This window comes from Bombina bombina, chromosome 1 (assembly GCF_027579735.1).
Source record: "Bombina bombina isolate aBomBom1 chromosome 1, aBomBom1.pri, whole genome shotgun sequence".
NCBI lineage: Eukaryota > Metazoa > Chordata > Amphibia > Anura > Bombinatoridae > Bombina > Bombina bombina.
Genome location: NC_069499.1, coordinates 676,036,017 through 676,180,195, shown reverse-complemented (window position 1 = coordinate 676,180,195; position 144,179 = coordinate 676,036,017). Strand labels below are relative to the sequence as shown.

At 37.7% G+C, this 144,179-nt stretch overlaps 1 protein-coding gene across 1 annotated transcript in view; it reads left to right on the top strand.

Moving 5' to 3' along the window:
• Positions 1 to 142,674: 142,674 nt before the first annotated feature.
• The window catches only part of LOC128639277 (mitogen-activated protein kinase 7-like), a 3,349-nt gene continuing 1,844 nt past the window's right edge, over positions 142,675 to 144,179 (top strand). The window contains exon 1 of the mRNA XM_053691583.1: positions 142,675 to 144,179. This exon is cut by the window's right edge and continues 1,844 nt beyond it. Within this exon, the coding sequence (XP_053547558.1) occupies positions 142,750 to 144,179 (1,430 nt within the window). The 5' untranslated portion in view covers positions 142,675 to 142,749.

Below are 144,179 nucleotides of genomic sequence, written 5' to 3'. Positions count from 1 at the left end.
ATGTCACAGTACATGTTGGCATTCATGGTTCCCTCAATGAACTGTAGTTCCTCAGTGCCAGCAGCACTCATGCAGGCCCAGATCATGGCACTCCCAACACCATGCTTGACTGTAGGCAAGATACACTTGTCTTTGTACTCCTCACCTGGTTGCTTCCACACACGCTTGATATCATCTGAACCAAATAAGTTTATCTTGGTCTCATGGGACCACAGGACATAGTTCCAGTAATCCATGTCCTTAGTCGGCTTGCCTTCAGCAAACTGTTTGCGGGCTTTCTTGTGCATCAGCTTTAGAAGAGGCTTCCTTCTGGGATGACAGCCATGCAGACCAATTTGAGGCAGTGTGTGGCGTATGGTCTGAGCACAGACAGGCTGACCCCCCACCCCTTCAACCTCTGCCGCAATGCTGGCAGCACTCATACATCTATTTCCCGAAGACAACCTCTGAATATGATGCTGAGCATGTGCATTCAACCATCGACCATCGCAAGGCCTGTTCTGAGTGGAACCTGTCCTGTGAAACCGCTTTATGGTCTTGCCCACTGTGCTGCAGCTCAGTTTCAGGGTCTTGGCAATCTTCTTATAGCCTATGCCATCTTGATGTAGAGCAACAATTCAGATCCTCAGAGAGTTCTTTGCCATGAGGTGCCATGTTGAAATTATAGCGACCAGTATGAGAGAGTGTGAGAGCGATAACACCAAATTTAACACCCCTGCTCCCCATTCACACCTGAGACCCAGTAACACTAACGAGTCACATGACACTGGGGAGGGAAAATGGCTAATTGGGCCCAATTTGGATATTTCCACATAGGGGTGTACTCACTTTTGTTGCTAACGGTTTAGACATTAATGGCTGTGTGCTGAGTTATTTTGAGGGGACAGCAAATTTACATTGTTATACAGGCTGTACACTTACTACTTTACATTGAAGCAAAGTGTAATTTCTTCAGGGTTGTAACATGAAAAGATATAATAAAATACTTACAAAAATGTGAGGGGTGTACTCACTTTTGTGAGATACTGTATGTATATATATATATATATATATATATATATATATATATATATATATATATATATATATATATATATATATATATATATATGAATATATGTGTGTGTGTGTGTATATATATACAGGCATACCTCGTTTTCTTGCGCTTCGCTTTATTGTGCTTCACAGATATTGCTCTTTTTACAAATTGAAGGTTTGGGGCAACCCTGCGTTGAACAAGTCTATTGGCGCCATTTTTCCAATACATATATATATATATACACACACACACACACAAGGAAGTGCACTCCCAGGTACGAATAACCAGCTCAAAAATGTGTTAGCTTGTTCTATATACTGTATATATATATATATATATATATATATATATATATATATGAATGATATTTATTAACATTCATATGAAATTTTGTATCAGAAAATGTGTTTTTGATGTGTTTATTGAAATTGTTTTTGTTTTGTTTTAACCCTTACACTTCTTAATCTAGGTGCATTTTATTTTATGTTCTAGAGGTATTCGGGCGGACTAATACTGTGAGCTCAAATTCTGTTTTCACTCAAATTGAACCATTTATTTTCAACTTGTAATATGCTCTCTAGTTTGTGTGGTGGCAATATAGCTTTTTGCGTCCCATGTAACATTAGCACACCACTTGCAATCTACCCCTTAGAAGACAAAAACTTGCATATTGTCAATTCCTTTTCATTTTTGAAATGCAGATATACTGGTATTTATTGAAGAACCATTAAGTAAAGTAGAAATGCATATTCAACAAATGCTTAAAGGGACACTGAACAAATTTTTTCTTTTGTGATTCAGATAGAGCATGCAATTTTAAGCAAATTTCTAATTTACTCCTATCAAATTTTCTTCATTCTCTTTGTATCTTTAATTGAAAAGCAAGAATGTAAGTTTAGATTCCGGCCCATTTTTGGTGAACAACCTGGGTTGTTCTTGCTGATTGGTGGATTGATTTAACCGACCAATAAACAAGTGCTGAACCAAAACAATAACTTAGATGCAAAAAAGATAGCAAGAGAACAAAGAAAAATTGATAATAAGAGTAAATTAGAAAGTTGCTAAAAATTGCATGCTCTATCTTAATCACAAATGAAAAAAATTGGGTTCAGTGTCCCTTTAATAGAAAGACAAAGCAATAGCACTTGAAATTTCAAATGAGTAGTTGATTTTTTTTCCTGAAATATTTCAAAGTTACTTCCATTTTCCCTGCAATCTGTATCATGTGACAGCCATCACAAAATCACAAATGCATATACTTATATACAGTAAACACTTGCACATGCTCAGTAAAATCTGTTGCCTCGGAAACGATACAAAAAGTAAATATATATTTTTTTAAAAAATAGTTAGTGTCCCTTTAAGAATATTATTTCTTTTTTTTTAATTTTTTATTTTTTATAACAGCCTTGTCCAGACTACAGAGACTTCCTTTCCATACCGCATGTTGTGGGATTGTCATGTGGTCCCTTCAAAGTGAGACCAGGGACAGCACAGACTCTAACCATTGCCCGTCTTAACTCTGCCCACACTCATCTCAGTCAAGCACACTGAAGAACCCCAACTCTGTCCTTGTCTGTAGTGGGTATGACCACATAACACCTACAATTCTAAACGTCCCTATTGCACAGCCTAGACCTGTTTATCCTGGAGGGAGTTTAGGAAATGTTGGGAGTTATGCTACATCCTATGGACTATTACCTTTCTTGTGACCAGGATTTATTGAGTTTGCAAACTCCAGCAGTAACACAGACGTTGCTCTCCTACTCTTAATTATGTACACTGACAATATTGTCTACCCTTTTAGTTTAACAGACCATCCCAGTGAATACTCTCCTCCCTTTCTTCTATTATAAGCTTAGGCAGATAAAGGACAAACTCCATTTAAGGAAATAGGGGACATACTTCTGGGGTGAGGTATGTAACTAGCAATATCTCCTTATAGCTGCCAAAAGAGACCACATGTAGCTTTAAGGTGGATTACAGATCTCTCTGTTAGCAAAGATTTTAAAAGGTTTGCTGAAAAATGTGTTAATTTCTAGGTTCTGATGAGATCTTGTATCTAGCATAAAAGGTAACCGGAGGCATGCACCATATATTAGATATAATGTGGGCAAATAGCAGGCGCTAACTCATTGACTACAAGAAACAACTGCAGCACATTACAGGCATCTGGTATGGGGTCTGGTATTTTGTCATGAATATGAAATAAAGAGGTTACATGGACATGCATGGTTAGTCTGATGTTTAGGTATGTAGCTGGTGTGACCTGCATCTGTCTGATGCATATAGAATATATTTTTAAATGTTAGGTTTTTAGGATTACATTACGTATATTGGACAATTAAATTGATGTTCCCAAACATGCATAATTTCCCCCTAAAGCTGTATATATATATATATATATATATATATATATATATATATATATATATATATATATATATATATATATATATATATATATATATATATAAACATACAGTATATACATAATCTTTTTAAATTGTCTAGCACAACTTTCATTAAAAATGAACATTCTGCATGGCTCATGAATTTATTCTGAGATGTATATGGTACTAAAAATTAATATTAATAAATGGTTGAAATCTTAAGTAAGAGAAATGTTTTTTTTTACTATGACTATGTGAAATGAATGTGATACATTATTTCTGAATATTTAGTTTTAACCCATAGAGGTGAAACATAAGTTAATGATATACACTATTCAAAAAAAAACAAAAACAAGTCTACATGCTAAATATGTAGCTGCCCTGCAATAATTACCTTGCTGTGTTCTTTCAAACAAGAAATTCACTTTTAAATAATTAATAGAAAAGAACCAAGAGCGATTCATCCTGAGGAACTTCAGCAGGTGGTTGCAATCATAATTTGACTGTAAATTGAATACAGAAAAAAGCATAAAAATAACACATTTTTAAATATATAGATTTAAATCAATTAAAACCACTGGATTTTTATTTGGTAATCTTCCAAATGGTAACTATGAAAATTATTTGATAAATGATGATGTTTTTATATTAGAATTAGGGAAATGCTAAAACTGTAAGACTTTCTGAGTTCAATTTTTAAAGAGGTTTATTTAGGGCTAGATTACGAGTGGCACTCTATCGTTGGCACGAGGAGCATAAATGTGATCACGAGATTGTGGTGTTCTTTACACTAAAATCCATATGACAAGTGGTGTGCTGTTTAAATTACTGCAAATTAATTTATGTGAACTCGTGGTAATTTACGCACCCTATATATTCTATGGGCGGTGTTGAGCGGCAATGTCCACACGTTTTACAAGTTGAAATGAAATGCGATCGGTCAAATGCAATTGCATTTATCACTCAAACTTGCTTGCTTGGCCTGGAAGGTCGTGTAAAGAGTTTAGCAGGAGGAACAGTTGCATTAAACTACTCTATAAAACCCCTAAACTGCCACCCTCCAACATCGCTAACTACCCCACTACACTATTAACCCCTAAACTGACACATCTCCCATTGCAAACTACAACTCTACACTATTAACCCCTAAATCGCCAAAACCCCAAAATACCCACTAACATCTAAACCCCCCTAACCTAACATCCCCTAAGGTACTCCCCAAAAAAACTAACCTTACCTGAAAAAAAACAACAGTACCTTAAAAAAAAAATATACAACATTACCTTAAAAAACCCAAACCTAACAGTATCATAAAAAAACTAACAGTATCTTAAAAAAAGCTGCAATTACAGAAAATGAAAAAAATCTACCTTTGCAGAAAAAAACAAATTACCAAAAATAAAAAAGCGATTGTGCCCCACTTAAAAAAACAAAACATCCCAAAATAAAAAGCTATACTAGCACTTAACTATAGCTTTTTGTAGGGCATTGCCCTAAAGTGACTTAGCTCTTTTTTTAAACAAAAAAACAACACTATTCTACAAGTAACCCCCCCCAAAAAGGCTAACTAAAAATAAAATTACTCTAAGAATGGACATTTGGCTGGTCATTGCCCTTAGAAGGGCATTTAGCTCTTTTTCTGCCCCAAAAAAACGCCAAAACAAAAAAGCCTTAATCTAAAAAAAAAAGAAATTGCCTCAAAAATCTTTGTACTAAACCCCAAAAGATGGTACTCATTAAAGTTGTAACCGGTGGCAGCACTTCATCTTCATCCCGGTGGCAGTCTAATATCTTCATCCCGGGGGTGGTCTTATAACTCCAGTCATCTTCTAATCTTCTATCGCTGATGTCCTCTTCATGCCGTCACCCTCCATACACTGAATTTTGAATTCGTGGTACCCCCATTATATAGGGGTGTCAGGGTTTTTTCCCTGTTTTGTTTGCCATGTGCTGCTGGCAGCCATTTTACTCACCTCTCTTCCTGACTATGGTGCATTGTGGGGGATGCTGCTCATTTCCTGCACTTCTTTTTATGGCCAGACTGGTGTGCATCATCTGTGTAAGACAGGATGCAGCCTCAGAATTGTGATGTCATCACTTATTATTTAAAGGGCCTCTATTCAGTATGCTTTGCCTTTGCTTTGTCTCAGACCTGTTTGTAAGAGTTCCTGTGTATAACCTGGCTGTCTGACATCCTTTCTGGTTCCTGATGCCTGGCTTGTTCCTGACTCTGCTGTTTTCCTTGTTCCTGATTCCTGCTCGTCTGACTACCTGCTCTGGTTTTGAATCCTGGCTTGTTATTTGACTTGTGGACTGTTTATTACTTTTTGTTATTAATAAAGGTGTTATTATTTTTGCACTTCTCGTCCTGACACCCTGACATTACACAAAGGCCATGAATCCTGATGGTGCTAATAATCCACATTTACCTGCCATCATTTCCAGGATGGATGAACAGGATCACCGCTTGGATCAATTTGCACTAGCCCTGCAAACTCGCACTTCACATTTGTACCAAAGTGTCCCACAAGTTATGGCTGCTCCTGTTTCCGCTGCTGTACCTAGTCCTACCAGGAGCATGTCCGGTTCTCCACCTCTACCTCAGCGATATGGAGGCGATCCTATTCAGTGCAGAGGGTTTTTGAACCAGGTGGCCATTTACTTTGAGATGTTACCTCAGGCGTTTCCCTCTGACAGAGCTAAGGTGGGATTTCTCATCTCATTTCTCTCTGACACTGCTCTTGCCTGGGCTTATCCCTTGTGGGAGACTAATAAACATGTGATTTCAAATTACCCTGAATTTGTGGCCTCCTTTCGAAGGGTATTTGATGTTCCGGCTCGCTCCTCCTCTGCTGCTAAACGACTCATGTCCATTCAGCAAGGTACAAGATCTGTTGCTCAGTATGCTATTGAGTTCCCTACGCTTGCCATAGAGGTTGGTTGGAACAATGAAGCCCTTGTTGCCGCCTTCTTTCATGGGCTCTCTGATGCGATTAAAGACAAAGTTGCTGCCAGAGATTTACCAGAGGATCTTGAGGCATTGGTGTCTTTTTTGATCCTAATTGACATCAGACTTAGAGAGACGCCCTCTTTCAAGGAGCACTTGCGCAAGCCTCCTGTTCTGTTGTCTCCTACGGAACCGCTTAAGGAGAAACCTTTTGTCACGGTTGTCCTTTCCTGGGTGGACTCCTCCATAGTCACCCAGGCTCTTGTTGACTCCGGTGCTGCGGGCTATTTCATTGACAGTGCTTTTGTATCAAAGCACTCCATTCCTGTTTTGCCTCGGTCCATTCCGCTTGCTATTGAGGCCATTGATGGCAGGCCCCTTCAGCCCGCACTTGTTACTCACAAAACTGCTCTGTTGTCCATGGCTGTTGGGGCTCTCCCTTTTGAAACCCTCCAGTTCCAGGTGATAAACTCTCCGCATTTTCCGGTTGTTCTGGGTTATCCCTGGCTCCAAAAGCACAATCCTAGTCTCGACTGGCGCAGGTCCAAAATGTTGTCGTGGTCCCCGCAATGTATTTCCACTTGTCTTCGGAAACCAGTTAAAGTCTTGTGCATTTCTTCGGTATCTCAATTGCCAGAGGAGTACCGAGAGTTCCTAGACGTTTTTGACAAGGTGCGTGCCGGTGCATTGCCTCCTTACCGGTCTTACGATTGTGCCATAGACCTGCAACCCGGAGCTATTCCTCCTCGGGGCCGGATTTACCCTTTGTCTGTTGCAGAGAATTGTGCTATGGAGGAGTATGTTGCCGATGCTTTGTCGCTGGAGATCTTCCGCAAATCCTGCTCTCCTGCAGGGGCTGGCTTCTGCTTTGTGAAGAAAAAGGGTGGCGAGTTAAGACCATGCATCGATTATAGGGGTCTTAATCGTCTTACCATTAAGAATGCTTACCCTATTCTGCTCATTATGGAACACTTTGACCGCCTCAAGGGAGCTATGGTCTTTACAAAACTTGATTTGAGAGGAGCGTACAATCTCATTAGGATCAAGGAGGGCCACGAATGGAAAACAGCATTTAACACCAGGAGCGGGCATTATGAGTATCTTGTAATGCCCTTTGGCCTATGTAATGTTCCTTCTGTTTTCCAGGAATTTATTAATGATGTCCTATGAGATATCTTGTAACAGTGTGTTGTGGTGTACTTAGACGACATCCTCATACACTCACCCACACTTGAGGCTCATCGTTCTGATGTTACACGGGTTCTTCAGAGACTACGTGAGAACGGCCTGTTTTGTAAACTCAAGAAATGTGAGTTCCATCAGACTCAAGTAACCTTCCTAGGTTATGTTATCTCCGTTGCAGGGTTCTCCATGGATCCTGACAAGTTGGTCTTCGGTCTATTCAATGTTTTTTGGGGTTCACCAATTACTATAGAAAGTTTATTAAAAACTTTTCTTCCTTGGTCAAACCTATTACAGACATGACCCGTAAAGAGAATGATCCGTAAAGAGAATTGAGGTTGATGCGTCTGAGACTGGAGTAGGTGCCCTCTTGTCTCCTTGCATCCGTGTGGTTTCTTTTCTAAGAAATTGTCTCCAGCAGAGTGCAATTATGAAATTGGCGACAGGGAATTACTGGCCATAATTTTGGCACTCAAGGAATGGAGGCATCTTCTCAAGGGTACTAGCATGCCAGTGCTCATTCTTACTGACCACAAGAATTTAACTTATCTATCTGAAGCAAAACATTTGTCGCCCTGACAGGCCAGATGGGTGTTATTTTTGTCTCTGTTTAATTATGTGGTCTCCTACCTGCCTGGTAGTAAGAATGTTAGGCTGATACCCTCTCTCGACAATTTTCGCCTCTGTCCAAGGAGGAGTCTGTACCTACTCCTGTTATACCTCCTGACCATATTTTAGCTACCATACATACTAATTTGACTTCTCCCTTGGGGGAGGAGATCCTGGCTGCACAAACCAATGAACCTCCTGAGAAACCTAGTGGTAAGTGTTTTGTTCCTGAGAATCTTCGAACTAAACTTTTGCACACTTACCACTATCCTAAAGCCGCAGGTCACCTCGGCAAGAACCAAATGATTTGGTCTGTCACTCGACAATTCTGGTGGCCAGGTCTTCGTTCTGATGTTGCTGCGTATGTTGCCTCCTGCTCAGTTTGTGCACAGAATAAGACTTCTTGACGTCTTTCTGAGGGTCTTCTTCAACCTATTGCTAATGGTGAGCGTCCTTAGACAAATATTTCCATGGACTTCATTGTCGAGCTCCCTGTTTACAATGGCAATACTGTTATCCTTATGGTGGTTGACCATTTTTAAAAAATGTCACATTGCATTCCCTTGATGAAGTTGCCTACCGCTCAGGAGCTTGCTTCAATTTTTGCCCGGGAGGTCTTCCGTTTACATGGGTTACCCAAGGAGATAGTGTCGGACCGGGGTAGACAGTTTGTCTCCAGATTTTGGCATTCCTTTTGTGCTCAAATGGGGATCCAGCTTTCCTTCTCCTCGCCATATCACGCTCAATCCAATGGGGCTGCGAAACGGTCTAATCAAGCTCTGGAACAGTTCCTCCATTGCTATTTCTCAGATCACCACAATATTTGGTCTGAACTGTTACCTTGGGCAGAGTTTGCTCGTAATAGTGCTATTAATGCTTCCTCCAAGTTATCCCCGTTCATGGTGAATTATGGGTTTCAACCATACTTGTTGCCCGATTTATTCATGTCTCAGGGTATTACGGCTTTGGAGGAGCATCTCCGGCAACTCTGCTCCACGTGGGTGCAGATTCAGGATTGCCTTCATCATTCTATGCAGCGCCAAAAGTTCCCGGCTGATCGTAGGAGTCTGCCCGAGCCTTCCTACCAGGTTGGTGAGAGAGTTTGGCTGTCCTCCCGCAACTTGAACCTTCGTGTGCCTTCCAATAAACTGGCTCCTCGTTATGTTGGTCCTTTTCGAATACTCTGATGGGTCAATCCTGTGGCCTAGGCTCTTGACCTTCCTCCTGCAATGCGCATATCCAATGTTTTTCATGTCTCCCTCTTGAAACCTTTGGTTTGTAATCGGTTCACCACTGTGTTGCCTCGTCCCCGTCCTATCTTTGTTGACAACCATGAGGAGTATGAGGTCAGTAGCATTATTGACTCTTGTATGTCCAGGGGCCGTGTACAGTATTTGGTTCACTGGAGGGGCTACGGTCCGGAGGAGCGTTCTTGGGTTCCCTCCTCTGATGTTCATGCTCCCGCCCTCCTCCGTGCCTTCCATGCCCGTTTCCCCAATAAGCCTTTTGTCCTCCCACGGGGGAGGGGTCGTTGAGGGGAGGGTACTGTCAGGGTTTTTTCCCTGTTTTGTTTGCCATGTGCTGCTGGCAGCAATTTTACTCACCTCTCTTGCTGACTATGGTGCATTGTGGGGGATGCTGCTCATTTCCTGCACTTCCTTTTATGGCCAGACTGGTGTGCATCATCTGTGTGAGACAGGATGCAGTCTCAGAATTGTGATGCCATCACTTATTTTTTAAAGGGCCTCTGTTCAGTATTCTTTGCCTTTGCTTTGTCTCAGACCTGTTTGTGAGAGTTCCTGTGTATTACCTGGCTGTCTGACATCCTTCCTGGTTCCTGATCCGTGGCTTGTTCCTGACTCTGCTGTTTTCCTTGTTCCTGATTCCTGCTCGTCTGACTACCTGCTCTGGTTTTGACTCCTGGCTTGTTATTTGACTTGTGGACTTTTTATTATTTTTTTGTTATTAATAAAGGTGTGATTATTTTTGCACTTTTTGGCTCAGTCTGATTCCTGGCACCCTGACAAGGGGTATCCTTGCATTTTCAAATTCAAATCAGGCAATAGAAAAATCTTTGGAAACTATTGGTTTCAGTTACTAAGCAACATTTGCTGCTTTGTTCGTTTGACTGCTGCTCCTTAACCTGTAAACTCCCCAATCTGATCAGGATGATTGACAGACCATTGCACAAGCATTACTTGTGAAATGCTTGTGCAATGATAGATGTAGACGTACAGCGTATGCTGACTACTCACAATGATGTCCAGTGGACATGATTTGTGGTAGAAAATTAATAAATGAAGCCCTATATGTTCGCTGCCAATATGCATTATTACACGCACACACTTGAGGGTGTAATGCCACCCCCTTCTCTTGTGCGACACACGAGAAGAGAGCCAGTCAATCACCCATAAGAAATGTGTTTGGAGGGATTTTTTATCCACCAACTCAGAGGTAGCAGAGAGGGTAAGAAACGCAGGTCTGGTGACAGCTGTTTCTTACATTGTAGAAAGCACAAAGGCCCAAAAGGAGCATGCACTGCTTAGTAGATTTAGCCCAATGTATTTTTTTCCAGAGCAAAGCCATTTTATAAAGCACAAGGAAAAAATGTTTGTTTGTTTTTCTATTGGGTTACTAATGGGCTGGAATGGCCTTGAATTTGAAAACCCAGCAATAAATTGTGCAGCTCATCTAAAGGATTGCCATAAAACCATGTAGCAGCAGCTCTCATGTTGGTGATATGATTCATAAAATGAAAATCTTCTGGTTCAAAGATTTATCATAGCTTGAAACAGGAATGTAGAGCTACATCAAATTAGACATATGTATTATGTGTAAAGTATTTTTGCTGCATACATACAATACAGCTCTGTAATATCACTTTGGGCAAAATGTATCTTGCAATGTCACCCCAGTAATTGGTTGCATGAGAGAAGGGCATGCCAGTCACCCCAAACAAGTGAGTGCTGGGTGATTGACCTCGCCACTTCTGAGGTGACGTAGAGGCAAAGCTGTTTCTGCTTAATAAATCTACACTTTTATATGTTTTTTCATTTATAACAATGAGGAGAAAGCCCTATCTTTTATAGAAAAATATTTTTCTCAACAAATAGCATTTGGTATAAACAAATGTGCTTTTCACAATTCCAATAGCTGCCGTCCATAAATGAAATCCAGTTTTTTTTCTATAATCTCCTATCATAAATAATAAAAAATAGCAACAGACAGGCTACCTGAATTGTAGGGACAATGTTCTATGTTTAAAGGGAGATTCTAGTCAAAATTGTAAACCACATGGGTGCATTTCAGTATTGAACAGAAGCAATTTTATGAAATACATGCATTAGCAAAGATGCTTCAAATAACCCCCAAAATAAAAAACCTAACCCTAAAAAAAACCTAAGCTACCCATTACCCCTAAAGGTTTTTTTTAGAGTTAGGTTTTTTATTTTGGGGGGTTGGTTGGGTTGTGGGTTTTACTGTTGGGGGAACTTTGTATTTTTTTTTACAGGTAAAAGAGATGATTTCTTTAGGGCAATGCCCTACAAAAGGCCTCTTAAGGGCTATTGGTAGTTTATTGTAGGCTAGGGGTTTGTTTTTATTTTGGGGGGCTTTTTTATTTTTATAGGGCTATTAGATTAGGTGAAATTGTTTTTATTTTTGATAATTTTATTTGTTTTTTTGTAATCTTAGTGTTTTCATGATTTTAGTGTTAATTATTTTTGGTAAACTTAGATTTTTTAAATTTTTCGTAGGATTTTTTTTTGTAATTTAGATTTTTTTTTTTTTTTCGTAGTGTTAGGTTTTTTAAATTGGCCATTTAGATTTTTTAATTGGTAGTATTTTTTATGTTATTAGAATAGTAAGGTTAGATTAATTTATAGTTTAATGTTTATTTTTATTTCACAGTTTTTATGTATTTAAAGATAGTTATATTGTAATTTTAACTTAAAATTAGGGAGATGTTAGGTTTAGGGGTTAATAGTTTAGTTTAGTGTTTTGCGATGTGGGGGGCCGGAGGTTTAGGGGTAAATAGGTTTATTTACTAGCGGAGATGTGGGAGGCCGGAGGTTTAGGGGTTAATTACTTTATTTAGTGGTGGCAATGTTGGGGATTGGCAGATTAGAGGTTAATAGCTTTATTAAAGTGGCAGTGATGTCGGGATGCGGGGGAATAAGGGTTAATAGCTTTATTATAGTAGTGGCGTTGTTGGGGAGAGGCAAAATAGGGGTTAATAATTTTTATTAGTGGCAACAGATTAGGGGTTAATAACTTTATTTAGGTGTCGGTGATGTTGGGGGCGGCATATTAGAGGTGTTTAGACTTGGGGTTTATGCTAGGGTGTTAGGTTTAAACTTCCAAAAAATTTCACCATAGACATCAATGGGGTTGCGTTACGGCGATCACCATTCCACACTTCAGGGTCTTTTTCTAACACTCTCTCCCCATTGATGTCTATGGGGGAAAGCATGCACAAGCACTTATTTTCAGCCCTTGGCTTTTGTGCGGTATGGAGCTTAACACCACCATATCACACGCGCAAGGAGGCTTTTCAGATACTCTTAATGGCAGCGTTATGGGGGATGAAATAGTTTTGCACCCTGTTTAGCGCAAAACTCGTAATCTAGGTGTTTGTTAATTGCTGACATGATACAAGCCCCAGTGACGATCTGAGCAGCTGCACTATTTAAAATGTGGGTGCAGTGACAATTAGTGATGTCGCGAACCTAAAATTTTCGGTTCATGAACGGCGGACTCGAACTTCCGGTATTGTTCGCGAACGCGCGAACCACCATTGAATTCAATAGGCAGGCGAACTTTAAAACCTACAAGGACTCTTTCTGGCCACAATAGTGATGGAAAAGTTGTTTCAAGGGTACTAACACCTGGACTGTCGCATGCTGGAGGGGGATCCCTGGCAAAACTCCCATGGAAAATTACATAGTTTATGCAGAGTCTGCTTTTAAGCCATAATGGGCCTAAATCAACTATCATTCCCAAAGTGGCTGTCTCAAAACATCCCGGACAGAAGATAGATTGATAGATAGGATAGATAGATATACATAGATTGATAGTTAGATAGTATCGATAGAAGAGAAATAGATAGATTTGTTAGATATATAATTACCCTAATAAAGTCTAATAATTAAACATGCGTTCTTGGACCCAACTAGCTTGTGTTAATTAGTACTTTTCTTAGCACTTTAATCTCTGTTCCCCCCCCCTATCGGGGGTGTTCTATATGGCCTGCCTGTTTACCCTGAAAAAATATAATAATAAGACATGCGGTCTGGTACCCATTTTAACTAGGTTGTGTTTTAAGTACTACCATTCTTAGCACTTTAATCTCTGTAACTAACCCTATTTGGTGAGGTCTATACGGCCTGGATGATTACCCATACAAAATATAATAATAAGACATCTGCTCTTGGTCTGCGACCCATGGCAACTATGTTGTGTTAATTAGTAATGTCCTTCGCATTTTAATAGCTGTTACTCATACTCACCCTATCGGTGGAGGTCTATATGGCCTGCATGATTACCTTTACAAAATATAATAACCAAACATATGCTCTGAGACTCATGGTAAGTAGGTTGTGTTAAGTAGTACTGTTCTTTGCAGTTTAATACATGTTACAACACTAAATGGTGGCAGGTCTATCTGGCCTTCATGATTAGCTGCACCCAAACCCAAAAAAAAGCCGAGTGGTCTTAGACTAACACCCATGGCTAACTCGGTTGTTTCAATTAGTACTATTCTTAGCACTTTCATCCCTGTTACGGGTGGTCTACATGGCCATCATGATTAGCCGAACAAAATACTACAATCCAACCTTTGCTCAGTCTTCATAGGCCCTTCATTGTCTGTATTTTGATAGTACAGTTTTTATTATTTTTATAGCTGATACAACACCGAATGGTGGCAGCTCTATATGGCCTGCATGATTAGCCGCACCCAAAACAAAAATAAATCCAAGCGGTCTTGGATTAACACCCATGGCTAATTCTGTTGTTTCAAGTAGTACTATTCTTAGCACTTTCATCTCATCATCCCTGTTACTTCCAGGACTCTCGGTGGTGGTCTACATGGCCATCATGATTAGCCTAACCAAATACTACAATCCAACCTTGGCTCAGTCTTCCTAAGGCCCTTCGTTGGCTGTATTTTGGTAGTACTGTTCTTATTAGTTTAATAGCTGATACGACACCGAATGGTGGCAGCTCTATATGGCCTGCATGAATAGCCGCACCCAAAGCCAAAAAAAAGCCAAGCGGTTTTGCACTAACACCCATGGCTAACTCTGTTGTTTCAAGTTCTACTATTCTTAGCTCTTTCATCTCATCCCTGTTACTTCCAGGACTCTCAGTGGTGGTGGTCTACATGGCCATCATGATTAGCCTAACCAAATACTACAATCCAACCTTGGCTCAGTCTTCCTAAGGCCCTTCATTGGCTGTATTTCGGTAGTACTGTTCTTATTAGTTTAATAGCTGATACGACACCGAATGGTGGCAGCTCTATATGGCCTGCATGAATAGCCGCACCCAAAGCCAAAAAAAAGCCAAGCGGTTTTGCACTAACACCCATGGCTAACTCTGTTGTTTCAAGTTCTACTATTCTTAGCTCTTTCATCCCATCCCTGTTACTTCCAGGACTCTCAGTGGTGGTGGTCACCCAGTACAGTACAGGTCATTCTCCTTCGGCCTTTTTAGAATAGTGTTCCGGACCCCCAACAAAAACAACAGCAGGAAAGAGGACATATGGCATCCTTTTGAACAATAGATGACAGGTAAGGCATAGATTTTACAAAGCCATAGATAATTTTTTTGCAACTGTGAAATAAAAAAAAATTGATTGGACACCCAGAACACTTCTTTATCTTAGGCCTTTTTATAAGAGGCTCCTGGAGCCTTAACTGAAACAACAGCATGAAAGAGGACATATGGCATCCTTGTGAACAATTGATTAGAGCTAAGGCATTCATTTAAGAATCCCAGAGATCATTTATATGACCTGGGAGGTAGAAAAAAACATTGATTAGACACCCAGTACACTTATTTATCCTCAGGCCTTTTTAATAAGAGGGTCCCGGAGCCTCAACCGAAACAACAGCATGAAAGAGGACATATGTCATCCTTTTGAATAATAGATTACAGGAAAGGCATTGATTTTAGAAACCCACAGATCATTATTTGCAACCGTGAAATAGAAAAAAACATTGATTAGACACCCGGTACAATTATTTTTCCTCAGGCCTTTTTAATAAGAGGGTCCCGGAGCCTCAACCGAAACAACAGCATGAAAGAGGACATATGTCATCCTTTTGAATAATAGATTACAGGAAAGGCATTGATTTTAGAAACACAGAGATCATTAGTTGCAACCGTGAAATCTAAGAAAACATAGATTATACACCCAGTACATTTCTTTATCCTTAGGCCTTTTTAATAAGAGGCTTCAGGACCCTCCACAAAACCAGCAGCATGAAAGAGGACATATGGCATCCTTTTGAATATTAGATTACATGAAAGGCATTGATTTTAGAAACACAGAGATCATTAGTTGCAACCGTGAAATCTAAAAAAACATAGATTATACACCCAGTACACTTCTTTATCCTTAGGCCTTTTTATCAGAGGCTCCCTGAGCCTCAACCGAAACAACAGCATGAAAGAGGACATATGGCATCCTTGTGTCTAATAGATTACAGGAAAGGCATTGATTTTAGAAACCCTGGGATAATTTGTTGCAACCGTGAAATCTTAAAAAAGATTGATTAGACACCCAGTACACTTATTTATCCTTAGGTCTTTTTTTAGCAGAGGCTCCAGGACCCTCCACAAAACCAGCAGCAGGAAAGAGGACATATGTCATCCTTTTGAAAATTAGATTACAGGAAAGGCATTGATTTTAGAAACACAGAGATCATTAGTTGCAACCGGGAAATCTAAGAAAACATAGATTATACACCCAGTACACTTCTTTATCCTTAGGCCTTTTTAGCAGAGGCTCCAGGACCCTCCACAAAACCAGCAGCATGAAAGAGGACATATAAAATCCTTTTGAAAATTAGATTACATGAAAGGCATTGATTTTAGAAACACAGAGATCATTAGTTGCAACCGTGAAATCTAAAAAAATATAGATTATACACCCAGTACACTTCTTTATCCTTAGGCCTTTTTAGAAGAGGCTCCCGGAGCCTCAACAGAAACAACAGCATGAAAGAGGACATATGGCATCCTTGTGACTAATAGATTACAGGAAAGGCATTGATTTTAGAAACCCTGGGATAATTTGTTGCAATCGTGAAATCTAAAAAAAGATTGATTAGACACCCAGTACACTTATTTATCCTTAGGCCTTTTTTTAGCAGAGGCTACAGGACCCTACACAAAACCAGCAGCAGGAAAGAGGACATATGGCATCCTTTTGGAAATTAGATTACAGGAAAGGCATTGATTTTAGAAACCCGGAGATAATTTGTTGCAACCGGGAATTTGAATCAAACAAATGATTCGATGGACACCCAGTACACTTCTTTCTCCTTTGGCTTTTTTATAAGAGGGTCCAGGACCCTCAAAAAAAAGACCAGCAGGAAAGAGGACATATGGCATCCTTTTGAACAATAGAGTACAGGTACAGCATTGATTTTACAAACCCAGAGATAATTTTTGGCAAATGTGAAATAGAAAAAAAAATTGAGTGGACACCCAGTACACCTCTTTCTCCTTAGTCCTTTTTATAAGAGGGTCCAGGACCCTCAAACAAAATACCAGCAGGAAAGAGAACATATGGCATCCTTTTGAACAATAGAGTACTGGTACGGCATTGATTTTAGAAACCCACAGATAATTTTTTTGAAAAGTGAAATAGCCCCAAAAATCATGCTTGGACTCCCACTCCAGGTCGTTCTCCCTCAGCTTTTTTTTATAACAGGGTCCAGTACCCTCAACAGAAACTACTGCAGGAAACACCACCACATATGCCATCCTTTTGCACAAGCGAGTACAGGTATGGCATCCATTTTAGAAACCCAGAGATAATTGAGAGGAACCAGGAACATTTTTCTAAAAATTTGATGGGCCACCCATTACAGGTCGTTCTCCTTCAGCCTTTTTATACCATGGGCCACGACCCGCAACAGGCACAACAGCATGAAACACCACATATGCCACCCTTTTGCACAATAGAGTACAGGTATGGCATAGATGGAACACGGAGATAATTTAGAGCAACCAAGAGACGGATAAAGATGCTTGGTCGGTCCTCCTCCTTCAAATTTGTGGCATTTTGCGTTCAAGTTAATGGTCCACCAGATATGAGTGGTTTGCTAATGCTAAGTTGTACAATTCGTAACAGTTTAATCACTATTGTTATGTGCCTTATTTTTTTTATTTGAGTTTTGTACCCACAGAGGTGCAGTAGAGGCCAGAAAAATTAAGAATGTAGAAATGACTGAAAAAATTGGGTATTGTTGTAGCAACTGCTGTAGCAGCGGCCATAAAAATTGATGTTTGTAAAAAATTTAACAAGTGCCCTAAAAGCTTGTGGCTTGAACACTAGTTGTTGGCGGATAAGTCAAGCAAGTCCTCCGGCTTTATAACCAAAAAAAAAGGCCAGCCTGTGTACCAGTTGTAGCCCAAACCAGCTCATCTCATCATCAGGCCTTTTTTATTCAAATGTATCGCCCAATGTCAGTCCCTTCGGGATCCAGCCCTCATTCATTTTTATAAAAGTGAGATAGTCAAGGCTTTTTTGACCTAGGCGACTTCTCTTCTCAGTGACAAAACCTCCTGCTGAACTGAAAGTCCTTTTGGACAGGACACTTGAAGTGGGGCAGGCCAGAAGTTCCATTGCAAATTGGGATAGCTCAGGCCACAAGTCCAGCCTGCACACCCAGTAGTCAAGGGGTCCATCGCTCCTGAGAGTGTCGAGATCCACAGTTAAAGCTAGGTAGTCTGCTACCTGTCAGTTGAGTCTTTCTCTAAGGCTGGATCCTGAAAGGCTCTGATGGTGCATGGTAGTTAAAAAGGTACGCATGTCCTCCATCAACAAGACATCAGGAAAGCGTCCAGTCCTTGCCGCCGTGGTCATGGGAGGATGAGGATTAATTTCATCTCTTCCCCTGTTACATTCCCGTGGTGCTGTGATATCACCCTTATACGCTGTGTAAAGCATAGTTTTTAATTTATTATGAAAATGCTCCATCCTTTCCGACTTGAGGGAATTTGGTAACATTTCAGGCACTTTATGCTTATACCGGGGGTCGAGAAGCGTGGACACCCAGTACAAGTCGTTCTCCCTCAGCTTTTTTATACGAGGGTCCCTCAACAGGCACGACAGCATGAAAGAACCCATTTGAACAAGGTTGGATGCCAAGCTAATCATGTCCCGTTCCTCCTCCTCACTGATCTCACTGATGGTATCTTCTTCCCCCCAGCCACGTACAACACCACGGGTACCAGAGAGGTGACAACAACGAGCACCCTGGGATGCCTGTTGTGCTTGGTCTTCCTCCTCCTCCTCCTCCTCAAAGCCACATTCCTCCTCTGACTCCTCTTCCTCACAATCCTCTTCCTGCATTGCCGCAGGTCCAGCAAGCGATGCTGATTTGGCTGTTTGTGGGGGTGATGGACACCACAACTCTCCCGCTTCCTCTTCACGCTCATCTACTGCCTGATCCAGCACTCTTCGCAGGGCAAGGTTTGTCACCTCCTCAAAAGGACGCATGAGCCTACAGGCATTGCGCATGAGCGTCCAGTAATTTGGAAAAAATATCCCCAGCTCCCCAGAGGCTGTCCTAGCACCCCGGTCATACAAATACTCATTAACAGCTTTTTCTTGTTGGAGCAGGCGGTCAAACATTAGGAGTGTTGAATTCCACCGTGTCGGGCTGTCGCAAATCAAGCGCCTCACTGGCAGGTTGTTTCGACGCTGGATATCGGACAAGTGCGCCATGGCCATGTAGGAACGCCTGAAATGGCCACACACCTTCCTGGCCTGCTTCAGGACGTCCTGTAAGCCTGGGTACTTATGGACAAATCGTTGTACAATTAGATTACACACATGTGCCAACTTGCCCAATTTCAATGCCGCCACCAAATTACTTCCATTGTCAGAAACAACCTTGCCAATCTCCAGTTGGTGCGGAGTCAGCCACTGATCCACCTGTGCGTTCAGGGCATTCAGGAGTGCTGGTGCGGTGTGACTCTCCGCTTTCAGGCAAGTCAACCCCAAGACGGTGTGACACTGCGTTACCCGGGATGTAGCATAGTACCTGGGGAGCTGGGGGGGTGCCATAGATGTGGAGCAAGACGCAGAAGTTGAAGAGGACTCAGCCGAGGAAGAGGTTATGGAAGAGGATGGAGTAGGAGGAGTAGAGGAAGTAGCAGCAGGCCTGCCTGCAAGTCGTGGCGGTGTCACCAACTCTTCTGCAGAGCCACGCATTCCATGCTTGTCAGAAGTCAGCAGGTTTACCCAATGCGCAGTGTAGGTGATATACCTGCCCTGACCATGCTTTGCAGACCAGCTATCCGTGGTCATATGGACCCTTGCCCCAACGCTGTGTGCCAGACATGCCATAACTTCCTTTCTCACAACAGAGTACAGGTTTGGGATTGCCTTTTGTGAAAATAAATTTCTGCCAGGTACCTTCCACTGCGGTGTCCCAATAGATACAAATTTTTTGAAAGCATCAGACTTCAGAGTTCAGACAAGCCAGCTGTCAGACGCCGGGCAAGGGGGTGACTTTGAGAAATTGGCTTCTTACGCTCAAACATGTCCTTGACAGACACCTGACTGTGGGCAGATGACCAGGAACTGCTACGTAAGAGAGACTGAGTGGAGGATGGTTGAGAGGGGGCAAGGAGGACAGCACTGGTTGACGTGGCTGAAAATGATGGAGCAGGAAGAGGAGGGCGGCTTTCACTTTGTGTGCTGCTTCTACTCATGTGTTCTTCCCATCGGCCTTTGTGATGGGAGACCATGTGCCTTCACAAAGCAGTTGTACCTAGGTGGCTGTTGGACTTCCCACGACTCAGTTTCTTTTGGCACAGGTTGCAAATGGCATCGCTGTTGTCAGAGGCGGACACACAAAAAAAATGCCACACTGCTGAGCTCTGTCTGACTGTGCCACAAGCTCCTTGAGACGACCTCCCCGTGCTTCCAAATCGTCTCCTCCTCCTCTCTGTCTCCCCATCTGAACTTTCCCCCTCTTCTTCTTCTCTTCTAGCAGGCACCCACGTGACATCCACCGACACATCATCATAAACCGCTTCACTTGTATCTGAAACATCAAGAAAGGAAACAGCAGCGGGTATAACATCATCATCACACCGTACCTCCATGTCGGTAATGCTGCCTGACTGAGACTGATCACTATTATCTACATCCTCTGTCAATGATGGTTGTGCATCACTCATTTCTTCCAAATGATGTGTCAATAACTCCTGTGACAGATCAAGTGAAGCGGCTATGGTGCTAGTGTTGGTGGTGGCGACAGGCGGGGGAGTGGCACTGGTCACTTGAGACCTGCCCAAAGCACAGCTGGACTTAGATGGTGCGTCAAGGTTAGGAGGACTAGCAGCGGAAGCTGAAGAAGATTGGGTGTCCTGTGTTAGCCATTCAACTAGGTCCTCCTCAGAAGTTTTTGCGTCCCCCCTGGCACCCGGCGTCTGAACAATGTGCATATTTGTAGGGTCTAAAGGGTCTAAAGGAATCACAGCACCACGACCACGACCACGGAACCTGCGGGGTGGTCTGCCTCTGCCTGTCATTTTTTTTTTAAATGGACACTAACAATACTATTACACCAATTGAGTGGTGGCACTGTGAAAGTGGGAACAGTATACGCTGTGAGACTGACAACAACAAAAAAGACAGATGTTTTAAATTTTTTAAAAAATATTACAAGTACTGTGGCAACAAATATGAGGCAGGCAGGCAGGCAGGAGGAAAATGCAATTCAAGGGCACTAGTAGACTGCAGATTGACAGTCAAAACAGTGATAATTGACAAATTTTGCAATACTGTTAAAAGAAATATGATTGCTGGCACTAATTGGATAGTTGGGCCTGGCACACTGGCTGGCAGGCAGTAGAAAAGTGCAATTCAATGGCACGAGCAAACTGAGGATTAAGATCAACAATCAAAAAAATGTTAATTTTAATTAGTAACTATACTGTAGACAACAATTATGATTGGTGTAAATAGTTGGCAAGATGGCCTGGCTTAAAAGGCTGGCAGGCAGGAGGTAAATGCAATTCAAGGACACTAGGAGACTGATTACTGACAGTCAAAACAGTAATGATTGACAATTTTTGCAATACTGTTAAAAGAAATATGATTGCTGGCAATAATTGGCTAGGTGGGCTGGGCACACAGCAGGCTGCAAGGCAGGAGGAAAGTGCAATTCACTGGCACCAGCAAACTGAAGATTCACAAAAACTATTAACAAAAATTATAATTTTTAATTACTAAGAATACTGTCACAACAAATATGATTGGTGTAAATATTTTTCAAGTAGGCCTGGCACACAGGCTTGGAAGGCAGTAGAAAAGTGCAATTCTAGGGCACGAGCAAACTGAGGATTAAGATCATCAACAATCAAGAATTTTTTAATTTTAATTAGTAACTATACTGTGACCAAAAATTATGATTGGTGTAAATAGTTGGCAAGATGGCCTGGCACAAAAGGCTGGCAGGCAGGAGGTAGATGCAATTCAAGGACACTAGGAGACTGATTACTGACAGTCAAAACAGTGATAATTGACAATTTTTGCAATACTGTTAAAAGAAATATGATTGCTGGCAACAATTGGCTAGGTGGGCCTGGCTCACAGCAGGCTGCAAGGCAGGAGGAAAGTGCTATTCAATGGCACCAGCAAACTGAGGATTCACAACAACTATTACCAAAAATTTTAATTTTTAATTATTAGAATACTGTCACAACAAATATGATTGGTGTAAATATTTTTCAAGTAGGCCTGGCACACGGCTTGGAAGGCTGTAGAAAAGTGCAATTCTAGGGCACGAGCAAACTGAGGATTAAGATCATCAACAATCAAGATTTTTTTAATTTTAATTAGTAACTATACTGTGACCAATAATTATGATTGGTGTAAATAGTTGGCAAGACGGCCTGGCACAAAAGGCTGGCAGGCAGGAGGTAGATGCAATTCAAGGACACTAGGAGACTGATTACTGACAGTCAAAACAGTGATGATTGACAATTTTTGCAATACTGTTAAAAGAAATATGATTGCTGGCAACAAATGGCTAGGTGGGCCTGGCTCACAGCAGGCTGCAAGGCAGGAGGAAAGTGCTATTCAATGGCACCAGCAAACTGAGGATTCACAACAACTATTAACAAAAATTTTAATTTTTAATTATTAAGAATACTGTCACAACAAATATGATTGGTGTAAATATTTTTCAAGTAGGCCTGGCACACAGGCTTGGAAGGCTGTAGAAAAGTGCAATTCTAGGGCACGAGCAAACTGAGGATTAAGATCATCAACAATCAAGAATTTTTTAATTTTAATTAGTAACTATACTGTGACCAAAAATTATGATTGGTGTAAATAGTTGGCAAGACGGCCTGGCACAAAAGGCTGGCAGGCAGGAGGTAGATGCAATTCAAGGACACTAGGAGACTGATTACTGACAGTCAAAACAGTGATAATTGACAATTTTTGCAATACTGTTAAAAGAAATATGATTGCTGGCAACAATTGGCTAGGTGGGCCTGGCTCACAGCAGGCTGCAAGGCAGGAGGAAAGTGCTATTCAATGGCACCAGCAAACTGAGGATTCACAACAACTATTACCAAAAATTTTAATTTTTAATTATTAGAATACTGTCACAACAAATATGATTGGTGTAAATATTTTTCAAGTAGGCCTGGCACACGGCTTGGAAGGCTGTAGAAAAGTGCAATTCTAGGGCACGAGCAAACTGAGGATTAAGATCATCAACAATCAAGATTTTTTTAATTTTAATTAGTAACTATACTGTGACCAATAATTATGATTGGTGTAAATAGTTGGCAAGACGGCCTGGCACAAAAGGCTGGCAGGCAGGAGGTAGATGCAATTCAAGGACACTAGGAGACTGATTACTGACAGTCAAAACAGTGATGATTGACAATTTTTGCAATACTGTTAAAAGAAATATGATTGCTGGCAACAAATGGCTAGGTGGGCCTGGCTCACAGCAGGCTGCAAGGCAGGAGGAAAGTGCTATTCAATGGCACCAGCAAACTGAGGATTCACAACAACTATTAACAAAAAATTTAATTTTTAATTATTAAGAATACTGTCACAACAAATATGATTGGTGTAAATATTTTTCAAGTAGGCCTGGCACACAGGCTTGGAAGGCTGTAGAAAAGTGCAATTCTAGGGCACGAGCAAACTGAGGATTAAGATCATCAACAATCAAGAATTTTTAAATTTTAATTAGTAACTATACTGTGACCAAAAATTATGATTGGTGTAAATAGTTGGCAAGACAGCCTGGCACAAAAGGCTGGCAGGCAGGAGGTAGATGCAATTCAAGGACACTAGGAGACTGATTACTGACAGTCAAAACAGTGATGATTGACAATTTTTGCAATACTGTTAAAAGAAATATGATTGCTGGCAACAAATGGCTAGGTGGGCCTGGCTCACAGCAGGCTGCAAGGCAGGAGGAAAGTGCTATTCAATGGCACCAGCAAACTGAGGATTCACAACAACTATTAACAAAAATTTAAATTTTAAATTATTAAGAATACTGTCACAACAATTATGATTGGTGTAAATATTTTTCAAGTAGGCCTGGCACACAGTCTTGCAAGGAAGTAAAAAAGTGCAATTCTAGGGCACGAGCAAACTGAGGATTAAGATCATCAACAATCAAGAATTTTTTTAATTTTAATTAGTAACTATACTGTGACAACAATTATGATTGGTGTAAATAGTTGGCAAGACGGCCTGTCACAAAAGGCTGGCAGGCAGGAGGTAAATGCAATTCAAGGACACTAGGAGACTGATTACTGACAGTCAAAACAGTGATGATTGACAATTTTTGCAATACTGTTAAAAGAAATATGATTGCTGGCAGTAATTGGCTAGGTGGCCGGGCACACAGCAGGCTGCAAGGCAGGAGGAAAGTGCTATTCACTGGCACCAGCAAACTGAGGATTCAGAACAACTATTAACAAAAATTTTAATTTTTAATTACTAAGAATACTGTCACAACAAATATGATTGGTGTAAATATTTTTCAAGTAGGCCTGGCACACAGGCTTGGAAGGCAGTAGAAAAGTGCAATTCTAGGGCACGAGCAAACTGAGGATTAAGATCATCAACAATCAAGAATTTTTTAATTTTAATTAGTAACTATACTGTGACAACAATTATGATTGGTGTAAATAGTTTGCAAGACGGCCTGGCACAAAAGGCTGGCAGGCAGGAGGTAAATGCAATTCAAGGACACTAGGAGACTTATTTACTGACAGTCAAAACAGTGATGATTGACAATTTTTGCAATACTGTTAAAAGAAATATGATTGCTGGCAATAATTGGCTAGGTGGGCCGGGCACACAGCAGGCTGCAAGGCAGGAGGAAAGTGCTATTCACTGGCACCAGCAAACTGAGGATTCACAACAACTATTAACAAAAATTTTAATTTTTAATTACTAAGAATACTGTCACAACAAATATGATTGGTGTAAATATTTTTCAAGTAGGCCTGGCACACAGGCTTGGAAGGAGGTAGAAAAGTGCAATTCTAGGGCATGATCAAACTGAGGATTAAGATCATCAACAATCAAGAATTTTTTAATTTTAATTAGTAACTATACTGTGACAAAAAATTATGATTGGTGTAAATAGTTGGCAAGACGGCCTGGCACAAAAGGCTGGCAGGCAGGAGGTAAATGCAATTCAAGGACACTAGGAGACTTATTTACTGACAGTCAAAACAGTGATGATTGACAATTTTTGCAATACTGTTAAAAGAAATATGATTGCTGGCAATAATTGGCTAGGTGGGCCGGGCACACAGCAGGCTGCAAGGCAGGAGGAAAGTGCTATTCACTGGCACCAGCAAACTGAGGATTCACAACAACTATTAACAAAAATTTTAATTTTTAATTACTAAGAATACTGTCACAACAAATATGATTGGTGTAAATATTTTTCAAGTAGGCCTGGCACGCAGGCTTGGAAGGAGGTAGAAAAGTGCAATTCTAGGGCATGATCAAACTGAGGATTAAGATCATCAACAATCAAGAATTTTTTAATTTTAATTAGTAACTATACTGTGACAAAAAATTATGATTGGTGTAAATAGTTGGCAAGACGGCCTGGCACAAAAGGCTGGCAGGCAGGAGGTATATGCAATTCAAGGACACTAGGAGACTGATTACTGACAGTCAAAACAGTGATGATTGACAATTTTTGCAATACTTTTAAAAGAAATATGATTGCTGGCAACAATTGGCTAGGTGGGCCTGGCTCACAGCAGGCTGCAAGGCAGCAGGAAAGTGCTATTCAATGGCACCAGCAAACTGAGGATTCTCAACAACTATTACCAACAATTTTAATTTTTAATTATTAAGAATACTGTCACAACAAATATGATTGGTGTAAATATTTTTCAAGTAGGCCTGGCACACAGGCTTGGAAGGCTGTAGAAAAGTGCAATTCTAGGGCACGAGCAAACTGAGGATTAAGATCAACAATCAAATTTTTTTTAATTTTAATTAGTAACTATACTGTCTGTGACAACAATTATGATTGGTGTAAATAGTTGGCTAGATGGCCTGGCACAAAAGGCTGGCAGTGGCAGGCAGGAGGTAAATGCAATTCAATGGCACTAGGAGACTGAATATTTGCAGTCCAAAAAATTATGATTTTTATTTTTTTATATACTGTTACAAGAATTGTGATTGGTGCCACTAATTGGCTAGTTGGGCCTGGCACACAGGCTGGCAGATATGAGTCGTGGATGGTAGGTAGGGCAGCAATTTAACACAGTATGCTGTGTAAGTGACAAAAACACAGGCCTGATAGAAAATTAAGTTAGATTACACTAGCAAAATATTTTAAAATTTTAGATTTTAATATTAAAATTATGTTAAGAAGTGCAATGCACATATGACTCTATGCGTGGTCGCACTGGCTGGCTGCTACGTAGGGCAGCAATTAACAACAGTATGCTGTGTAAGTCAGATAGACAGTTAGACACAGGCCTGATAGAAAATACAATTAGATTACACTAGCATAATGATTTAAAGACTTTTTTTTGGAAATTTAAAGAAAAAGGTTAAGCACATACATATGAGTTGTGGCTGATAGCCTTGGAAGGGCAGCTATTAAAAACAGTAGGCTCTGTAAGTGGGATACACACACGCCTGATAGAAAATACTATTAGATTACACTAGAAAAATGATTGAAATTATTTTATGGGGGGGAAATTAAAAAAAGGTTAAACACATATGAGTCATGGCTCATAGACTAGGGAGGGCAGCAAGTAAACACAGTAGGCTCTGTATGTCAGCAAAACACCCAGGCCGGATAGAAAATTATGTTAGATTACACTAGCACACAAATTTAAACTTTTTTTTTTTTATATTAAAATTAAGGTGAAGAAGAATAGATATGAGTGCTGGGTGGCTGCCTGGCACAGACCAATTAACCAAAAGACTGAAAAAAAATGAGGTATATTAATGCTGAGTGAGCCTGACAGACACAGGCCTGATAGTAAATGTAATTAGATTACACTAGCAAAATATATATTTTTTTAATTTAAAATAATGTTATAAACGTATATTAACACTGGTGGCTGCTGGCTGGCACAGAGCAATGAACCAGAGTATATGCTGTGTGACACTGGCCTGATAGAAAATGAAAAAAAATTACACTAGAAAAATAATTATATTTTTGGGTTAGTTAAATTTAAACTAATGTTGTTAGGGAGATATCAGTGGTGGCAGTAGTCACAGCATATGCTGTGAGCCTTAAACACACAGGCTGAAAGCCAGGCAAATGCTAATAAAAAACCCCGAAAAAAAACAAAAAAACGGCACGAAATATAGCCCTAAAAAGGGCTTTTTGGGGTGCTGTGCTTGCAGCAGAGATGAGTGGAGTCCTTCTGGACTGTAAATACACTAGCTATGTTTTTCCTATTAATGTCAGGAGCAGAAACACAACACGTCCTCTCATTAAGAAAGCAAGGTCGTTATGAGTCTAAAATGGCGGATTCCGAGTAGCTGGGAGGGTCTGTGAGGGAGTGTCTGATGTTGATTGGCTCTAATGTGTCAGGCGGCTGTGACATAAAGGGTCAAAGTTTCCACAATGATGACACATAGGGGCGGATCGCCCACAAACGCGAACAAGCTATGTTCGCTGTGAACCGTTCGCGGGCGAACAGTTCGGGACATCACTAGTGACAATATCTAGCTATGCTTCACATGCACGTGCATAGAAAAATTCTAACACTCAAACAATGATAACTTTTACTAGAAGCATTTTTGCTAATACATGTATGTTGCAAATATGTTCCTATTCAAAGATATAATTCATCTATGTGCATTTAAATATTGACTGGAATGTCCCTTTAAGTCCTCTTCACATATTTTTATTATGTCAAATTGAATGTTTATTCAATGTTTAAGTCCTTGATAAAATGTAAAATGTATTCTTTTTCCAGTTTATCCATCCATGCATTTTCTGTAAGGAAGTTCTCTGTAAATAATGGGATCAAATTTTGAATTAAAATATTATGGGAAAGCTGAGTTAATGTTGGTAGTGAGAACTTAAAAACAGAAATTTCATGATTTTCTACGCTATGTATAAATAAGACTTTACTTTTTATGTTTAATTAAAAAAGAGTTTTCATAAAATATCATTATATAAACAGTTTCAGGACCAGAAGTGCTCTGTGGGTCATAAGCAGTATTTCTATGTGTTTAACTTCTTTGCATGCTTTTAACACATAGAGGTACAAGGTACAAGTATCTTAAAATTACATGCTCAAGCAAATTTTGACTACAATGGCCATTTAATATTTTACGGTTACTTAATTTTAGTGCTAGCAGTAATAGCATTCTTATTTTGTCATTTTTTATTTTCTTCATTTTTTCATGCAAATCTTCATTGAGCAAATTAATCAACACTCAATTCAAGAGTTAATGCAGTCTTCTAGTAATTTTATAGATTAAGCTATTGCATTTTTTTTGCCAAAGATATACAAATTACATATTAAAATCTCAGTGTGGGTAAAACCTCCCTCCCTATTAATGTAACAACAAATCGAAACAAACTACTTCTAACAATGTAATAGGTTAAACAATAATTGTAATGTAATTGTTGGAATAAAGATCCAATTTCAAATCTGCCAATAGAATGAACGATTTTCCTATTGGCTGATTTGAAATTGAATTTGATAATCAGCCAATAAAAATGCAAAGAAGAGGACGTCAGACGGAAGATCAGAAGAAAAGAAGAAGCATCTGATGGAAGATAGAAGATGGAATTAAACAGCCCCAGAGGAGCACCGACATGGACTCCAGATTCAAGTTTAGTGAGTTCCAAATGTGGGGTTCAGCAATAGGGTTTTTTTGTGGGGAGGAGTTTTTTAGTATAGGTGGGGTTTTTTTATTGGCAAAAGAGCTAAATCATTTATGCCCTTTTCAGGGCATACTTTTTTGCAAGTTAGGTTTCTTTAGCATAGATTTGTTTTAGAATAGTCTTTTTATTTTGACTGGCAAAATAGATGAATCACTTATGCCCTTTTCAGGGCTTACAATTTTGTCAGTTAGGTATTTTTAGCATAGCTTTTTTTTTAATATAGGATTTTTTTTTTACTGGCAAAAGAGCTAAATAACTTATGCACTTTTCAGGGTATACTTTTTTGCCAGCTAGTTTTTTTAGCACAGGATTTCTTTAACGGGACACTTAACCCAAATTTTTTCTTTCATGATTCAAATAGAGCATGCAATTTAAAGCAACTTTCTAATTTACTCCTATTATCAATGTTTCTCCATTCTCTTGCTATCTTTATTTGAAAAAGAAGGCATCTAAGCTTTTTTTTTTGGTTCAGAATTCTGGACATCACTTTTTTATTGGTGGATGAATTTTATCCACCAATCAACAAGGACAACCCAGGATGTTCACCAAAAATGGGCCGTCATCTAAACTTACATTCTTGCATTTTAAATAAAGATACCAAGAGAATGAAGAAAATGTGATAATAGGAGTAAATTAGAAAGATGCTTAAAATATCATGCTCTATCTGAATCACGAAAGAAAAAAAGTTTGGGTTCAGTGTCCCTTTAAGATGTTTTTTTTAAACATTATGCAGTTATGTAAAACTATAAAAATGCGGGTGATGTCTTTTATAACATATTTAAATAACGAAAAATAAATATTAATGTTTTAAAAAAAGAACAACAGCTGTCAATGTAAACAATAATTACAATAATATGCATTATAGCAGAAAATGCATATACATGAAACATTGTATGTACATATATACACATAGCTTTTATTGTTTTAATAGGAAGTTGTTGTTTTTGTCTTTATTAGTAAGGTAAATCACAGACATGACAAAGGTGTGTCACACTACTTGAGATAGTGTCAAAGTCAGAAAAACTCAGAGATTGAGGTTGGAATGAGGTGAAACACACCAAAGGCTCTGGACAAGTCCTGTCAGAGACTGGATGAGTAGAGTGCACAAGGGAAACAACACTGTACCTGAATAAGGAACTTCTCCAAGCAGGAGGAGGATGAACACCAGAAACCATAAGCTGATGTGCAAAGGACAATAGAAAGGCCAAGGTCAAAGTACAATCCAAGATACAGAGCCAGGTAACAGTCCGATCTTTACAAGGTACAAAAGGGGTTTAGAGTAGTCAAAGTCAGTGTCCAATTTCATGTTAAAGCTAGATATCAGTCCAATCTTTGCCAGGTAATAAAAGGAGTTTAGAAGAGCCAAAGTCAGTGTCCAATCCAATTTCAAAGCCAGGTATTACTCTAATCTTTGCAAAGTAGTAAAAGGAGTTTAGAAGAGCCAAAGTCAGTATCCAATCCAATTTAAAAGCCAGGTATCAGTCCAATCTTTGCAAGGTAACAAAAGTAGTTTAGAAAAGACAAAGTCAGTGTCAAATCCGATTTCAAAGCCAGGAATCTTTAGAAACACAGAATAAGCTCAAACAAAGGTAACCAAATACTATACTCGAGCAAGGAGGATATGGAGACTCTGATATCTAAAGCCGAAAGGTTGCACCAAAAGTGACGCAAGCATGAAAATGCAGAAGCAATGCAACTACGACAACGCAAGTAGCAACGCCAAAAAAGGACATGACAACAATGACTCAAGAAGCGATGCCCAAAAATTATGCAACCATGATGACGCAAGAAGGTAAACAGAAGTGATTCTGACAATACCCTCCATTAAAGGTACCTCAGGGACTTGCGTGATTGAGGGGATTGGAGGATGAAAGTGGGTAGTCAAGGAAGGGGCATGGACATACCTAGTGGGCACCCAGGATCTGTCAGCCACAGCATACCTCTCCAGTGTACCAGGTACTGCAGTTGGCGACCTTTGTATCATGGTCTAGGATCCTCAAAATTTCAAACTCTGGTTCGCCTTGAACTAGAACTGGAGGAGGAGAGAGTTGAGAACAAGATAACCTATCACTGCAGAGAGGTTTCATAAGTGATACATGAAACACTGGGGAGATATGCAAGGATTGAGGCAAAGCCAGCTTGTAAGAGACTAGATTAATTTGTTTGAGTATGCGGTAAGGACCTATGTATCGAGGTCCTAACTTGTGAGAGGGCTTACGGAGTTGGATGTGCTGAGTGGCTAACCAAACACAATCTCCATGCTAAAAGTGTAAGTTTCTAGCACGATAACGGTCAGCATAAAGTTTTTGTCTGTGGGAGAATGTTCGTATAACAGAACATATTTGACGCCAGTGTCTAAGTAACTCTTCGGCACGGTGGTCTACTGCTAAACCTCCTACAGGAGAGCAACTGAGAAAGAATATCTTAGGTTGATAACCAGGGCTGCCATGAAAGGTGAGCAGCATAGAAAAGAATGCCAGTTGATGTTTCGAGCGAGTTTGGTTAGAGGTAGAAAATCAAACCAGTTTGATTGTTCAAGGTTTTCAAAGGCACAAAGGTAAGCCTCCAGGTCTTGATTAGTCCTCTCGGTCTGACCATTGGTTTGAGGATGGTAGCCTGAGGAGAGGCTAATAGTGGTACCCAGAAATTTGCAGAGTCTTTTCCAGAAGGCAGAGATGAATTGCGGTCCTTGATTGGAAACTATCTCTTCTGGAATGCCATGGAGATGTATAACATGTTGGATGAAAAGGAAAGCAAGGTCCTGAGCAGAAGGCAATTTAGGCAATGGAACAAAATGTGCTTGCTTGAAATAGCGGGCTTCCAATACCCAGATTACGGTATTGGCATTAGAGAGAGGAAGATCCACCACAAAATCCATAGAGAGAGGAGTCCATGGTTGTTTGGGTATAGGTAGGGGTTGCAAAAGGGCAGGAGGTAGAGATTGATGTATTTTATTTGTAGCACAATTAACACAGGCTTTCACATATTCTTTGGTGTCTTTGGCCATAGAGGGCCACCAGACATGTTGACGGAGAAGTTTAAAAGTTTGATCCACACCGGGGTGGCCAGATATATTACTATCATGCACCCAAATTAGGAGAGCAGAGCGTAACTCAGGGGGAACATAAAGGGTCTCAGGTGTTTGGTTACAATAATTGGAATGGTCCCTTTGAGCATTGTTGATTTTCCTTAACAAGGTGGTGGTTAGCTGTGAGATGAAACAGGTAGGAGGTAGAACTGGTTCTGGTGTCTCCTGGACAAGAGCAGTAGTTTGACAAAACTGACAAGATAAGGCATCGGGTTTCTTTTTCTTAGTCCCTGGTATGTAGGAAAGAACAAAATTGAAGCAAGAAAAAAAGAGATCTTGCCTGTAATTCAATCGCTGGGCATATTCTAAATAGGTCAAGTTTTTGTGGTAGGTAAGGATAAGTATTGGTATTTTAGTTCCTTCCAACCAGTGTCTCCATTTAGTAAGGGCCAGTTTCATAGCAAGCAGTTCCTTTTTTCCACATCATAGTTCATCTCAGGTGCAGAAAAGTGTTTTGTAAAGAAGGCCACTGGATGGAATTTAGAAGTGACAGGGTCTCTATGCGAAAGCACTGCATGTGCTCCCAGGTCAGAAGCATCCACCTCTAGGATGAACTGTAACTCAGGATTGGGATGTCTTTACACAGGCACGGAACAAAAGGCAGATTTTAGCTTTTCAAAGGTGGCAATGGCAGAGTCAGACCATTCTTTGCAATTCTGGTTATGTTTGTTAGTTCAGAGGGAGGTGCAGTGATTCTAGAAAAGTCCTGGAAGAATTTCAGATAATAGTTGGGGAATCCCAAAAACCATTGTATGTCTTTTAGAGTGGTAGGTTGTAGTAAATTCAATACAGCCTCTAATTTAGAGGGATCCATAGCAAAACCATCTTTGGAGATTATGTATCCAAGAAACTGTATTTGAACTTTGTCGAACTTAAACTTCTCTAATTTAGCATATAAAGAATTCTGTTGTAATCGACAAAGAACCTGTTGTACATTTTGTTGATGTTCAGCAAGAGATTTAGAGAAAATCAAGATCTTGTCTAGGTAAACGATAACCGACTTGTATAGTTGTAACATATCTCAGCCTAATGTCACTATCCCTTTAAGAAATCCTTCTCTGACTGCTGCATTTGGGCAGTATTCACATTCAGCTTGCTTGCCTGCCTGATTAATCATTCATGCACCTGATTACCTCAACCTCTTTTTAAGCCTTCTCAGGTCTAATGTGCCTTGCATTAACATTGAAGTTGTGATCCTGAACAACAGAGGTCTGTGACTGTTTCCTGTATGAATTTACCAACTATTTCAACCTACAGCATTTTCTATTCCAATGCCTAAAATCATCAAATCGCAAGTATCCAAATAATTCCATTTTCTGTTTCCTGGACACTGCTACTTAACAAACTCAGAACTTTATTATAAATCAAGCATACTTTTGGTTATCATCACTCTCTAATTACAACAGCATCTTACTCAGAACTTTGTAACTATTTCTCTGCTACAAGTTGTCATTGCTGAAATATCCTGCTGCAAATATGTTAACATATTCTGAACTCTGCATCTATGTGTTCAATTAAAAGCTTTCATGTGATTCTCCAAAATATGTTCAAACAGTAATTGATGCCTTAAACTTAACTTTCACCTGTGCTGCTCTGCTAATTACTGACATACAGCTCTTTATAATATTATATACTGTGAACCTGCAACAAACCAAGGCCTAGATTTGGAGTTCGGCGGTAGCCGTCAAAACCAGCGTTAGAGGCTCCTAACGCTGGTTTTGGCCGCCCGCTGGTATTTGGAGTCAGTGATTAAAGGGTCTAACGCTCACTTTTCAGCCGCGACTTTTCCATACCGCAGATCCCCCTACGCCATTTGCGTAGCCTATCTTTTCAATGGGATCTTTCTAACGCTGGTATTTAGAGTCGTTTCTGAAGTGAGCGTTAGAGCTCTAACGACAAGATTCCAGCTGCCTGAAAATAGCAGGAGTTAAGAGCTTTCTGGCTAACACCGGTTCATAAAGCTCTTAACTACTGTACCCTAACGTACACTAACACCCATAAACTACCTATGTACCCCTAAACCGAGGTCCCCCCACACCGCCGCCACTCGATTTAAATTTTTAACCCCTAATCTGCCGACCGCCACCTACGTTATACTTATGTACCCCTAATCTGCTGCCCCTAACCCCGCCGACCCCTATATTATATTTCTTAACCCCTAACTTGCCCCCCACAACGTCGCCGCCAGCTACTTAAAATAATTAACCCCTAATCTTCCGACCGCAAATCGCCGCCACCTACGTTATCCCTATGTACCCCTAATCTGCTGCCCCTAACATCGCCGACTCCTATATTATATTTATTAACCCCTAATCTGCCCCCCTCAACGTCGCCGACACCTGCCTACACTTATTAACCCCTAATCTGCCGAGCGGACCTGAGCGCTACTATAATAAAGTTATGAACCCCTAACCCGCCTCACTAACCCTATCATAAATAGTATTAACCCCTAATCTGCCCTCCCTAACATCGCCGACACCTACCTTCAATTATTAACCCCTAATCTGCCGACCGGAGCTCACCGCTATTCTAATAAATGTATTAACCCCTAAAGCTAAGTCTAACCCTAACACTAACACCCCCCTAAGTTAAATATAATTTTTATCTAACGAAATAAATTAACTCTTATTAAATAAATGATTCCTATTTAAAGCTAAATACTTACCTGTAAAATACATCCTAATATAGCTACAATATAAATTATAATTATATTATAGCTATTTTAGGATTAATATTTATTTTACAGGCAACTTTGTAATTATTTTAACCAGGTACAATAGCTATTAAATAGTTAAGAAATATTTAATAGTTACCTAGTTAAAATAATAACAAATTTACCTGTAAAATAAATCCTAACCTAAGATATAATTAAACCTAACACTACCCTATCAATAAAATAATTAAATAAACTACCTACAATTACCTACAATTAACCTAACACTACACTATCAATAAATTAATTAAACACAATTCCTACAAATAAATACAATTAAATAAACTAGCTAAAGTACAAAAAATAAAAAAGAACTAAGTTACAGAAAATAAAAAAATATTTACAAACATAATAAAAATATTACAACAATTTTAAACTAATTACACCTACTCTAAGCCCCCTAATAAAATAACAAAGCCCCCCAAAATAAAAAAATTCCCTACCCTATTCTAAATTAAAAAAGTTACAAGCTCTTTTACCTTACCAGCCCTGAACAGGGCCCTTTGCGGGGCATGCCCCAAGAATTTCAGCTCTTTTGCCTGTAAAAGAATAAATACAATACCCCCCCCCAACATTACAACCCACCACCCACATACCCCTAATCTAACCCAAACCCCCCTTAAATAAACCTAACACTAAGCCCCTGAAGATCTTCCTACCTTGTCTTCACCATACCAGGTTCACCGATCCGTCCTGAAGAGCTCCTCCGATGTCCTGATCCAAGCCCAAGCGGGGGCTGAAGAGGTCCATGATCCGGTCAAAGTCTTCATCCAAGCGGGGCAGAAGAGGATCTTCCATCCGATTGAAGTCATCATCCAGGCGGCATCTTCTATGGTCTTCCATCCGGAGCGAAGCGGCAGGATCCTGAAGACCTCCAGCGCGGAACATCCATCCGGACCGACGACTGAACGACGAATGACTGTTCCTTTAAGGGACGTCATCCAAGATGGCGTCCCTCGAATTCCGATTGGCTGATAGGATTCTATCAGCCAATCGGAATTAAGGTAGGAATTTTCTGATTGGCTGATGGAATCAGCCAATCAGAATCAAGTTCAATCCGATTGGCTGATCCAATCAGCCAATCAGATTGAGCTCGCATTCTATTGGCTGTTCCGATCAGCCAATAGAATGCGAGCTCAATCTGATTGGCTGATTGGATCGGCCAATCGGATTGAACTAGATTCTGATTGGCTGATTCCATCAGCCAATCAGAAAATTCCTACCTTAATTCCGATTGGCTGATAGAATCCTATCAGCCAATCGGAATTCGAGGGACGCCATCTTGGATGACGTCCCTTAAAGGAACAGTCATTCGTCGTTCAGTCGTCGGTCCGGATGGATGTTCCGCGCTGGAGGTCTTCAGGATCCTGCCGCTTCGCTCCGGATGGAAGACCATAGAAGATGCCGCCTGGATGATGACTTCAATCGGATGGAAGATCCTCTTCTGCCCCGCTTGGATGAAGACTTTGACCGGATCATGGACCTCTTCAGCCCCCGCTTGGGCTTGGATCAGGACATCGGAGGAGCTCTTCAGGACGGATCGGTGAACCTGGTATGGTGAAGACAAGGTAGGAAGATCTTCAGGGGCTTAGTGTTAGGTTTATTTAAGGGGGGTTTGGGTTAGATTAGGGGTATGTGGGTGGTGGGTTGTAATGTTGGGGGGGGGGTATTGTATTTATTCTTTTACAGGCAAAAGAGCTGAAATTCTTGGGGCATGCCCCGCAAAGGGCCCTGTTCAGGGCTGGTAAGGTAAAAGAGCTTGTAACTTTTTTAATTTAGAATAGGGTAGGGAATTTTTTATTTTGGGGGGCTTTGTTATTTTATTAGGGGGCTTAGAGTAGGTGTAATTAGTTTAAAATTGTTGTAATATTTTTATTATGTTTGTAAATATTTTTTTATTTTCTGTAACTTAGTTCTTTTTTATTTTTTGTACTTTAGCTAGTTTATTTAATTGTATTTATTTGTAGGAATTGTGTTTAATTAATTTATTGATAGTGTAGTGTTAGGTTAATTGTAGGTAATTGTAGGTAGTTTATTTAATTAATTTATTGATAGTATAGTGTTAGGTTTAATTTTAACTTAGGTTAGGATTTCTTTTACAGGTAAATTTGTAATTATTTTAACTATTTTAGCTATTAAATAGTTCTTAACTATTTAATAGCTATTGTACCTGGTTAAAATAAATACAAAGTTACCTGTAAAATAAATATAAATCCTAAAATAGCTATAATATAATTATAATTTATATTGTAGCTATATTAGGATTTATTTTACAGGTAAGTATTTAGCTTTAAATAGGAATCATTTATTTAATAAGAGTTAATTTATTTCGTTAGATGTAAATTATATTTAACTTAGGGGGGTGTTAGTGTTAGGGTTAGACTTAGCTTTAGGGGTTAATACATTTATTAGAATAGCGGTGAGCTCCGGTCGGCAGATTAGGGGTTAATAATTGAAGTTAGTTGTCGGCGATGTTAGGGAGGGCAGATTAGGGGTTAATACTATTTATGATAGGGTTAGTGAGGCGGGTTAGGGGTTCATAACTTTATTATAGTAGCGCTCAGGTCCGCTCGGCAGATTAGGGGTTAATAAGTGTAGGCAGGTGTCGGCGACGTTGAGGGGGGCAGATTAGGGGTTAATAAATATAATATAGGGGTCGGCGATGTTAGGGTAGCAGATTAGGGGTACATAGGGATAACGTAGGTGGCGGCGGTTTACGGAGCGGCAGATTAGGGGTTAAAAAAAATATGCAGGGGTCAGCGATAGCGGGGGCGGCAGATTAGGGGTTAATAAGTGTAAGGTTAGGGGTGTTTAGACTCGGGGTACATGTTAGGGTGTTAGGTGCAGACGTAGGAAGTGTTTCCCCATAGCAAACAATGGGGCTGCGTTAGGAGCTGAACGCTGCTTTTTTGCAGGTGTTAGGTTTTTTTTCAGCTCAAACAGCCCCATTGTTTCCTATGGGGGAATCGTGCACGAACACGTTTTTGAGGCCGGCCGCGTCCGTAAGCAACTCTGGTATAGAGAGTTGCATTTGCGGTAAAAATGCTCTACGCTCCTTTTTTGGAGCCTAACGCAGCATTTGTTTGAACTCTCGATACCAGAGTTAATTTTATGGTGCGGCCAGAAAAAAGCCCGCGGAGCGTTAACAGCCCTTTTACCGCCGAACTCCAAATCTAGGCCCAAGTTTGCATCTAAATGCACAAACAGTAATTAATGCCTAAACTTGCAGCTTGTCTAAGTACATGTGCAGCTGTGCTTAAACTCTGACATACAGCTTTATATAATATTATGTACTGTGAACCTGCAACAAACCTTAGTTTGCATCTAAGTGTCAATCTTTTACTAGATTACTCTGAAGCCTGAACATTCCACATTGCTATATTTTTTCTCTCATTGAATCCTGCAGTTACTTCTATTAACTAACTATAAGTCACAGTGAAGTCAGAATATATTGTATACAAATGTTGCACTCTCCATTTATTCTACAATAACTTCTAGCAACTATGAATCACAGAATATCATCTATCCACGTCCAGGATACTCTTCCCCGGGTCAGGGGTCGGTGTCTTCAAATCCCTACCACTGCCCCGAGGGTCTGTGTCCTGAGCGCATGTACACCGGATCATGACAGAATGTTAATGCCCAAAAAAGGGATCCGCAGTGGTAGTGGATGCACCGACCCTCAAAGGAAAATAAAAAATTACAACATAACTCAGACCCAAGCAATCCCTAAAGGAAAAACAGATTTTCAAACTTTAAAAAATTTAAAGACACAGTACTCCCATTCTAGACAATCCTCTACTCATGTTCGTGGTTACCATTTTGGTGAAACTGATCCTGAATCTGACTATGAAAATGAAGAGGATTTAACCATAGCTTCAGCAGAAAAAATTCAGATCTTTAAAGATTTAAAGAGACAGAACCACTTTTCTAGAATTTCATCTGTTCCTCATGCTCGTGATTTCCATTTTGGTGAAACTGATTCTGAGTCTGACTACGTAACTGAAGAGGATGCATTCATAGATTCAGCAGAAAAAATTCAGACCTTTAAAGATTTAAAGAAACAGGACTACTGTTCCAGAATACCATCTACTCCTCCTGTTTGTGATTCCTATCCTGATGATACTGATTCTGAGTCTGAATATGTCAACATGGAGGATGACTTCACAGATCCAGCTGAACTGGCATTAGACTGGTATGAGCGCAACTTTAATTCGCCACAAACTCAGACAAGACCTCAACCTATTTGCTAAAATTACATCCTTGGTTGTTATATTTACAACATGGATGATACAGACAGCTCCCATCATGAAACCTCTCATGGAAATACTGATCTTCCTATTTCTGATATTACCATGGATTCGTTAGATTGGACCGATTCAGAGCTGGAAGAAAGGACATCTGGTTTACAGACTGCTGTTAGGAGTAAAGGTCCCCTCAACTACTATGCTGATTTATCACATCAGAATTATGCATCCAGTGATGAAGAGGATTTCTGTTCTCAACCTTACTACAAACCACAATGGCAGCAACCCAAGAAGCCTCATACTGGGAAGAAATCTAAGCTCTGTAAGAAAAAGAAGAAGAAGAAGAAGAAGAAGAAGAAGAAGAAGAAGAAGAAAATCCTTCTGCCCACAGAAAATCAGAAGTGCAAAGAGGAAACTCAGCCTGATTCCCCTGTTTTAGATTCTGTTGTACCAGACCCTCTCTTGCCTCCTGATACTGTCAACACTGAGCTGGATGATGTCTATAGTCACTATCAGTCTGTTCTTGAAGCATCTAATGATATCTCTTCTCAGACTCTACAACAACTACAAAAACTGTTTCCAAATATTGATTTCTCATATCCCTCTCATGATGCCTCATTGCCTGTAAGCCCTGTGCTAGAAGCAAAAGATAATTTTGTTCCAGATAAACAACCTTTCAGTTTACCAGAGATAATCCTTGGAGAATTTAGCTCTGATATTCAAACTCAAATAAGCATGCCTGCTGAACTCCAGATAACTTCTCAGTCAGAATCTTGTGTCACGATTCCTCCGCATCTACCTGAGTGTGGCATATTTCAGTACACTTCATCTTCTCAAGATTCTTCTGTTACTGCATCTAAGAAATTGTTTCCCTTGGGAGATACTTTGCATCAACCTACATTTTCTACTACATCAGTTTCCTGTACAGGAATTCCTGATACTGAATCCTGTGAGGACAACTTTGAACCAAGTTTGCAAGTGGACATTCTTGACCCTGAAACTTGTACAAAAGTTCTTCAAGAAGATTCCCCTGTGCCCATTCCTGTTCCTGTTTTCCATGATTATACTACTAAACCTGACATCAAGGTGGACTCTCCTGTTTTTGACCCTGGTATGGGTATTCCTTTGTTTAACCCAGAAATGGGTGTAATAATACTTGATCCTGAAGATAGCCATGCCCTCTGCTCAGAAGAGAGTATGGTTCCTGGCTCTAAAGTGGGTTCTTTTTCTTTCTCTATAGTTGAACCTTGCCCTGGCATGGGCATTCCTTCACCCGATCCTACTGAGGATATTCCTGAACCTTGCCCAGATGTGGGTATTCCTGAACCTTGCCCTGGTGTGGGCATTCATATACCTGTTCTTAGTGAGGACACTTTTGATTCTGAATCCAGTAAGGAGACATTTCATATTGAATTAGAAGATGACAAGAACTGGACAAATCTTGCACTCTACACTCCTATCTCCTACTTTGAAGAAAGCCCTGCTATTGCGTTAGAAGTGGCTATAGCTTTTTCTTTTGGAGTATATCTAATCCTCAGCCAAGAGGTTAATTCTGAGGATACTCAAATCTCTGACCCAAAGGTGGTTAATCTGGTTATCAATCCAGAATGCTGCATCTCTATTTCTGAAGCTGAGGAAAGCCTATTCATATCTCTAGGACTGGCTGCCTTTTCATTGGCTATGTACATGGTCATCTATCATGAAGAACATCCGCCTGTCTACCCTCAGGATGATTCTGTGGTAGGAAGCTCATTGTATGTTACGTTCATGCATTCTCACGATGACTACAAAAAAGTTGACTTCAAGTTTTGCTCTCATCATTGTCAAGATCTTTTGATACCTGAATTACATGGCCTTTACTTCGTCATTCAACTTTTTCAAGAGATCTCCAACCCTCCTTTCTTGATTTCCGATTGGACTCACTACCTCCATACACCTACTACCGGTTCTTCATATCAATTTTGTTCTCTCTCCTTTTGGATTGTATTGGGTGCCCGGAGGTCGCCTTTAAGGAGGGGAATCTGTAACATATCTCAGCCTAATGTCACTATCCCTTTAAGAAATCCTTCTCTGACTGCTCCATTTGGGCAGTATTCACATTCAGCTTGCTTGCCTGCCTGATTAATCATTCATGCACCTGATTACCTCAGCCTCTTTTTAAGCCTTCTCAGGTCTAATGTGCCTTGCATTAACATTGAAGTTGTGATCCTGAACAACAGAGGTCTGTGACTGTTTCCTGTATGAATTTACCAACTATTTCAACCTACAGCATTTTCTATTCCAATGCCTAAAATCATCAAATCGCAAGTATCCAAATAATTCCATTTTCTGTTTCCTGGACACTGCTACTTAACAAACTCAGAACTTTATTATAAATCAAGCATACTTTTGGTTATCATCACTCTCTAATTACAACAGCATCTTACTCAGAACTTTGTAACTATTTCTCTGCTACAAGTTGTCATTGCTGAAATATCCTGCTGCAAATATGTTAACATATTCTGAACTCTGCATCTATGTGTTCAATTAAAAGCTTTCATGTGATTCTCCAAAATATGTTCAAACAGTAATTGATGCCTTAAACTTAACTTTCACCTGTGCTGCTCTGCTAATTACTGACATACAGCTCTTTATAATATTATATACTGTGAACCTGCAACAAACCAAGTTTGCATCTAAATGCACAAACAGTAATTAATGCCTAAACTTGCAGCTTGTCTAAGTACCTGTGCAGCTGTGCTTAAACTCTGACATACAGCTTTATATAATATTATGTACTGTGAACCTGTAACAAACCTTAGTTTGCATCTAAGTGTCAATCTTTTACTAGATTACTCTGAAGCCTGAACATTCCACATTGCTATATTTTTTCTCTCATTGAATCCTGCAGTTACTTCTATTAACTAACTATAAGTCACAGTGAAGTCAGAATATATTGTATACAAATGTTGCACTCTCCATTTATTCTACAATAACTTCTAGCAACTATGAATCACAGAATATCATCTATCCACGTCCAGGATACTCTTCCCCGGGTCAGGGGTCGGTGTCTTCAAATCCCTACCACTGCCCCGAGGGTCTGTGTCCTGAGCGCATGTACACCGGATCATGACAATAGTAGATCCCGGAAAATGTCATTGACAAGAGCCTGGAAGATTGCTGGGGCATTACAAAGCTTAAAGGGCATCACCAAGTATTTTTAATGTCCTGCCCTTGTGTTGAAGGTGGTCTTCTACTCATTATCATTGTGTATGTTGAATAAATTGTATGCCCCACGTAGGTCTAATTTGGTGAAATAGCGGGCTTTTCATAGACAATCAAATAGCTCAGGTATCAAGGGTAGAGGGTAACATTTTTTAATTGTGATTTGGTTTAAGGCCCTATAGTTGATGCATGGTCTTAAGCCTCTGTCTTTCTTGCTCACGAAAAAATCAGTGGAATCAGTAGTCATCACAGAAGCAGAAGGAACCCAGGCTCCCAAAGAGGCCAACATGGCCGTAATGGCTTCTAGCTTGAAGTCCAAGTTTTGGAGCTGAACAACATGAGCTCCTAAAATTTATCCTTGAAGGGAAACAGCCCTCACTACCTTGTCTGGGTCCATTTATGGCTCGAGTATAATGTAATACTTCTTGACTTAGTGTCAAAGTCAGAAATACCCAGAGACTGAGGTAGGAATGAGGTAAACCACACTAAAGGCTCTGGACAAGCCCTGTCAGAGACTGGATGAGTAGAGTGCACAAGGGAAACAACACTATACCTGAATAAGGAACTTCTACACCAGGAACCAGAAGCTTATGTGCAAAGGAGAATTGAAAGACCAAGGTCAATGTTCAATCCAAGATTCAGAGCCAGGTATCAGTCCAATCTTTGCAAGATACAAAAGGGGTTTAGAGTAGCCAAAGTCAGTGTCCAATCCGATTTCAAAGCCAGGTATCAGTCTGATCTTTGCAAGGTAACAAAAGGAGTTTAAAGAGCCAAAGTCAGTGTCCAATCCAATTTCAAAGCCAGGTATCAGTTCAATCTTTGCAAGGTAACAAAAGGAATTTAGAAAAGCCAAAGTCAGTGTCCAGTCTGATTTCAAAGCCAGGAATCTTCAGAAACACAGAATAAGCTCAAGCGAAGGTACCTGAATACTATACTTGAGCAAGGAGGATGTGCAGTCTCTGATATTTAAAGCCAAAAGGTTGTGTCAAAAGTGACACAAGCATGACAGTGCAAAAGCGATGCAACCATCACGACGCAATTAGTGACGGCAAAAAATGACACAGCGACCACATTGATGAAAGAAACGACGCCCAAATATTATGCGACCATGATGACGCAAGAAGGTAAACAGAAGTGATTCTGACAAGATGTAGGTGTTTAGTGGGAGTTAGCTGGGAGTTCTAGGGGAGTAACATGCATTTTACTAGGAAAACATTGCAAGTAGTGCAATATATTCCAAGCCCTGGTCTGCAGATTAGGTACAAGTTTCCAGCTATAGTTGTATCGCCACCTTTTCAGTGGCAAGAGATTCCAGTGTGAGGCATGTAGTGTAAGCTCAGTAGATGTAAGGTTAGGTATGTATTAATTGAACCTCTTTTTGTTTCACTGTCTGTGTTGTGTAGGAACACTTCAAATACAGCCTCCCCTCCACTGATAGCACTGACAAGTGGCAATGTTGATGTAGCAATCCTCATTATATCCTATGGGAGACACATTGCCACTCATCGGCACTTTGCGGATCAGCCCCCTTTTTTGGAATATATCGACAGACAGATGTACTGCAAGCCTGGCGAACCCAAGCAGGCAGTTCCTTATCGGTCTGATGATGTTATGAATATAAAGTGTGTGAAGTCTTCCTTGACAATGTATGGCACTGAGACAAATAGCAAATACAACTGTTTATTTTCTTTCTCACTGCAACATATTGTTTAGTTCATGCAAACCATCCCTTGTTGCACAGAGGTAAAGAAACGACTAAAAGCCAAAATACTAGTTCTAATAAATAATAAACTGGAAATTAGGACTTACCTGAACTTTAGACTAAACTCCTAAAACTCCAAACTTATAACACCAAATCTAAATGCCAAATATCTACTCAATGCAACCTATTATATTTTAACTATTGCGTACTGATCAGTGAAACTCGCTTAGGTCTGAGAGCTAGTGAATCATTGCCCTTGCTCAGTTTGAAGCCTGCAATCTTTGCATGATGCATGAAGAAACTAAACAGAACCTTCTTTTTAAATTGTTACAGTAAAGTTTAATTTTTAATATTCTCCAGGTTTACAAGCATGTGTGTAAACCATTTCTCCTTGATAATTAAAATATGGCTGACAAGCAGATGTGCTACAATTTCACTGGTAAACAGTTACACACATTACAAGCATAAAAACATTTCCCCCCTCATTGTAGGAACATACAGTTTAAAGAAAACGTAACATTTTAAAAGGTCTTCTTTTAGATGTAGCAAAATAAAAATAATGCCTTTGTGTCTCCACAAATACATTCCAAAATGTTTAATATTCAAGGGATATTTAAGTGCAGAACATTTATTCATAGGTAGGACTACTATGAAACTCAGCTTTTATTGTTCTAAATATAAAAATCAACATAAGATAATCAGGTAGTCCAGGTGACTACACACATGCACTTGCTTGAATGGAAGTGATTTCATTTGGTATTAAAGACTGCCCAGTCTATTCACCATTGATTCAGCAATTTTGAATGTCTAAGTCTTAAATTAGTCACATGTTGTAACATAAAACTGGTTATGACACCCTCTATTACAACCTTAATGTGTCTTGACATTAGATTTACCTAATATCAACTGAAACCACCCAATTACCACTTCTAAATAATCTAAAAAACATTCTATTGGATGGATAACATAACAATCACTGTTTAACCTTCACTTTATTGGATATTGCATGTAAATCATAGCTAATATATGTTGCTTCATTATGTGCTACCATTTTATAGGTTACAGGGAAGATTTCTTTGAACCTCCTCACCAGTAGCTACCATGCATTTCTCAGTTGATGCAATAAGCTGTCAAAAACACAAAAGCTTGAAGTTAAAGGAGGAATTGTATAGTGCACAGATATATTATGTTGCTTAAACATGTAGCTAAGAAAGGGGATCATTTAGTAATGATTTTATGATATAGTTCTGAGCTACATTAATCACTAGTCATGATCTTTTTAAGTAAAAAAGACCATTTCCTTATTTTAGTTAGGCTAATAGTATTTTAACGGAATAGAATTTTAACAGAATAGAATATAATTTTAATAGAATAGAATTATGAGTATTCTGTATTACTGTATGTCTATGAATTCAGCATCTGATGATACATTTTGTGTCATTGATTGCATGAAGAATTTCACACTTCTGTAGCATCCTGCTGTTTGGCTAAGAAAATGTATGTCTGAATAGATTTCATGAACTGCATAAATCAACATCTGGCAGATTAAGTGTTAACTCACTTTTATCAAAGTAAGGAAATAAAAAAAAAAAAACACAACAACCCAGTAGTCATTTTCCTGGATATAATATTCTGATAAATTGCACATATTAAATTCCAATGTGTTTAATTAATGAGGGTGTCACATAGAGTTTTCAACTAGCATATTGATATCATGCAGATTACTGCAATCAGAAAAGCTGCTTACTTAATATGTAAAATAGCACCCACAATCTGTAAAATATACATATGTTTGCAGAATGTGTTGCTGAGAGATCTTCCACTGTACAAACGTTCTATTCCATGTTCATAAAAATAACAAATAAAACCCCAGAGAATAAAAATATGCAAAAACATGCAAAAAAAAAAAAAAAAAAAAAAACCTGAGGAAGCAACTCAAACAAGAAAGAGTATTTGTTATTTTTGCAAATAACATAGAAAAGGTATAAGCTTATTATGTTGCTTATTACTGTGTGTTGTTTTATAGGTTTGATTTTGAAACACCTTATCATTTGTGATTCCCACTTGGTATTATTCCAGCTGCCAAAATATTGCAGTCACCATGGCCATAATGTGGCTACAGCTTGGTTGCCTCTGCAGGAATGCTGAAGGTGGCATTGGGAGAGTAAACAAAATATCTGTAAATCACTGGGATGCAATGTGTTGCAGTCCTGTTTGCCATCCAACGGGTTAACCCTGACACTAAACCACAGCACCTAACTTTAACTCCACTCCATAACTCTAGCCCTAATCCTAACACCAAAACGAATCCCCAATCCTAATTATAATCATTCCCATAACCCAAACTCAAATTCTGACCTAAAGTCTAAACCCTAAGCCTAAACCTAATGCTTATACCCAAGCCTAAGAATAATTCAAACCTCAAACAACCCCAATCTAACCACCAAATGTAAACCCAATCCTACCTCTAATTCCCAATCCAAGTAATCCCCAGCTTTAACCAAAATATTAACCCTATCAACCAAACCTAGCCTTATTATAACCCCATTCCTAGCAATATGTGTAACCCTAATACTAGCCTTCTGCTCTAACCCAAATGCTATCCATAAACCCAACTCTAATTTTGACTCAAACCCAAAATCTAATCCTTAAAACAAACAAAAGTCAGGGGGGGGGGAGTCGGCCGCTGATAAGATGGCAGCATAACTCCATAGCTCCGTGAACCAACATAACCAAAATCAAAAGATACCACATGTAGCAGCAAGATTACCATGCTCTGTGAGGACGGATAAATTACAGAATATATAATACTGAGATCAGGAGCATTTGCCAGCACTGAGGGCTAAGGAGTAAGCAGACTAAGGTTAAAAAAGCAGAACAGAGCGCCATTACAGAGCGCATGTGAACAACGTCGCTTCACCCGACAGTACCCAGCACTGATCTAATCGGCAGAACCTCACATATGCAATGTGAATCAAAGCTCAGCATGCGAGTATAACCCGGTCCCTGACAGTCACGAAATCAAAGGGAGGCCTCGCAACACCCGACAAGTCCTCTGAAAGTAAGTGACGCAGCACACATCTCGACAGCACACAGATATAAAACATTTTGAAAAAGTGTTGGAAAATACATAGCTGTGCATTACTTATATAATAGGAACGCTCCAGCCAGAACCGCTATCTTAATAGACAGTTACACATCACGGAGGGGCAGTTTATGAACTAAAACAGAAGTCAGAGATGCACTGAAAGTAGGGAGAAAATAACTCACTATTATCACTGTAGAAGTGGGGTAAAGGCCTTTTGCAGCTTGGATTGTGTGATCAAATAGAAAGTGCAATAGAGCACTTTTAAAGCCTGCAGAAATACACTAAGCTGCACAAAAATATAGAATTAAGCCTCAAAATGGCGGCTAAAAAAACGCTGAAACCATTGAAATCTACTAAAACATCTTTCCTGAAGGACACCTCAGTGGAATCCTTTTTTAACCCTGGGAGCCAACCCTCACATCTCACTGAGCAAGATCTAGCGACCTCAAAGTCCCCAACTTTACACTCACCTGTCAGACCCCACAGAGAGTCAAACACAGTCACACAAATTCCCACATTTTTGCTGTCCTCGCTAGCCTCAAAGCAAGACATTGCAGAAATAGTGAGGACATGCATGAGAGAGGAGATGGCGGATCTAAAGCAGGAAATGCACACTATAGGATTTCGTGTAGAGACTTTAGAGGAATATGCAGACAATATACAAGAAGAAGTGACTCAAATACAGAAAACATTAACAGCACAAGCAGACCTGATAGAAACCCTCCATGATAAAATAGAAGACCTCGAAAATAGAGGCCGCAGGAAAAACCTGCGTATAAGGGGAATTCCAGAATCGGTCTTACCAAAGGACTTGCCAACCTATTTACCGGCACTGTTTTCTCACCTCAAAGGAGAAACATCTTCAATGGAGATAATCTGGGACCAGAGTGCATAGGGCGTTAAGGCCCAGACCATCAGATGACGCACCGCCTAGAGACATTATAATAAAATGTAAACAATTTCGGGAAAAAGAAGAGCTTTTGAATCTGTCCCCTTAGGAATCAGCCGGTCAAGTTTAGGGGTAATGTCCTCCAATTTTACACAGACCTATCTCAAAGGACACTCCAGAGAAGGAGAGAATTAGCACCACTGACATCACTTTTAAGAAGTAAAAAAATACTATATAGGTGGGGATTCCCTTTCCACCTATATGTTCTACATGGGAACAGAAAACTGGTCTGCACCAAGATCTCGGAAATACAGAAATTCTGCACAGCTCTGGACATCGACCCACCATCTAATGTAGTTGCTGAGGATTCACGACCTTTGCCGCAACAAAAAAAGCGACAGAATGAGAGCAGCAAAGGGCAGAATGATTCGCCTTCAAGAGGGAAAAGCCCAATCAAGAAAACCCTGTCACCACAAGCAAAGAAAATAGCCCAAGCATCCCGTCACATTGCAACTGATAAGGGATGAGAACTACAGACTGTGGCCAGAGAAGGGTAAAGATGAAACTCTAACTACGAGATGACCATACCCCCCGATGTCAGGTTCTTTTATATGATATGTCTGGATTGTGGTGGTTAATGCTATATGTCTTTAAAGTTATAAGTTAAAAAGTTGGTTTACACCCTAAGATTTAATAACAGTCAAATATAAGATCTAATATTGTATATTTATATAATATTAATTATATTTCACATAATCTTCTACAAGAAGCTATTAGCTTAGTTCAAGAAAAAGTTATTGTTATTATTACATTTGTTTTATTGTTGGTTTATCACTCTGACTTCCTTAGTTCTTTGTCACAGCCATACTAGATTTCAGTTTATATATACAATAATACCTGTGAGATACATAACTATCTCTTTTCATTTAAGGTTATACTCTAAGGGAATTGAGAATGGGCACATCTGTTAATATAATATCTCAAAATGCAAAAGGTTTAAATTCCCAATATAAGAGGTCTATAGCCCCTGCTGATTTGCATAAAAGAAAAGGTGATATAATTTTCCTTCAGGAGACACACTTCTGGAAGGGAAATGAACCTAAATATTTGGGTACACATTACATCCAACATTTTCATAGCTCCTCGAAATCAAATAAATGTGGAGTTAGCATCCTGATCCATAAAGACGTCCCATTTAAACTTATCCAATCCACCTCAGATACAGAGGGCAGATTAGATTTCCAGGGGTGTTTGGGCTTCTAAGAGGCAACCCAGTAACCCTGATTAACATTTATGCGCCCAATATCAAACAGCTTCCTTTTTTTAAAAAAACTTTTAATAAGATTTTGGATTTTTCATAGGTGGTGACCTAAATGTCACATTAAATCCCTCTTTAGATAGATCTAATAACACATGCAAACTTTCAAAACACATAACTAAATATCTAGGGAAATTAATGAAAGATTGTAACTTATATGATGTCTGGAGGTTTATATACCCTTCCAGAAGAGACTTCACATTTTTTTCTGCACCGCATCGCTCATATAGTCGAATAGATTACATTATGACTAACCAAAACGGCCTAACAACTATACAGGCCTCAAAGATTGCACACACTGCATGGTCGGACCATTCTGCGGTGATAACAAAAATTAACTGGCCCAATACACCTATACGCCCATTCATCTGGAAAATAGACGATTCCATATTGAATAACACTATAATGGCAGAAAAAATAGACAAATCTCTGAAAGAATATTTTACAATCAATGCACAAGCTGATAGTGACCCATTTATGGTATGGGAAGCCCATAAATGCTTTATGCGAGGTGAACTTATTAAGTTCAAAGCCCATATGAAGAAAAAAGCTAGACAACATTATGAAAACCTCTCGAATGCCCTATCTAAAATAGAATATGCACATAAGCAGGACCCACACAATGACAAAATATATTCAGACTTACAAAAAGCCAGAGAAGCTCTTAGAGACCTCTTCACTAAGGAGTACAATATATTGGCAGTAACAGTTAAACAATGCTTTTATTTTGAAAGTAATAGAAGTGGGAAATTATTAGCACGGGCACTAAAAATTAAAAGACATAAATACCTATATACACAAGCTCACCACACCATTTAAAAATAAAGTAAAGACAACTCCGGATATCCTATCTCAATTTGAAAATTATTACTCAAAGCTCTACAATATAGCAAACACAAGTACCACCACAGCCTCTATGACAGACATAGCATCATACCTAAGGGACTGTCAATTACCCCATTTATCTGATGAACAAACCAAAGATTATGAGACCCCAATAACAACTGGAGAAATAGCTGCAGCTATTAATAATTTAAATTCAGGGAAATGCCCAGGCCCTGATGGTTATTCGGTGCAATACTATAAAAAATACTCAGCTACTCTCATACCACATCTTTTATTGATCTTTGATAGAATAACGACTGAAACCTCATTTCCACCTAACATGCTAGAAGCACACATTTCAGTACTCCAAAAACCTGGGAAACCGGCAGATGTACCGTCAAATTTCAGACCCACCTCGTTATTAAACGTTGATGTAAAAATCTATGCAAAAATCTTAGCAAGTAGAATCAATAAATATCTCCCTGAATTGATTCATCTTAACCAAGCTGGCTTTGTGCCAGGGAAACAAGGGATAACACAGTGAAAGCCCTAGATCTTATGGAATATGTCCAGACAAATCAAATACCCACAATATTCTTCGGAATCAATGCTGAGAAGGCCTTTGATAGGCTTAATTGGTCCTTCCTGCGTCAGACCCTCTCTAAATTTGGCTTTGGAACCCAGATAATGACTAAGATTTTTGCCCTATATACACGCCCCTCAGCTAGGGTCAAGCTAAATGATTCATTATCACAACCCATTTATATAGGAAATGGGACCAGGCAGGTTTGCCCCTTTTCCCCACTTCTGTTTGTTCTTGCCATGGAAGTATTAGCTTCCAAAATACGCCATAATAATGATATTAAAGGTATTAGAATACGCAACACACAATATAAATTATCACTTTATGCGGATGATATCCTAATGACACTTACACAACCCCTAACATCCCTTAAAGCACTACAGGCAGAACTAGATCTATATAGTTCACATTCTTATTTTAAGATCAACACCACTAAAATCAGAGATTATGGGGGTAGGGATGACCGATGAACACTTACAGTTAATTAATAATCGTTATAAATTTTCCATACAGGAAAAATCTTTAACGTATCTGGGAATACAAATAGCAAAGACACAAGAGGAACTTTTTACACTAAACTACATGAAATTGCTTAAAGAACTGCAAGCAGAAATTAATGGATAGAAACATTAATATCTTTCATGGTTAGGCCGCATTCATGCTTTTAAAATGTCATTGTTACCACGTATTTTATACTTTTTCCAAACAGTACCTATTCAACTTTCAAAAGTTTACTTAAATAAACTACAAGATATCATAAACTCCTTTGTATGGCATAACAAGTTGCCAAGGGTCTCAAAGACGATTATGTATAGAGACAGGCATAATGGAGGTTTAAGTGTACCTAATGTACTATACTACAAACAAGCATCCTTACTGAAAAGAATCATAGATTGGTGCAAACATACTAAAGATAAAGAATGGGTGAGATTGGAACATGACTTAACAGACACAAAAAAATTAGGTAACCAATGCTGGCTGAATAAAAAGCATAGAACACTAAATAACTCGCCCCCAAGCTTGGTATTAGAAACGCTAGAAGCATGGGATCTCCTTTTGAAAAGCAATAAAGATATCTCTTCAATCCCTTCCCCCCCTGACCCCCCTACTGGCGAACACCAACTCCCCAATAGGACATAATATGATTAGAATAGAGGACATGAACATATACAGTGGAATGCCTATATATTCAGTATTAAAAAAATGGAAAACTGATGACAAAGGGGGAACTGGCAGATAAGCATATATACACATGTCAGAACTGGTATGAACACTTCCAATTAACACATTTTGTGAACTATAATAAGTGTAAATCGGATATTATCAGACCACTTACTCCCTTTGAGAGCATGTGTTACTCATCAGGGGTCACGAAAAAGGGATTATCATACTCATATAAATTAATTTTATCAGTACATTCACAACAGCCACCATCATACATTAAAACATGGGAAAATGAGCTACAGATCACCCTATCACCAAAGGATTGGCAATTAATATTTCACCAAATGGGGAAAGCTCCATCTTCCATGAATATAACAGAGACCAATTTAAACTATTAACTAGATGGTATTTGTCCCCAAAAAGGCTATCAAACATTTTTCCAAAGGCTAGCAAGTTATGTTGGAGGGGATGTAACCAAGATGGAACACTCTCACATATTTGGTGGAGCTGCCCATTGCTGGAACGATACTGGAAAGACATAAGACTAGAAATAGACAAACTGTTGGGAACTCATTTAGAAAATGATACATATGTATTCTTGTTTAACAGAACCCCCAAATTAAAATGTAAATTAAGATCAACACTGTTATATATTGCTCTGAGTGGTGCTAAACAATTAATCCCAAGGTTATGGAAAAGTCCTAGAATCCCTTGTGTTCAGGAATGGAGAGAGCAGGTACCTAGACTAATATCTCTAGAAAAATACCACTACCAGCAAACCAATCGCCTTGAAGAGTATTACTCTATTAGATTTATATGGGAAGAATATACAGAAGCAATGGTGGTATAATACAATAAAGTTTATTGGAATTTAAATGTGCAATGAGCTTGATGTAATGGATTAAACACTACTCTAGATGGTAGAATAGAGAAATGTGCTCTAGAATTATTAAGTGCCCTAGTACTGTAAAGAACTATTTTGCTGTGACAATTTTGGAATATTATTGTTATATAGGAAGTCAGGAGATGATTGTACAACTATTCTGATGTTTTTCTGTTTTGAATTTTTTACCTTTTGAAAATCAAATAAAAATTAAAATAAAAAAAAATAAAAAAACAAACAAAAGTCATAGAATTAAACCAGTAATGCCAATAATATAATTTTTTAACCAAGATACCATGGACAGCAAATACTTACCATTTGTGACACTTACACCTGCTACATCTATGCTTTGAAAATGTGACTGGTGATTTTGCGGGCCAAATATAGGGGTCCATTCCAATTAATAAGAATTCACATGCAAAGAACTTGCCTTGGCTTTTTGTGGAGTCATAAATTTAAGACCTATTCTCAATCTGTTTGAAAATGTGTTTTCAAATGCATTACTGGCACTATAATATTCCTCATATCTTGCATGGAGATAATCTGACACTAATATTCCAGCCCATCAAACAATACATTCCAGTACATTTTGGATTTTTTTTTTTAAATCTACACTTCAAACCTTTTGACAATCCATATTTACCTGCTTAGAGTATCATTTTTTAAAATTTTTTGCTGATAACACACGGCAAGATTACGAGTTTTGCGGTATGAGTGAAAAAGCAGCGTTAAGGCTATTTTTCACTACCGCTGGTATTACGAGTCTTGCAGGTTTAGGTGTACCACACACTTTTTTGTCCGTAATGCAATGTAACTACCGCAGCTTTCCAAAAGTCCGTTTTCAATGGGATTTCCATAGCGCCAGTATTAAGAGTCTTCCTGGGAGGCCAAAAAGTGAGCGGTACACCCTATACCATCAAGATCCATACCGTAAACTGAAAGTCGGTAGTTATGGGTTTTAAGCTACAACGCTGTAACATAAAACTCATTAATAAAGTGCTAAAAAGTACACTAACACCCATAAACTACCTATTAACCCCTAAACCGAGGCCCTCTCGCATTGCAAACACTATAATAAACATATTAACCCCTAAACCACCGTACTCCGGCATTGCAAACACTAGTTAAATATTATTAACCCCTAATCTGCTGTCCCTAACATCGCCGCAACCTACATTACTGTTATTAACCCCTAATCTGCTGCCCCCAAAATCTCCGCCACTATACTAAAGTTATTAACTCCTAAACCTAACTCTAAGTCTAACCCTAACACCCCCTATCTTTAATATAATTAAAATAAATCTAAATAAAACCTACTATTAATAACTAAATAATTTCTATTTAAAACTAAATACTTACCTATAAAATAAACCCTAAGCTAGCTACAATATAACTAATAGTTCCATTGTAGCTATCGTAGGTGTTATTTTTATTTCACAGGCAAGTTTGTATTTATTTTAACTAGGTAGACTAGTTAGTAAATATTTATTAACTATTTACTAGCTACCTAGCTAAAATAAATACAAATTTACCTGTAAAATAAAACCTAACCTGAGTTACACTAACACCTAACCTTAAACTACAATTAAATAAATTACATTAATTAAATACTAAATTACAAAAAAAACAAACACTAAATTACACAAAATAAAAAATAAATAATCAAATATTTAAAATAATTACACCTAATCTAATAGCCCTATCAAAATACCCCCCCCCAAAATAAAAAAACTCTAGCCTAAACAAAACTGCCAATAGCCATTAAAAGGGCCTTTTGTATGGCATTGACCCAAAGAAATCAGCTCTTTTACCTGTAAAAAAAAATACAAACAACCCCCAACAGTAAAACCCACCACCCACACAACCAAACCCCCCAAATAAAAACCTATCTAAAAAACCTAAGCTCTCCATTGCCCTGAAAATGGCATTTGGATGAGCATTGCCGTTAAAAGGGCATTTAGCTCTTTTTCAGCCCAAACCCCAATCTAAAAATAAAACCCACCCAATAAACCCTTAAAAAAACCTAACACTAACCCCCGAAGATCCACTTACAGTTTTTGAAAACTGGACATCCATCCTCAATAAAGCAGCAAAAGTATTCATCCAAGCGGGCGACGTCCAAAACGAAGCTGGGAGAAGTCTTCATCCAAGCGGGCCGAAGTCTTCATCCAAGCCGGCAGAAGTCTTCATCCAGATGACATCTTCTATCTTCACCAATCCGGAGCGGCTTCCATCTTCATCCAGACGACATCTTCTATCTTCACCCATCCAGAGCGGCTCCATCTTCAAGATATCTGGCGCAGAGTATCCTCTTCTTTCCACGGCGACTGAAGAATGAAGGCTCCTTTAAGTGACGTCATCCAAGATGGCGTCCCTTGAATTCCGAATGGCTGATAGAATACTATCAGCCAATCGGATTTAAAGGTGAAAAAATCCTATTGGCTAATGCAATCAGCCAATAGGATTGAGCTTCAATCCTATTGGCTGATCCAATCAGCCAATATGATTTAACTTGCATTCTATTGGCTGATTGGAACAGCCAATACAATGCAAGCTCAATTCTATTGGCTGATTGCATCAGTTAATAGGTTTCACCTTTAATTCCGATTGGCTTATAGAATTCTATCAGCCAATCGGAATTCAAGGGACGCCATCTTGGATGACTTCACTTAAAGGAACCTTCATTCTTTAGTCACCGTGGAAAGAAGAGGATGCTCTGTGCCGGATGTCTTGAAGATGGAGCCACTCCGTGCCGGATGGATGAAGATAGAAGATGCCGTCTGGATGAAGACTTCTGCTGGCTTGGATGAAGACTTCGGCCCGCTTGGATGAAGACTTCTCCCAGCTTTGTTGAGGACTTCTGTCGATTGGATAAAAACTGCTGCTTCATTGAGGATGGATGTCCGGTCTTCAAAAACTGTAAGTGGATCTTAGGGGGTTAGTGTTAGGTTTTTTGTAAGGGTTTATTGGGTGGGTTTTATTTTTAGATTAGGATTTGGGCTGAAAAAGAGCTTTTTTTATTTTGTGTAATTTAGTGGGGGTTTTTTGTAATTTATTTAATTGCATTTAATTAATGTAATTTATTTAATTGTAGTGTAAGGTTAGTTGTTAGTGTAAATCAGGTTAGGTTTTATTTTACAGGTAAATTTGTATTTATTTTAACTAGGTAGCTAGTAAATAGTTAATAACTATTTACTAACTATTCTACCTAGTTAAAATAAATACAAACTTGCCTGTAAAATAAAAATAAAACCTAAGATATATATTGTAGCTAGCTTAGGCTTTATTTTATAGGTAAGTAGTTTTAAATAGGAATTATTTAGGTAATAATAGTAATTTGTATTTAGATTTATTTAAATTCTGTTAAAGTTAGTGGATGTTAGGGTTAGGGGTTAATAAGTGTAATATAGGTGGCGGCGACATTGGGGGCGGCAGATTTGGGGTTAATAAGTGTAATGTAGGTGGCGGCGATGTCAGGGGCGGCAGATTAGGGGTGTTTAGACTCAGGGTTTATGTTAGGGTGTTAGGTGTAAACATAAATTTTGTTTCCCCATAGGAATCAATGGGGCAGCGTTACGGAGCTTTACACTCCTTTATTGCAGGTGTTAGGCTTTTTTCAGCCGGCTCTCCCCATTGCTGTTTATGGGGAAATTGTGCACGAGCACGTAAAACCTGCTCACAGCAGCGCTGGTATTGAAGTGCGGTATGACGCTCAATTTTGCTCTACGCTCACTTATTGCCTGCTAACGCCGGGTTTATGAAAAGCAGCGATATAGGGAGGTTAGCGGTGACAATAACTTGCAAGTTAGCACCGAGCCGCTCTTACCGCAAAACACGTAATCTAGCCGACAGTTTTGTAATGTTAAAGTTCTTGCGCATGCTTGATTCACATGTTGAAAAAACATAATTTATGTAAGAACTTACCTGATAAATTCATTTCTTTCATATTAGCAAGAGTCCATGAGCTAGTGACGTATGGGATATACATTCCTACCAGGAGGGGCAAAGTTTCCCAAACCTCAAAATGCCTATAAATACACCCCTCACCACACCCACAAATCAGTTTAACGCATAGCCAAGAAGTGGGGTGATAAGAAAAAAGTGCGAAAGCATAAAAAATAAGGAATTGGAATAATTGTGCTTTATACAAAAAAATCATAACCACCACAAAAAGGGTGGGCCTCATGGACTCTTGCTAATATGAAAGAAATGAATTTATCAGGTAAGTTCTTACATAAATTATGTTTTCTTTCATGTAATTAGCAAGAGTCCATGAGCTAGTGACGTATGGGATAATGACTACCCAAGATGTGGATCTTCCACGCAAGAGTCACTAGAGAGGGAGGGATAAAATAAAGACAGCCAATTCCGCTGAAAATAATCCACACCCAAAATAAAGTTTAAATCTTATAATGAAAAAAACTGAAATTATAAGCAGAAGAATCAAACTGAAACAGCTGCCTGAAGTACTTTTCTACCAAAAACTGCTTCAGAAGAAGAAAACACATCAAAATGGTAGAATTTAGTAAAAGTATGCAAAGAAGACCAAGTTGCTGCTTTGCAAATCTGATCAACCGAAGATTCATTCCTAAACGCCCAGGAAGTAGAAACTGACCTAGTAGAATGAGCTGTAATCCTTTGAGGCAGAGTTTTACCCGACTCGACATAGGCATGATGAATTAAAGATTTTAACCAAGATGACAAAGAAATGGCAGAGGCCTTCTGACCTTTCCTAGAACCGTAAAAGATAACAAATAGACTAGAAGTCTTTCAGAAATTCTTAGTAGCTTCAACATAATATTTCAAAGCTCTAATTACATCCAAAGAATGCAATGATTTCTCCTTAGAATTCTTAGGATTAGGACATAATGAAGGAACCACAATTTCTTTACTAATGTTGTTAGAATTCACAACCTTAGGTAAAAATTTAAAAGAAGTTCGCAACACTGCCTTATCCTGATGAAAAATCAGAAAAGGAGACTCACAAGAAAGAGCAGAAAATTCAGAAACTCTTCTAGCAGAAGAGATGGCCAAAAGAAACAAAACTTTCCAAGAAGTAATTTAATGTCCAAAGAATGCATAGGTTCAAACGGAGGAGCTTGAAGAGCCCCCAGAACCAAATTCAAACTCCAAGGAGGAGAAATTGACTTAATGACAGGTTTTATACGAACCAAAGCTTGTACAAAACAATGAATATCAGGAAGATTAGCAATCTTTCTGTGAAAAAGAACAGAAAGAGCAGAGATTTGTCCTTTCAAGGAACTTGCAGACAAACCTTTATCCAAACCATCCTGAAGAAACTGCAAAATTCTCGGAATTCTAAAAGAATGCCAGGAAAAATGATGAGAAAGACACCAAGAAATGTAAGTGTTCCAGACTCTATAATATATCTTCCTAGATACAGATTTACGAGCCTGTAACATAGTATTAATCACAGAGTCAGAGAAACCTCTTTGACTAAGAATCAAGCGTTCAATCTCCATACCTTTAAATTTAAGGATTTGAGATCCTGATGGAAAAAAGGACCTTGCGACAGAAGGTCTGGTCTTAACGGAAGAGTCCACGGTTGGCAAGAGGCCATCCGAACAAGATCCGCATACCAAAACCTGTGAGGCCATGCTGGAGCCACCAGCAGAACAAACGAGCATTCCTTCAGAATCTTGGAGATTACTCTTGGAAGAAGAACTAGAGGCGGAAAGAGATAGGCAGGATGATACTTCCAAGGAAGTGACAATGCATCCACTGCTTCCGCCTGAGGATCCCTGGATCTGGACATATACCTGGGAAGTTTCTTGTTTAGATGAGAAGCCATCAGATCTATTTCTGGAAGTCCCCACATTTGAACAATCTGAAGAAATACCTCTGGGTGAAGAGACCATTCGCCCGGATGTAACGTTTGGCGACTGAGATAATCCGCTTCCCAATTGTCTATACCTGGGATATGAACCGCAGAAACTAGACAGGAGCTGGATTCCGCCCATACCAGTATTCAAGATACTTCTTTCATAGCCAGAGGACTGTGAGTCCCTCCTTGATGATTGATGTATGCCACAGTTGTGACATTGTCTGTCTGAAAACAAATGAATGATTCTCTCTTTAGAAGAGGCCATGACTGAAGAGCTCTGAAAATTGCGTTGAGAAAATTGCGTTGAGTTCCAAAATATTGATTGGTAATCTCACCTCCTGAGATTCCCAAACCCCTTGTGCTGTCAGAGACCCCCAAACAGCTCCCCAACCTGTCAGACTTGCATCTGTTGAAATTACAGTCCAGGTCGGAAGAACAAAAGAAGCCCCCTGAACTAAACAATGGTGATCTGTCCACCACGTCAGAGAGTGTCGTACAATTGGTTTTAAAGATATTAATTGAGATATCTTTGTGTAATCCCTGCACCACTGGTTCAGCATACAGAGCTGAAGAGGTCACATGTGAAAACTAGCAAAGGGGATCGCGTCCGATGCAGCAGTCATAAGACCTAGAATTTCCATGCATAAGGCTACCAAAGGGAATGATTGTGATTGAAGGTTTCGACAAGCTGAGATCAATTTTAGACGTCTCTTGTCTGTCAGAGACAGAGACATGGACACTGAATCTATCTGGAAACCTAAAAAGGTTACCCTTGTCTGAGGAATCAATGAACTTTTCGGTAAATTGATCCTCCAACCATGATCTTGAAGAAACAACACAAGTCGATTCGTATGAGATTCTGCTAAATGTGAAGACTGAGCAAGTACCAAGATATCGTCCAAATAAGGAAATACCACAATACCCTGTTCTCTGATTACAGACAGAAGGGCACCGAGAACCTTTGTAAAAATTCTTGGAGCTGTTGCTAGGCCAAACGGCAGAGCCACAAACTGGTAATGCTTGTCTAGGAAAGAGAATCTCAGAAACTGATAGTGATCTGGATGAATCGGAATATGCAAATATGCATCCTGTAAATCTATTGTGAACATATAATGCCCTTGCTGAACAAAAGGCAGGATAGTCCTTATAGTTACCATTTTGAATGTTGGTATCCTTACATAACGATTCAATATTTTTAGATCCAGAACTGGTCTGAAGGAATTCTCCTTCTTTGGTACAATGAAGAGATTTGAATAAAACCCCAGCCCCTGTTCCAGAACTGGAACTGGCATAATTACTCCAGCCAACTCTAGATCTGAAACACATTTCAGAAATGCTTGAGCTTTCGCTGGATTTACTGGGACACGGGAAAGAAAAAAGCTCTTTGCAGGAGGCCTTATCTTGAAGCCAATTCTGTACCCTTCTGAAACAATGTTCTGAATCCAAAGATTGTGAATTGAATTGATCCAAATTTCTTTGAAAAAACATAATCTGCCCCCTACCAGCTGGGCTGGAATGAGGGCTGTACCTTCATGTGGACTTGGGAGCTGGCTTTGGTTTTCGAAAAGGCTTGGATTTATTCCAGACTGGAGATGGTTTCCAAACTGATACCGCTCCTGTGGGTGAAGGATCAGGCTTTTGTTCCTTATTGTGACGAAAGGAACGAAAACGATTATTAGACCTAAATTTACCTTTAGATTTTTTATCCTGTGGTAAAAAAGTTCCTTTCCCTCCAGTAACAGTTGAGATAATAGAATCCAACTGAGAACCAAATAATTTATTACCCTGGAAAGAAAGGGAAAGCAAAGTTGACTTAGAAGACATATCAGCATTCCAAGTTTTAAGCCATAAAGCTCTTCTAGCTAAAATAGCTAGACATATACCTGACATTGACTCTAATGATATCAAAGATGGCATCTCAAATAAAGTTATTAGCATGTTGAAGAAGATTAACAATGCTATGAGAATTATGATCTGATACTTGTTGCGCTAAAGCTTCTAACCAAAAAGTTGAAGCAGCAGCAACATCCGCTAAAGATATAGCTGGTCTAAAAAGATTACCTGAACATAAGTAAGCTTTTCTTAGAAAGGATTCAATCTTCCTATCTAAAGGATCCTTAAAGGAAGTACTATCTGCCGTAGGAATAGTAGTACGTTTAGCAAGAGTAGAGATAGCCCCATCAACTTTAGGGATTTTGTCCCAAAACTCTAATCTGTCAGATGGCACAGGATATAATTGCTTAAAACGTTTAGAAGGAGTAAATGAATTACCCAAATTATTCCATTCCCTGGAGATTACTTCAGAAATAGCATCAGGGACAGGAAAAACTTCTGGAATAACTACAGGAGATTTAAAAACCTTATTTAAACGTTTAGATTTAGTATCAAGAGGACCAGAATCCTCTATTTCTAATGCAATTAAGACTTCTTTAAGTAAAGAACGAATAAATTCCATTTTGAATAAATATGAAGATTTATCAGCATCAACCTCTGAGACAGAATCCTCTGAACCAGAGGAACCATTATCAGAATCAGAATGATGATGTTCATTTAAAAATTCATCTGAAAAATGAGAAGTTTTAAAAGACCTTTTACGTTTACTAGAAGGAGGAATAACAGACATGGCCTTCTTAATGGATTTAGAAACAAAATCTCTTATGTTAACAGGAACACTCTGAGTATTAGATATTGACGGAACAGCAACAGGTAATGTAACATTACTAAAGGAAATATTATCTGCATTAACAAGTTTGTCATGACATTCATTACAAACAACAGCTGGAGGAACAGATACCACAAGTTTACAGCAGATACACTTAACTTTGGTCGATCCAGCACCAGGCAGCGTTTTTCCAGAAGTATCTTCTGACTCAGTGTCAATCTGGGACATCTTGCAATATGTAATAGAAAAAACAACATATAAAGCAAAATTGATCAAATTCCTTAAATGACAGTTTCAGGAATGGGAAAAAAAATGCCAGTGAACAAGCTTCTAGCAACCAGAAGCAATAAATAATGAGACTTAAATAATGTGGAGACAATAGTGACGCCCATATTTTTTAGCGCCAAAAAAGACGCCCACATTATTTGGCGCCTAAATGCTTTTGGAGCCAAAAATGACGCCACATCCGGAACGCCAACAGTTTTGGCGCAAAAAACACGTAAAAAATGACGCAACTTCCGGCGACACGTATGACGCCGGAAACAGAAAAAAAATTTTGCGCCAAAAAAGTCCGCGCCAAGAATGACGCAATAAAATGAAGCATTTTCAGCCCCCGCGAGCCTAACAGCCCACAGGGAAAAAAGTCAAATTTTAAGGTAAGAAAAAAATTGATTTATTCATATGCATTATCCCAAATATGAAACTGACTGTCTGAAATAAGGAACGTTGAACATTCTGAGTCAAGGCAAATAAATGTTTGAATACATATATTTAGAACTTTATATAAAAGTGCCCAACCATAGCTTAGAGTGTCACAAAAATAAGACTTACTTACCCCAGGACACTCATCTACATGTAGTAGAAAGCCAAACCAGTACTGAAACGAGAATCAGTAGAGGTAATGGTATATATAAGAGTATATCGTCGATCTGAAAAGGGAGGTAAGAGATGAATCTCTACGACCGATAACAGAGAACCTATGAAATAGACCCCGTAGAAGGAGATCATTGAATTCAAATAGGCAATACTCTCCTCACATCCCTCTGACATTCACTGCACGCTGAGAGGAAAACCGGGCTCCAACCTGCTGCGGAGCGCATATCAACGTAGAATCTAGCACAAACTTACTTCACCACCTCCATAGGAGGCAAAGTTTGTAAAACTGATTTGTGGGTGTGGTGAGGGGTGTATTTATAGGCATTTTGAGGTTTGGGAAACTTGCCCCTCCTGGTAGGAATGTATATCCCATACGTCACTAGCTCATGGACTCTTGCTAATTACATGAAAGAAATATAGTTCACTGCATATATTTAAACTTTAAAACTTGTAGACATAATTAAATATAATCAATGGAATGTTCATTACATTTGCTATTAAAAGATTTGATGTCAAACATATTAATTATAATATTAATCAACATGAAATGAAATTATTATTTGTACACATCATCAATTAATATTAATGGCTGAAAGAAAAAAAGTGTAATCAACCATATTTGACAGACATCATCAATATAGAATTAATTAGCTGCCATGTTTTCCTTTAGTATGGCTGCATATGTTTTCCTTCCATAAATGTATTCATGCTTAAATCCCCTAGTAAACCTTGTATTACCCATATTTCTTCCTGCATTTAACTAGACTTTGCCCTTTTGTAGTTTAAATAAATGGCTCTAAATGGGAGCTCTACCTGTTTCTGTCACATGTCTCCATGATCTTAGAAAAGCCACTGTTGCATTGTCCTGACATGCCCACTCCTGTTCAGCTTCACCTAATTCCAAACCAGCACTACTCACTCTCCACCAAGCACCACCCGTTCCTCACCCAGCTCTGCCCCTGATGTGGCTCCACCACTAACTCTCTCTAATCCCTGGCCGAGAGCTCCCAGACTCAGCCACTAGTCTCCTCAACTCTGGTTGGACTCTGGGAAATGCTGGAAGGTATGTTTCACCAGTGTTTGTAATTCATACTGCAGCTTTCATTTTTAGATTTAAAAAATTGCATGCAATGCTTTTACATTTGAATTCTTGTAGATTTGAATGAGATCCATCATATGTGATAAATAGTACTGAACCAAAACCAAGGAATACAAAGATTGAAAGAAGTCTTATATTAAACAACAACATGTCCAAATTATTAAATGACTTTTGTATCAATTGCAATAAGCATGGCTATTACGGCATAACTTTTTTTTTTATTTAACACAGCTGCATATTGGTTTAGAAAAGGTTATTTGCTACCAGTATTCCTGTAATGTAGATTATATGAAACATGAATCTATAAATTACAAAAAAAACACAACAGATATATTTTAAAAATAGAAATGTTTTACAAATTATAATCAACATTAAGTTTTTATTTAAATTGACTCTCTTCTTTTTATGTAATCACAGTGTTCCTTTGAAGCTCTCTGATTTTTTGATTTTTTTAATACATTTAATTTACGTGTTGTGCGGTTATTGAACCAGTTTTTGTTTCCTCATAGGAATCTCATTACAATGTAAAGAAATAACACATATTTAATATCTTGCCATTTACAGTCGCAAGATTCATGTGAATCAGAAATAGCCCAACAGAGATGGCAACTGCCTTAATGAATTATGCAAAATAAATCTAGTTACATTTAAAAGCTGAGCTGCCAGAATGAATTTTGTTTATAAATTAATTTCCATATTAGACATTACAGATCTTTCTTTCAAGGATTTTGTCGTTAGGACATTTTCGTTGAATCTTGCTGGTTGCTTTTCAATTATTTTTAAGGCAAATTATCAAATTCTATATAGCTGTATAGAGTCTTTAAAGGGACAGTGTACATTATATTTTCTCCCATTTAATGTATTCCCAAATGATCCATTTGGCCTGTTGCAGTGTATTAAATAGTTTACAAAAGGCTCCTTTACCTTTTTTTTACTTGAAATAGCTGCCTTTGCCTGTTGTTTACCTACCTATACTGAAGATTTTAGTATTTATATACTGGTTATAAAATAAAACAAGGTTTAGTATACATAATGCACCCAGTGGGGGTGGGACAGAGATGTACTAAAATGTTAATTTTCAATTTCAGGGGCCCGATCATCTAAAGCACTATGCTCTGGTGAGTTTATTTAATGCATCATGTTAGTAGTGTGAGATCCCACTGTTTATCTAGCTATGCAGGGTTCTGGATATGAAGGAGACACATCTATTACAATATGATGGAAAAAAATGCAAGTTTTTGATTATCGGGCTCTAAGCGCTAGCCTTGGAGTATACAGAGATAATGAGGTCTGCTTTCTCTGAAAACTCAGCTCATTTGATTGGGTTGTGGCTAAAGTAAGCATAAACAATTATTTCATATTCATGCATAAACCTAGAGGAGCAATTTCATGTACATTTTAAACTCTGCAGCTGGTATCAATTTTAAAATACAAGTAAAGATATGAATAATGTTTAATAATAAACTATTTCAAATTTAAAGTGATGGTCTGGAAATGATCTATCAAATGCTTAAAGGAACACAGATGCCAAAATTAAACTTTTGTGCTTCTAATAAATAATAGAATTTAAAAGAAAAATCTAATATACCTGTATTTACAAATGTATTTATTTCTCTTGTTCTTCGTAGATGAAACTTTGTGCCTTTCCATAACAGCATACTGTGAAAAATATATAAAAAATAGTTGTAGCCACAACTTAAACAAATATATACTCTATATACGTGTATGATATCACTTAAAAGACACCTACAGTGTTACAAAACGCTACGAATATCTGACTCACAGATTAGGCAATCAAAAGTGTAATTCCCACCCTATGTTCAATAGCATAAATACACACCCTGTATTTTGAAAGGGGAATAGTATCTAGAAGTTGAAAAAAAACTAGCTCACAATATGTAGAAAAATAGCGTCTGGATGTTAAATAACAAATAAAAGATACAAAAATGTAACAGATACATCGCTGTACAAATGGTACCCACTACACTTTAGTATGAAATGAGTCCTTTTAAGGATAGTTTTCAAGAGAAAGTCCCAATAATAGTATGGAGATAATTTATGAAAAAATGTATAAATAATTTTTTTATAAAAAAAGGTGCAGACTCAGAGCTCTGTAAGTGTTAAGCAATATTTTATAATATGCAGTTTGTTAATTTCAGTGTGATATATCACTTGGGAATTTTTCTAATATCCAAAACACAGTTTGGTGTCAAGTTAAATATCCGTTATAGGTGCTGGCAATTTCAGCCTTATGTATCCTGACAGTGTGATTGTTTGTAATAACGACAGGTGGAACACACTGGTGTATATTCTGGCCCTCCAGTGAGGCAAACTAGTCATTTAAGATGAAATTACTAACCGGTCAGTGTAATGGTCTTACCGAACATCTGACTTGGTGTCGGATCCTTATAGCAGTTGCAGCTTTATGGCAGACTTACCTGGCTGTTTGTCATGTCCTTGCTATGAGCTGTTGATGGTCGCAGGATAGTTACAGCGTCTTCACTGCCTGAGCTGTCGGCTGGGTCATCTGACTTTTGTTGGTCTAGTCAGGGAACCAGATAAGGCTACTTTTTCAAATTCAAATCAAACTAGATACGGATCTTCAAGTTTCAAAGTTCCGTAAGATGCATACGATGGACAAACAAGTGACTTCTTTCAACGCGTTTCGGCAATGGACTTCCTTTATCAAGATGACTTGTTGAAGCGGATATGCTTCTATTTATACCCATGTTACCCATATCACCATGCTCTATTCTTAAAGGTGTATTTACTTTCTCAGTTTTTATCCAGACTTATTGAATTCAAAATTAGTAATATATCTCCATATTTTTGTGGGTACTTCTAATCACTTAGTATATAAAAATAATTTATATAATACAACATTTACAAATAAGTTTCAGAAAGAAGGAAAATATTATAAGCTCCACATTTATACAAAACAATTGCAAACAATATAAATTACATTTTGTTTTATCTCCAAGCAGGTGTTAATAGTGACATATATAAATACTTTATGTCAATTACTCTTATGTGGCATATACATCTTTCTATTAATTAGAATAATTTATGGAAAGGATTCATCTTATATTACTTTTTATCAAAACTAAGTAGGGCACAATGGTGTTAATACTGATATTAGATCGTTTATACTTTTATGCAGAGAGTTATTACATTTTTATGGTGTATTATATATGTAAATATTTATTTCTATCATTTTAATAACTTTTATATATATATATATATATATATATACATGAAAAAGGAACAACTTATATTAAGGGGGATTTAATTAAAGGGGTTCAAGTCTAATTCTGCATTAAGTCCTCCTGGTGTTAATGTAGAAAAATTAACAATAAGCTCTGCTGTTGGGTAATGCTATCTCCTCTTTTTAGCGTTATCTTTTTTACCTTCTGATATAACAGACCTTACTTTGTTTTATGAGCTTCCTTAAAATGTAGAGATAATAAATGATCTTTAAAGATTTTTTTCAATATTATGGAGGTGCTGTTTAATTCTGTCTCTTAAAGGTAGCCCAGTTTGACCTAAATATTGCATTTTGCACTGACATTGTATAATGTAGACTAAGGGCTCCATGTACTAAGCAGTCAATTCATCCGTCATTGTAGACGCGGATAAACTCGCCGTTACTCGCCGCGGGCGAAATGGTGTCCGCTGTCGCTATGTACTAATATTCCCCCAATAAATAGACAAGTCTAGCCCGCCGCGAGCAGTTGCGGATTGTTGATAAATTTGACGCCTGGCTCGCCGTGACTAAGCTGATGTACTTAACTTTCAGTTGAATTGTCTGGCCAATTATTAACACGTGACATGCAAGGTGTCACGAACATCATAGTAGTCGCGGGAATAGAATTTTGCTCCTATAAAAGTTCAACTTATCTAAACAACTTTATTATTGTTCAAAAATTTTTGAAGAGTGATAACAGAGCGTTATTTTTGTAATATTTATTTACAATTTTGATATGGCTTCATCTGGATCTGATAATATATAAATATTAATATAAAAATAATTATAAAGATTGACAACTATACAATACAAATTTAAATAGATTACTCTTTAATTACAGTCGACAAATTGGGCGCAATTTATGTACATGGAAATGAGAGACAAATTAGACGCCAGTTATGCTGTAAGTACAATGCTGATATTACTGCCTTTTATATATGTCTAGACTGGCGTCTAGATTGACTTTCCTATTGTTTTGTACCTTGCCCGCCACCTAAAAGGTGGCGAGGCAAAAATAACGAGGTGGGAGCGGAAATTGTAGCGAGCGGACAAATAGATTTTTTAGTACATTCGTTTTTGGCGAGTTGGTGGTCAAATGTGTCTAATTACAGTGAAAAATGGAGCGGTAGCGAGGTTTGGCGGATAAGTACGCTCGCAATTTTAAAGATGCGAGTTTTAACATAATTGACGGCTTTGTACATATCAGTTTGCGAATTTTGACGCGAGATTTGTTGCGGGTAGCTCGCTGACTGCTTAGTACATGGAGCCCTATATTTGAGTCGGAGTATTTAACGGTATCTCTTATGTTTAATTTGAAATTGGAATTTGTTGCTTCCACAACTTTGCATCTATTACTAAACTTACATGCTTTACATCTATTACTAAACTTACATGCTTTACATCTATTACTAAACTTACATGCTTTACATCTATTACTAAACTTACATGCTTTACATCTATTACTAAACTTACATGCTTTACATCTATTACTAAACTTACATGCTTTACATCTATTACTAAACTTACATGCTTTACATCTATTACTAAACTTACATGCTTTACATCTATTACTAAACTTACATGCTTTGCATCTATTACTAAACTTACATGCTTTACATCTATTATTAAACTTACATGCTTTACATCTATTACTAAACTTACATGCTTTACATCTATTACTAAACTTACATGCTTTACATCTATTACTAAACTTACATGCTTTACATCTATTACTAAACTTACATGCTTTACATCTATTACTAAACTTACATGCTTTACATCTATTACTAAACTTACATGCTTTACATCTATTATTAAACTTACATGCTTTACATCTATTACTAAACTTACATGCTTTACATCTATTACTAAACTTACATGCTTTACATCTATTACAAAACTTACATGCTTTACATCTATTACTAAACTTACATGCTTTACATCTATTATTAAACTTACATGCTTTACATCTATTACTAAACTTACATGCTTTACATCTATTACTAAACTTACATGCTTTACATCTATTATTAAACTTACATGCTTTACATCTATTACTAAACTTACATGCTTTACATCTATTACTAAACTTACATGCTTTACATCTATTACAAAACTTACATGCTTTACATCTATTACTAAACTTACATGCTTTACATCTATTACTAAACTTACATGCTTTACATCTATTACTAAACTTACATGCTTTACATCTATTACTAAACTTACATGCTTTGCATCTATTACTAAACTTACATGCTTTACATCTATTACTAAACTTACATGCTTTACATCGTTTACTAAACTTACATGCTTTACATCTATTACTAAACTTACATGCTTTACATCTATTACTAAACTTACATGCTTTACATCTATTATTAAACTTACATGCTTTACATCTATTACTAAACTTACATGCTTTACATCCATTACTAAACTTACATGCTTTACATCCATTACTAAACTTACATGCTTTACATCTATTACTAAACTTACATGCTTTACATCTATTACTAAACTTACATGCTTTACATCTATTATTAAACTTACATGCTTTACATCTATTACTAAACTTACATGCTTTACATCTATTACTAAACTTACATGCTTTACATCTATTACTAAACTTACATGCTTTACATCTATTACTAAACTTACATGCTTTACATCTATTACTAAACTTACATGCTTTACATCTATTATTAAACTTACATGCTTTACATCTATTACTAAACTTACATGCTTTACATCTATTACTAAACTTACATGCTTTACATCTATTACTAAACTTACATGCTTTACATCTATTACTAAACTTACATGCTTTACATCTATTACTAAACTTACATGCTTTACATCTATTATTAAACTTACATGCTTTACATCTATTACTAAACTTACATGCTTTACATCCATTACTAAACTTACATGCTTTACATCTATTACTAAACTTACATGCTTTACATCTATTACTAAACTTACATGCTTTACATCTATTACTAAACTTACATGCTTTACATCTATTACTAAACTTACATGCTTTACATCTATTATTAAACTTACATGCTTTACATCTATTACTAAACTTACATGCTTTACATCTATTACTAAACTTACATGCTTTACATCTATTACTAAACTTACATGCTTTGCATCTATTACTAAACTTACATGCTTTACATCTATTACTAAACTTACATGCTTTACATCTATTACTAAACTTACATGCTTTACATCTATTACTAAACTTACATGCTTTACATCTATTACTAAACTTACATGCTTTGCATCTATGACAAGGGTAAAACCCTTCCAAACGATTTTGCTGCTGTGTGCCTATATGCTTTGTGTAAGCTAAAAGTTCAATAAATGATATAAAGACAAGATTTTTTTCCTCGTGATTTGGTGCTGTGGACCTATGTTGCTGTGGATACATTGAGAGGTGTTTGCAGTGGCCCTCTACCACTTGCACCAGGTAGTGTGCTGATTTTCTACTCTAAACTGGTGTATACACGTATATAGAGTATATGGTTGTTTAAGTTGTGGCCACAACTATTTTTTATATATTTTTATAAACTTTGTCGTAGTGCATACAACTACCATTTTATAATCCTTTTATGTACATTCAATATTTATTCATTTTCTTTCTACGTATATCTATGGAACTTTGTCTTCTTTTAGATTCGTAATAATATACTGGTATTAAGGACCCATATTTATTTTATATCATTGTGTATTATTCCTCAGCTTCAGTTAGCGCCACTCATTTAATTTGTTTTACTTTGTACCAACCGTGTAGAGAGGTCACGGTATAAAACTTTGAGTAGGCTAAGAGGAGATTTTTAGAACTAAACTAGGTTCGGATTTATTGTTTTCTATAGATACTATCAATAAGGTGCTCTCTAGTATGCACCTTATTATTCTGTCTTGAAAAAGGATGGTTATCCAGCTGAAACGTTGGCATTATTTAGTGGACTGAAAATAAAGGATGTTTATGTTTTTAAGAAAAACCCTGTGAGCGCCTTTCTACAAATGTCTGTCTGAATACAAGAACTTTGAAGTTGTACCCAGGTAAATAGAAGGATTACAAGGGAGTGCAAGGATTTTGATAAAAAACAAACAAACACATATACATAAACACACATGTACATACTTTCTGTATTGTACATATTAAATATAACACATATAGACATACACAGATAATTGTTTCCCTTCCCACCCCCCTGCCATGTCATTAAAATGATGAAACCCACATTTCTTCAGATAGAGCACGTGTTTTTAAATAACTTTCCAATTTATTTCTATTATCTAATTTGTTTTGTTCTCTTGGTGTCTTTTGTTGCAGAGGATACCTAGGTAGGCTCAGGAGCTGCTGATTGGTGGCTGCACATATATATTCCTCATGTTATTGGCTCACACAACACATTCAGCTAGTTCCCAGTAGTGCAATGCTGCTACTTCAACAAAGGAGAGACTGAGAGACTGAAGCAAGTTACATAATATACATAAATTGGAAATCTAGAAGAAAATAGATAGAGGGCACCACATGGTGCAGATCAAATGAGATAAAAAACAAAGCAACAGTATGATCAAAGGAATCCTACTCACAAATTGTGGCGCACATAAGAGTGCAATAATCGCAGTCCGGAACCGCACGTCGTCCGGTAGACCACAATGGATATATTTCACCGATGGAGGTCCTCGTCTCACCAGGGAGAGTCCAGGGATACCCCAGAGTTGAAGTAGGTGTGGATCAGGACACCACAGGTCCAACAGGAGGTCTGACAGTGTAGCACTGAGAAACGCGTTGCTTTTGTTTTTATTGTTATTAAACTTTTAAACATTTTTAACTCTCTATCTGCTGCCAACTACACTTATTCCTTTTGGAGCTTTGGTCTGAGATATCCATTTGGCACCTTTTCAAGCATCTTGTCAGACCTCCTGTTGGACCTGTGGTGTCCTGATCCACACCTACTTCAACTCTGGGGTATCCCTGGACTCTCCCTGATGAGACGAGGACCTCCATCGGTGAAATCTATCCATTGTGGTCTACCGGACAACGTGCGGTTCCGGACTGCGATTATTGCACTCTTATGTGCGCCACAATTTGTGAGTAGGATTCCTTTGATCATACTGTTGCTTTGTTTTTTTATCTCATTTGATCTGCACCATGTGGCACCCTCTATCTATTTTCTTCTAGATTTTCTACCTGTGTTCCTGGCATAACACTCTGGAGGAGCAGCCTACTTTGTCTTGAAACATTACCTACTATATATATCATTTTGGTATTAATAATTGGACTTTGCTGGACTTGACCAACTAACCATTTATATTGGACTAATATAGTTCTTATATACCCATATAACCATCATTATCTGGTCTTTTTCTATCTTTGGAATTGTCCTTTTTATTTTGCATCTAACTGTTAGGATTGAGATTCCTGTTCTTATCACCTTGTATTGTAGCTTTGTCCATCTTTGTACAGCATCTTACCATTTACAGCATCAATGGTAATTTTTGTTTAAATTGTACTATATTTAAGATTTTCCATTGTGTTACATCTGCCCTAGGCGCCTCTTAGTAGTACTCTGGTGACGTTGGTGTCACCTGACGTACTAACTGTTATAAATTGGAAATATGTTTAAAGGGATAGTAAAGTTCAAATTTAACTTTCATGATTCAGATAGGGCATGTAATTTGAAACAACTTTCCAATTTACTTTTATCATCAAATTTGCTTTGTTCTCTTGTTATTGTTAGTTGAAAGCTAAACCTAGTTAGGCTAATTTGCTAATTTCTAAGCCCTTGAAGGCTGCCTCTTAGCTGAAAACATTTGACAGTTTTTCACAGAATGGGGTCTATTGATGAAGCAGCGGATGCTGCCGCTGACCCACTCAGCTCAGTTCCGGGTATAGCGGAAGTTAAGAAGCAGTGGTCCTAAGACTGCTGCTCCTTAACTCGTCCGCCACCTCTGAGGTTGCGGACAGCAATCCGCCCGATCGAATACTGATTGACAACCCTGGTAGTGGCCGATTGGCTGTGAATCTGCAGGGGGTGGTATTGCACTAGCAGTTCACAAAAACTGCTGATGCAATGATAAATGCTGACAGCGTATGCTGTCGACATTTATTGATGTGTGGCTGACATGATCCGCTATATCGGATCATGTCCGTCTGCAGATTAATAAATGGACCCCCTAGAGGGTGTTACTTCATGTGTTTCATGTAGAAAACATTGTGCTCATGCACGTGAAAAGTTATTTAAGAGTCAGCACTAATTGCTTGAAATGCAAGTCTGTCAAAAGATCTGAGATAAGGAGGCAGTCAGCAGAAGTTAAGATACAAGGTAATTACAGAGGTAAAAATAATATTTCTATAACAGTGTTGGTTATGCAAAACTAGGGAATGGTAAATTAAGGGATTATCTATCTTTTTAAACAATAACATTTTTGGTGTTAACTATCCTTTTAAATTTGCATTCTCTGTGTAAATCATGAAAAAAAATAGTTGGGTTTCATGTCCCTTTAAGTCTTAATTCATTTTATTGGATTCCAAAACTTTCCATTTTTGGCCACAACCTAAACATTAATCAATAACATGTATATTTCATCACCTACCTCATTTTACAGTCCAACGATCTTTAGAAATGCTATAAAATTATATTATATTTTTTGCAGATGACGTCATTATAGCCAACCCTCTAATATGGGCCGTGCACAACCAAACCCAATTTCCAATAGTATACATATTTGGTGCATATGATTATGTGACAATGTCGTCACCATGCATATGCACATTACGATCCGTTGACTCACGCATGCGTATATCGTATCCCTGATATCACACACATGCAGTGGAAAGACACGCATGCGCTTTTGAAGGTTCAATCAATTCAATCGGTTGTCATGTTTTCAATGATTATGTTTTTGACAATATAAGGAGTATAAGACTTACCTACTTCTTATCTACAACCTTTTTTTATTAAATAAGAAATATTTAGTAATATTTAATATTATAATAAATATAATATTTAGTAAATATTCTAACATTGGTTACCATACAAAAAATATATTTGTACAGCTATATATTTCAAAGCGTTTTAAATCCACTTATTGTGATTATTGACATTATATATATATAAGTGTGTATTTTTTTTTTAAATATTCTTCTTATGTGTTTCCTCAAAATAATATCACTAATATAAATAAGATTTACCCATTGTTATTTAAAGGCATATGCTATTAGAAGGTAAAATAGCATGCCTTATACAGATATTGCAATATGAATATACTTTTACAGTACAACAATTGTCTGCTCTTTCATTAATGATATTTTGCTTTATTTTTCAAGATATGAAACTGTAATACTATTCATAATCTAAATAAATATTTTTTCTGCAGGAGTGTAAGCTTAGTATTATTTAAAATATCTTACGGCCAGATTACGGGTTTTGCGTTATGAGCTGTGCGGTGCTAACGTGCAGTTTTTTCTCACCGCTCACTTACCTGCAGCGCTGGTATTACAGGTTTTTATAAACCCGGCGTTAAAAGACAAGAAGTGAGCGTAGAGCAAAATTGTGCTCCATACCGCACTTCAATACCAGCCCTGCTTAAGTCAGTGCGTACGTGCTCGTGCACAATTTCCCCATAGACATCAACGGGGAGAGCCGGCTAAGAAAAAGTCTAACACCTGCAAAAAAGCAGCGTAAGTCTCAGTAACGCAGCCCCATTGATTCCTATGGGGAAACTAAATTTATGTTTACACCTAACACCCTAACATGAACCCCGAGTCTAAACATCCATAATCTTATACTTATTAACCCCTAATCTGCCACCCCTGACATCGCCGACACCTACATTATACTTATTAACCCCTAATCTGCCGCTCCTGACATCGCCGCCATCTACATTATATTTATTAACCCCTAATCTGCTGCCCCAACATCGCTGACAACTACATTATATTTATTAACCCCTAATCTGCTACCCCCAACGTCGCAGCCACTATTCTAAATTTATTAACCCCTAATCCTAAATCTAACCCTAACACCCCTAACTTAAATATACTGTAATTTAAATAAAATCTAAATAAAAATTACTATTATTACCTAATAATTCCTATTTAAAACTAAATACTTACCTATAAAATAAACCCTAAGCTAGCTATAATATAACTAATAGTTACATTGTAGCTAGCTTAGGGTTTATTTTTATTTTACAGGCAAGTTTGTATTTATTTTAACTAGGTAGAATAGTTATTAAATAGTTATTAACTATTTAATAACTACCTAGCTAAAATAAATACAAATTTACCTGTAAAATAAAATCTAACCTAAGTTACACTACCACCTAACACTACACTACAATTAAATAAATTACCTAAATTAAATACAAATAAATACAATAATTAAATTACCTAATTTACAATAAAAACAAATCACTAAATTACACAAAATAAAAAAGAAATTATCAAATATTTAAACTAACTACACCTAATCTAATAGCCCTATCAAAATAAAAAAAGCCCCCCCAAAATAAAAAAAAACCCTAGCCTAAACTAAACTATCAATAGCCCTTAAAAGGGCCTTTTGTGGGGCATTGCCCCAAAGAAATCAGCTCTTTTACCTGTACAAAAAAAATACAAACAACCCCCCCAACAGTAAAACCCACCACCCGCACAACCAACCCCCCAAATAAAAGCCTAATTAAAAAAACCTAAGCTCCCCATGAAAATGGCATTTGGATGGGCATTGCCCTTAAAAGGGCATTTAGCTCTATTGCAGGCCCAAAGCCCTAACCTAAAAAATAAACCCACCCAATACACCCTTAAAAAAAATCCTAACACTAACCCCCGAAGATTCACACACCGGGAGAAGTCTTCATCCAAGAGGCAAGATGTCCTCAATGAAGCCGGCAGAAGTGGTCCTCCAAACAGGCAGAAGTGGTCCTCCAGATGGGCAGAAGTCTTCATCCAGACGGCATCTTCTATCTTCATCCTTCTGGCATGGAGCGGGTACATCTTCAAGACATCCGACACGGAGCATCCTCTGCATCCGACGGATTAAGGTACCTTTAAATGACGTCATCCAAGATCCCTTAGATTCCCATTGGCTGATAGAATTCTATCAGCCAATCAGAATTAAAGGGACACTGAACCCAAATGTTTTCTTTTGTGATTCAGATAGAGCATGAAATTTTAAGAAACTTTCTAATTTACTCCTATTATCAAATTTTCTTCATTCTCTTGGTATGTTTATTTGAAATGCAAGAATGTAAGTTTAGATTCCGGCCCATTTTTGGTGAACAACCTGGGTTGTTCTTGCTGATTGGTGGATAAATTCATCAACCAATAAAAAAGTGCTATCCACAGTTCTGAACTAATAAAAAAAGCTTAGATGCCTTCTTTTTCAAATAAAGATACCAAGAGAATGAAGAAAAATTGATAATAGGAGTAGATTAGAAAGTTGCTCTATCTGAATCAAGAAAGAAAAAATATGGGTTCAGTGTCCCTTTAAGGTAGAAAAAAATCCTATTGGCTGATGCAATCAGCCAAAAGGATTGAGCTTGCATTCTATTGGCTGTTCCCATCAGCCAATTGATTGCGAGCTCAATCCTATTGGCTGATTGCATCAGCCAATATGATTTTTTCTACCTTAATTCCGATTTACTGATAGAATTCTATCAGCCAATCAGAATTCGAGGGACACCATCTTGGATGACGTCACTTAAAGGAACCTTCATTCGTCGGGAGTCGCCGGAAGAAGAGGATGGATCCGCGTCGGCTGCTTCAAGATGGTCCCGCTCCGTGCCGGATGGATGAAGATAGAAGATGCCGCCTGGATGAAGATGTCTACCGGTCCAGATGTCCTCTTCTTGCCAGATAGGATGAAGACTTCAGACCCTCTTCTGGACCTCTTCTTGCCGGATAGGATGAAGACTTCGGACCCTCTTCTGGACGGATCGGTGATACCCGGCATGGTGAAGATAAGGTAGGGAGATCTTCAGGGGCTTAGTGTTAGTTTTTTTTTAAGGGGTATTTGGGTAAGATTAGGGGTATGTGGGTGGTGGGTTGTAATGTTGGGGGGGTATTGTATGTTTATTTAAATGCAAAAGAGCTGTTTTCTTGGGGCATGCCCCACAAAAGGCCCTTTTTAAGGGCTGGTAAGGTAAAAGAGCTGTTAAATTTTTATTTTAGAATAGGGTAGGGCATTTTTTATTTTGGGGGGCTTTGTTATTTTGTTAGGGGGCTTAGAGTAGGTGTAATTAGTTTAAAATTCTTGTAATCTTTTTTTTTTGTAATTTAGTGTTTGGTTTTTTTTGTAATTTAGTGTTTTTTTTTTTGTAATTTAGTTTAGTTGATTTAATTGTAGATAATTGTAGATAGTTTAGTTAATTAATTTATTGATAGTGTAGTGTTAGGTTTAATTGTAACTTAGGTTAGGATTTATTTTACAGGTAATTTTGTAATTATTTTAACTAGGTAGCTATTAAATAGTTATTAACTATTTAATAGCTATTGTACCTAGTTAAAATAAATACAAAGTTGCCTGTAAAATAAATATAAATCCTAAAATAGCTACAATATAATTATTTGTTATATTGTAGCTATATTAGGGTTTATTTTACAGGTAAGTATTTAGCTTTAAATAGGATTAATTTATTTAATAAGATTTATTTTATTTCGTTAGATAAAAATTATATTTAACTTAGGGGGGTGTTAGGGTTAGACTTAGCTTTAGGGGTTAATACATTAACCCCTTAAGGACCAGCGACGTACCCTGTATGTCGCTGGCCTTTTTTTGGGACTTGATTTTTTATAGCGTGGTCTTTCCACCAGAATTGAGACTGCTCTATTCCACAAAGCCTGCTGGAGGGAGGGCATTAATAGCGTGTTCTTGCTAGACTTGTGCTATTATGTCCTGAAAAACCCTTTAACGACCAGTGACATACAGGGTACATTGTGGTCATTAAGGGGTAAAGTAGCGGCGAGGTCCGGTCAGCAGATTAGTTGTTAATACTCGAAGTTAGGTGTCGGCGATGTTAGGGAGGGCAGATTAGGGGTTAATACAATTTATTATAGGGTTTGTGAGGTGTGAGTGCGGCGGTTTAGGGGTTAACACATTTATTATAGTGGCGGCGAGGTCCGGTCGGCAGATTAGGGGTTAATAAGTGTAGGTAGGTAGCGGCGACGTTGGGGGGGGGGCAGATTAGGGGGTAATAAATATAATATAGGGGTCGGCGATGTTAGGGGCAGCAGATTAGGGGTACATAGGGATAATGTAGGTTGCGGCAGTGTGCGGTCGGCAGATTAGGGGTTAAAAATTTTTATTAGAGTGGCAGCGATGTGGGGGGACCTCGGTTTAGGGGTACATAGGTAGTTTATGGGTGTTAGTGTACTTTAGAGCACAGTAGTTAGGAGCTTTATGAACCGGCGTTAGCACATAAAGCTCTTAACTCCTGACTTTTTACTGCGGCTGGAGTCTTGTCGTTAGAGTTCTAATGCTCACTTCAGCCAAGACTCTAAATACCAGCGTTAGAAAGATCCCATTGAAAAGATAGGATACGCAATTGACGTAAGGGGATCTGCGGTATGGAAAAGTCGCGGCTGGAAAGTGAGCGTTAGACCCTTACCTACAAGACTCCAAATACCAGCGGGCGGCCAAAACCAGCGTTAGGACCCCCTAACGCTGGTTTGGACCGCTAACGCAGAACTCTAAATCTAGGCGTATGTTTTTTAACTTTAGTTACATATTTAAGTATACATTAGTGTAGGCTTAGGATAAATTAGAATATCAATTATCAATTTAGTACATTTATACCTGACTTTCGGCTAGATTACGAGTTTTTGTCGGTAAGGGGTGCGTTGCTAACGCACAGTTTTTCCTTACCACTCACCTACAGTAACGCTGGTATTACGGGTCCTAAGAAAACCGGCGTTAGCCGCCAAAAAGTGAGCGTAGAGCAGAATTTAGCTCCACATCTCACCTCAATACCAGCACTGCTTACGTGCTGGTATTGGAAAATCGTGCTCTTGCACGATTTCCCCATAGGAATCAATGGGGCAGAGCCGGCTGAAAAAAAACCTAACACCTGCAAAAAAGCAGCGTTCAGCTCTTAATGCAGCCCCATTGATTCCTATGGGGAAACACATTTTATGTCTACACCTAACACCCTAACATGAACCCCAAGTCTAAACACCCCTAATCTTACACTTATTAACCCCTAATCTGCCGTCCCCAACATCGTTGTCACCTGCATAATATAATTAACCCCTAATCTGCTGCTCCGGACACCGCCGCCACCTACATTATAGAATCCCTAATCTGTCTCCCCCAACATCGCCAACACCTACATTATATTTATCAACCCCTATTCTGCCGCCCCCAATGTCGTCGCAACCTACCTACAATTATTAACCCCTAATCTGTCGCTGCCACTATAATAAAGTTATTAACCCCTAAATCTAAGTCTAACCCTAACCCTAAAACCCCCCTAACTTAAATATAATTTAAATACATCTAAATAAATATTCCTATCATTAAATAAATTATTCCTATTTAAAACTAAATACTTACCTATAAAATAAACCCTAAGATAGCTACAATATAACTGTTACATTTTATCTAGTTTAGGGTTTATTTTTATTTTACAAGCAACTTTGTTTTTATTTTAACTAGGTACAATAGTTATTAAATAGTTATTAACTATTTAATAACTTCCTAGTTAAAATAAATACAAATATACCTGTAAAATAAAACCTAACCTAAGTTACAATTATACCTAACACTACACTATTATTAAATAAATTAACTAAATTAACTACAATTAATTACAATTAAATTAAATAAACTAAAGTATGAAAAAACCCCACTAAATTACAGAAAATAATAAAATAATTACAAGTTTTTTAAACTAATTACACCTAATCTAATCCCCCAAAATAAAAATAAAAATCCCTACCCTATACTAATTTACAAATAGCCCCAAAATTTACAAATTGCCCCAAAGTAATCAGCTCTTTTACCTGTAAAAAAATACAATACCCCCCCAACATTAAAATCCACCACCCACACACCCAACCCTTCTCTAAAACCCACCCAATCCCCCCTTAATAAAACCTAACACTAACCACTTGAAGATCACCCTACCTTGAGACGTCTTCACCCAACCGGGCAGAAGTGGTCCTCCAGATGGTCCAAAGTCTTCATCCTATCCGGGCAGAAGAGGTCCTCCAGATGGCCAGAAGTCTTCATCCAGGCGACATCTTCTATCTTCATCCATCCAGAGCGGAGCGGGTCCATCTTCAAGACATCCGACGCGAAGCATACTCTTTGTTTGACGGCGACTGGAACAATGACGGGTCCTTTAAATGACGTCATCCAAGATGACGTCCCTTCAATTCCGATTGGCTGATAGAATTGTATCAGCCAATCGGAATTAAGGTTGAAAAAATCCTATTGGCTGATCCAATCAGCCAATAGGATTGAGCTTGCATTCTATTGGCTGTTCCAATCAACAATTGTAGATAATTGTAGATAGTTTAGTTAATTAATTTATTGATAGTGTAGTGTTAGGTTTAATTGTAACTTAGGTTAGGATTTATTTTACAGGTAATTTTGTAATTATTTTAACTAGGTAGCTATTAAATAGTTATTAACTATTTAATAGCTATTGTACCTAGTTAAAATAAATGCAAAGTTGCCTGTAAAATAAATATAAATCCTAAAATAGCTACAATATAATTATTTGTTATATTGTAGCTATATTAGGGTTTATTTTACAGGTAAGTATTTAGCTTTAAATATGATTAATTTATTTAATAAGATTTATTTTATTTCGTTAGATAAAAATTATATTTAACTTAGGGGGATGTTAGGGTTAGACTTAGCTTTAGGGGTTAATACATTAACCCCTTAAGGACCAGCGACGTACCCTGTATGTCGCTGGCCTTTTTTTGGGACTTTTTTATAGCGTGGTCTTTCTACCAGAATTGAGACTGCTCTATTCCACAAAGCCTGCTGGAGGGAGGGCATTAATAGCGTGTTCTTGCTAGACTTGTGCTATTATGTCCTGAAAAACCCTTTAACGACCAGTGACATACAGGGTACATTGTGGTCATTAAGGGGTAGAGTAGCGGCAAGGTCCGGTCAGCAGATTAGTTGTTAATACTCGAAGTTAGGTGTCGGCGATGTTAGGGAGGGCAGATTAGGGGTTAATACAATTTATTATAGGGTTTGCGAGGTGTGAGTGCGGCGGTTTAGGGGTTAACACATTTATTATAGTGGCGGCGAGGTCCGGTCGGCAGATTAGGGGTTAATAAGTGTAGGTAGGTAGCGGCGACATTGGGGGGGGCAGATTAGGGGGTAATAAATATAATATAGGGGTCGGCGATGTTAGGGGCAGCAGATTAGGGGTACATAGGGATAATGTAGGTTGCGGCAGTGTGCGGTCGGCAGATTAGGGGTTAACATTTTTTATTAGAGTGGCAGCGATATGGGGGGACCTCGGTTTAGGGGTACATAGGTAGTTTATGGGTGTTAGTGTACTTTAGAGCACAGTAGTTAGGAGCTTTATGAACCGGCGTTAGCACATAAAGCTCTTAACTCCTGACTTTTTTCTGCGGCTGGAGTCTTGTCGTTAGAGTTCTAACGCTCACTTCAGCCAAGACTCTAAATACCAGCATTAGAAAGATCCCATTGAAAAGATAGGATACGCAATTGACGTAAGGGGATCTGCGGTATGGAAAAGTCGCGGCTGGAAAGTGAGCGTTAGACCCTTACCTACAAGACTCCAAATACCAGCGGGCGGCCAAAACCAGCGTTAGGACCCCCTAACGCTGGTTTGGACCGCTAACGCAGAACTCTAAATCTAGGCGTATGTTTTTTAACTTTAGTTACATATTTAAGTATACATTAGTGTAGGCTTAGGATAAATTAGAATATCAATTATCAATTTAGTACATTTATACCTGACTTTCGGCTAGATTACGAGTTTTTGTCGGTAAGGGGTGCGTTGCTAACGCACAGTTTTTCCTTACCACTCACCTACAGTAACGCTGGTATTACGGGTCCTAAGAAAACCGGCGTTAGCCTTCCAAAAAGTGAGCGTAGAGCAGAATTTAGCTCCACATCTCACCTCAATACCAGCACTGATTACGTGCTGGTATAGGAAAAACGTGCTCTTGCACGATTTCCCCATAGGAATCAATGGGGCAGAGCCGGCTGAAAAAAAACCTAACACCTGCAAAAAAGCAGCGTTCAGCTCTTAATGCAGCCCCATTGATTCCTATGGGGAAACACATTTTATGTCTACACCTAACACCCTAACATGAACCCCAAGTCTAAACACCCCTAATCTTACACTTATTAACCCCTAATCTGCCGTCCCCAACATCGTTGTCACCTGCATAATATAATTAACCCCTAATCTGCTGCTCCGGACACCGCCGCCACCTACATTATAGAACCCCTAATCTGTCTCCCCCAACATCGCCAACACCTACATTATATTTATTAACCCCTATTCTGCCGCCCCCAATGTCGTCGCAACCTACCTACAATTATTAACCCCTAATCTGTCGCTGCCACTATAATAAAGTTATTAACCCCTAAATCTAAGTCTAACCCTAACCCTAAAACCCCCCTAACTTAAATATAATTTAAATACATCTAAATAAATATTCCTATCATTAAATAAATTATTCCTATTTAAAACTAAATACTTACCTATAAAATAAACCCTAAGATAGCTACAATATAACTGTTACATTGTATCTAGTTTAGGGTTTATTTTTATTTTACAAGCAACTTTGTTTTTATTTTAACTAGGTACAATATTTATTAAATAGTTATTAACTATTTAATAACTTCCTAGTTAAAATAAATACAAATATACCTGTAAAATAAAACCTAACCTAAGTTACAATTATACCTAACACTACACTATTATTAAATAAATTAACTAAATTAACTACAATTAATTACAATTAAATTAAATAAACTAAAGTATGAAAAACCCCCACTAAATTACAGAAAATAATAAAATAATTACAAGTTTTTTAAACTAATTACACCTAATCTAATCCCCCAAAATAAAAAAAAATCCCTACCCTATACTAATTTACAAATAGCCCCAAAATTTACAAATTGCCCCAAAGTAATCAGCTCTTTTACCTGTAAAAAAAAATACAATACCCCCCCAACATTAAAATCCACCACCCACACACCCAACCCTACTCTAAAACCCACCCAATCCCCCCTTAATAAAACCTAACACTAACCACTTGAAGATCACCCTACCTTGAGATGTCTTCACCCAACCGGGCAGAAGTGGTCCTCCAGATGGTCCAAAGTCTTCATCCTATCCGGGCAGAAGAGGTCCTCCAGACGGCCAGAAGTCTTCATCCAGGCGGCATCTTCTATCTTCATCCATCCAGAGCGGAGCGGGTCCATCTTCAAGACATCCGACGCGAAGCATACTCTTTGTTTGACAGCGACTGGAACAATGACGGGTCCTTTAAATGACGTCATCCAAGATGACGTCCCTTCAATTCCGATTGGCTGATAGAATTCTATCAGCCAATCGGAATTAAGGTTGAAAAAATCCTATTGGCTGATCCAATCAGCCAATAGGATTGAGCTTGCATTCTATTGGCTGTTCCAATCAGCTAATAGTATGCAAGCTCAAGTTTATTGGCTGTTCTAATCAGCCAATAGGATTGAACTTCAATCCTATTGGCTGATTGGTTCAGCCAATAGGATTTTTTCTACCTTAATTCCAATTGGCTGATAGAATTCTATCAGCCAATCGGAATTGAAGGGACGCCATCTTGGATGACGTCATTTAAAGGACCGATCATTGTTCCAGTCGCCGTCGAACGAAGAGGATGCTCCACGTTGGATGTCTTGAAGATGGACCCGCTCCGGATGAAGAAGATAGAAGATGCCGTCTGGATGAAGACTTCTGACATCTGGAGGACCCCTTCTTCCCGGATAAGATGAAGACTTCTGGCCGTCTGGAAGACCACTTCTGTCCGGTTGGGTGAAGACATCTCAAGGTAGGGTGATCTTTAAGGGGTTAGTGTTAGGTTTTATTAAGGGAGATTGGGTGGGTTTTAGAGTAGGGTTGGGTGTGTGGGTGGTGGGTTGTAATGTTGGGGGGTATTGTCTTTTTTTTACAGGTAAAAGAGCTGATTACTTTGGGGCAATGCCCCGCAAAAAGCCCTTTTAAGGGCTATTTGTAATTTAGTATAGGGAAGGGATTTTTATTATTTTGGGGGGCTTTTTTATTTTATTAGGGGGATTAGATTCCGTGTAATTAGTTTAAAAAATTGTAATTATTTTATAATTTCCTTAATTTAGTGGGGGTTTTTCCCATAATTTAGTTTATTTAATTTAATTGTAATTAATTGTAGTTCATTTAGGTAATTAATTTAATGATAGTGTAGTGTTAGGTGTAATTGTAACTTAGGTTAGGTTTTATTTTACGGGTACTTTTGTATTTATTTTAACTAGGAAGTTATTAAATAGTTAATAACTATTTAATAACTGTTCTACATAGTTAAAATAAATACAAACTTGCCTGTAAAATAAAAATAAACCCCAAGCTAGCTACAATGTAACTATTAGTTATATTGTAGCTATTTTAGGGTTTATTTTATAGGTAAGTATTTAGTTTTAAATAGGAATAATTTATTTAATTGTAGTAATTTTATTTCAATATATTTAAATAATATTTAAGTTAGGGGGTGTTAGGGTTAGGGTTAGACTTAGATTTAGGGGTTAATACATTTAATATAGTGGCGGCGACGTTAGGGTCAGCAGATTAGGGGTTAATAAATGTAGGTAGGTGTTGGCGATGTTAGGGACGGCAGATTAGGAGTGTGGCGGTTTAGGGGTTAATACATTTATTGACGTGGCGGCGATGTCCGGTTAGGCAGATTAGGGGTTAAAATTTTTAATATAGTGTTTGTGATGTGGGGGGGGGGTGCTCGGTTTAGCGGTTAATAGGTAGTTTATGGGTGTTAGTGTACTTTTTAGCACTTTAGTTAAGAGTTTTATGTTACAGCATTAGCCCATAAAACTCTTAACTACTGACTTTTAAATGCGGTAGGAGTCTTGACAGGAGAGGGTTACCGCTCACTTTTTTCAAGACTCGTAATACCGGCGTTAGGCAAGTCCCATTGAAAAGATTGGATACGCAATTGACATAAGGGGATTTGCGGTATGCTCGAGTCGCGGAAAAAAAGTGAGCGGTACACCTGTACCTGCCAGACTCGTAATACCAGCGTTAGGAAAAAAGCAGCGTTGGGACCTCTTAATGCTGCTTTTTCACCCTAATGCAAGACTCGTAATCTAGGCGTTTATTTGCACATTCGTTTTTTTAACTTTAGATACTTATTTGTGTATGCAGGAGTGTGGTATATGATAAAGAGGTATATGATGGCAAGCATATTTGCACATAAAAAGTGTCCATAACATAACTGTCTATAATGATCTTCGTAATAGTATTTGGTTCCATCAGAGTAATTGTTATAATATCCACAATTTTTTTAGTATAAAATAAAGTAAGGTATATAATATATATTTTCTACTGAAATGAATATGTGTTTCATTCATCATTTTTCATAATGTGCTATAAATAAAGAATTAATGCTCGTTTTTTGTTAGGGAGATTTTCACAGGGCAACACTCAGTTCAGCTATGTTCATCGTATTCATCTGCTCTGTCTGACTTCGATACAGCGGGTCTGCCTGTCTGCTGTGAGTGATGTAGAGTATGACGTGCTGGGATTTCGTGCATGTGCATAGTGTTAAAAAATCCATTTTGATAACCTGGGTTATCGTTCAGGATTTGAGGTTAGAAAATAATAGTCGTCGGTGGGTTTGGAAATAAATCTATTTTTTATATAAGATTACTAATAAACCAGAATACTTTGCCAAACAATGCTAATAACATAACAATTGAAAATATATCAAACTTTTGATTGAAGATAAGTTTTTTCTGGGTTTAGTGTCCCTTTAAGGTGTAGTTGAAAGCACAATAGAAAATGATAATAGTTAAAAATCATACAAGTAACCATGCTTATTATTAAAGGTTCTATGTACCTAAAATAAGAATTGATTGAGTTTATAATACATTTTTAATTAAACTTAGAAATATAGCTGTTAATTCCAAAACTTAAGAAAAACTTTTCTAAAGATTTATTTTACAGAAAATCACCATTGAAGTCTATTAGGATTTTTGTAGATTAAATAACTTGATATGTTTTTTTTCTACACTATTGAAATAAACCCCATAATTAGATATAGAATATGTAAAACAAAATATTAAAAGCACTGATTCTTACTTAATAGGTATGATAGATGTGAGCATACGCTGTCGGCATTTATCATTGCACAAGCATTTCTTGTGAAATGCTTGTGCAATGTCGCCCTCTGCACATTCGCAGTCAATTGGCCGCTAGCAGGGGTGTCAATCAATCCGATCGTATCCGGTCGGACTGATTGCTGTCCGCTGCCTCAGAGGTGGCGGTCGAGTTAAGGATCATTGGTCTTAAGAACGCTGCTTCCTATTTCCTGTTTCCGGTGAGCCTGAAGGCTCACACACAAACAGATGCAATGGGGCCCATACAGGGCTTGATAAATCAGCCCCCATAACTTTGTTTTCTAATACTTATCATGTGCCTATCTCTGCACTAAAAAAAAACTTTTTTTAAACATGCTGTGCTGCTAATTCCTGTTATGTCTCTTTAAAATAGAAATAAAATATTATTTCTAACTAATAATTGTAATGAAGACGTAGCTGGAATCCACTTATAGATGAGGATTGTACAATAAAAAGAGAGCATTTGTGATGCAAGGAGAAATTTGAGGTCAATGAGATGTGCCAGACAGACACTTACACAAGTCTTTAAGGTCACAGAACTCATTTCTCTCTCCCTTTGTCTCATAACGTTTGCATATCTTTTTTTTTTTTTCATTCAGCTCCTTATTATTCAATGGAAGAGATGCCATATGTATAATTTGGAATTATACTTTCCATTGTGCATTACATTTTGTCTAATTGTGAATAATCATTTATTTTGAAAGCTTTTTGCAACATTAACATAATATTTAATTGAAACCTATTATTAAGGGATAATGCTATACAATTTATCCTGATAGCCCTCTTAACTATAGTTTTAGAAAAACATAATTAATATATAGGAAATACAAAATATAATTTTAATCTTTATAGATATTCAATGTACTGTAGTTAAAGGACATTGAATTGATACATTAAGTTTAAAGCATAATTTAAAATCCATTTAATATACTGAAATACTGCCAGTATTAAATAACTATATTTTTATATATAATAGTACTGCACTCTTACCAAGGCTTTATATAGTGATAGAATTATGCTTTATTCCCTTGCATCAATGCCTCTTATAATACATGCTAGTATCTTATTAGAAGCTGCTGCCCTGCATTGTGCGCCCATCTTTAGCTTGTTATCTATTTCTACTCCCAAATCTCTTTCCTCCTCTTATTGGCTAAGTCTAGTCCCATTTCAATAATATATATCCTGCTTATGTTTACTTCCAAAATGTAGAACCTTGCATTTTCCCCGTATTAAATCTCATTTTCCATTTACCTGCCCATTCTTCTAATTTTTGCAGATCCACTTGTAAAGCAAGGTAATCCTGATGCCCTTACACAACTTTGTATCAGCTGCAAAAGTAGAGATGATGCTATTTAAAGGGACCGTCAAGTCAAAAAAACCCTTTTTTTATTTTTTTTATCTTTTATTGAGGATTGTTAGAATATGACAGATACAGAGGATCTCGTGTCAAAAATTACAAAGTGACCATATGTAAATACAACAAACAACAGTAATGTTACTTCACATTTTTGCAACACAATTGACAAAGAAAAATATCATTACATTAGGTACATTAACATTCGGCTAGATAGAATCCTCATTTTAAAATTGTATATAGCTAGATATAGGTAGCCATTAGCGTGATCCTATCGGATCAGTTGAACTGTAAACAAGACTCAGTGGCTACGGGTGGGACCCACAATGTGTAAACTATAGCACAAGTTCGGCTCTTACTAAATATTTTCACAAGAGGATTACAGGGATAAAAATTTACAAACAGCAGTATGTAACCTCTGTACTAAGTAAGTAGTCTAGATATCCTAGAGCCTTGGACTCTTCATGTGTCTGCAAATTTATTGTATGTGGCATAAGTACATGAAGAAATATGAAAGAAAAATAAAATGAAAATGGGGGATAGGGGGGATATTCAGCGGATAAGCACCGCTAAGAGTGTATATTTCTTATATATTTATAATATAATAGAAATATAGGGGATAATGGGGGAGGGTGAGACGTCTATATTGGAACAGAAAAGTAGTCAGAGGAATTGGAAAAGGTTAGGTGGTATGCATAGAGGGACAATTATATTTAACAGCAGGTATCCATAACATAATAGAAAAGCTATGTGTTAATTAACAGCACAGCACTTAGGCCCTGTCATATGATATTATTAAAGGGCTAAAGATGTAAACATCTTATAAGATACAAACAACATCACATTTATAATATATAAAGGCCGGTAGATACATGGTTTTCTGGAATTTATACAGTATACGTTCGCCCTAAATATAGACAGTAAGATCACTAAAAAAATGTAACAGTGAGGGAGCATAATTACTTATGAAACATAGATATCGAGCTTATAAGGTAAAGACAGAACCTGGTCTATGCCTGTATGTAGAAGCCATTGCAGTTTCGGCTCATAGAAAGGGTATTATAAGATATTGTTTTAGGGACGGTAAGAGCCCTATGAAAGAAAAAAGAACAAAAACTTGCGCAGTGTATATTCTGGCAGCAAACCATAAGGTGCCATAGTGTATCATTGGTCACACTGTAAAACATATCAAGTGTCCGATCTAATATAAGTAAGGAACTCAACTGAGTGAAACATCAGATGCAGGCAATCACTAAACACCTATTTATCATCTCCAATATTCAAGGAGAAGCGACTTCCCCTTTTTCTCCTTATAGAATGAAAGCATTAAACATCATATCCATATAGTAAATTGTGCAGAAATTCACCAACTCTCCCATGTAGAGATGCGACTATCAGTATTGGATCTCCTGGGATTTGGTTAGCTGTATGTCTCTGTGTACATGCAAATGATCAGCAAAAGTGCATCATACTCCCCGGTGTCACGCCTGCTAGTAGTAAGTATAAAATAATTTTTTAGAAAGGATCGACATGAAAATTGAGCAACACAAAGCAGCGCCCGGCCCGCTGTCTCGGCCGTTGACAGCTTGCTCAGAGCAAAACCCTGCACCCTAGCGCCTGATAGATTAAGGCATAGTAAAATATATATTAGGCATAGAAGTCCGTAATCACTATACGTGATCAAGGGGGGTGTATGTGGACATTGCACATTTTGATACTAGCAATATAAGAATTGTCCTAGGATTAGGTACACCAGCAGATGAAATAGTAATGCTTATGACCCTGTACTGATCATCCGGAGAGAGCAATGGAAAACAAAGAAAAGGAGAGGCTCTAAACTAGTGTCTAGTACTTAGGTTTTGTTGTGTGTTCTCTCACTAAGTAATAGGGACTTTGTGAAGAGTTGTTGTATGTATATAACAGTAGCCTCTGGATGCAATCATAACAAATACACATGAACATTAAGTAATACCATAGTAGTGATATAAATGTTCTTAAAATTATATATATTAACACATCAGTGTAACTCATGGCTTCATGCTGCCCATCTAGGCAAATCCTGTCGCACAATTCCCTAAATGCAATCAAGGAAAATGTGTATGGTCTTGATATACGACTATAACAGTAATATAGCTTTTCCTAAAATTAAATATATAACAAAACATGGAACAGACAGAAAATAAGATATTTTAATATTAAAAGGGAATAATGAAAAGTAAAATTATAAGCGTTATGTAAGCTTGCAGTTCAATTGTGTATATATGTCCATATTCTAGCTGTGTCTTCATCTATAACCAAGTGTGGGTACTGCAGTTTAACCAACTCCTGCTCTCTGGGTGTCCAATGCACATCGGTAACAGCTGTTATCCCTATGGTTAGTGCTGGCCCAAGCTGTATGTGATATAAGCATCTCTCTCAACACTGTAGAAGAAGGGGCCCCATTAGTCCAATAAAGCTGAAGGGGCAATCCCAATTCTCCCATATCTTCATCCAGGGACAATGCCTGTCTCTGAGGTAGTTTGTAGGGGTCACCCATAGGCACAGTGGCGTGAGAGTTACAGGGTCAGACCATGCTGGCGTTGTAAATTGCGAAGTCAATTTGTTCAACTTTCTGGATCCCCTCTTTTTGAATTATAGGCAGTACCTCATCTTCCACATTTGTAGAGTGTTTAGTATGATTGTTAATAGAGCCTGCATTCTCCACTGCATCCGGTCCTGCATTGCTGTAGACACTAATCCCAAGCTCCACAGCATCCATTGTATCTCTCTCAGATGCGGCCTGCTGCTTCTCAAATTGGCAACTGGGCACTCTCCTAGTGGATATGGATTCCAGGGTTGCAGTAATCATTTGTTTCAGCTCAAGGAAATGAGCATCGAGAAGTCCCAGAATTTTCACTTCCCACGCGGTGGTCGCCATCTTGGTTGCCTGCATCCGGTAGCGAAATAGCAATTATCCGGAGTTCCCATTAAATTACAGGAGTTTATGGTCAGTATTGCAATTACACAGCTCGAGCTAGTCTATCTAGGTTGACCAAGAGATTGGGAAAAGGGGGGGTATCTGTAGATTAGTTGTCGATGTTAGAGGTAACTACCACCTGGCTCTGTATCTGGCCTGCTTCATTCAGGAGACATAGCTACAATATTCTTCCTGAGGGCTTCTTAATCTGTTCCCAATAGGATTCTCTGTTGAAGGAGACCCAAGGATCACATTTTTTATAGTATCTTATAGGTTAAACTTTGAACACTTAAGATCCCTGATAAATTAAGAAAAATAGTATTTGAAGTCCTCACTATTGCATTTTGATTGCATTTATCTTTTACATCTACAAACTAGATATTACAAATAAAACCTAACCCTTTTTTTATATTGTTTCAGACGTAGAAATCTGATACTGAACAACATCTGACTCATCATTGTCCTTTAGAAATACTAAAAGTAACAAATGAATTCCACTTACCTAATAATTGCCTTCAGCTAACACTGTCTTAACATCATTCTCACCCTTGCAGTGCCCACTTTCTGTTTCTTCCCCCCTACCCTTCTAGATTGTAAGTTCCCACCAGAATAGGGGCATCAATTCCTCTTGTATTTGTGTGATAATTTTTGTCCTGTCTCTTACGAATATTGTGTCATCGGTGTACTTTTATCTTTTGAACCCATGGACAGCACAGCAGAATTTGTTGGCACTTTATAAATAAAGTGTAATAATAATAAAATAAAAGGGAACATTAGAAGATTCTAACACTAGAGTCACATCCAAATCAATGTATTAAAATGCCAGATCAAAAATTCAGTGTCTCTGGTTGAGGACATTTTTTTTACTGCCTGAAAATGGGAGCTGTTTTAGGAGATCACCCCAAAGCTGGACTGTTTGATCTTTTTCCTGGCTAACTCCCCCAACCTATCCATAACTTATGTATTTACACATTCATGGCGGTTAAACTAGTTATAGCCAAGAACTGGCGTAAACCTTGGGGTTCTAAGTGGAGCCACGTTATTTATCTTCTGGCACATAGAGAATCTATGGAAAGCAAATGATTTGCAGCTAATAATAAAATTGATTGCATTGTATCTGTTTAGAACTGTGGAGGCAGTGTCAGAGGGGTAGATAAAGGCCAGCAGCTAGCGGGTCTCCTAACTAATGCATACAGAAAGAGAAGCACCCTACCAGGAACAAACAACAGCTCAGTAGCTTGTTTATGGCAAATTAATGCCTAGAATAAGCCTTTTTAGCCAAATTGTGCTTTTAATAGAGGAGCATTTTCCTGAAATATATCAGTCTTATCCCACAAATTAAGGTAAGTACAGCTCCAAAATACGACACATTGAACAAGGAACATGGCAACTCAAAACAATTGTTTTGGCCTTCTGTGGGCCTTGTCAGTGAGGTGCAGCCATATCCCTCCTAACTAATTTTTATTTAGATTGTTATACTAATGGAACAATTATTTTATGTCTTATTTATTTATTTTTTAATGGGAGGAGAGGCGATCTGAGTTTGCACCAAAACCTAATAAGTTGGTTTTTGTCCTCCTTACTTTAAAATAAATTTGTTATGAAACTTTCACACTTTTTTACTAGTCTTTGTCAGAAGTTTGTACTGCAGCACAATAGAACAAATATATACAAATACATTAATTTCTACTATCTTATACTGTAGTTAATTTTGATATTGCTTGTTACATCTTCATATTGATTCTCTTATATCCAAAGACCAGGGTTTCATCTAACAATGTCTGTATTCGATCAGACTTTCAAGATCTAATAGATGATACAAGATGTGATCCTATTCAATAATGTTTGTTCAGTGATTAGACTTTCTTTAATTGATGATTGATAGAATGCCATATAGACTTAAAAGATTATGAAAATCATTATGTGGACTTGCTGGACTAAGGAGCAAAGTTCAGATAATTCATTTTTGCTCAAGATTATCTGTACTACCTGTTAGCACAAACATATATAACTTGTATTTCAGATACTGTATGTTTTTGCAAATTGTATGAATATGATAAAACTCAATTAAAAATATTTTTAAAAAAATGCCAGATCGAGATGACTGACTCTTTGAAAAAACTATGAGTAGAGAATCTGCAGAAACAAATCGGTATGTACCTGTATCACAAGAGAATACAATATCCCTGTATGAGAAATATGCAGATATGATACAGGAGGTCTCTGACCTCACATAGAAAGGTGATATTTTAGCATGAATATCCACAACCGACATGGACAACGAAAATGTGTACCAGATATTAAGGATAAAGGTGACATCTCACAACAATCCTCGAGGACTCATAAATGTTTCAAACATTATTGTATGCAAGTTTCAACATTTTACAAAGATCATAAAATTATGAGAGGACATATATAATATTAAGAATAATTATGGTTTAGTCTTGTCACTATTAGCAGAGTGTATTGGCAGTTCATGAATAATTAACATAGGAAGGGGGGCATTTTTTAGTTGACCTTCACATTCATTATATTCACTATGAAACATGAGGTGAGAAGGTGATATAAGTATATGTGTTACATACTATAAATTAGACATGTGCATGGCAAAAAAATTCGGTTCGGTTCGGATCGATTTGGATTTTTTCGAATTTCGGTTCGGAGCGATTCCAATTCGGAAAAATTTGAATCAATTCGGTTCGGATTTGTTTCGGATTCATTCAGATTTGAATAAATTCGGTTCGGATTTGTTTCGGATTCATTCGGATTCGAATAAATTCGTCTGGATTCGGTTTGATTTGGTTCGGTTCGGAAATTTGGAATTTCAGTAAGTGTTAGGTGGGATTAGACTAGTATTATGTACTGTACATTAGGTGTAACCCATAGCAGAGTGATATAACCTAATATACTGTACAATACTAGTGTAATCCATGGCCATCCGAATCTACCGAATAAATCCGAATAAATACGAATAAATACGAAGTTTTTCGGATTTATTCGGTAGATTCGGCACTATTTTAATTTGGAGATTCGGTTCGATCCGAATCTCCGAATTTTCTGAATTTTCCGAATTTCCGAATCGAACCGAACCAAATCGCACATGTCTACTATGAATGATGTACTGTATCTATGTTCATGCATCAATTAATGTGCTTATTGTACATCATTAAATTGTACATTATTTGGGCTTATATTAGAATATACTGTATATGAATTACTTTTGTTTTGGTTGTTTTTTGTTTTATACTACTACTTTATCCTATTAATACCTTTAACATTCAGTTTATACGCTATTCAAGTGTAATCTAAATATTGCTTTATATTGCAGAATATTGTTGCCCAGTATTAAAATAGATTATCCTAAAAGGGTGCTTCTTGAGCATTCGTCAAGTTTCCAAGATATGTCGGAGAAAGTGTAAACAGGATTGTCCATTCAATGTCACAATTTACACTTTTCTAATAACATTTTTAAATCACAATATATTCTGGATATTAATTTTGAAGAAAGTATCAAACAACAATCTTACCAAAGCATTATCGTTGGTTACATATTTTAGATTTCAAATATTAAAGTTGATCACAATTTTTCGGTTATACCGCCAATAAGACGTGATGTTGATGCAATCAAAAGCACATTTTGTTTTGGTGAAAAATTATATTATACTTAGCGTGCCAATCCGTTTTTTCTGATCACAATCCAAATTCTCAATACTTAAATGGACATACAACCCATTTTTTTATTTTTATAATTCATATAGAGCGTATCATTTTAAACAATTTTCCAATTTACTTCTATTATGAAATTTTCTTAATTTTCTTTGTAAAAAAAGCAGGGATTTAAGCTTAAGAGTGTGCACATGTCTGCAGTACTATATGGCAACAGTTTTGCAACAATGTCATACATTGGCAAGAGCACTAGATGGCAGCACTATTTCCTGTCATTTAGTGTTTCATACATGTGCACTCTACCTATCTAGGTATCTCTTCAACAAAGAATAACATAAGAATTAAGCAAATTTAAAGTTTTTTTTAATTGTATTCTCTATCTGAATAATGAAAGAACATTATTAGCTTTCATGTCCCTTTAACCATACAATTAAGGGGACATTTTTCACTTATTGAATTCTAGAGTTAAAAGGATAAGCCCCAGGCAACCCTTTTCTACTTATTATGTAATATCCTAAGAAGTTTTCAAATGTAACTTTAGTTAGGTTTGGCCAGCAAAATTCCCCAAACAGTAAATTCTTCCTGCTAGATAAAGCTAAACAATTAATGATAAGAACTTTTAGACTAACAAAAAATAGGCCAAATCAATAACCCAAAAATATTATAATACCCCTGTTCAAATCCTTTATTATTTTTTTATTTTTATTACTAATGTTCTTAGTGTATTTTAACTTGGAATAACTAGTTTATAACTTGGTCTTAAATCTGGTTGTCCACCAAAACTCCCTTTTTGAAATGATGGGCCTACGAAGCAGCAACCACTGGTTGGTAAATGGGGCCCTTAGGGTCAAACAGGAGCCTGCTGTTTTGTGGATTAATGCATTGTAGCATTTACATTTTTTTTAAAAATGGTTATAATAGAGAGGGGCGGAGCTAACCGTCAAACAGTAGAGACGTGCTAGGAGAGAGCTCTCTAACATTTATACAATATAGGCATCAATAAGAGACTTTTTTTTTCATAAAAGCTAACTTATTCCACATCAGATAATCTCTCAGGCAAGATTGCGGAGGAAGGAGAGAAAGACCTAGCCTTTGTCGCTCTGGGAAGTGAAAAACTTGGTGCGCTCTTTCTAAGCACCGCTCATAGACTGAGGAGCTAACACACGGCCGCAGGAGACCAACACTGCTTAAGATCTCACAGCCGAAACACCTGCTTGGACCCGAGCTAGGTACTATTTCTGTTTGTTTACGCACTCCTGCTGCCTGGAGGGTCGGGGCTCCGCTCCGGTGCAGCAGTTTGACACTATACTTAAGCTAGCGAGGGGAGAGACGATCAGAACTACTGTCTAAATTTGCCCAGCTTTGGGTGTTAACCCCACTTTGAAGTAGCGATTAGCTTACTGGTACATCCCGATTGCTCCTTGAGCCATACTGAGTCCTGTAGCAGCCCTCGGAGGTAACTTGTGGTCTATACTGCGCCATTAGCTTTTAGGCGCGAATCTCCGCCATTTTGAGGCCTGGACCTCTGCAGCGCTCCCGGAGACTAAGTGGAGTGTGCAAGCTCAGATCACCTTCTGATACCCAAAAAGGGAGGCTAACCTTACACTTACCTTATTTGTGGCTAAGGAACAAAATCTCCTTATACTCGACAGTTAGCAGACATTAAGCTTATATTTATAGGCTCCATAAATATATTAATCCTGTGACACCTGATACTTCCCCCTACAAGCAGGAAAGTTTTTACACCTATGTGAACATTTGCAAGCAATATATTGTGAACTGATATTAGCAGCTTAGTGCACCCTTCTCCAACCAGCGACACAAAATTTCTGCGGCAACAGGGGCCATTTCTCATAGTCCACAGTACTACAGGACTTGTTACTACGCACTTGTTTACAAGCAACAGCATCTATCTGCACAATAGAAGCGCTTTCTTAGATTGTTATATTTTACCTTCAGAGGGTGAAGAGGAAAGAAGAGAGAGAGAGGAGGAAGGGGAGGGAAAAAAAGAAAAAAGGGGGGGGGGGAGATAAATATTGTGGAGTATATTTCCCTATAGTGAACAGAACATCTAGATCAATTGTGCTCAGCTATTATCACTGAGTTAATTGTAGCACAGATCACTAAGTACAGCTACACCCAATTCACCTACAGAACATACCACCAGGTACCCCTGCATTAACTACTGTACCCTTCTGTAAAATGGTAAATGAGCCATTAGCTACACAGTCAAGCTTATACTAATAATATTTTCTTACTTCTGAAAAAGGATTACCTACTATTTCATGAGCTACGGTCTAAGTCTGTTTGCAGAGCACCCTTCTCTCCCTTTTCCTGCTGTCCATAGTGTCAGTGGGTCATACCCACGAGCCTTTTCCCGTGATCGCCCTGTGAGGGCAACCTCCCAGAGAAGTGGTGCATAAACAAACTTATATTACTGCACCAGGAGAAGATAATTCCCTCTTTTTCTTGGTTGTGAGGGCCTCTGCCCCAGAATGAGAGGCTAAGATAACAAATTGGGAGGCAGGAACCCACCCAAATTCGTGCATGCTATAAGAAGGGTCGTTATAAGGATTTCTTGTGGTGCATTGCTGGTGGCTCGGGAGATCACAGTGGGTGAAAATGTTACACTCAAGCAGAAAGAAAAACAACAACAAGCATAATGTAGGCCCTAAAAGGACTGTTGCAGACCATTTTCATAGCAAGTTTTTATTAGAGAGAGAACTGTCAGATGATGATTCTAAAGACTCCCCATCTGAACAAAGAGAAGAGGGAATGCTCTCCCTGGGTAAAAATGTGGCCTGCAGTTCAGAAGATGCTTCTCTCAAGGCTCTCATTAACTCCCTCTCTGCCAAAATGGATTCACATCACTCCTCTCTGAAGCAGGAAATTAGAACTTCAGTTGCTGACCTTAAAAGAGATATCTCTACACTTGGTGAAAGGACTGATAATCTAGAACGCAAGCACGAAGACCGGTTGACAGATCACTCTAATCTCCTCTCATATTCCCAAACACTTGCAGAGTTGATTTCGGACCTGGAAGTGAAATTGGCCGACCTTGAAGATAGGTCAAGGCGTAATAATGTGCGCCTCCGGGGAATACCTGAAAGTGTATTGGCTGCTGACCTACCTGTATATATCTCTGATCTATTTGGTATTCTGTTAAATAATCCCCAAGATCCTGAGGCTAAGGTTGACAGGGCTCACAGAGCAATTAGACCCAGGAATTCAAACCAGGCCCTGCCCAGGGATGTCATTGTTCAGCTCCACTATTACACCTATAAAGAGAAACTCTTGAAGGCGGCCTTTTCTAATAAAGACTTACTAGATCCCTACAAAGAAGTACTATTTTTCCCAGACCTGTCAACCCATACATTGGCGAAGAGAAGATCCTTCCAACCTATAACCCAGTGTCTTCACAAACATTCAATTAAATATAGATGGGGGTTTACCTTGAAACTATTTTTTCAGCACGAGGATCTATCTTATACTATATCCAATCTACAACAGGGAATGGAACTACTAAATAAATTGAAATTGCTACAGATTGCCTCTGGAGAGTCCACTGCACAACGAGATTCTGCACCTTCCCAAAGAGAGACCTTTGCTCAAGATCCCTCACAACTGAACTCTTCTTCTCTTAGGATAGCTGCCTCCGAATGGACCCCAAAACTAAGGTGGTTGTCTCCTGCATCCAAGAGGCGCAACATCAATCAGCAAGACCTATAAACAGCCAAAGATGTGCATTAGAACTATGACTCCCTCTGAGAAGTGGACGCGGATCTGCATCCTGACTGGTTGTGAAAACAACCACCTGCATCATATATCCTTTTTCAGTACTTTTACCTTAAGCTGCCTTCTTTCCTCCCTGTAGGTTGATCGTCGACAGGTGGACTGTTTAACTATAATACGTTAACTTTGTTAATACTTTCAGTTTTCCTAATGCATAAATCAGGGTTCAATGTATATTCCCGTTTAACTATCTTATATCTTCAGCGTTACTAATTGTATATTCTAGTTTAACTATTTTATATCTTTAGCGTTACTAATGGTTGTCAACCTATACTATAATTGAGTTTGTGTCTAATATGCTCATACTCTGTTATATGCCTTATATATTAGTAACTGTTCATCAGTGATTTCCTATGGAGGCATCTATTACCTCGCTTTATCATTTGAGTATGTACCTTATAGATATTGTCACGATGGTTTGATGGTTAGATCAATATTATAGCTCAAGCTTTATAGAGGCTCACTATAGACAATTAGGAACAAGTTAGTCCATAATGGCTAGACAAGTCTCAATAGGTCATTCCTAATGGATATAGACAAACCAAAGGACCCATTACTCCAGTCACTCCCTCAGAGCCTCTCATGGTATGCTATGTTTGTCCTTTAGTTAATAATATGAGAATGTGATGCATAAAGTTTTAGTAAAGCTACTTGTAACATGAACATACTAGTTATTGCTACTTACTGTTACCAACTATCTTATGTTATGGGCAGGTATGGTCTCAGTATTAACTGCTGCCTGTTCCTCCTTAGTTATGTTTACCAACCTGTTCTAGAAAGATAAAAATTCACCATCTATAAATATGCAACAGTTGATTAGGAGACAACTCCCTATTGACATAGATACTTGATTTCACACCTCTAGCCAGCAGATTTGCCAGTGTTATTGAATTTAACACCTATCCATTTATAGGCAATTTTGTGTATGTGTATATAATATGAAGCTAATATAATGCTCACCTCATCCCATATTTATTATAAGATATAGACCCCCCTCAGTAGTATAATTTATGATCCCTCCAGCCAACAGCCTGCATATATGGTAATAACCACCTGACTGTATAACTTCTCTTATGTGCCCTTGTATTCCTAGATGCCAAATATCATATGTTCTATGTTGACTCTTTGATTTACCCCTAATTCTCCAGTAACTATCTTAGAGGTCCCATTGCATTCCTCCTGTCGCCCTTTCATATGGCTCCGCCCCTCCACACTCCCCCATATTTGAATAGCGGTGCTTACCTGCTGAATTTCCTCCCCCCCTCATATTTTTGAAGCTAAAAACTTCAGTTGCTAATTTCCTCCTTCCATTACATATTCAGGTCCATAAGTGACCACTCCATATGCTATTTTTCCTCTAGACTACATTTGCTTTTCCTGGTCCAAAAGTGGCTGTTTGTGTTATCTGAGGAAATAAGTGAAGAATATAATAAAAAATAGAGGTTCCTAATATATACCTAGCACAATACTGTGTTTTTATTTCATGTATAAGAATAACTATTGTAAATTTGACACTGTTGTTGTTTTTGTTGTGAGGTATTCCATACCTTTTGTGTTTACCAGCATAACCTCAATAAAAAATTATTTTAAAAAAAAAAATGGTTATAATAGAGACACACACACACCTTGTATTGGGACTTTCAGATATAAAAGGAGTCTGCGTTTATTCATGACAAGAAAAGAGATTGGTTGTACAACACTCATTATGCTCATAGTAGACTTCTAACTTGTAAGGGTATTTCTATGTAAGCACGGATTCATGTGTGTTTATTTTTATTTATTTTTATATTAAGAATAATGCTACCTTGTTATTGTCTTTAGCATTTTAGTCAAATGCTTTTTATGTTAATAATACATTTTAATTATTATACAAGAATTTTGTTTTCTGTTTTATACTGGTTTAAAGTTATTTTCAATGTTTGCCTGGTAACCTGTAAACTGGGGATTAGGAACTAACTTTCCATTTAAAAATACTTCCTCACTTGGCAAAGCTTATAAAATCACATACATTTTGGTTCCAACACAAATGCAATCTGGATTTCTTACCTGATTTACACTGTCAGTGAAATGTTTTAGAACTGTTCAGTTGTTGATTACTTACAAACCCTCTGGGCAAAATGCATCATCAATGCAGGGGCATAGGTTTACAAATAGTGAACCTGTCTGCCTGCAATTAGCACTTGCGCTTCTGCATCTCTTGGTGAAATTTAAAGGGACATGAAACCCACATTTTTTCTTTCATGATTTAGAAAGAGCATGCAGTTTTAAACAACTTTCTAATTTCTATTATCTAATTTCCTTTAACCTTTTGATATTCTTAGCTGAAAAGCATATCTAGATAGGCTCAGTAGCTGCTGATTGGTTGCTGCACATAGATGCCTAGTGTGATTGACCCTCCCATGTTCATTGCTCTTTCTTCAACAAAGGATATCTAAAAAATAAAGCAAATTAGATAATAGAAGTACATTGGAAAGTTGTTTAAAATTGTATTCTCTATCTGAATCATGAAAGAAAAATATTGGGTTTAGTGTCCCTTTTACTTGTGCAATGCCACTCTTTGCTCCTGTCCAACCAATTGCACGTCAATCATACTGAACAAGCAAGTGTAAGTGTGATTGATTAGTAGCGGACCTACTCAACAGAGGGCCCTGGTGCAAGATTTCTTTTGGGGCCCCCCAAGGTAACTTAGTAAAAAGCAAAAGTAATAAAATATATTCTGCTCTTTATAATGTTTTTGAGGATTGATAGATGGACCTGCTACTTGCACTAATAAAAGGCTCCCCTGCATTAGGATTGCGCACATTCTGCATACACCTATGTATAGGCTGGCTGTTATGGGCTCTTGGGCACTGGGGCAACTGCATCTGTTGTACCAATGGTAGTTCTGCCCCTGTCATTAATTTTGCTAAATATGCAAAACAGAATGAGAAGCAGTCTGCCAGGAACGAACAGCAGCATCAATAGCTTGTTCTATGGCCCGGTTGCCACCTGGTAGTAGCTTCTTTCTGCACAATTGGGCAGAAAGAAGCTACTACCAGGTGGTAACCGGGCCATAGAACAAGCTATTGATGCTGCTGTTCGTTCCTGGCAGACTGCTTCTCATTCTGTTTTGCATTAATTTTGCTATGTCTGAGGTGGCGAAGATGCAAATTAAGTAGTTTCTAATTCTTAAACTCTGAATAGCCTAAAAAGCTGCAAATGCAGTCTCATAAATCGACCGCTCTGTATAAAAGTAGTGTTGCAACACACTGTGCTATTACACCCTCTTATACATTACTTGGACAGTATTGCACTTCATAAAGTAACATATTTCTATCCTAATGACAATAAAAAGGCATTTTACAAAGGAAGACAGACAGACCTTTCCTATAGAGAAATGTAGCTTTTTGCAGAACCATGCAATAACATCTGATATATACCTAGCTGATCAGGTGTTCATCTTAGACCAAAATAATGACCTAAAACAGACCTCCGGGCTATGTCAGAACTACCTTAGAAGAAAAGAACAAGACAATAGGCTTCAAATCATGGAATCAACAGCACAGTCTTCAGACATAAATCCCATCAACCAATCAAGTTGACTGGGGAAAAATGCTACACGTGCAACACATTTGTGGCAACTTCTGCAACAGTATTGGGAATAACTTTCCGAACAATATTTGATTTCCATTATAGAAAGAATGCCACAACATTTTCCCACCGTTATAACTGCAAAAGGTGACTACTTTGAGTGCATTTTGCTAAAGGACTATTAAGTATAGTAGAATTGCATAATTAACAAATGCATAATAAACAAAATGGAATAACACTCTGTATTTCAAATGAGTAGTAGATTGTTTATCTGAGAAATTTCATAGGTAATTTAATTTTACTTCCACCTGTACTATGTGATAGCAATCAACCAATCACAAAATGCAAATATATATATATATATATATATATATATATATATATATATATATGATAGAAATAAAAAAGATCAGCGCTAGAAGTTTATGAGTGTGCTGTTGGTCTTAATATATCTTCCCATCCACTACTGGAAAATATATGTATATGCAGGACCCTTGCTAGTTAAGCATCAAACAGTCTCATTCAGTCAAGTATGGCAAGTCTATGGATGTATATTGTTCATTAATATCCACAATGCTAGTTCCTGTGTGCTGTGGAGGAGTAGGCTGCTCGTCTGAGAGAAGAAGAAAGATCCCCCGCAGGGCAAGGTTCCTCTTAGTGATCTAGAAGAGTGTGAGACAAAACAAGCGCCCAGAGGCACACTTCGTGTAGTACGTTTAGATAAATAACTTATACTTTAACAGTTGGAAAAAATCCGCTCTCACCTGATTCAACCTCAGCTTATGAGGTATGTAATAAGCGCTTCTGTTTATATACTCAGGTCTCGTATCGCCCTCCTATAGGTCCTCAGGTCTCCAGTTCCTCCTTGGAGTCTGCAGAGTGTTCCTGGATCTCTGCAGCCTATATCTAGAAGGGGACTTGCATTCAATCTTGGACGATCACATGAAGAGGACCTCCTTGTTGCCGAAGACTGCCCCCCGCCGGAAGACTGCTCTGCACCTCCGGGAAGAAGATAGAATGTGACCCTGCGATAGAGGAAGATGGATCCGCCTGGATGAAGACTTTGCTCCGTCTGGGCTGGGTGGCGTGCAGTAACCAAAGGGCCCTTTGGTTACTGCACGCCACCCAGCCCAGACGGAGCAAAGTCTTCATCCAGGCGGATCCATCTTCCTCTATCGCAGGGTCACATTCTATCTTCTTCCCGGAGGTGCAGAGCAGTCTTCCGGCGGGGGGCAGTCTTCGGCAACAAGGAGGTCCTCTTCATGTGATCGTCCAAGATTGAATGCAAGTCCCCTTCTAGATATAGGCTGCAGAGATCCAGGAACACTCTGCAGACTCCAAGGAGGAACTGGAGACCTGAGGACCTATAGGAGGGCGATACGAGACCTGAGTATATAAACAGAAGCGCTTATTACATACCTCATAAGCTGAGGTTGAATCAGGTGAGAGCGGATTTTTTCCAACTGTTAAAGTATAAGTTATTTATCTAAACGTACTACACGAAGTGTGCCTCTGGGCGCTTGTTTTGTCTCACACTCTTCTAGATATATATATATATATATTTATATACTGTGAACTCATGCACATGCGCAGTAGGAGCTGGTGCCTCAGAAAGTGTGCAAATAAAGAGATTGTGCATATTTTGATAATGGAAGTAAATTGCAAAGTTGTTTAAGATTGTGTGCTCTATCAGAATCATTGAAATTTATTTTTGACTTTAGTGTTCCTTTAAACATTCAGATTCCATGATTTCTTTTTTATCTCAGATTGTTTATTTGTTCTATGCTTTTAAAGAGCATTAAGAGTAAGACACAATGTAATCCAGAAACTTATCAACCCTCAATACCAGCGTTGCTTACGGTAGAGGTAAGCAGCTAAAACGTGCTCATGAATGATTCCCACATAGGAAACAATGGGGCAGTTTGGGATGAAAAAAACCTAACACCTGCAAAAAAGCAGCGTTAAGATCCCAACGCAGCCCCATTGTTTCCTATGGGGAAACACTTTCTAAGTCTGCACCTAACACCCTAACATGAACCCCGAGTCTAAACACCCCTAACCTTACACTTATTAACCCCTAATCTGCGGCCCCCGCTATCGCTGACACCTGCATTATACTATTAACCCCTAATCTGCCGCTCTGGACACCGCCACAACCTACATTATCCCTATGAACCCCTAATCTGCTGCCCCTAACATCGCCGACCCCTATATTATATTTATTAACCCCTAATCTGCCCCCCCCAACATCACCGCTACCTTACCTACACTTATTAACCCCTAATCTGCCGACCTGACCTCGCTGCTACTCTAATAAAGTTATTAACCCTTAAACCGCCGCACTCCCGCCTTGCAAACCCTATAATAAATAGTATTAACCCCTAATCTGCCCCCCCAACGTCGTCGCCACCTAACTTCAAGTATTAACCCCTAATCTGCGGACCGGACCTCGCTGCTACTCTAATAAATGTATTAACCCCTAAAGCTAAGTCTAACCCTAACCCTAACACCCCCCTAAATTAAATATAATTTTAATCTAACAAAATAAATTAAATCTTATTAACTATTTAAAACTAAATACTTACCTGTAAAATAAACCCTAATATAGCTACAATATAACAAATAATTATATTGTAGCTATTTTAGGATTTATATTTATTTTACAGGCAACTTTGTATTTATTTTAACTAGGTACAATAGCTATTAAATAGTTATTAACTATTTAATAGCTACCTAGTTAAAATAATTACAAAATTACCTGTAAAATAAATCCTAACCTAAATTACAATTAAACCTAACACTACACAATCAATAAATTAATTAAATAAATTACCTACAATTACATACAATTAAATAAACTAAAGTAAATTACAAAAAAACAAACAAACACTAAATTACAAAAAATAAAAAAAGATTACAAGAATATTAGGCTAATTACACCTACTCTAAGCCCCCTAATAAAATAAAAAAGCCCCCAAAATAAATAAAGGTCCCTACCCTATTCTAAATTAAAAAGTAACCAGCTCTTTTACCAGCCCTTAAAAGGGTTTTTTTGCGGGGCATGCCCCTAAGTAATCAGCTCTTTTGCCTGTAAAAAAAAAATACAACCCCCCCCAACATTAAAACCCACCACCCACATACCCCTACTCTAACCCAAACCCCCCTTCATTAAAACCCACCACCCACATACCCCTACTCTAACCCAAACCCCCCTTAAATAAACCTAACACTACCCCCTGAAGATCTCCCTACCTTGAGTCGTGTTCACCCAGCCGGGCACCGATGGACCAAAAGAGGACATCCGGAGCGGCAGAAGTCTTCATCCTATCCGGGCAGAAGAGGACATCCGGACCTTAAGTTAGTTAAAATAAATATAAAATTGTCTGTAAAATAAATATAAATCCTAAAATAGCTACAATATAATTATTCATTATATTGTAGCTATATTAGGGTTTATTTTACAGGTAAGTATTTAGTTTTAAATAGGAAGACTTTAGTTAATAAGATTTAATTTATTTCGTTAGATTAAAATTATATTTAACTTAGGGGGGTGTTAGGGTTAGGGTTAGACTTAGCTTTAGGGGTTAATACATTAATTAGAGTAGCGGCGAGGTCCGGTCGGCAGATTAGGGGTTAATACTTGATGTTAGGTGGCGGCGACATTGGGGGGGGGCAGATTAGGGGTTAATACTATTTATTATAGGGTTTGCGATGCGGGAGTGCTGCGATTTAGGGGTTAATACATTTATTATAGTGGCGGCAAGGTACGGTCAGCAGATTAGGGGTTAATAAGTGTAGTTAGGTAGCGGCGACGTTGCAGGGGGCAGATTAGGGGTTAATAAATATTATGTAGGTGTCGGCGATGTTAGGGGCAGCAGATTAGGGGTTCATAGGGATAATATAGGTGGCGGCCGTGTGCGGTCAGCAGATTAGGGGTTAAAAATATTTATTATAGTGGCGGCGATGTGGGGGGACCTCGGTTTAGGGGTACATAGGTAGTTTATGGGTGTAAGTGTACTTTAGAGCACAGTAGTTAAGAGCTTTATAAACCGGTGTTAGCCCATAAAGCTCTTAACTACTGACTTTTTTTGCGGCTGGAGTCTTGTCGGTAGAGGGTCTACCGCTCACTTCAGCCAAGACTCTAAATACCGGCGTTAGGAAGATCCCATTGAAAAGATAGAATACGCAATTGAAGTAAGGGGATCTGCGGTATGGAAAAGTCGCAGCTTGAAAGTGAGCGTTAGACCCTTTCCTGCCTGACTCTAAATACCAGCGGGCGGCCAAAAGCAGCGTTAGGACCCTTTAACGCTGCTTTTGACGGCGAACTCTAAATCTAGGCAATAGAAATTTGTACTTATAAGTACAAAACATACTGGATGTGCAAAAAAACACATAGAAATTTGTACTTATAAGTACAAAACATACTGGATGTGCAAAAAAATCACATAGAAATTCATACTTAAAAGTACAAAATACAAAGCGTAATGATTGTTTTATAATAAAGTTGGCTGAACAAGGGTGTTCCATGGACCTGTAGGAAATTCCCTCTCAAATCGCAATTATCTAAACCGCCCTACAGTTTTCACAGTTTTTTCTTGCAAACTAAAAGTTGGCGAGGTTTTGACAAATTATACAAAATACTTAATACCCTAATAGAAAAACACGTGTATACAAAAATAGAGGCAATTGTAAGATAAAATACACATAGTGATGTCGCGAATTGTTCACCGGCGAATAGTTCCCGGGGAACATAGCATGTTCGCGTTCGCCGCAGCGGGCGAACATATGCGATGTTCAATCCGCCCCCTATTCGTCATCATTGAGTAATACTTTGACCCTGTACCTCACAGTCAGCAGGCACATTAAAGCCAATCAGCAGCAGACCCTCCCTCCCAGACCCTCCTACCTCCTGGACAGCCATCCATTTTAGATTCATTCAGAAGCTGCATTGTTAGTAAAAGGAGGGACAGTGTAGCTGCTGCTGATTTAGTAGGGAAATCTATAGCTAGGGTAGTGTATTTAGTGTCCACTACAGTCCTGAAGGACTCATCTGATCTCTGCTGTAAGGACAGCACCCTCACAAAGACCGCTGCTCCATATCCTGTCCACCTGCTCTGAGCAGGCGGACAGACATCGCCGGAAATCAACTCGATCGAGTATGATCGGGTTGATTCACACCCCCCAGCTGGCGGCCTATTGGCCACAAGTCTGCAGGGGCGGCGTTGCACCAGCAGCTCTTGTGAGCTACTGGTGCAATGCTGAATACGGCGAGTGTATTGCTCGCCGTATTCAGCGAGGTTTGTAGGACCTGATCCTCACTGTCAGGTCAGGTCCGACAGACCTTGATAACTAGAGGCTTTGGGCTCATAGAACAATGTTTCTCTGAACTAATAATAAAATGAAATAATGAAAATAAAAAGAACTATCGCCTAGATTTAGAGTTTTGTCGGTAACGACCCGCGTAGCTAACGCATGCTTTTTTTCCCCCGCACCTTTTAAATACCGCTGGTATTTAGAGTTCACATAATGGCAGGGTTTTCAGTGCGTTAGGCTCCAAAAAGGGAGCGTAGAGCATAATTTAGAGCCACTGCAACTCTAGATACCAGCGGTGCTTCCGGACGCGGCCAGCTTCAAAAACGTGCTTGTGCACGATTCCTCCATAGGAAACAATGGGGCTGTTTGAGCTGAAAAAAAACCTAACACCTGCAAAAAAGCCGCATTCAGCTCTTAACACAGCCCCATTATTTCCCATGGGGAAACACTTCCTACGTCTGCACCTAACACTCTAACATGTACCCCGAGTCTAAACACCCCTAACCTTACAATTCTTAACCCCTAATCTGCCGCCCCTGCTATCGCTGACCCCTGCATATTTTTTTTAACCCCTAATCTGCCGCTCCATAAACCGCCGCTACCTACATTATCCCTGTGTACCCCTAATCTGCTGCCCCTAACACCGCCGACCCCTATATTATATTTATTAACCCCTAATCTGCCCCCCACAACGTTGCCTCCACCTGCCTACACTTATTAACCCCTAATCTGCTGAGTGGACCGCACCGCTACTATAATAAAGTTATTAACCCCTAATCCGCCTCACTAACCCTATAATAAATAGTATTAACCCCTAATCTGCCCTCCCTAACATCGCCGACACCTAACTTCAAGTATTAACCCCTAATCTGCCGATCTGAGCTCACCGCTACTCTAATAAATTTTTTAACCCCTAAAGCTAAGTCTAACCCTAACACTAACACCCCCCTAAGTTAAATATAATTTAAATCTAACGAAATAAATTAACTCTTATTAAATAAATTATTCCTATTTAAAGCTAAATACTTACCTGTAAAATAAACCCTAATATAGCTACAATATAAATTATAATTATATTGTAGCTATTTTAGGATTAATATTTATTTTACAGGCAACTTTGTATTTATTTTAACCAGGTACAATAGCTATTAAATAGTTAAGAACTATTTAATAGCTAAAATAGTTAAAATAATTACAAAATTACCTGTAAAATAAATCCTAACCTAAGTTACAATTAAACCTAACACTACACTATCAATAAATTAATTAAATAAAATACCTACAATTATCTACAATTAAACCTAACACTACAATATCAATAAATTAATTAAATACAATACCTACAAATAACTACAATTAAATAAACTAACTAAAGTACAAAAAATAAAAAAGAACTAAGTTACAAAAAATAAAAAAATATTTACAAACATTAGAAAAATATTACAACAATTTTAAACTAATTACACCTACTCTAAGCCCCCTAATAAAATAACAAAGACCGGCAAAATAAAAAAATGCCCTACCCTATTCTAAAATAAAAAAGTACAAAGCTCTTTTACCTTACCAGCCCTGAAAAGGGCCCTTTGCAGGGCATGCCCCAAAGAATTCAGCTCTTTTGCCTGTAAAAAAACATACAATACCCCCCCCCCCAACATTACAACCCACCACCCACATACCCCTAATCTAACCCAAACCCCCCTTAAATAAACCTAATACTAAGCCCCTGAAGATCTTCCTACCTTGTTTTCACTTCACCGGGTCCCGATCTGTCCAGAAGAGGGTCCGAAGTCTTGATCCAAGCCCAAGAGGGGGGCTGAAGAGTGATCCGCCAATAGAATGCGAGCTCAATCTGATTGGCTGATTGGATCAGCCAATCGGATTGAACTTGAATCTGATTGGCTGATTCCATCAGCCAATCAGAATATTCCTACCTTAATTCCGATTGGCTGATAGAATCCTATCAGCCAAACGGAATTCGAGGGACGCCATCTTGGATGACACCATTTAAAGGAACAGTCATTCGGCTAGTAGGCGTGGGTTGAAGAGGTCGGATCCGCGTCGGTTGGGAAGAAGATGGCTCCGCTCCAGAAGAAAGAAGATTGAAGATGCCGCTTGATAGAAGACTTCATCCCGATGATGGACTTCCGACTTCAGCCTGATGATGGAGTTCTTCAGCCGCCGCTTGGATCCAGACTTCAGCCCGAGGATGGACGTCACTCTTCAGCCCCCCGCTTGGGCTTGGATCAACACTTCCGAGGCTTGGATCAAGACTTCCGAGGACGGATCGGTGAACCTGGTATGGTGAAGATAAGGTAGGAAGATCTTCAGGGGCTTAGTGTTAGGTTTATTTAAGGGGGGTTTGGGTTAGATTAGGGGTATGTGGGTGGTGGGTTGTAATGTTGGGGGGGGTATTGTATGTTTTTTTTTACAGGCAAAAGAGCTGAATTCTTTGGGGCATGCCCCGCAAAGGGCCCTGTTCAGGGCTGGTAAGGTAAAAGAGCTTTGAACTTTTTTAATTTAGAATAGGGTAGGGCATTTTTTTATTTTGGGGGGCTTTTTTATTTTATTAGGGGGCTTAAAAACTTAGTGAAACAATAAAAACAAATGAAACGGTTTGCGCAAGGTCTACTCTCCTTTGGGGTGGTAACTTATTTTTGATTGGTAGAATTCATGTATTTAAAGGCTGATAATTGCTAACTGAATATGCCTGATGAAAAAGTGTTTGGATACACTGAGAAACGTGTTGCAGAGCCTGAGGATCGATTCATTTTTATTGTTTCATTAAGTTTTTAATAAATCTGCTGTGATTTTAAACTTTTGAACTGGAGCATTGTTCCTGTATTCTACCAATCTACTGACCTCTGGATGGAGTGTGGGGATCACAGTGTTCCTGCTTCCTGGGGTGCTGCTAGCTGGATTGCTGCAAAATCCAACCCGTGTCTCATAGGACTGTCTGTGTGATTTGATCAAATGTGAGTAACATGTATCAGCATCTTGTATTAAGCATTTGACCTGACAGATACACAAAGGCGCCTCTCCCTTTGTTTGTTTGTTTCCATTCATGTCAGATATTTCGACACTAAGGTGTGAAGAGAGTGCAGCCATTTCGGTATGATAACGCTGGATGGGAGTTACCTCCTCTTGGCTATTTCGTTACCCTGAAGATATCATATTTTGGGACATTACACTATCAGCGGATTTTCTGGGAATTTGGTATTATACCCAATTGTGTATGTGTGTGTGTGTGTAGATATTTATTTCTATATTTGATCTTGTTCTTTATCACCTTTCCTATATTTTGGTGCAAGTATCACAAGATTCAATTTATCTGTGTAATACAGCGACCCCTATTGGGAGTTACAGATTTCCTCCCTCTTTAGTATCAAAGTACAGTTACATGCATTATAACATTATCAGAAAATAAAAACTGCAATAAAAAGTCATAAGGGCTCATAGATATGAGGTCTCAGTGTTAGAAAAGCAAAGACGGGCAAAGGGCTTTAACATAGAGATACATGCATTCACATGTCTTAATGTGTATTTGTATGAATTTATATATATATATATATATATATATATATATATATATATATATATATATATATATATCTATGTTTATATGTGTGCATATGTATTTTTTACTGTATACTTACTATACATATTTCCCATTCCAATGTTCTTCACTTACTTGTAATTTTTATTCTTAAATACATATTTCTATATACAGTATATGGCCTCTATTTACTCGATCGGGTTGATTTCCGGCGATGTCTGTCCGCCTGCTCAGAGCAGGCGGACAGATTATGGAGCAGCGGTCTTTGTGAACGCTGCTTCATAACTGCTGTTTCTGGCGAGTCTGAAGCCTTTCGGAGCTTGATAGATAGGCCCCTATGTGTGTATATACCTATACCTGCATATCTATTTCTATAGATACAAAGGTATAGATATGTATTTTACATGAACAGTGTCAGATATATATAGAAATATATATTTAATAATAAAAAGTACATAATTTTTTTATGTGAAGAACATAGGAATGTGAACTATGCTGGCAAGGAATGGAAGGGAAGTATACCTTTGTAAGGGGGATCCCTTAATCGCTTTTGTTTTTTTAAGGTGTCGGTAGGATAATGTTACATATTTCTAGGAGAATAAAAGTTATATTTTATGAAATGTAATCAGGATATTTCTGCCTCTCTAGTCTGGACATAGAGTGCTAGAGTTGCATTCTTTCAGTGGATTTCTTTTCTTTCGCCCACAATATTTTTGTAGATATTACTATATATATCTGCATATCTCTATACCTATATAAAATCATATGTATATATATATATATATATATATATATATATTTATATATATATATATATAGTAAACAGTTTCCCGTTCAGCCCGCCGATAGACAGCTCGCCTGGGTGCAAAAATATAACATCAAATAGAAAACAAGGGAATGCACTCTCAGGACTTCTTCAAAACCAATTTAATGGAACTTTTTCGGGGTTCACAACCCCTTCATCAGCATGCAGCATAGACAAAATACAACTCATTTATAGTGTTCATACAAATTAAAGCACACCAACCTTAGTGCCTCTCCAAAAAAGTGCACCAATACTTCGAGATTGGAACGCATATTGCGTTCCACAGACTGACTTGATTCTATCTAAACCCAAAAGGGATACAAGTGACAAGCTTATTATGTCTACCACTTTCACTCCAGTGACAAAAAACACTGGTCAGATCCTTCGTCAACACTGGCCCATTATGTCTTCCGACCCTAAGCTTACATTTACTCACAATTTACAACCTATGGGTGTGTTCAAGAGGGGGACTAATCTCAAGGATCTACTGATGAAAACGGACCCTAAGCAATGCTATATGTCCGGGACCAAAAGGAATATTACGGGATCTTATCGTTGTTTGGGCTATACAACATGCAATGGCCTAGTGGGAACTAAAACATTCCATCATCCGCATACAAATTGGACATTTTCTATCAGACTACTATTCTACTATTCTGTCCATGTTCATTTTTCTATGTAGGTAAAACATCTGGCTCACTCCGTTAGCATATGGCAAACCATCACTACGCCATAAGAACCGCACTCAAACAAGGAGATTCTGAGCAGCCAGTGGTGTGACATTGCGCCAATAAGGGACATTCAGTTTCCTCTATCCGCTATATTCTAATTGACCACATACCCCCATTGGATCGGGGGGTTACCGGAACAAGCAACTTCTGAAGTGCAAGGCCCAGTGGATGTTCAGATTGGGCACGATACAACCAGGCGGCCTAAATACCATGCCGGACTTCAAGAGCCTTTTGTGATCAATAATTGAGGTGCTACATACTTGGGGTATGTCAGGTGGACATTGTGGCTCCATTTTTGTTACACACTTCATCTCCCCCTAATTTAGGAGGGGTGGATGAGTAACTAACGGCACGGTGTAGGGGTGGCATCTGCCTCCCTCTCCTCCGTGGAAGCCTGGTCTGTCCTGTGCAATTACCCATTGTTTAAGCATGCATCATTAGTCTCATTGTAGACATGATCACTACTATATCTACTTGGAAAGATTTCAATTGTTGGGACAATCTAAATGAGTTATATGTCCCAGTTACTTTCTATTTTTTTCTATCTTGCCATATTGGTGAATTTTATGTTCTTTCTGAGGTCATATACACATTGTATGACATCTGGCCTTGTATATCTTCCCAGTTACTATATATACCTACATGCATATCTATTTGGGCTAATGTATGTCATAACCGGCTGATGGTTACATTTACCATATACGAAATTGATGTGATGCCCCATATGTGCAGTCTATAATCTATTCAGCCCTACAGCACCCTACATATTCCCTTTATCACATATACCTATTTGAATATCTACTGAGTTAACATATGTTATAACCGGCTGATGGTTAAATTTAACCTCACACAATATTGATGTTATACTCCAAATATGCATTTTTTGACCTATTTAGATTTGCAGAACTCCATATGTTCCTTAAAAGGAAAATGTATCTCTATTTCCAAGCACTTATACATAGTCCTATTGCTATTTTACTAATGAGCATATTCAGCATGAATCAATGTTGTTGTGCACATTAGGAAGATCATTTGTTCATCAAGTCGATATTGATGTATTTTGTTTTAATTTTAACACAAGTAGTGATGCCTACGGACAGTTAGTGTTGTTCATAGTCACCTTGGTAACTGTCTCCATGACAACCAGACGCACACACACTATAAAATGTTTACTTGACACATTTTCAGGAATTTGTTGCAATGTCCTACACATTTGTTTACTTCTTTTTTTTTATCATTTTAACATAAGGATGTCACATTAAGGATATTATATTTGTAGATTGAAATGTTTACGATTATACACTGTGACCGAAAACCGGAAGTGATGTTTGGGAACTTCCGGTTTTGGATATCACTGTGGAACGCAGTATGCATTCCAATCTTGAAGTATTGGCGCACTTTTTTGGAGAGGCACTAAGGTTGGTGTGTTTTAATTTGTATGAACACTATAAATGAGTTGTATTTTGTCTATGCTGCATGCTGATGAAGGGGTTGTGAACCCCGAAAACGTTCCATTAAATTGGTTTTGAAGTAGTCCTGAGAGTGCATTCCCTAATTTTATATATATATATATATATATATATATATATATATATAGAGAGAGAGAGAGAGAGAGAGAGAGAGAGAGAGAGAGAGAGAGAGAGAGAGAGAGAGAGAGAGAGAGAGAGAGAGAGAGAGAGAGAGAGAGAGAGAAAATAACTCATTGTGTAAACCATTTACAAATCTAGACAAGTCAGAAGACTTGCTTTTACCACGGAAGCTCTCTAATTACATTGTTTCCAATGCAGCAAAGGATTCTGGGTGAGATATGCAAATGAGGCTCACAACGACTCACTTTGTTACTTCTAGCCTGCTTTTTAAAGGCAGACTTCCCTTGACGCCATAGCATTGCCACATTACACAGCTTTTAAAGCTTAGCTAGGGGTAGTACAGTGATTCAGAACAATCCCAGGACAGCTGTTTTGTGGTTATTGGCACTCATGAGCTGGGAGTAGGTTCAATCACTGCTTGGTACAGTTGTTTTCTGGGGGAAATACAACAGCAATTTAAATTAATAGTATATATATATAAAGAAAGAAATATAGTTAAGTAAAATTTCAATACTATCTTAAATATATGCAGGAACCGAAAAACTCATATTTTTCAGAGGTTTTAATAAAAGCTAAAAATATACAACACACTTTGACAGGTCACAGGAAAATCCACCATTACCACCAAACTATCATTTAAAACATAAAATAATAAAATATTACCATGGATAAAAGGCGGACAGATTATGGAGCAGCGGTCTTTGTGAACGCTGCTTCATAACTGCTGTTTCTGGCGAGTCTGAAGCCTTTCGGAGCTTGATAGATAGGCCCCTATGTGTGTATATACCTATACCTGCATATCTATTTCTATAGATACAAAGGTATAGATATGTATTTTACATGAACAGTGTCAGATATATATAGAAATATATATTTAATAATAAAAAGTACATCATTTTTTTATGTGAAGAACATAGGAATGTGAACTATGCTGGCAAGGAATGGAAGGGAAGTATACCTTTGTAAGGGGGATCCCTTAATCGCTTTTGTTTTTTTAAGGTGTCGGTAGGATAATGTTACATATTTCTAGGAGAATAAAAGTTATATTTTATGAAATGTAATCAGGATATTTCTGCCTCTCTAGTCTGGGCATAGAGTGCTAGAGTTGCATTCTTTCAGTGGATTTCTTTTCTTTCCCCCACAATATTTTTGTAGATATTACTATATATATCTGCATATCTCTATACCTATATAAAATTATATATATATATATATATATATATATATATATATATATATATATATATATATATATTTATAGAGAGAGAGAGAGAGAGAGAGAGAGATTGTACAAAAATATCTTCAGATATATGTAGAAATATGTATTTATGAATAAATTGAACATATTCTAGTATGTGAAGAACATTTGAATCTGAAATATTTATTTATTCAAGTCGGTTTAGTGCACTTGAGAAAATGCAATCGGGATTGCATGAGTGGGACTTTTTTCCCACTTTTTGCATTCCATTGAAGTCTTAGGGGAGAATATGTTAACACAGTCCCAATATTGTAACTTCGGCTTTTGCGTGCATCAGATTAGCGCATGAGCGAAACTTTTAACTTGTAATACGCTCGATATTCGACACGCACAAAAAGCCAAAGAGGAGCGCAATTACCATGAGAGCGGGAGCGATAATAAGTGCTCCACTTGTAATCTAGCCCAAAACCTTAGAGATTTTTTTTTAGACTTATATTATAATGTAGGCATTACTCCTTCAGATTCAGAGCCCAGCATAGCTCTTAAGCTAAATTAAATCTAAAATTAGAGCTTTAGATAAATTGGCCCTAGGTCACTTTCCAAATGTTCCCTGGTCAGATTCTATGTTACTTTTATTAACTTGATTTCATATTGTTTGGCTTGGCAGTCTAAAGTACAGATCCAAAAAGCTATTGAAAATGACAGAGCCTCAGCATATCACTGTGTCAGTCATTACACTTGTACAGCTCAAAGTTGAGGGTTTCAAGCACTGTGGCAGTTGCTAAGTAAAAGTGAAAGTTGTTCTTTGCTATAACTCAATAGAGACAGAATCTTAAGACTAATGCTTATGTGCAACTTGGAGACCCATTTATGAAAAGAAATTATGTTTGTGTTGCAGTGTAATCCTAACCACCTTTAACCTGTACCCTACATGATGCTTTCAATGCTATTCCACTTCCTCCCACCACTGTTAAATCTCACCTTGACTCTGTGCCAACAATGGCCTCAACACACATTTAATTCTCCCTTATGCAATCATTTATTGGTAAATCTATTCTTTACTATACCTGCTTCATTTTAACCCCCTCTAAATTTAACACCCCATCTAAAAAAACTCACAACTAACTACTTCACAATGCTTAATAACCCAAATGAGCAAAAACATAATTTATGTAAGAATTTACCTGATAAATTAATTTCTTTCATATTGGCAAGAGTCCATGAGCTATTGACATATGGGATATACAATCCTACCAGGAGGGGCAAAGTTTCCCAAACCTCAAAATGCCCATAAATACACCCCTCACCACACCCACAATTTAGTTTAAGAATAGCCAAGTAGTGGGGTGATAAAAAAGGAGTAAAAATCATCAACAAAGGAATTTGGAAATAATTGTGCTTTATACAAAAAATCATAACCACCATAAAAAGGGTGGGTCTCATGGACTCTTGCCAATATGAAAGAAATTAATTTATCAGATAAGTTCTTACATAAATTATGTTTTCTTTCATGTAATTGGCAAGAGTCCATCAGCTAGTGACGTATGGGATAGTAATACCCAAGATGTGAAACTCCACAGAAGAGTCACTAGAGAGGGAAGGATAAAATAATAACAGCCATTTTCCGCTGAAAAAAAATAAATCCACTACCCAAAATATAAGTTTATTCTCATAATGAAAAGAAAAAACTTAAACATAAGCAGAGGAATCAAACTGAAACAGCTGCTTGAAAATCTTTTCTACACAAAACTGCTTCTGAAGAAGCAAATACATCAAAACGGTAGAATTTAGTAAATGTATGCAAAAAAAACCCAAGTTGCTGCTTGGCAAATCTGATTAACTGAAGCTTCATTCTTAAAAGCCCACAAAGTGGAGACTGATCTAGTAGAATGAGCTGTAATTCTCTGAGGCGGGGCCTGACCCGACTCCAAATAAGCCTGATGAATCAAAAGCTTTAACCAAGATGTCAAGGAAATGGCAGAAGCCTTCTGACCTTTCCTAGAACCAGAAAAGATACAAATAGACTATAAGTCTTCCTGAAATCTTTAGTAGCTTCAACATAATATTTCAAAGCTCTTACTACATCCAAAGAAAGCAAGGATCTCTCCAAAGAATTCTTAGGATTAGGACACAAAGAAGGAACATCAATTTCTTTATTAATGTTGTTAGAATTCACAACCTTAGGTAGAAATTTCAATGAAGTTCGCAAAACTGTCTTATCCTGATGAAAAGTCAGAAAAGGAGATTCACAAGAAAGAACAGATAATTCAGAAACTCTTCTAAGAGAAGAGATGGCCAAAAGGAACAACACATTCCAAGAAAGTAGTTTACTGTCCAAAAAATGCATATGCTCAAACGGAGGAGCCTGTAAAGCCTTCTAAACTAAATTAAGACTCCAAGGAGGAGAGATTGATTTAATGACAGGCTTGATACAGACCAAAGCCTGTACAAAACAGTGACTATCAGGAAGCTTAGCAATCTTTCTGTGAAATAAAACAGAAAGAGCAGAGATTTGTCCCTTCAAGGAACTTGCAGACAAACCCTAAACCAAACCATCCTGAAGAAACTGTAAAATTCTAGGAATTCTAAAAGAATGCCAGGAGAATTTATGAGAAGAACACCATGAAATATAAGTCTTCCAAACTTGATAATAAATCTTCCTAGAAACAGATTTACGAGCCTGTAACATAGTATTAATCCCTGAGTCAGAGAAACCTGTATGACTAAGCACTAGGCATTCAATTTCCATACCTTCAAATTTAATGATTTGAGATCCTGATGGAAAAACAGACATTAAAACAGAATGTCTGGCCTTAATGGAAGTGGCCAAGGTTGGCAACTGGTCATCCGAACAAGATCTGCATACCAAAACCTGTGAGGCCATGATGGAGCTACCAGCAACACAAACAATTGTTCCATGATGATTTTGGAGATCACTCTTGGAAGAAGAACTAGAGGCTGGAAAATATAAGCAGGTTGGTAACACCAAGGAACTGTTAACGCATCCACCACTTCTGCCTGAGTATCCCTGGACCTGGACAGGTACCTGGGTAGTTTTCTGTTTAGATGGGAAGCCATCAGCTCTATTTCTGGAAGACCCCACATCTGAACAATCTGAGAAAACACATTGTGACGTGAGTCACCAAGATCTGAGGGCCTGTTATGGAACATTCTTTGGGCTGGAGATACATGGGCTTAAGGATACCCAGAAACTGCATGGAAATGTGGAATTTTATATGCTGGACACCCCATGTACTTTCATAACTCTGTCTTATGTCCATGTCACCCTGTATCCATAAATACAAGATGGGTACAGGGTGTGAGTGCCCCTTGTGGCAGCAATTGTGACTCTATAAACCAAGTGGGCATAAAGGACTTAAATAGTTAATAAGAGCTGTTATTATATTCTGTAATAAGATGTATTTTATTTACGTTTCAGATCTGATTGTGTCTCAGGAGTCTATCTGGGTAAACTGATTGTGTTTTTGTGTGATTATGTTAACTAGACTGCCCAACATCAGATTGTCTGAGTAAACTTTCTTCCCCAGTTAATTAACTTGATATTTTAATCTGTTTTACCTGTGAATAGACAATTGTTAGAGGTTTGATGTTGTTCATATGTTTGCTTTACTGTTTAGCCAATTGACTATTTAATCTGAAGCTCTGTAAATCTGGAATGCCAGGGTGTATAAATCTGTGTGCTGCCTTCAAATAAATTATTCATTTTTGTGTTCAGAAAACTGAGTGTTGTCTCAGTTCTGTTCCCCTACATAACTTTAGACTGCGGTCAAAGGGAGATACCAGGAGCTATTGCTCTGGATAAAGACTTGTCCAGGACAAGGGAAGTGTTCTGATGGAGGTACTCATTTGGGGTACCAGGTGGTCCGTCACACACATCCGGATGGAGCGACCAATCCCCCGAATGTAAAGTCTGATGGCTGAGATAATCCGCTTCCCAATTGTCTATACCTGGTATATGAACCGCAGAAATTAGACAAGAGCTGAATTCCGCCCAAGCAAGTATCTGAGATACTTCTTTCATAGCTTGGGGACTGTGAGTCCCACCCTGATGATTGACATATGCCACAGTTGTGATATTGTCTGTCTGAAAACAAAGGAATGGTTCTCTCTTCAACAGAGGCCAAACCGGAAGAGCCCTGAAAATAGCACAGAGTTCTAAAATATTGAAGGTAACCTCGCCTTTTGAGATTTCCAAACCCCTTGTGCTGTCAGAGATCCCCAGACAGCTCCCCAACCTGAAAGACTTGCATATGTTGTGATCGCAGTCCAGGTTGGATGAATATAGAGGCCCATTGAACTATACGATTGTGATCTAACCACCAAGTCAGAGAGAGTCGAACATTTGGATTTGAGGATATTAATTGTGATATATTTGTATAATCCCTGCACCATTTGTTCAGCATACAAAGCTGGAGAGGTCTCATATGAAAATGAGTAAAGGGGATCGCGTCCGATGCTGCAGTCATGAGACCTAAATCTTCCATGCACATAGCGACTGAAGGGAATGATAGAGACTGAAGGTTCTGACAAGCTGAAACAAATTTTAATCGTCTCTTGTCTGTTAGAGACATGGACACTGAATTTATCTGGAAACCTAAAAAGGTGACCCTTGTCTGAGGAATCAAGGACATTTTTGGTAAATTGATCCTCCAACCATGTATTTGAAGAAACAACACTAGTTGATTCGTGTGAGATTCTGCAGAATGTAAAGACTGAGCTAGTACCAAGATATCGTCCAAATAAGGAAACACCGCAATACCCTGTTCTCTGATTACATAGAGTAGGGCACGAGAACCTTTGAAAAGATTCTTGGAGCTGTCGCTAGGCCAAATGGAACAGGGACAAATTGGTAATGCTTGTCTAGAATGCTTGTCTAGAATTTCAGAACTGATAGTAGTCTGGATGAATCGGAATATGAAGATATGTATCCTGTAAGTCTATTGTGGACATATAATGCCTTTGCTGAACAAAAGGCAGAATAGTCCTTATACTCACCATTTTGAAAGCTGGCACTCTTACATAACGATTCAAAATGTTCAGATCCAGAACTGGCCTGAATGAATTTTCTTTCTTTAGGACAATGAATAGATTTGAATAAAACCCTAGACCCTGTTCCTGAAATAGAACTGGTATGATTACCCCTGAAAGCTCCAGGTCTGAAACACACTTCAGAAAAGCCTGAGCCTTTACTGGATTTGCTTGGAATGCGTGAAAGAAACAATCTTCTCACAGGAGGTCTTACTCTGAATCCTATTCGGTAGCCTTGGGAGACAATACTCTGAATCCATTGATTTTGGACAGCATCTGCCCAAATGTTTTGGAATAATCTTAATCCAACTTGAAGAAGGTTTCCAATTGGAACCAGATTCTTTGGGGGAAGGATTAGGTTTCTGTTCCTTATTTTGTTGAAAGGAACAAAAATGGTTAGAAGCTTTAGATTTACCCTTAGGTCTTTTATCCTGAGGCAAAAAAACTCCCTTCCCCCCAGTGACAGTTGAAATAATCGAATCCAACTGAGAAACAAATAACGTATTACCTTGGAAAGAAAGAGATAGTAATCTAGACTTAGCTACCATGTCAGCATTCCAATACTTGAGCCACAAAGCTCTTCTAGCTAAAATAGCTAAAGACATACAGGGAGTGCAGAATTATTAGGCAAATGAGTATTTTGACCACATCATCCTCTTTATGCATGTTGTCTTACTCCAAGCTGTATAGGCTCGAAAGCCTACTACCAATTAAGCATATTAGGTGATGTGCATCTCTGTAATGAGAAGGGGTGTGGTCTAATGACATCAACACCCTATATCAGGTGTGCATAATTATTAGGCAACTTCCTTTCCTTTGGCAAAATGGGTCAAAAGAAGGACTTGACAGGCTCAGAAAAGTCAAAAATAGTGAGATATCTTGCAGAGGGATGCAGCACTCTTAAAATTGCAAAGCTTCTGAAGCGTGATCATCGAACAATCAAGCGTTTCATTCAAAATAGTCAACAGGGTCGCAAGAAGGGTGTGGAAAAACCAAGGCGCAAAATAACTGCCCATGAACTGAGAAAAGTCAAGCGTGCAGCTGCCAAGATGCCACTTGCCACCAGTTTGGCCATATTTCAGAGCTGCAACATCACTGGAGTGCCCAAAAGCACAAGGTGTGCAATACTCAGAGACATGGCCAAGGTAAGAAAGGCTGAAAGACGACCACCACTGAACAAGACACACAAGCTGAAACGTCAAGACTGGGCCAAGAAATATCTCAAGACTGATTTTTCTAAGGTTTTATGGACTGATGAAATGAGAGTGAGTCTTGATGGGCCAGATGGATGGGCCCGTGGCTGGATTGGTAAAGGGCAGAGAGCTCCAGTCCGACTCAGACGCCAGCAAGGTGGAGGTGGAGTACTGGTTTGGGCTGGTATCATCAAAGATGAGCTTGTGGGGCCTTTTCGGGTTGAGGATGGAGTCAAGCTCAACTCCCAGTCCTACTGCCAGTTTCTGGAAGACACCTTCTTCAAGCAGTGGTACAGGAAGAAGTCTGCATCCTTCAAGAAAAACATGATTTTCATGCAGGACAATGCTCCATCACAAGCGTCCAAGTACTCCACAGCGTGGCTGGCAAGAAAGGGTATAAAAGAAGAAAATCTAATGACATGGCCTCCTTTTTCACCTGATCTGAACCCCATTGAGAACCTGTGGTCCATTATCAAATGTGAGATTTACAAGGAGGGAAAACAGTACACCTCTCTGAACAGTGTCTGGGAGGCTGTGGTTGCTGCTGCACGCAATATTGATGGTGAACAGATCAAAACACTGACAAAATCCATGGATGGCAGGCTTTTGAGTGTCCTTGCAAAGAAAGGTGGCTATATTGGTCACTGATTTGTTTTTGTTTTGTTTTTGAATGTCAGAAATGTATATTTGTGAATGTTGAGATGTTATATTGGTTTCACTGGTAAAAATAAATAATTGAAATGGGTATATATTTGTTTTTAGTTAAGTTGCCTAATAATTATGAACAGTAATAGTCACCTGCACACACAGATATCCCCCTAAAATAGCTATAACTAAAAACAAACTAAAAACTACTTCCAAAACTATTCAGCTTTGATATTAATGAGTTTTTTGGGTTCATTGAGAACATGGTTGTTGTTCAATAATAAAATTAATCCTCAAAAATACAACTTGCCTAATAATTCTGCACTCCCTGTAGATTTAACATCAATTTTGATAATATCAAAAATGCCATCACAGATAAAATGATTAGCATTTTGAAGCAAGCGAACAATGCTAGACAAAGCAGGATCCATTTACTGTTGCGCTAAACTTTCCAACCAAAAAAATGATGCAGCTGCAACATCAGCCATAGAAATGGCAGGCCTGAGAAGATAGCCAGAATATAAATAAGCTTTCCTTAGATAAGATTCAAGTTTCCTATCTAAAGGGTCTTTAACAGAAGTACTATCTCCCATAGGAATAATAGAATACAAGAGTAGAAATAGCCCCATCAACTTTGGGGATCTTTTCCCAATACTCCAATCTAACTGCTGGCAAAGGATGCAATTTTTTAAACCTTGAAGAAGGAATAAAAGAAGTACCAGGCCTATTCCTTTTTAGAAATCATATCAGAAATAGCATCAGGAACTGGAAAAACCTCTGGAGTAACCACAGGAGGTTTATAAACAGAATTTAAATGTTTGCTAGTTTTAATATCAAGAGGAATAGTTTCCTCAATATCCAATGTAATCAACATCTCTTTTAACAAGGAACGAATATACTCCATTTAAAATAAATAAGTAGATTTGTCAGTGTCAATATCTGAAGAATTATCTTCTCAATCATATAGATCCTCATCAGAGGCGGATAATTCAGTATGTTGTCGGTCATTTGAAATTTCATCAACTTTATGAGAAGTTTTAAAAGACCTTTTACGTTTATTAGAAGGCGGGATGGCAGACAAAACCTTCTAAATTGCATCAGCAATAAAATATTTTATATTCACAGGTATAGCATGTACATTAGATGTTAAAGGAACAACAGGCATTTTGCGCCCTCCCGAGCCTAATTTTGCCCGCAAAATTTAATGAAAAAGCAATCAATTGAAAAAAGACTATACCCCAAGTAAGAATTTTTTTTCCCCCAAATATGAAACTGATAGTCTGCAAAAGGAAATATACATAAACCTGACTTATGGCAAATATAAGTACAATACATATATTTAGAACTTTATATTAATGCATAAATAAAGTGCCAAACCATAGCTGATAGTGTCTTAAGTAATGAAAACATACTTACCGAAAGACACCCATCCACATATAGCAGATAGCCAAACCAGTACTGAAATAGTTATCAGTATAGGTAGTGGAATATGAGAGTATATCGTCGATCTGAATAAGGGAGGTAGGAGATGAATCTCTACAACTGATAACAGAGAGCCTATGAAATAAATCTTCTGTGAGGAAAACCATTGCACTCAATAGGTGATACTGTCTTAACATCCCTCTGGCATTCACTGTACTCTGAGAGGAATCAGGCCGCAAAATGCTGAGAAGCGCATATCAACGTAGAAATCATAGCACAAACTTACTTCACCCCCTCCATAGGAGGCAAAGTTTGTAAAACTGAATTGTGGGTGTGGTGAGGGGTGTATTTATAGGCATTTTGAGGTTTGGGAAACTTTGCCCCTCCTGGTAGGATTGTATATCCCATACGTCACAAGCTCATGGACTCTTGCCAATTACATGAAAGCAAATACCCCAAATATATAAAAATATAAATCTTGATGCACATAAAAAGTATCTTACCTGGTGTTGGACTGAAGGATTTTCTTTTCTCAAGCCCTTAAAGCCTAACAGCAACAGGCATGTCTTCTGTCTTACCTTATCTTGACCAACACTTCCTCCAGGTTTCCCTGCTATTTATAATATAAAGATTGATTATTCTATTTGATTAATGCTATTAACCAATAACAACTGAAGGTCAGCTATATTTCTGAATGATTGGACAGAAATGAGCTTTTGCTAGATTGCAGTCTGAAAGGGATCAAACCCTATATTTGTTTCAAAATGTTACTTATTGTTGTTTTCAGGTTTAGCAATGATAAATAAATAAATGTTTTCAATTTATTTATTTTAATTAGACTTGCAAAAGATGAAATAATACCATAGTTCTCAAAATGTACATCTTCATACTTCAATAAAGACAATATGTAGCATTACTGCTGTTTTAATGTTAATAATTGAATGAATAGATCACAATTAAGGGAAATTAACACCTAGATTACGAGTTTTGCGTTAGAGGCTATGCGGTGCTAACGAGCAGTTATGTCTCACCGCTCACTTGCAGCACATGCAGCGCTGGTATTACGAGTTTTTTCAAACCCGTCGTTAAAAGACAAGAAGTTAGCGTTGAGCAAAATTTTGCTCATTACCGCACTCCAATACCAGCGCTGCTTAAGTCAGCGGTCAGCTGGTGTAACATGCTCGTGCACGATTTTCCCATAGGATTCAACGGGGAGAGCCGGCTGAAAAAACGTCTAACACCTGCAAGAAAGCAGCGTAAAACTCACTAACGCAGCCCCATTGATTCCTATGGGGAAATAAAATGTATGTTTACACCTAACACCCTAACATGAACCCGAGTCTAAACACCCCTAAACTTACACTTATTAACCCTAATCTGCCACCCCGATATCGCCGACACCTACATTATATTTATTAACCCCTAATCTGCCACTCCGGACACCGCCGCCACCTACATTATACTTATGAACCCATAATCTGCTGCCCCCAACATCACCGCCACCTACATTATATTTATTAACCCCTTATCTACCGCCCCCAATGCCGCTGCCACCTACCTACACTTATTAACCCCTAATCTGCCGCCCCCAACATCGCCGCCGCCACTATAATAAACATATTAACCCCTAAACCGCCGCACTCCTGCCTCGCAAACATTAGTTAAATATTATTAACCCCTAATCTGCTGGCCCTAACATCGCCACCACCTACCTACATTTATTAGCCCCTAATCTGCTTCCCCCAACGTCGCCGCCATTATATTAAAGTTATTAACCCCTAAACCTAAGTCTAACCCTAAACCTAACACCCACTAACTTAAATATAATTTAAATAAATCTAAATAAATATTCATATCATTAACTAAATAATTCCTATTTAAAACTAAATACTTACCTGTAAAATAAACCCTAAGATAGCTACAATATAACTAATAGTTACATTGTATCTAGCTTAGGGTTTATTTTTATTTTACAGGCAAGTTTGTATTTATTTTAACTAGGTAGAATAGTTATTAAATAGTTATAAACTATTTAATAACTACCGTACCTAGCTAAAATAAATACAAATTTACCTGTAAAATAAAACCTAACCTAAGTTACACTAACACCTAACACTACACTATAAGTAAATAAATTAACTAAATTAAATACAATTATCTAAATTAAATTAAATTAGCTAAAATACAAAAAAAAACAAACACTAAATTACAGAAAGTAATAAACAAATTACAGAAATGTAAACTAATTACACCTAATCTAATAGCCATATTAAAATAAAAAAAGTCCCCCCTCAAAATAAAAAATAACCCTAGCCTAAACTAAACTACCAATAGCCCTTAAAAGGGCCTTTTGCGTTGCATTGCCCCAAAGTAATCAGCTCTTTTACCTGTAAAAAAAATACAAATAACCCCCTCCAATAGTGAAACCCACCACCCACACAACCAAGCCCCCAAATAAAATACTATTTAAAAAAACCTAAGCTCCCCATTGCCCTGAAAAGGGCATTTGGATGGGCATTGCCCTTAAAAGGGCAGCTAGCTCTTTTGCCGCCCAAACCCTAATCTACAAAATAAAACCCACCCAATACACCCTTAAAAAAAACCTAACACTAACCCCCTGAAGATCGACTTACCGGGAGATGTCTTCATCCAATCCGGGCGAAGTGGTCCTCCAGACGGGCAGAAGTCTTTATCCAAGCCAGGCAGAAGTGGTCCTCCAGATAGGCAGAAGTCTTCATCCAAGCCGGGCAGAAGTGGTCCTCCAGATGGGCAGAAGTCTTCATCCAGACGGCATCTTCTATCTTCATCCATCCGGCGGTCCATCTTAAAGACATCTGACGCGAAGCATCCTCTTCTGGCGATGACTAAAACAGAATGAAGGTACCTTTAAGCGATGTCATCCAAGATGGCATCCCTTAGATTCTGATTGGCTGATAGAGTTCTATCAGCAAATCGGAATGAAGGTAGAAAAAAATCCTATTGGCTGATGCAATCAGCCAATATGATTGAAGTTCAATCCTATTGGCTGATCCAATCAGCCAATAGGATTGAGCTCACATTCTATTGGCTGATTGGAACAGCCAATAGAATGCAAGCTCAATCCTATTGGCTGATTGGATATGTAAGGCCAAAAAAGTGTGCGGTGCCCCTAAACCTTTGAGACTTGTAATACCAGCGGGCGTAAAAAAGCAGCGTTAGGACCTCTTAACTCTGCTTTTTTACCCTAACGCACAACTCGTAATCTAGCCAAAAGTGTCTATTTTTAACCCCACCTCAACCCTGATTAGTTAATTGTATAACCAATCGATATTTCTAAAAAAAATAAAAATAAGAGGGAATCCAGATTAGAAAAAAAGCAACAAAAATGAGTAGGATGGAGTTCAATCTGGGGGAGTTTGTGATTGTGAAATTTTGTAGTGTATCTTAGATTATGGGGTTTGTGCATAACAGTTCATAAATGTTCATATTCTCTTAATAAAAAAAAACGAGTAGCTGAAATTATATTACCTAAATCAATATTCAGTGGAAACAATCATGAGTCAGAAGAATTAGTTAGTATACTGATGGTGTAAAATAATGTATTATACTCATCTTTTTTACCAGTCCCAGACTACTCCACTTGTGTAAATGTCATATTTATATGTTTTGCTTAAGTGATACAAACAAAGTTTTATTTTAGTATGCCAATTCCTGGAGCACTGAATATTTTATTTTATTACAATTTAGAGATGGTGTTTCATCACAGTTGAGTAGGAATGTCCTTTGGTTAATGTTTAAATTTACATTAAAGGGTCATTATACTAAAAAATGTCTGTCATGCATATGAAAGAAATTATTTTTTTGTGTGAAAAGTAAAAGCTGATTACATTTATATTGAGACTAATACCACTGTATCATTTGTGTACTTCATATTAATGCTCATTGGCTGTGTTAAGTGCTTCCTGTCAATGCTCATTGGCTGATAGGTACTTCCTGCTAATGATCATTGAGCATAAGTAGGAAGTATTAATAAGCCAATGGGCAATAGAAGGAACTGTGCAACTGATACTGATATGTTTATGTACATTAAAATGTAAACAACTTTAACTTATATTTGTTCATGCAATAAAAATGTCAACACATTGAAATTCTGCTCCTCTATTAGCATTATATAACATGTTTGAGTACAGTGACCCTTTAAGCTTGAAACTATTTTTTAAATATATTGTGAGAATGAGTGGAAAGTAATTAGAGATGTGCATTTGTTTCATAATGAATGCTAATGTATTAACAAAACAGGAATTTATTCGTTATGTTTCCATGAAAAGAATATCTGAAATAAAGCACCCAAAAATTTGAAGAAAATGAATAAATTCTGACAAAATTTGCCATTATTTATTTGTTTCCTTTGAATAGTTTATTACTTAGTATGCTTTAGTGAGGGCCTGAGCTAAAGAAGAAGCGTAGGCTCTAAAGGTAATTATAAAGCTACAGGTGAACCTTTTCACCTGTAGCGTTGATACATTTAGTTTTGTTTAAAAAGTAATGAATATAGCGCTGGCAATGAATATTCTGGGAATTTAATTTCTCCGAATATCTTTTCCGAAAAATTTGCCCCAATCAAAATTTTCACCCACGCACAACTCTAATAGAAATATTAAAATAATTTTTCACTATTTCACACATTATTTCACACATTATGTTATTCCTAAATCTGTAATGAAATATAATAGAAATTTGGCCACAAAAAAGGGACCAAATAAATCTTAGTTCATAGGCGCTAATGAAAGCTTAAAATAGATAGTGAATAGTGTCAAATGAAAAGTGAAATATATGTGTACAAGTTTGATAATAATAAACCTTAACCAATCTAGGCAAAAAAGTGATCCAAGAGATGTGCAGAATTTGCATAAATTTAATACAAGTAAAAAATAACAAGTAAAAAATATAAAATACAGATATACAAAGTATCATATGCGTTAATCAGGCACAATATATAGTGTAGTATACATATAAAATTGCAACAATGAGGTTTGGTTGAAACACTACAATGTTGCTAACATAAAAAAGGGTACAATACTTAAATGGAAAACCCATAACGGGTTGAAATGCGTTGCTCCTAATCCTAGAAGTACTTTGTGCCTCTAAGGCTCCCGTAAGAATTGAGTTCAGCTACCCACCGGCTTCGGTGTAAGTAAAAGTGAATACCTTTTTCTGGTATCTCTTCTGCCGTTTGATTTGGTTCTTTATTTATTCCAGCTTCTTCATGTGACATTTGTCCCTTGAATTTCCCGACAAACATCATCGAGTCATCGCTTGGATATCCTCTGCTCAAATATTGTTTTTATTTTTTATTTTCCATTTAAGTATTGTACCCTTTTTATGTTAGCATCATTGTAGTGTTTCAACCAAACCTCATTGTTGCAATTCTATATGTATACTACACTATCTATTGCGCCTGATAAACGCATATGATACTTTGTATATCTGTATTATATATTTTTTACTTGTATTAAATTTATGCAAATTTTGCACATCTCTTGGATCACTTTTTTGCCTAGATTGGCTATTAACACTTTAAGGTTTATTATTATCACACTTGTACACTTATATTTCACTTTTCATTTGACACTATTCCCTATCTATTTTAAGCTTTCATTAGCACCTATGATCTAAGATTTATTGGGTCCCTTTTTTGTGGCCAAATTTCTCTTATATTTCACTACACATTTATTGAGAGGCCGGTGAGTCCTCTTGTTTTCATAGGCTTAGTAGTGTTTCACAGCGCAGTAACCAATATCACTTTATATTCCTAAACCTATATACGATGCTTCATCCTCTGTATGTTTTAACCTTTTCCTCATTTTTAAATATTGTTAACGCCATCACATTGAGTAGACTTGTTTCAGACATGTGGAAGATGGTAATCTTTCAAATACTTGTCTTTTAATATGAAATGTTATTTCAGTAAAAAGTACAACTAAATTATACAATAATCTGTTATCTGTGCTAAAGATAATTGTATTTACCAGTGAGAGAACAAAATACTGTTAGCAGTTAGAAGATGATTATACAGTTTTGCAGATTATGAGATTAGATTTGACAAAACAATTTGTTAAACCAAACATATCTATTCAAATTATCCTTTTCATGCATTATGTATTATTGTATTTCACATCCTACATTAAATGCAGGTTAGGATGTTGAATTTAAAATGTTTCTGAAAGTGTGGCACAAATTGGTTTGTGGTGTTGATGACTAAACTAAGGCATTTGCCAGCTTTGTACATTTCAGTGAAGAGCCAAATTTATTTTTTAATAGAAGGTTATGTTTGAAGTAGTGTGTGTTCGATTAAAAGTTGTAAAACTTTTTTTAAGATATAGAAGCTTGAAAAATAATGCAGCCAATTTGTGACAAATCCAACAATTTTTTATGATTTAGAGATGATACATTAGTATCCCTTATCCACCAATTCCCTAGGATACCCTCTATTCACAAATTTATTTCCCATTTCTCTTAAATAGTCACTGAACCCAATTTTTTTCTTTCATGATTCAGATAGAGCATGCATTTTTAAGCAACTTTCTATTGCACTCCTATTATCAATTTTTCTTCCTTCTCTTGCTATCTTTATTTGAAAAAGAAGGCATCTAAGCTTTTGTTTTGGTTCACACCTCTGGACAGCGCTTTTTTATTAGTGGATGAATTTATCCACCAATCAGCAAGAACAACCCAGGTTGTTTACCAAAAATGGGCCGGCATCTAAACTTACATTCTTGCATTTCAAATAAAGATACCAAGAGATTGAAGAAAACTTGATAATAGGAGTAAATTAGAAAGTTGCTTAACATGGCATGCTCTATCTGAATCATGAAAGAAAGAAAAATGAGTTCAGTGTCCCTTTAATCTGGTATTTACTTGAGATTCATCTGAGACTATCCTTGTAACTCTTAACATTTGGCTACAGGGCAACAACTTTTTTAGGGATTCAGGATGAAAACTTCCAAAGTGAAGGAGATTATTTTTATCTGTTGGTTTAACAAATAGATCAGTCTGTAGTGAATTACCAGACTTGTAAACTACAGTATCTAAAAACTCGATTTTCTCCTCACTATAAGTCAGGCTGAATTTAATATGTGCAGTGGCCCCATTTAACTGATCCACAAAGTCAATAAGGGACCCAAGGTCACCCAGCCAAACGCCAAAAATATAATCTATGTAGCACCACCATGTGGCGCCACATAGAATGAAGAGAGAATTTTCAAAAACAAATCTCTCTTCAACGATGTTCATGAAAATACTGGCGTAATTTGGGGCGACATTTCATCCCATCACCATCCCTTGCAGCTGTAAATAATATTCATCTTGGAAATGAAAATAGTTGCATCTCAAGACAATCTCCAAGAGATCCAAAATAAATTCAATTTGACAATCAGTCATGTTACTGAACTGGTATAATACCTTTTTTCACTGACCTATTCCTGCTGAATGGGTAATTGAGGTGTATAAACTATCTTTTTATCAGTAGTAACAGGAAGATTTTCTAATTTGCACAAGAAATCACTTGTGTATTTAATGAATGAGGTAGAAAGGGTAATAAATGGTCTCAAAATCTTATCTAGGTATATTGAAATATTAGAGCAAACAGAGCCTATACTAGACACAATTGGACGACCGGGAGGTGCTTGAAGGTTCTTATGCACCTTGGGCAAAGTATATAATGACGGTGTTTTGGCATAATCAAATATCAGAAAAGGCATTTCTTTTTTTACCAATGATGCCATTTTTAATGCACCCAATATCTTGTGTTTACTTTCTTTTTGAATGTCAAAAATGGGATTATACCCCCAAAAAAAGTGTATCATTGTTTAATGTTTTTTAAATAGATTTTTTTAAGTAATAAGGCCATCTCCACCCAGTAAAATATCTCAGTGGAAACTGCAACTAATAAAAGAAAAAAAACATACCATTGTACTCGCTCATTTTGGTTATCATGATATGGACTGGTTGCCACACAATTTGCTTAACTGTTTCCTTTGCTATATGAGTTGTCAGCCATTTCCTGGTGCTGAAGCATACTTTTTTAATGCCATGTCACACAATTTTTCAGTGCTGTGAAACATTTAGATCAGATTTATTTGAAATGTTATTTTCTATTCTAGCAGCTATTTAAGTATAATCTAAAAATATGAGGGGGCGAACACTATACAGGATATATCAAACCAGTAAAAATCAATCCATGCATCTATATGTATAGTAGTAGAACAATAATGATTAAAATATTACAATAAGTGCAGAGTCCCAAAAAGTCCAATACCTTACTATGCACAATCTTTAAGGGATCAAATCACAACGGCAGCTCTCCTCCTCACAGATTAATCCAGATGATACTATGAAGAAAGCATAAAACAGAGGGGCGCCTCATGTGTGTTTCAACATAATTAGGTATGAGCAAATGGATATTCAAGCCAAATCTATACTCACATTTGGTGAAAGTACACTTATGTACTAGTAGGAACAAGCTAGTAACTTAGGGTGTACCAGCAAGCCCTTTCCTGGCTCTAGTGAGGTATACAAGTGCGGTCCAGTCCACTACGGAAGTGGGCAACTTCAGTGGCTCAAGTGCGATATAGTAATCAGTCAGACAGTGCTTCCACTGAGCTTGTGGTAAAAAGGTTTATTTAAAACTTCCAAGATTTAAAAACAAGCAAGCAGTGACTGTAGGGGGCATATGCAATGTACCCCCTACCTATGCAACACATTTCTCAGACTTAAAACTGTCCATTTCCTCAAGCATAAAGCACCTTATAACAAACAATTATTTTAAAACAAAGTCTGACCAATTAGTAAATTAGTAAAGCCCACCATGGGCGTGTGAGCACACCATGGTTCTTGATTAATGATTAAATCCACAGCTGGCTAAGTCTCTTATACAATGGGCATATAACAAAACAGAAAAAAAATATTTTTCATATATATGTGATAAACATTTAAAAAACATCTCTATAGGAAACAATTATCCTACAATGTTACATATTAAAAACAAAATAGAAACAATATTGTAATTTTTTTTTTTTAAATAATACATAATAGTCTTTATATCCCACTTGGTAGTATGTTTATACTCATTTCTAGCAGTTTAAGCCCATTTGATCTTATTCTTACTTGATATATTGTTCTCTTTATTTGAACTTATGCTTACTATTATATTTATAATATTTGAACTTGTGTTTTAGATAAAGAATAATCCCTGATCTTTTTGTAAAAATCTGATCTTTGTGAAAATACGATCTTACAATGGAAGATAGTACTTAGTCCGTTTCTGAATGAGATCAGTAACTCCTATTCTTAGTGGATCTGTTAACAATACCTTTTGTAATATTCATATTCCCAATTCTATAATCGTTGTTGTGATCGCTACAAATGTATTCCTCCCGTGCTCTATTTCCGGATGCCGTGATTACAATGTGATCACTTGATTGGGGGTGACCTATGGAAACTCTAGTGATTGAAATGGTATACAAAGAATGCCGTGGTTACAGCGTGGTCACATGGTAAGGAGTAACCTATGAATACTCTAATGTTCAACGAGGAGTGTATATCCCGTTGCTAGGAGACTATAAATCTAATAATGTTCAAAAAGGAGTGTATATCCCATTACTAGGAGTCAAACCCCCTAAACTGATGTAAAAACAAGTTGGATAATACTATGTTCTACAATAATGATATCTCCAATGTAAGTGTTAGTCAGTGCTAATGGGTAATGAGAGAATCAGTTAGTCTCTCGACAAATATACAATCAATTGTGTAATGGATCATGATAGAAAAGTAATGTATAAAGGGTGTAAGTGTAAGAAAACAAAACTAACTACGTGAAATACCTAAACATATAGTTAAGGCTATATTTGTGATAGGGAGGTAATGTATAGCGACTGAACGTATAAACTAAAACATGTAACAAGCTCAGTGGAAGCACCTGTTTCTATTTAACCGATTACTATATCACACTTGAGCCAATGAAGTTGCCCACTTCTGTAGTGGACTGGACCACACTTGTATACCTCGCTAGAGCCAGGAGAGGGTTTGCTGGTACACCCTAAGTTACTAGCTTGTTCCTACTAGTACATAAGTATACTTTCACCAAATGTGAGTATAAATTTGGCTTGAATATCCATTTGCTCATACCTGAATATGCTGATACACACATGAGGCACCCCTCTGTTTTATGCTTTCTTCATAGCTATTTAAGTATGCCTTTCATGTCAGTCTTGGCCCAGGTACCGGATTGTGTTCATAAGGGTGCTGTACTTTACTGTAACTGTTGCTGATTTACCAGAACTTATGACCAATCTACTCCCTGCAGATTCTGACTTGCCTGTATGTTGCCTGAGTCCTATCAATTTTTTTGAGTATAGTGTTTACCTCTACTCAACCTCTGTATCGCTACCTGGACAGACATTTACATTGTATAGACACTGGATGTACAATGGCACCACTACAGCTAGCTCCCCTAATTATTAGATACTTCTGAGGCTATAAACTTGTTTAGGGCCTCTGATATAAAATGAGAAAGGGGAGAGGTGCTGTGCAGCGAATCAAAAACAAGCTGGTGAGGGAAGAACCCCCAAGAAAGGCTGCACTAATAGCACTCAAAGCTTGGACTTGTGGGTAGAGAAACGGGGAATAGTTAAAATTTAACTTTTATTCAAGTTACATTAAAATCTAGGGACCAAGTTTGTGAAACCACATTAAAAACAACTAAAGACTTTTTATGAATAGATTCCTGTTAATTGGTTAATGTTTGCCTTTGAGATATTATATCTCGAAACAGGAATCTACACTGTACGGTTAATATCTAGTATAGAGACAATATATATAATTATTAGAGTAAAGTGCAGCTACAATAATGTTGCAAAGATCGTGCTGAGGAGGCTGTGATTAGTACCTAGTTCACTAGGTTTATGTGAATACCATGAAGAGTTAAAACCTTAATTATATCAAATGGTTGAGGATTTTATATTGGTGAATATTAGACTTATTGTCAATACCATAGTATAGAACACTTAAATTCATGTATTTGAATTCAGGGATCATACTGTTTCAGCATCTAGTAGTCAATTCTTATGAGTAGCAGTATAAGTACTGTGTATCAGGATCTATGTGATTACTTGTGCATACTTACGGCTAGATTTAGAGTTGGGCGGTAGCCGTGAAAACCAGCGTTAGAGGCTCCTAACGCTGGTTTTTACCGCCCTCTGGTATTTGGAGTCAGTCAGGAAAGGGTCTAACGCTCACTTAGCAGCCGCGACTTTTCCATACCGCAGATCCCCCTACGCCATTTGCGTATCCTATCTTTTCAATGGGATCTTCCTAACGCTGGTATTTAGAGTCGTGGCTGAAGTGAGCGATAGAAATCTAACGACAAAACTCCAACTGCAGAAAAAAGTCAGTAGTTAAGAGCTTTCTGGGCTAACGCCAGTTCATAAAGCTCTTAACTACTGTGCTCTAAAGTACAATAACACCCATAAACTACCTATGTACCTCTAAACCGAGGTCCCCCCACATCGCCGCCACTCTATTAAATTACCTATTAACCCCTAATCTGCCGACCGCACACCGCTGCCACCTACGTTATCCCTATGAACCCCTAATCTGCTGCCCCTAACACCGCCGACCCCTATATTATATTTATTAACCCCTAATCTGCCGCCCCCAACGTCGCCGCCACCTACCTACAATTATTAACCCCTAATCTGCCGACCGGAGCGCACCGCTACTATAATAAATGTATTAATCCCTAATCCACCTCACTCCCGCCTCAATAACCCTATAATAAATAGTATTAACCCCTAATCTGCCCTCCCTAACATCGCCGACACCTAACTTCAATCATTAACCCCTAATCTGCCGACCGGAGCTCACCGCTATTCTAATAAATTTTTTAACCCCTAAAGCTAAGTCTAACCCTAACACTAACACCCCCATAAATTAAATATAATGTTTATCTAATTAAATAAATTAACTCTTATTAAATAAATTATTCCTATTTAAAACTAAATACTTACCTGTAAAATAAACCCTAATATAGCTACAATATAAATTATAATTATATTGTTGCTATTTTAGGATTAATATTTATTTTACAGGCAACTTTGTATTTATCTTAACCAGGTACAATAGCTATTAAATAGTTAATAACTATTTCATAGTTACCTAGTTAAAATAATTACAAAATTACCTGTAAAATAAATCCTAACCTAAGTTACAATTAAACCTAACACTACACTATCAATAAATTAATTAAATAAACTACCTACAATTACCTACAATTAAACCTAACACTACACTATCAATAAATTAATTAAATAAAATACCTACAAATAACTACAATTAAATAAACTAACTAAAGTACAAAAAATAAAAAAGAACTAAGTTACAAAAAATAAAAAAATATTTACAAACATTAGAAAAATATTACAACAATTTTAAACTAATTACACCTACTCTAAGCCCCCTAATAAAATAACAAAGACCCCCAAAATAAAAAATGCCCTACCCTATTCTAAATTAAAAAAAGTTCAAAGCTCTTTTACCTTACCAGCCCTGAAAAGGGCCATTTGCGGGGCATGCCTCAAATAATTCAGCTCTTTTGCCTGTAAATAAAAACATACAATACCCCCCCCCAACATTGAGTTATATCATCATTTAGCTGATATATACTGTAGGTTTATCCAAATTTCCAATGTCACGTAGAGGCTGTGTTATGGTTAAGCCTAGAGTTGGAACTCATTGATTGTGTCACACTTTTACATGTGTAAATTAAAATAGATGAATATAATTTAATTTTGAAATTATGTCGTCTATGATTTTAATATAATTGATGATCTGAAACTCATTGTTGGGACAAGAATATAATATGTTGATATAGATTATTTTGCTATTATGGTGGCTCCTACTAGCTATTGGTGTAAAGAAACATATTGTGTAGCTAAAGACACCACTAGGTTGTAAGATAAAAACTGGGTTGGTTGATTAATTGTGACGGATCGCAATTCTGTTTAAATTGAAATTATATGTGCTGTGTGGGTGGTCAATATTTGACCTAGTGACATATGTATACTAGTGTGCACTAAGACAGAGGTTGTGTAAAAGGAAAAACCTCATGTAAGGACCTTCTAGGGTCCGGTTAATATGTGAAACAAGCCTAAATTATCTACTGTGACAAGAGTGTAGGTGTGAAAATATCTTGAGAATAGTTGCCTAGTGCAATGCGGTGAAACCATTGTGTGATTACAATAAAGTTAAGGTAACGTTAAAATGCTAAGTATCTATAACAAAGCATACAAGATTATTGTGATAGTGACAAGATAAAATGAATTTTGAAAAAAGTGAAAGAATTAAAATAGTGCTGTGAAAGTTGCAGAACATAAAAAATATAATCACTTCACGTCTAAATGACCCATTTTTATTTTAATTCAATATATCTCATATTATCATACACTAACAGAACTACATTGTGCAGAATCCATTACTGCCTTGGGTCATCAAATGAATTTGGTTTATCTGGTAGAGTCTTAGAGGTGGACATAATAGATGTTATTTTCATTAAGTCCGTGAGGTTGGACTGTGTTCAATAAGTATATCATCTGCTTTCTGTTTTTAATAGTGTTTTTTCTAGGTTCCCACCTCTAATTCCAAGATTTACCTTCTCTATACCTTGGCATAATAATTCGTCTTCATTAGAATTATGATGAGGTAAGAAATGTAAAGCGACACTGGTTATAGTTTTGCCATCTTGTTTGTCTTTTTGTGCATTTCTTATGTTACGAAGATGTTCCATTACTCTAACCTTAAACTTGCGAGTCGTCATACCGACAAATTTGCATCTCAAGGCATATATGACTCCCTCTGTTTGACAGCTGATGTATCTGTTGATGTGGTGCCTTTTATTAAATTTATCAGTTATGTATTCTGATTTAATAATTTGTTTGCAGGTACTGCAATTGCCACATTTGTGGGAACCTGGGGCTAATGAGGTCTTGGTTCTATGTCTCTGAAGATGACTACTCGTTATCATGTCTTTGATGTTCTTAGTTCTTCGATAAGTAATAGATGGTTTGTCTCCCACTGTGTCTTTAAGAGTAATATCTGACTTCAAAATGTGCCAATGTTTGTTAATGATGTGTGCTACATTGGTACTTTGGGCATTGTGGGTTAGTATTATTCTGGGAACATTACTGAGAGATTTATGTATTTTCTGTAATAACTCTTGTCTGTTGGTTTCAAGAGCCCTATGCCTGGCTTTTTATGCTCCTTTTACTGTAACCCCTCTCCAATAGTCTAGATTCAAATTCTTGTGCTCTCCTATGGAAGGTGGTTGTATCAGAATAGTTCCTTTTGATTCTCAAAAATGCTTCTGTTGGTAAACTTTTCATGGTACTAGGAACATGAGCACTAGTATTATGGAGTAGACTATTTGTGGCAGTTCTTTTTCTAAATAAATCTGTTTTGATATTTCCTTTCTGATCTATTTGTATAGACAGATCTAGGAAATTAATCTGCTGTTGATCTGCTTCATGGGTGAGTTTGATATTAATGTCGTTATTGTTTAATATTGTTATAAACTGTTGGAGTTCCTGATATGTACCCTCCCAAATGAAGAAGATGTTGTCTATGTACCGAAGCCACATAGGAATTTTGTCAGTGTATTCTTGATTGGTCTTATTTAATACATATTCCTCCCACCATCCTAGGAAGAGATTTGCATATGTGGGAGCACATGCAGTCCCCATAGCTGTTCCTCTGGTTTGGAGATAGTATTTGTTATCAAACAAAAGACAGTTGTACTGTAAGATGAATTTTACCAGTTTGATTAAAAATTTGTCATGATCTTTATCTTCTTCAGATTTTTTATTAAGGAAGTATTGAACTGCATTAACTCCATTATTGTGACTAATTGATTTACATTGTGCCTGGTTCTCACTCCTCATTTAGAGCACATCTTAAGTGGACAATTGCTGCCATAACTCAAATGGTACCCACTCACTGACAGTGCTTGATTTGGCTAAATAACACATTAGCCTGCTGGCAGAAACTTGACAAACTGTCACAACCGTGCCTGGGATTGAACCTAGGACTCCTGATTTGCAACCTGTAGCCTTGTCTCTGCGCTTAACTCATGGTGATAATTAGAAGACCTGTTGCCTGCACTGATTGTGCTCTTTAGCTCCACCTGCCTGACAGCTGCAGCAAGTTACCTCGTCAGCACTGCTATGTCTATTTAGTGCCTCTGACCTTGCCTGAGTTCCTGTTTGATTTTTCCTCTGGTTCCTGAATTCAGCCTGCCTACTGACTACTCTCTTGGATTTCCCTTTTGTTTGATGAAAGTTTGGACTGCTATTCAGGTATACCAATCTTAGCCTTATCTTTAACAGATTCTCCCTGCATTTGGTGACTTATTGGCCTGATCTCAGAGGTATCTGATCTCGGCTTGTCTTCTGGCTATTCTCTCATCACTAGCCTGTCACTGCTACCTGTTATTCTGTGTTACCATCCTGCCTTCTCTAGTATCCTGTTCCTGTACCCTAGCTAGAGTATCTGCCAAGTGCCAGTTTCAACTGGCTCCTTTTAGTGCACAAGACAGCCCTAAGTCTGAAACCATAACACATTAGCTCCAAACCCCTGAACCTGCTCTGCCGAGCTTTACACAAATAAATTTGGCTCCAATGTTCTATCAAAAGCATTTCTTTATGTTGTTTAAAATGAAATGCCCTATCTGAATCATGAAAGTGTAATTTAGACTTTACTATCCCTTTAAAGTGCAGTCTCTCAGCACTAATTTGAGGGTATTCACATCCAAATTGAAGGCAGGGTGTAGGAATTACAGCTCTTTAATATGTAGCCCCTTCTTTCAAGGGACCAAAAGTAATTGGCCAATTGACTCAAAAGATGTTTCATGGACAGGTGTGGGCTATTCCTGCCTATCATGCACGCATTGGCTGAAATACCAGCAGAAAGGCCGTGCATCACTTCCTAGATAGTGTCCCTTCTTTAGCTAAATAAGATGCACTTGTCTTATTTAGGATGTTCGTAGGCTGGGTGCCCTTGAAATTATCATGAGCACTGAGGGGTCAAAAATTTACCGGTGGCGGGCATAATGCGTCATGAGGGATGTAAGTTATCGACACCTGCTCTAATTATTTAATTAATATCTACTGTAGCTCCTGTTAAACTTATGATGTAGATGTGCTCATGTGACACTCCTAGTTGGCTCATTGGCTATATATTGCTCCTTAGTTGCAATGCATTGCACAGTTTTAATTGTATTTAACATGTTTCAGGAGTTAAAACCTAGAAACAAGCAGGCATTATTTAAATAATAAATTATCTAAATTAGGAAGATTTTATAATTACACTAGCTGATCCTTTACATCAAATGTATGGTATAAAATGTAATTATTGTTATTATTATCATTATTATTATTAGTAATAAAAGTATTATAATTACTTAAAAAGCTCCAGCATATTCTGCAGTGATCACACAGAGGATAATATAGAATGGACAACAGATAGATGCAGCTGAAAGGATGCAAACAATGTGCAGATGGTTAAGCATGTGAAGGCAGATGTTTTGCAAATCTGCTCCATCAAGTAATCTACTGCATATGTGTTTCTATAAATACAAAGCACAATAAAAGGACGTCAGCAGCTTACCAATGCCTAACATAGTGGTATTCAATTTGTTTATTTTTAATGATCAAATATTAACTCATAGGACTGTCCTCAATCTAAACACCTATAAAAGCATAGTATATAGTGATAGTTACTGATAAAGACAGATCCATTTATTTATACTAAAATGGGTATCATTTTTGTAGGTTCTATCAGTGACATTTTTAAACATGAAAAAAAAAATCAGGATCTCATCTCTTTTCTCTCATAAGTCTTAAGTATCGCTGATAAAAGACTGTTTAATATTTGTCTTTATTATTTTTAAAGGCTAAAATGTTCATTGTCAAAATGTATAATATAATTTAATAATTATAATAATAATAATAATAATAATATGGCAGTGATTATGACAATGTTATTATAAGGTAAAACATGCCTCACATTTACATTAAAACATAAGGAATAATAGTTTCAATTTATTATATATTAGATTGATTAAAGCTAGAAATTGAGTCTAGCTCAAAGTGCCCCCCCCCCCTCTTGCCTTGAAATATTCCCTTTTGTCCATGCTGTGAACCTTCCATTATAAGACATGAGACAGCAGTAGCAGTGTTTGGTTCATTTCACATTGCCACAAAATAGACTTGTCATTCCACAATTGAAGAGAACCTGATGGAAGAGCAATGTGTCATAAACCTGTCAAAAGATGCTTGTAGACTGTGACAACTGAGAACAAGGAGTCTGTGTTTTGTGATTTAACCAAGAGATTTTCCAACCCTCATAAGAATTACACTAGATATAACCCTCTGTACAATTACCTACTAAGTGTAAATCTATCTCACAAATCATAATCTAATTAAAATTGCCATTTTCATTTGCATTTAGTTAGCATATAAAATAAACAATGAACATGTAGCATTTAGCAATCATTCATTAATTGCAATATTTGTTTTTAATTTACATAAAGTAAATCTATATGTCATTGTGTCAGTTTGTGGATGCATATTAAATATTTGTTGATATTTCATTATTTCAGAAATATTTAATATGGACTTGATGCTAGAGCTAATTAATATAAATTTAAGTATTAAAACATTAATTAACTACAATATCATTCAAGTAATCATGTATGAAGGTTTATGCAAACATTTTATGAAATTTTATTAGGTAGATAGATAGAAATAGTTCTATAGAAATAGATATATAGAATTAAATAGATAGATAGACAGACAGATAGATAGACAGATAATGGATACACAAATACATTTACTGATAGATAGTAGATAGAGATAAATACATAGACAACTAATCATTTTTAGCTAGCTTTTAGCTAGATAGACAAATTGTTAAACATAGACAGACAGATAGATAGATGATAGAATACCCAGAAAAATACATTTTCTGATTGATAGATTGTAGACAGAGATAGATACATTGACAAATGATAAATAGTTAGCTAGCTATTAGATAGTTAGATGATAGATATGTGATAGATAGATAGATAGATAAACATTCATAACATATGAATACAATATCTAAGGTATATCTCAAGTTCAAAATGGAGATTATTATTGGACAAAAAAATCTTTGTTTTGTTTGCTTATAAAATTCCTCTACTCCAACTTTCAAGTAAACTGATATTTCTACAAATATTACTCCCCTTTTTCACATTTGGGGATGCCCTTTCTAAATATAGTCAACAAAAGGGACTTCTGTTTGATGGATGTTTCTGGTTTTCCCAATACAATATGTTGCTTTATAATCTGACATTGTAGAAATATGTATTCAAACAAATGGATATGAGTACAATAACGGTGTAAAAAGGCAGAATTCTAGTGTCTGCATGTGTCTGTTCCCATATTGTTACATCTCTATCTAAATATCTATGTAATTACTAGACACTAAATCCAAGGAGGTTTTTATAAGGAGAGCAATCAATATTGCTGAAGCTGATAGGAAGAATGTAAAGCAGTTCAGTGACCCTGACCGCTCTTATCTTGACATAATCAATAAATCTACATCTGCTATAGCATTCTGACCAAAATCCTATTTCCTCAATCTGAAGCAACAGAATGGAAGACAATATGCTTATCTAGACATAAAAAGCAGTACCAAATATTTAGAAGATACAATTTATAGTTGTTCAGTTATAAAATTGATAAATAGTATACTGTCTTTTTAAAAATTTGCAAAAATGGAATGTTCAACTTTATAGATTTATTTTTTAGTAAATAATTGTTTGCATGTAGGTAACATGAAGAGCAAAAGATTCCATTAGTCACATGAGATTTTTTTTTTTTTTTTTTTTTTATGGAAGAAGCTTTTAATGAGAAATTAACAAGTCCAGTTAGAAAGGCAGTTGATTGAAATAATTTGGTCCAAAAAAAATAATCTCTCCTGAGTCTTATCTCTACTGCCAGAGGCAAAATGTAACATAACAGTATCATTACAGCTATAGATAACTTAGAACATGATCATTCAGAAAAGGATTACATATAAAAAGTTAAATAAAATTTATATTGTTCTACTTAGATTTCCACTTCTGTATGATTCAGATTGTCAATATCATCTATCTGTCAGGAAAGCCAAATGAAGATTTATACCAGAGATGATTCTTCCTTTTTTATGTGATCATAACTTACTTTTACTATTTTGAGGGAGATGGAAACATTAACCCATTTTATGCCAAGCCATTTCTCACCTATGTGTTGAGCAAAATTTTACCAATTCGCTGTCTCCTACAGTTAAACATGATTGTAAGCTTTTTTTTAGTGTAAAACCACACAATGCTTTGTTAGAAGATGTATTTAAAATATCCTTTATTTTATGTATACTTCATAAGTCAAATAAATACCATACACAATTGCAAAATAGTTTTTTGCTTATGAAAACGTTGTGAAACAGCATTGATAAAAGTGTGTGAGTTTTTTTAACTTAAAAATCTAAACAATTATAGTTCTACCATTTTATTAGACCACTTTTCTAAAAACAATAAAAAATCTTTGGATTTATGAAGTGTTTTCTGTTAATTTTTAGTATGTTGCAACTCGTGCATAAAAATGATAAAGCGTACAGTACACACATTTGGCGAGAACGTACTTAAAGGGACATGAAACACAATTTTTTTCTTAAAGGGACACTGAACCCAATTTTTTTTCTTTTGTGATTCAGATAGAGCATGACATTTTAAGCAACTTTATAATTTGCTCCTATTATCAAATTTTCTTCATTGTCTTGGTATCTTTATTTGAAATGCAAGAATGTAAGTTTAGAAGCCGGCCCATTTTTTGTGAACAACCTGGGTTGTCCTTGCGGATTGGTGGATAAATTCATACACCAATAAAAAACTGCTGTCCAGAGTTCTGAACCTAAAAAAAGCTTAGATGCCTTTCTTTTTCAAATAAAGATAGCAAGAGAATGAAGAAAAATTGATAATAGGAGTAAATTAGAAAATTGCTTAAAATTGCATGTTCTGACAGGAGAGTTGCAACTAGTTGTGAGTAAATTTGGCCACATGAGGCCACCGTACCTCAGTCTGTGCTATAGCTAGTTCCTTAGCTGAGCTGGAACCGTGTAGATCAGTGCTCTGGGCGGCTTGTGGTGTCTGTGACAGGAAGAGGCTCCGGTGATGAATGTGACCTCCAGCCTACAGCTATGGCGGAGTTGATTACGGATCAAGAGGAGGAGAAGCGAGATGGTACACACTCTACATTAGAGAAAGCGCACTGCACTTCCACCACTGCCAAGAATTTCGCCATCCTCAAGGAGCGTTCCTTTGACATTAATTTTGAAGTTGGAGATGAATATGATATTATTGAGACAATTGGGACTGGAGCATATGGGGTGGTGTCATCTGCTCAGAGAAAAGACACCGGTCAAAAGGTCGCCATTAAGAAAATCCCAAATGCCTTTGATGTGGTGACAAACGCAAAGCGCACCCTGCGGGAGCTAAAGATTCTCAAGCACTTCAACCACGACAACATCATCGCTATTAAAGACATCCTAAAGCCGGTTATATCCTACTCTGACTTTAAATCTGTGTATGTGGTTCTTGATCTCATGGAGAGTGATCTACATCAGATCATTCACTCTTCACAACCTCTCACACTAGAACATGCCCGATACTTCCTTTACCAGCTGCTGCGTGGGTTGAAGTACATTCATTCGGCAAATGTCCTCCACTGCGACCTGAAACCCAGCAACCTCCTCATCAATGAGAACTGTGAGCTGAAGATTGGGGACTTTGGGATGGCTAGGGGACTTTGTACCAAACCTGATGAGTACAAGTATTTTATGACTGAATATGTAGCCACTCGCTGGTATCGAGCCCCAGAGCTCATGCTGTCTCTCCACGAGTATACACAGGCTATTGACATGTGGTCTGTGGGATGTATTTTCGCAGAAATGTTAGGGCGAAAGCAACTCTTCCCAGGGAAGAATTACATCCACCAGCTACAACTTATCATGACTGTTCTGGGTACACCTTCCACCCAGGTAATCAGAGCGATTGGGGCAGAGAGAGTGCGAGCGTACATCCAGAGTCTTCCCTCACGCCAATCTGTGCCCTGGACCAGCTTGTACCCACAGGCTGACCGAAAAGCCCTGGACCTGTTGTCCAAAATGTTGAGATTTGACCCACGGGAACGGATTTCGGTGCGAGAGGCTCTTCGCCATCCTTTCCTGTCCAAGTATCATGATCCTGATGATGAACCAGAGTGTGTCCCAGCCTTTGATTTTGATTTTGACAAGAAGATTTTGACCAAAGAGCAGATTAAAGAGGCAATAGTTTCTGAAATAGACAACTTCCATCGCAGGCGAGAGGGAATCAGACGTCAAATCAGCTTTAAGCCTGCACTAACGCCAGCTATTGAGGGATCTGTTGGTGATGTTGTTCAGGAGAGTGACTTTCATTCGCCTCCTCTCCCCCCTCCAACACAATTAGATGTGGACATGCCAAGTGCCAACTCAGCCAGGGAAAGGGTGGACTTTCTGATGGAGTCTCCCATAGCTCCACAGAAAACGGAGACCATTGATCTGACCTCTCCTGTAGATAGTGCCGAGACAGAGGCACATGGGGAATACGA